We start from the raw sequence: 144,179 nt of genomic DNA, 5'->3' as shown, positions 1-144,179 counted from the left end.
GAGTATCATAACTTGATTCGTTGTCTGAGATTCCAAGTGGACAGGGTATACACCAAACTGCCAAACACTCAATCTTTCAAAAAGAAACTACTTGTGATGAGTAAAAAATGGGTTGTAAAAGCATCAAGAAAAAAAGGAGATAATGAATGCATTACATAGGTTGCTCTGAGAGAAGTAATTGATCGTCACCCTGATAAGAGAAAGAAGATTAACCTATTTTCTTTGGGTATTTATGAGCTAGTTAAATTCCCAAAGGTCTTGGGGCATGTGGACGTGTTAGTTATTGATTTGTTCAAGAGATTGGATAGGCATGTAGATCCCATTCCAGTTAATTTAGTTGAGACATTCCATTCTTTGAACTATTGCAGATGATAAGGAAAAGGTCACTTCATAGGATGTGTACTACTGTTGCTATTTTGGATCCTCAATCATTTCAAACACGTCGAGAGGGCACTTGGTCGAGTGTTCCTAGAAGGTTTTTCATCTTTAAAAGACTTCCTTTCCCAATAATGGTCTGGGGTTTCATTGAGGAAAAATGGATGGTCATCTTCAAGGTTATCAGAGATGGTGATATATTATGGTGAGCTTCATTGAATGTCTCTTCAGACATACTCTACAGGTGTGGAGAGCAAGATTGAGTACCTTTGCCAGACATATGGGGTTCCATAGGATATACACCTCTGTTAGTTTCCAGGCACTATGGGTCGAGGCAGTTTATTCCTACAACGTGGGATTTATCTGGGTCAGTATTCAAATGAAGTAGTAGAAGAGTAAAGTCAAACAGGTTGCTGATGCATGAAAGAAGACTCATCAGTAAACCTCTTCACTTTTGATCTGAAGTTTTCACAAGAATACGAGCAATGGAGAAGTAATCGAGTCAATGATAACATCCCGATGGATAATTACGCGAATATTCAGTCCATAGAAGAACATCTAAGAGTCGTGCCATCTCCGCTAGAGCTAGCCAAGTGTGATTTTGAGGCCGAATGAAAGCAATGGAGGGAAACCTTACAAAAGTTGGAGTATGAGGTATACCAAAAGAGGGTGGAAATTGACTTCCAAAAAGGTCGAGTTGATTGAATTGAAAAAGAAGAAAAGAAACTCATATTGGACTTTGATTATCTCCAATTATCATACCAATGAATGGTAAAGGCTCAGATGGCTGCTAGCTTAAGTAAATCACATACTGAGTGAAGGCAAGAAGTAGTAAGCCTGAAGAGAGAAGCTGGAGAAAGTAAAGAAGAGCTCAAGCAGAGCAGACATCAGGCGAAGATACTTTCAAAAGAAAAGAGTACATTAGAGAAACAACTGCAAGAGAGTCAAGCCCAAAACAAAAACTGGAAGGAAATATCTTGAGTTTAGAGGCAACATTATGATGATACCGAAGTCGAGAAGGTAAATCGAGTCGTGGGGAGGTCTAAAGCCTAAGGAAGCGAGTGAATGAGCTTAAGACTATGGCTCAAGATTTTTAGAGAAAGGCAAGTGAACTTCTGATAGTTCCTTATGAAGGAGTTATACAATGGCGCTATCATTGGGAGCAAGCTCAGTCGAGAGTTAAACAAAGGGATGAACTCATTGCTAGCAAGATGGAGCATGCTCAAGGAATGACTCAGTACTTGGTCGACCTAGCACATGAAGCTACTACTGTGAGTGAAGGATTGGAACTCGAGACTGAAGAAGCCGAAAGGATTTTGGATCTACTTGGACACATGCAGTAATTAGGGGATATATCTCAGATCTATCTGTGATATGTTTAAGCCTTGTAATCGAACTTCGTTTCTAATATAAAAAGTTGTTTTAAGAAATCGTTCCAGAATCAACACCTTGTATTTTGCATATATGTTTTACTTTCCGCATTGCATTTTACCTTTCGCATTACATTCTATTCATTTATAGTCATATATTTCATATTCATTAATAAATTATCAACCTTAATAAAAAAAATATTGTGTGGCATAATACTAGAAACTTCCAAGCATCTGTATAACACCAGGAAAAAGGCAATGGATGAAAAAATCACCTAGATTGAGAAAACCCAGCAAGAGATACAAGAAAACATGAGAAAGATGCAAGAAGATATGTTGAATGCCCAGAGAGAGATGTTTGATAAGTTCGCTAGTGTACTTGAAGGAAGGAATCCCGAGCATGAAAAAAGCCCTTGTGCCTAAAACTATGATTGAAGAACCACCCTACCCACCTGGGTTCTTCCTAGCTTAATCCCAAACACTCCAAGAAACGCCTATTAATACTGGGAAGATGCACATTAACCTAGTTGGTGCCTCTGTGAACTTATATCCTAGAGCTAGCTCACACCAGGAAAAACATCAGCATCACCAAGTCCCAAATTTTGATGAAGAAGCCGAGTTGGAGCAAAACAAACAACTAGAAGAGAAGTGGAAGAAGTTAGAGGAGAAAATCAAGGCTATGAAGGAAGATACTAGTGTGTATGGAATCGACGCCAAGGAGTTGAGTCTGGTTCCCGACTTGGTACTACCTCTGAAATTTAAAGTTCCTTACTTTGAGAAGTTCGATGGCACGAGGTGCCCCTCTTCCCACATCACAATGTTCTGTAGAAAAATGATCAGTTATATAGGGGATGATCAATTATTGATCCGTTTTTTCTAGGAGAGTTTGACAGGGTCAGTTATTCGATGGTACAATCAGCTAAGCATGGTTAATATCATGTCGTGAAAAGATTTGGCCAAAGCTTTTCTTGAGCAATATAAGCATGTGAAGGATGTGAGGCCTAATCAAATTATGCTGCAAAGTATGGAAAAGAGATCAAATGAGAGCTTCAAACATTATGCTTAGAGATGGAGAGACGTGGCTATACAAGTCCATCCACCACTCGAAAAAGAAGAGAAACATACTCTTTATAAACACTTTAAGAGCTCCTTTCATTAGCCACCTCATAGGAAATTCATCTAAGAGTTTTACTGACTTAGTCACACTGGGGAGATGGTAATTAAGAGTGAGAGACTTGATGGGGTTGAGTCTAGCAAGAAACCACTGGTGAAAAAAAAACTAATGAGGTCAACAACATGAGGAAATATAACTCAAATAACATCACTATGCCTCGAACTCAAGCCAAAGAGACATATACACATAATTTTACTAGGCATGGGGAAAGGGAGCCACAAAAAAAGAGAGAGAAACCTCAGTTCGATTTTATCCATATGTCCAATAACATCACTATGTCACCCTATCATGTGTCACCTCTACAACCTCCCTACCCTAAGTGGTATGATGTTAACGTCCAATATGAGTATCACGCAGGGGTTCTTGGACATTCAATTGAGAACTGTATTGCCTTTAAGAAAATTAGCCAAATGTTAAGACAAAAGAACGTCATCAATTTTGATGATAGTGAGCAGCCAAATGTAACTCAAAACCCACTACCAAACCACGCAGGTGTAGGGATCAATGTAGTAGCGGAGGAAAAAGGAAAAAAGATCATAACAAAGGCGAGTAAGGTAAAATCATCAATGTATTAGGTTGTATTAGGTTTGGGGTCAAATGATCAAGGCATGCCTATTGGTTCCTAATCTAGCCTCTGAACAAATTGAGAAGGAGGATATGTGTCATTATCAAAATTGTGAAGGACACACCATACAACATTGCCCTGATTTTTGAGCTTTAGTATAGAGAATAATGGATGATAAAGAAATGGAGTTTTATAAGGAAGCCACTGAAGAAGAAGAAGTGGAGATCTGTGCATCTGAAGGTTCGTCTAGGGGAGTTTACAATTCCAATTACCCCCTATTCATCACACCAAAAACTCGTGTAGTAGAGAAAGTAGCTCATAAGGTGGTCATTGCATCCCTTCTTCATTCCCTAAGAATGACATCAAGCAAGTTCCATAGAAATATGAGTGTAAGAGGGAAGAGGTGGAGAAAGAGAATGAATAAGTGGATGAAGTAGGCCATTTCACCAGGAGTAAGAGATGTTACTCTCCCAATCAGCCCAAAGAACCTAAGAAGAGATCTACTAATGACAAAGGAAATAATATCGACTTGCTGTTAAAAGAGGATAAGCTAAACATCAATGAACCATTAACCGATAACGAGGTCTTAATCAACGTTTGATAAAACTCAGAGAGAAGTGCTAGGGAAGATTGACATCCTTCTAACTACTAACCCAATTACTTACGAGGTCGAGTTCCTTGTTATGGACATCATGTCTACCAACAATTTCCTATTAAGAAGACATTGGATCCACCAGAAAGGGGCAATTCCATCTACGCTGCACCAAAAGCTAGAGTTTGTGATTGAGGGGAGGCTGGTATACATTAACGCTGAGGAATACATTATTGCTTCTGTTTCTACTACCGCCCCTTATGTTGAAGTAAATGAGAAAGCTATGGAGTTTTCTTTCAGATCCCTACAGTTTGTCAATGCAACATTCGTGGCTGAGGGAAGAAAGATGCCCAAGCCTAGACTGTCCAACTACATCTGAATGAAACTCAAGATGACTCTCGAAAAGGGAGCCAAGGCTAGAAAAAGGTTAGAGAGCCATTTACAGGGACCTGTTAACCCCATTTTTTCCACTACTAAAAGTGATCGCTTTGTATTGGGATATTATCCAACCTTGAGGTAAAAATTGAAGGGAATCCAAAAGAGCCAAGAGATGAGAAGAGCGAGGTTAGCTGGAGAGGACCTCAGTTGGGAGCCGATGACTTTCCTATCGTTGTATGATACTTTTGTGTCTGGAGGTCATATGTTCCAGGGCAATTAGCAAGTCAAGAAACCCATCATCGAGGATGCACTGAAAAATCTGGGCATTAATGTGATACTGGATAATGAGGCTGAGGAATGAATGGATGTAGGAATCTATCCCGCACCGCCAGGCTTTATGCTAAACAATTGGACTGTAGAGGAGTTACTTGTAGTTTACAAAACTTTTTTTAAAGTAATACACGAAAATTTCCCCTGTTGTCTAGACCCGAGGCAATAGGTGATCTTTTGTAAATGGTTAATCTATCTTTTTTTTAATTCTCAATGAAAGATGTATTTCTATTAATTCACAAAGTGACAAACATTCTCCCATACATTTCTTCACTCTTTATTATTTATATATTATTATTTCATTATATTTATCTTGATATGGGATAGATTCTCCTATGTGTGTATATGTATATATATCTTCTTGTTCATTACTTTTTAGGACCTTATATATCAATAGCATGAATGCTAATGACACTGACCCAAAGATTGATTTCGAGCTGCCCATATGTCAGGGGAAATCGAGGGTTGTGATAATGATGAGGAATGTGACTTAACTTTTGAATTACTAAAAATTGTAGAAAGGGGGGATAAACAGATTCTGCCTTATGAAGAGCCCACTGAAACTTTGTATCTGGGATCATAGGAAGATAGGAAAGAAATAAAGATTGACATCACCCTATCTGCCGAGGGACGTCAAAGTCTGATTGAACTGCTTCGAGAGTACAAAGATGTGTTTGCTTGGTCATATGAAGATATGCCGGGTTTGGATACAGAATTGGTGGTACACAAGTTGCCGATAAAGCCAGAATGTCGACATGTGTAACAAAAGTATAGAATGATGAGACCCGAGATGCTGCTAAAATCAAAGAAGAAGTGAAGAAGTAATTTGATGATGTATTCCTTAAAGTGGCCAAGTATCCTGAAAGGGTGGCAAATATTGTCCCAATACCAAATAAGGATGAGAAGGTATGCATGTGCGTTGACTACAAGATCTTAATAGGGACGGTCAGAAGGATAATTTTCATTTTCCATTCATAGACATGTTGGTGGACAATACTACAGGAAATTCCTTGTTTTCGCTCATGGATGGGTTCTCTGGCTAAAATCAAATAAAGATGCACCTTGAAGATATGGGAAAAACTACGTATGTCGCTATGTGGGGCATATTTTGCTAAAAAGTGATGTCTTTTGGGCTGAAAAATACAGGGGTAACCTACTAGAGAGCCATGGTAACGATGTTTCATGACATGATGCATAAAGAAGTAGAGGTTTATGTCGATCATATGATCGTCAAGGCCAAAATAGAGGAATAACACGTTGAAAATTTGAGGAAACTCTTCCAGAGGTTAAGGAAATGACGGCTAAAACTCAACCTAAACAAGTATACCTTTGGGGTAACATCTGGGAAGCTCTTTGGGTTTGTAGTGAGCAAAATGGAGACTGAAATAGATTTAGATAGAGTCAAATCCATTCAAAATTTTCCACCCCCACAAACACAAAAAAAAGTCTGAGGATTCCAAGGGAGGTTAAATTATATTGCTCGATTTATCTCACATCTGACTGAGAAATGTGACCCCATTTTTTGCCTTCTCCACAAAAATAAATCGGGGGTATGGGGTGATGATTGTCAAGAAGCTTTTAAAGTAATCAAATAATATTTGTCAAATACCCCATTTTTAGTTTCACCTATCTCAGGCAAACCCTTAATTCTCTATTTGTCAGTCTTTAATAAATCCATGGGGGTGTGTATTAGGGCAATATGACCATACTGAAAAGAAAGAGAGAGAAATATATTATCTCAGCAAGAAGTTCACTGATTATAAGGCGAGGTACTCACCGATCAAGAAGTTGTGTTGTGCTTTGGTTAGGGCTACTCGAAGGCTCAAGCAATATATGTTGTATCACACCATTTAAGTTGATCTTTACACTCGACCCTTTTAAATATCTTATGGGTGTACCGACTTTATCAGGAAGATTGGCTCATTGGCAGATTCTCTTGTCAGAGTTTGACATTCAATACGTAAGCCAGAAAGTAGTTAAGGGGAGTGCCATGGCAGATTTCATCGCAAGCAGGGCTTCTGAAGAATATAAGCCGTTAAGTTTTGATTTCCCAGATAAATATCTAATGACTATTTCAATAGAAGAAGCAATTGCATCTACCAATGAACATTGGAAGTTGAACTTTGATGGTGATTAAAATGCATTGAGGCATGAAATTGGGGCAGTTTTTGGTCTCACCAAATGAAGAATATCATCCTTTCACCATTCGGCTGAATTTTGATTGTACGAACAATATGGCCGAGTATGAAGCTTGTGTTCTGGGTCTGAGAGCTGCCATTTAATGTAAAGTAAAACTACTCAAAGTATATAGAGATTCAGCCCTAGTAATTTATCAACTCAGGGGAGAATGAAAAACAAAAGATCCCAAGCTGGTGGAATACCGTAAATTGGTCATGAGATTTATCGAAGAATTTGAAGAAGTAACATTTAATTATCTCCCCAAAGAAGATAATCAAATGGCAGATGCCTTGGCCACTTTGGAAACAACCTTTAAAGTATATAAGCATTCAAATATGATGCCCATTGAGATGCAAGTTTATGAATATCCAGCCCATTACTATAGCATCGAAGAGGAGGAAGATGGAAATCCTTGGTATTATGATATCGTGCAATACATCATATATCAAATTTATCCCGAGCAAGCAACCAAGAATGACAAAAGAACTATTAGGAGGATGGTTGCAGGGTATGTGCTTGATGTTGAGATCTTGTACAATAAAAAGAAAAAAAAGCTTTTCTTATATGCTTCTTTTCTTACGATGCATGTATTTTAATCTAAAAAAACGAAAATAAAGAAATAAAAAGAAAAGAGAATGAACTTGCTTACCCAATCGCGTTCGGGGTTGCTGCCTTCGATGAGGAGTTTTGGAAAGTCATTTACTCGAGTCCTAGGTCCTCGATGAGTTGGGTGGTATTAAATAGTCTCAATGACCGGTCTTGGAGTGGTTTGGTTCTCGATAGAGCGAGATAGAAGGAAAAAGGGCTAGTTGGGGTCTTGATTTCGACTGCGATTAGATTGGCTTGGTTCCTCGGTCTGTTTGGGGTAGTTAGTTAGAGCGAAAGACCATCGATATATGGTGGCCGGGACGTCGCACACCTTAGATCTTTGGAGGGTCGATCATCGCATGTATTATGGGGGGAAGAAGGGATTGAAATATTTGGTTTTAGGGATTAGTTTTCGTTGGGCAGAGGGTATATTAGATTTTAGTTTTTTTTGGGAAAAACAAGCTAAAGTCCTTAGACTTTTAGCGTGTTTTTGTATTTTAGTCACTATGTTTTGGGTTAATTAGTCACTGGTCCTAAATCTTTAGGCAATCTTTCAAGTCCTAGGTATTAAATTAGGGTTTATTTCCTTTTCAATCATCATTTCTTTTAGTGTTTTGAGTTCCAATCATCTGTTCGAAGGAAAATTACCTTAGGTTCACCATATTTAAGCGCATATTTCCATTTTGGTCACCAGATTTATGGGTTAATAACTGTATAGGTCCCCTTAACTTTGTCAATTTTTCATATTTTAGTCACCAAGTGTCTTATTGTTTTTATTTTCTCTGATTTTGGTACTCTGCTTTTGTTTTATTTTAATTTAATCACTTGTTTGCATTGTTATTTATTTGAAATATGTTACTGTTTCTTTATTTTGTTTCATTTTAGTCACTAATCAGTGTTGTCTTCTTTATTTATTCATGAATTTGGTGCTATATTTTTAATTTATGCATTTTAGTCACTCTTTATTTCTGATTTGGTATTGTTTATTTATTTATTGCATTTTTGTCCTTGCATTTTATTATAGGTGTATGTCTCATATTCTTTATGTATTTTATGTGTATGCACCATATGTATATAACTATTTTCAATATTTACTCGTATATTTTCAAGTTTCTTATTTTGAGCTTAGTATTTTATTTCTTTCGATTTTGGCCAAAATTAGTTCATTATTGTATTTGTTAATATTTATTAATCGTGCTTCAATTTTTGGTCGACTTATATTTTGGTCCTTCGTTAGTTGTTGATATTTATTTATCTTCTTAATTTGAACATGTTTTTTTATCTCCTGTCGATTTATCCCTAAGATAAATTTTTATTTGATAATTCTATTTATTTGATGTTCGATTGCGCATTTATATTTGTATTCAATCTAATCCATGTTTGACATATTTTTTCTTTTAATTTTGACTTGCAATTTTTTCATATGTTTATTTAATATATTTTTACCCTTATATATGTGCATATTTTGTCTTTTTTTAGAACTAATATTTTTGAAAAATTTACAAAATATTCATTTTATTTGCCAATATTTTCAATGTCTCTTGCTCGAATATCTTCAAGAACACTCTATCGTAGAATGGGCGTGAAAAGCACTGCTTGATCAAAGTAGTGTGATTCGATACGACATTCGAATGCAAAGTGAACTTGAAATAAGTCGAGTTTATTTTTATAAAAATGATAATTAATTTGTTTTTATTCAAATGATGCAATGCATGTTTCTTCAAATAGTAAGTTATTTTATGAAATTACCGATATTCAATTTATATTCGATTTGTACCTTTTGACAACATTGAGGAGGGAGACATTTCTCGTATACAAGATTAAGCAAATACTTGAAAATATGGTAAACCCTAAGAGGAAAGATTGGTCGTTAAAGTTGGATGAGGCACTGTGGGCTTACCACACAGCTTTTAGGATGCCACTAGGGATATCCTCATTCAATATGATTTATGGCAAGGCATGTCACTTACCCGTGGAACTAGAACACAAGGCTATTTTGCTAGTCAAGAAACTCAACATGGGTGCACAACTTGATGTAGAAAAGAGGTTGCTGGAATTAAAAGAGATTGAGGAGTTTAGAGTTCAGGCTTATAAAAATGCACATCTATACAAGGAAAAACAAAGAAGTGGCAAGACAGAAAAATTTTTCCACGACAATTTTTTCCAGGCCAACAAGTACTCCTCTACAACTCCAGGCTCAAGTTGTTTCCAGGCAAGTTGAAATCAAGATGGCCAGGGCCTTTGCTAGTGCATCAAGTGCATGGCCATGGAGCAGTAGAAATCAAGAACTTAGAATATGAGACAAATTTTAAAGTGAATGGCCAAAGGCTGAAGGCCTACAATGGAGCACCCATCGTGCGCGACAAATCGACGTTATTGCTTCATGAGGCCTGAGAATTTTCCCCTATGCCTTGAAAATTTTTGCCACGACAAATTATTTTTGCAGCCTGTGCATAAATAAATTAATTTCCTTTAATTTGCACGAGTTTTATTTGAATTTATTACCCTTATTTTATTATAAATTTTTATCTTTTAACTTTCTTTTGCACATGTGGTAGCTTAGGGTGAGTGTTCACACATTGGAGGAGGTAAAACCCTAATTTATTGGGTTTGGGCGACAAATTTGGATGGAAATCCAATTTCCCTTTTATTTTTATTTTTTAAACCATCAAATCAAATCCATTCATTTATTAACATATCTCCACTTTCTACTTTTCATTTGTTAACCCCCAAAAACCACCCCACTTACCCATATTTTTTTCTAAACCTGCCCACTTCTCTATCTTTCTTCTCATTTTCTCTATCTTTTTCTTTTACTTTTCTCTCACTCTTCTTCTCCACCCAAAAACCTCCATTGTCGTCGCCCCAATATCTAAAATTTATTGAGTTTTCATCCAAATCTTTCCATAGCAAAGCCATGGTTCGTTCAAGACCCAACCCAGACGCATCTTCATCCTTAATGGAGGCCAAATTTTTTTAACACTTTCAAAATGAAGCAACTGAGAAGAGATTCTAAGAGTTGTAACGAATACAAGTTTTCTTGGAGGATAGATTCATATTTCCAGGTGAGGATGAAGAGTCGTTTGGGCCTGAAGTGATGAACATCATCAAGAAACACAAGTGGGAAAAATTTACTTGGCACCTAAAGGGCATGTCTCCGGCGATGGTAATAGAGTTCTACGCGCACTTGGCAGACCCATGTCAATGCTCCATGTATGTAAGAGGTAAGCTCATTCGATTTACTCCCTCAACCATCAACCATTATTTCAAGCTTAAGAAGGTTGATAACCGACCCAAGAAATTCATTACCGAGGTAGAATCTAAAACATATGATGACGTGCTTGAGGATCATTGCTTCAGGTGGGCTAAATGGGAAGGAAATGCCCCCAATTGCAAGAGAATTGATCATCTTTCCCTAAAGCTGATAGCCAAGCTACAAAACCATTTCATCTAGGCTCTCTTAATGTCCATATCCCATAACTCAACCGCTTTGCTGAGGCATCTGCTCATTCTTCACTTAATCATATATGGCAGATTGAAAAATGTTGGAGAGATCATCATCGAACAAATACACGAGTGTGCCAAAAAGAAGAAAAATACTTTAATTTTTCCAAATCTAATTGCTACTTTGTACCAAAAAAAAGAAAGTTCCTGAGGAACCCCTTCAGGAATTCATTAACATCAATGAGGGAATCACAAAGAGAAAGATGTCTAAGCTTATGAGTTTTGATGAAGAAACCACAGGTGAAGTTTTGAAAAGAGGTACGAAAATTGTTTATACGGAAAGGATTACTGTTGTGGTGACTGCCACCCGTGAAACTAAAGAAAAAATTGTGCGATTGAAGGGCCATATGTAATTTTCCCCCCAATACGTCAAGGAAAGGGACGCTAAACTCAACACATTCTTTAAAGAGTTGTTGCCTGTCAACAATGAGGATTTACCCCTTTCCCTGAGAAACTTTTGCCTAAACTAAAGCCTGTTACAACATCAACTGGTGAGCAAAAATTGTTTGCCATGGAAAAAATTTTCAACCTGACTCTCCGATTGACACCTCCCCAATTCTTACATAATTCTCCCCAATTGTTGAAGAGGGATGAGTTGAGAATAATGAGCACCACAACCCAATATCTTCGGAGCACTCTCAGGTACTTGAGATAGAGTTGTTCACTGATGAGGAAGAGCTCCAACTTGAAGTTATCGCTAACTCACTTGCTGAGGACACTACCCCAAAGCCAGCTACCAAGCAAACCACTAAACCCATTGCTTAACCAGAAGTACATCGGCCCATGGAAAAGCCTGTTGAAAACCCATCACCAAGTTAGTCTTTCAAGGACCAGGTGTTGCCTAAAGCGTTCAGCTGATCATGCACATGTTGCTACCTCATCTTCGAACATGTACGAGGACACATATTTTGATAGCCCACCCCCACTCAAAAGACGTTGCACTCGTGGTTCCAGCAAAGCCAACCTACCACAGTGAGGTACCTCCATTAACTTTGCAATTGCATTGTATTTAGACTAGCTTAATTCACTTAGTTTTCATGATTTGAGGACAATGCATCCCTCAAATTTGGGGGAGGTATTGTGTTCATACTTAGTCAGTTGCATTGATAATGTTTAGTAGGAAATTTTTTTGTTATGGCATGAGTTAAGATTAGGTTAGTTGTTTGGAATATGTTGATGATGCCCGATGATGATAATTTTTTTGCCATGGCTAGAAATTATTGTACATGACTTTTAAAGAGGATATAACTAACCCTAGGACTTAATTCTTTGTGACTCTTTGAACACGATTGTATGTTTTCTATGCTTGAGGAACTTAGAAAATTTTTATGAAAGAACTTTTGCACGTCGTGGCATAAAATTTTGGTAATGAACTTAACTGATATATCAATGCATGAAAATGCTAAGTTAAACTCCTTAATATTTTGAATTGTATTGAATTACAATTAAATGACTCGATATAGCTGTAGAGGGACACTCCTCTGTGTGACAGCATTGCGTAGAAACCCCCTTGAATAATTGGCAGCCTTAGCACATCAGTGAATGAAAGTAGTCACTGGATGACTCTGCCTGACTAACTCGAGGATGGAAGGTATGCTCCTATTCATCTAGAGTGTGGGATGATAGTTGTGATAAGTTGACTCCCCTTGTGAAATGTAAAAAATTGAAAAATTTTAAAGTTTAAGTGTTGATTAAATAGGAGTAAATTTTGTGATTAATGAATAATTTGATGCCTTAGCAAAATAAAAAAACTTACTTAGGGACTTTCTAATTTTGTCAAGCATAGACTAGACACAATCACGGACACACCCTTACAAATGATCTTGGCCTAGGGATGCCATCTTAATTAGTCTAGTATGTTGAAGCCAAACTTTTTGCTGAGGGCTGAAATTTTAGACCACTTAACTGTCCTAATTTATACTTCGCCATAACATTTTATTTTTATGTTGCTCATTATCATTGCTTGAGGACAAGCAATAACTTAAGTTTGGGGGTGTGAAAAGTCCGTAAAAAGACTTTATTTTGGGTCTTTTTACTTAAGTTATTGATTGTCTAAAAATTATTGTCGTAAGCATTTTAGTTGCATTTAGTGCGTTTCATTACATGCGGTGGAAAGTTTTGCAGTGACTAGTTTTTCTTGATAAAACTGATTCTACTGATGAGAAGGGTTGTGTGTTGATTGTGATTGCGTAGGTGATGGGAAATGACCAAGGAGAGAATTATTTGCCATGAAATTTTAGAGCGAGGGCCAAATGAACTGATGATGATGATGACCGTGAGGAATTTTTTGTCGCGGTAAGTTTTTCTTACAAGTCTGGACACAGTACAAGACAAAGTAGCTAACTTTATGCATCCAGTTGTCTAATTCACCTCACGTGACCCATTGCCCCTGTTGATAATTCGAGACCACTGTAAGCTGCCATGCTATCACATTCTGGAGGGAATTTAAGGGGCACAAAACCTTAGAAATTCCCCACTATAAATAGGAAATGATGCCCACGATTCCAATGAGACTCTATCATCTACCCTAAAAGCTTTAGAAAAGCAGCTATAACACCTTCTTCTCCACCGTTCTCCTCTCTTTTTTCTTGGTGTCCTCCATAGCCGTGCTTTACCGGAGTAGCGGCTAGGCCCTCGAGAGAGTATAACATGCTAGACCAGTCATGGTGGTAGTTTGACGTCATGACAACAACTCTATTTTGGGAGTTTTCTTCTCATCGTTCTTCATTTCTTATATGTTTAAAGGGCTTGTACTTAATGAATATTTTGGGATGATTTTAGCCACACCATAAAATGTTCTAGTTGGTGTTGGATTTGTTGAGATGAAGTTTTTATTTTGTGTTTAATGGATGATTGAGTATGTTTTTGTTTTATGTTGTTTTGTTCACTGTTTTAACTTTATGTCATAGCATTGTAAGAGCTTTTGAGAGATTGCATGATGCCATGATATAAAATTCTTAGTCTTTGTAAGAGCTATTGAGAGATAGCCATTTTTTGAAGAGTATATACCTAATTTTGAAAGAGTTTGGTTAGATCTACGTGAGCAAGGGAGCTAATCCGGGATGGTGAGGTTCTAATCCGCCTTAAATATAAGGAGAGTGTTTCAAACAACTAAAAGGGATATCACTCATTCGATAGGCTAGGGTTATAGTTTACGCTGAGAGGTATTATCGTGGTAATGTTTTATAAGGTTCCTTACTAGAGATAGCCTATGAACACTTCTAGTAAATCCTATCGAGCAACATAAACATAGCGTGCTTAGATAATCTTAGACATAGAATAATTTTTGGCCGTAGTAAATCTAACTCAAGTGCTCCGTAATAAGTTTATTTGTGTTAGGTTTTCAGTCTATATTCAGAACTCATATATTTATTGCCTTAACAATTTTTATTATTATTTAGTCTTACATAAATTTTTTGCCACGACACAGAATTTATGTTCACTTCACTTCACCAAAATTTCTTACCATAGCATATTTTTCCATCTGTTCATACCATCTGCCACAACATATTTTTCCCATGTTTATATTATTAGACTTAGACACTAAGGATTAGTTAGTGACACCTTTTTCTAGTTATAACTTACTTTAAAGAATTCCCCCAATATTTTTGGAGACGATACTCACTTACTACTATATTACTTGCATCGATTGTGTGTGCTTGCACATATTTGAAAGCCATAGCACACATATTTATACGCGATCAGTGGGGGTTTCCACATTAAACCTAAAGAGTCCATTGCTACTTTGATCCCAACTCCTCGATCTGAAATGACACAAATACATTCCTTCGTGACAACATGTAACCGTAGATTTCTCATAAAGTCCAAGACTTTGTATCTTCTCCTTCAACAAGGGTAAAGAGAACAGAAAGAATGTTACGATTACCATCTTGGAATACTGCCAATAATAAAACTTGTTTGCATTTTCCATACAAGAATGTACCATCAATTTGGACTACGGGTTTGCAGTATCTCACAGTATTAATGCATTGTGGGTAAGTCTAGAAAATATAGTAGAATTGGCATCGATCTCGAAGCACTTGATCATTCTCATAGGTATGGCGAGTTTCGAACTCAACTAATGTCCCAAAATTCAGTCTTCACAGCAGGTAAGCCAGATGGGTAGTTCGTTGTAAGATGAATCCGTACTGTGTAGTTTTATAATGCATTCTGTTTTGCCTTCCATGTTTTTTGTAGGAGACGGTATACCCATATTGAGATTATATTACTGAAATCAACACTACAATAACTATGTGAGAGCTTGCTTTGACCATGGACATGATAGGTTGGCAAATCACGTTGGAGTCCAAGTTTCGATGGTCCTGGTTGATATCTAGTGCAAAATATGTATGATGATCGTTGTATTTTGTTAGTTCTCATATATCATTCTTTCTCTTCCTATTTGAAACACGAACCATCCAGTTGTAGCCGTTATCACGTTCAACACAATAACATACATACTTTTCGGTGGTAGATCAATCGACTCTGGAGTGAACTGAATTACAAATACTGTAATTCATTATTGCCATCATTACTTCGTCTTTAGATGTGAACTCCATTCCACGATATAAATCACCATCGTTAACTGGTAAATGACTTTCATAGTCTCCATGATAACTCCCTAAAAATGCTACTTTCAAGGTCTTTTTCACTTAAGTTATTGTTTATTTAAGGGCTCATTTAGGTCATTTTAGATGTATGTAGATGCATATCATTGCATTTATGGTGGTTGTGTTACTCTATGTTACTAAGGTGTTGTATGAGGAGAAAAGTGTGATTTTTAGTGTTGTGCAGGAAAACAATAAGAAAACAGGCGAGCTGGGAAGGAAAGTCGTGGCATCACATGTTGCTGACGTAGATAGAAATGCCTTGGCATTTCTGGCGCAAAAAAGGACAAAAAGATATTGTTATAAATTGACAACTGGATTGACATGTGTCTGATGGTTATAACCACTTGTTGGGGACCACTGCCTCCTGTGAGGATAAACATCACGCCTACGGAGTGACTCTAGGGGTATGATGGGTATTTTGGAGTGCTAAATCCCATGAATACCCTTAGATATTTTTATTATTTGATACACCTCACATAAGATATGAGGGGGTTACACACTCACACTCAGCATCTTGAATTTCTTCATCTTCTCCACCATTTTCTTCCCTCCATCTTCTTGGTGGCGTTTCTCCATTATTGAAGCTTAATGGAGTGGCGAGCTAAGCATCCGAGAGGAGCTAGCGAGCTAAGACAGTTTGTGGTGGCTGAGAAGAGCTTCGACAGCGCGTGTCGAATACTTCTTCCTCCTTCCCTTTTGTTGCTATTTATCATTTGATTTGGGTTGTTAGAATAAATGATTTTTATGAATTTTTCATGGATGATTCAAACCCCATTATAAACTAACCTTATTTGTTGAGTTTTATTTTATGGATGTTTGATTTTATTTTAATGGTAGATTGAAGATTATCTTTTGTATTTACTTGTTTTGCTTATTAAGGCTTCATCTTCTAAATTTATAGGAGGCATGAGAGTGTCCATTACTTAGATGAAGGCTAGGTGTTCGAGAGAAACTTAGTCATTAATGTTTGGAGTATTCGAGAGAAACATAAGTAAGATCCACATAAGCAATGGGGTGTAATAGATAGATTAAATCTCCTCTTCTATAGTGTGAGCACTTTCAGCAAACTCCATTGAGCAAGTGAAGCTTAGATAGATTAAATCTGCCAGAGAGATAAGTTTTAGCATCCTTAAATCATTCCCTATCACTCATTCCTGAAATAGTTTCCCTTGTGACGATTGTCAAGCCATTTTATTTATTTGTTGTTTTTACCATTTTGTGTTGCCTTGGCACTGTTATTATTTTTACCATATAATTTTCTTTGTTGTCACTACATTTACATCCATTTTGCCTCAACATTACCATTTGCTACCACATCATACCACCATTTCATCCCCACCAATATCTACTTCCTTGACATCCATCATTAGTGCATACCATTACTAACTACACTTAGATAGAGTCGTGTTTTGCTTTGGTTAAACTTTGTAATTTCCACCAATCCATGTGGAGACGATACTCACTCATCACTTTATTACTAGTTCCATTGTGTATACTTGCACATATTTTACGTCCATATTTAGTACTCACAAAATGTGAACACTCTAACATTAGGCATATCCAAAAATTCTGGCCTGTACATCGCGTCATAGTTAGCTTCAAACATGTATGCTCGAGGTTCGTATTGAAACATATTTATGGGAACTTCATCCACATCATCATCGGAGTCCATGTTGAATTACAGTGATTCAGGTTCAACGAATAATTCAGTCTCAACATCATCCACTCCTGCTCACGAAGAGGTTCTTTTGGTGGAGATAATGTTTCCTTTGTGATTCCGATGTTTAGGTTGAACAAGTTCATAGATGAATGCCTTAATATGGAACTTGAAGGGATGTCACCATATGGGTTATGAACTGAGTGTTGTGTAGAAGGCATCTCTATATTGATGTCGAAGAAGCTGACAAATGAATATTTTCCCCTAGAACTGGAAGACATATCTATATTGAGGCCGAAGAAGCTGATAGATGAATGTCTCCCCCTGAAACTTGTTGGAATGGTACCGGGAAGTGGATTTGCCATTAATGATGTAAAATCATTATAGATTGTTTGAGTTGGACTGTTAACTTGATGAACTAGTTGAGGCAACCCATAGTGGGAGAATAATGACATACCATGAGCTGCATGAACGTCAACAAATGTGACATATATTTCTGTAATATAGTCTGAATTTTGATTAGAAGTATCAACCATCATATCAACATCTTCATCAGTGGAGAGGTCGAATATTGTATATGTTAAAGGAATAATTCCAGTCGAAAATATGTACTGAAGTTTAGACAGTCTTATAATATTTCCAACACGAGCCTTCTTTGATATTTTTTTACCAATTCCTCAATAGTGATGTTTCTCTTGAAGGTAACGAGGATATAATGATCTGATCGGAAAACAACCCCAGATTCATTTTCTCGAATTTCTTCATCATAATAAACAACAGCTAAAATAAGAGCCATTTTGAAAATTTGAGAGTTTAAAAGTTTGAGAGTTTGATAGTTTTAGAGTTTGAGAATTTAAGAGTTTAAGAGATTGAGAGTCGGGGAATTATTTTCGTCAATTATGTTTGATGGGATGAGACACTATGACATGACAAAATCTCTTAAAAAAAAGGGAAAACACTTCCCTTTGAACGAGCCTCTTAGACAGTTATGTGAACTTAGATTTTTATATGTAGGTAGTCGAGGAACTGTTTCCATAAACGCTATATATTTGATGGGATGAGACATTATGACATGTCAAATATTCTCTGAAAAATAAGGAAAGCGCTTCCCTTGCAAAGAGTTGTTCTGATTTTTTCAATCAATTAATTGAGGTAGGGTGGCAGGGAATAGAAGTGATTGAGATGGGTGGGACACGGTGAAAAAGAAAAGCGCGCCCGAGGAGAGGGGCCTCTCATGTTAGCGCGTGAGTGGGAGAAGGCGCAAACCCGCTTTAGGGGAGGCGCAGCGCGGCGCACCCAACGTGCCTTAGGTGGGTTTTTTTGTAAATGGGTGTTAGTTCATACAAATTTGGTGATTGAGTGTTTAATCGGGAATATTTTAATATTAAGGTGTTTTTTTTTGATAAAAACACCCAAATTCTGGTTATGCTGCTTGTGGGGGAGTGATTCATGATCATGAAGGAAGATGGATTAGTGGTTTCTCAAACCTGATCGGGAATTGTTCGACTCTTGATGCAGAGTTGTGGGGGATATTTGAAGGTCTGAATATGGCTTGGAGATTGGATTTATCTACTGTCAACGTGGAATCGGATAATAAACAAGTTATTGATGCCATCAATGCGGGGACGGAGAGGAATAATACTTCTTCGAAGATTTATTATATCCGGAGCCTTCGAAGGGATTGGAACCCAACATTTAGCTATGTGCCTGGAGAGCAAAATTGAGTGACAGATTCCATGGCTCATCTTACTTGGATTGATTTGGTCGGGCATCGTATCTACACAACAACCACTTGATGCTATCGCTGCTTTGCTTCAGAAAGATATCCAAGGTCTTTTGATGCAGGGTAGGAATCTCTAAATGTTATTACTCTTTGTTTCATTCAAAATATATATATTGAAAAATATATTCTATAAATCAAATGATTGTTTTATAATTTTTTATAGTAAAAAAAAAGGTACTCGGGTGATTATTGTGGAGTTTTTTTTAAAGGTTTTCTCTTGAACTGAAATTATATAAATACCCTCCTACTCCGGGCTTGGAGGTCCATCGTCGTCTACGTTATAACAGAAATCAGTTTGCTCCACATTAAACCCTAACTCTAAAAAAAAGACCCTTTCCTTTGTAAACACAAAATCCAGCTTTGTTTTTGTTTTGATCTTCAGCTAGTTTTAGTTTTTCCATTCGTTTCTCTGAAAGAAATGGTTGGAAATTGCTTCTAGGCTGATGCCAACGTGTATGTATTTTTTCGGATAAGAGGAATCATGTCTTTTGGTGTCAGTAGGAAAGAGACCCAGCAGCAAGCGCCGCCGAGCACTGCTCACAACGGAAATTTGGTCGCGGCATTGCCAAGCATGGCGATGGCGCACCGTTTACGGCTGAACCCTAACACGGAGCATAAGCCGGAGAGCTACGAGGGTTTGCAGTTAGAGTTTAGTCCGCTTCTGTTCAGCTCACTGGAACGTTACTTGCCTCCTCCGATGCTCTCACTCCCTCGCGATTCCAAGCTCCATTACATGCGCGATATCATCCTTCGTTACTCTCCTGATGGAGAGCGTACACGAGTAAGCATTTTTGTTTATCTCCTTTTTCCCTCTTATATTGTATGTTTGGATGTCAGGGTCTATATTCTATAATTTCTTTCTTTTAGAATGTAACCTTGCACATTATGTTTTTGATAGCCGATGAGATTATAATGTATATTTTTAAGTATTTTTATGTTAGTATTCTGTTAAACTTCAGAATTTATATTCATGAAGGTGAAAATCAGTTGATTTTTTTATAATGCGATATCAGAAATATAAATTTAGCCTTTTAAAAATCATTTTTTCGCTGGAAACTGAAAATGGTTGGTGCCTTTTTGAATCCATTTTTGATTCATTGGGAAAAAAGTGGATGCATACCGGAAAATGTAGGGGGGAAAGGGATATTTTTTAATTTCTTATTTTGAATTATGAGCTGCCTAATGTTGTTTAGATCAGGAGGAATTCATATATTTATGGATCTGTAGGGGATTTTATGCATCCTATTTTCGATGATCGATATGCTTGTATACTTTTTCAGTAATTTTATGTTGGTCAAATTGTGTCATTACATGCTGTGTTCAGCCTTTAATTGAAGCTAGCTATATGGTGTGCAGGTATTAATCTCTATTCATTTTCCTTTTCCATTTATATGTACTTTTTTCACTGTTTAAAAAAAATTGTGAACAGGTTCAAAGGCATCGTGAATACAGGCAGAAGATTATATCAAACTATAAGGTGCATAGTATAATTATTGTTTGGCCATTATTAATTTATGCCTGCAAAAACTCAAAACTATACCAATTTCTGAGATAAATGATGATGGTCAAACTACATAGAATTTCCTCATAGTGTCTTATCTTCGTAAAATCTAATTCTTCTCTGCTTATTTGATCTATTCTTCTTGCAGCCTCTGCATAGGGAATTGTATACCATGCATGCCTCAAACTTCTTTGTCCCTTCATTTCTCAAAGCAATTAATGAGAATAAACAGGAAGGCTTTAGAAGTATAATGTCTGAACCTACGTCAGGGGTTTTTACTTTTGAAATGTTTCAGCCCCGTTTCTGTGAATTGTTATTATCTGAGGTATAATATCATTTCCGTCTCTCTCTCTCTCTCTCTCTCTCGATTTTACTTAACTTTCTTGTTTTTTAGTTTTTACATTTATCTTATCAGGATCTGATTGCTTAGGTAGAAAACTTTGAAAAATGGGTCCACAAGACAAAGTTCAGAATCATGAGACCAAACACGATGAACAAATTTGGTGCTGTTTTAGATGACTTTGGCCTGGAGACCATGCTTGACAAGTTGATGGAGGACTTTATCCGACCTATATCCAAAGGTATTTAGTTTTTCTTTCATAATGAGGTTCTAAATGCTTGCAAATATGTGTTTACATTTAAAGCTTAGACCATCATATTCTTTTACATATCTTGGGAAATGGTTTGCAGTATTCTATTCTGACGTGGGTGGATCTACGTTGGATTCTCATCATGGTTTTGTTGTTGAATATGGAATTGACAGGGACGTTGAGCTTGGTATGTTCCGACTTCTGTTTTCTCTTCTTAGGAATGGTTCTCTGAAGTGTTTAGAATGTCTCTAGTTTATAGTGTAAGCTGTGCCATTTATCATGCACTACCTGAGGAAGCATTAGCTATTTGTAGATGGAAACTGATGATTCTATGGAGTCTACTGTTAAAGTGTTTAGAATGTATTGCACAAAATATTTGCATCAGTCCTTTAACTTTGCTTTCTCAATTGCTTGTTACTCTTTTCCTTATCAATTGATGGCATCATCTGTTTTCTTTTATATTTCATGCTCATCATCTTCTCTGGTTCTTCCACACCCCTTGGTGATCATAATTTCACCTGTCTTGTTTATGCTTTTTCCTAATTTTTTTTTTTAATTTTGTGCACATTAAAATTTTATTTATTGAATGTTTGTTCTGCTAATCTGTTTGTTTATAACACTACCTCTATTTTGGTGTGTATATTGTTTATTCTTTTAGCTTTATATCTTCTTGTTAAACTTGTTGCTTCACAAAGTTCCGTAGTCTTATGTTTGTAGGTTTCCATGTGGATGATTCAGAAGTCACCTTAAATGTTTGCTTGGGTGAAAAATTCTCTGGTGGGGACTTGTTCTTTCGCGGTGTTAGGTGTGATAAGCATGTCAATTCAGAAACCCAGTCGAATGTATGTTAATCCTTCTAATTTGTTTTTCCTTTATTCATTCTAATTTACCGTAATGTAGCTTAATCATATGCTCTATAATTGCACTGGGACAAAGTAAGTCAGTTTGATAAAAAAGTTACATATCAAGAACCAACAATCTCTGACAAAACCCCTCCCCATTTCTTCAAATGTGAAATACTATAAGAATATTTATTCAAAAAAAAAAAGATATCATAAGAATACCAAAGAGCCTATTATGCTTCTTTTAGTCTATGGCTGTTTTCTTTTGTAAACGAGAGCATGAAATAACAAATTGATTAAAAAAATGACTTGAAGATATCTCTTCTAGTTTGTAATCTCCTTGGACAAGAGAGAGTAAGCATAGTCTTTACATAGTTTTTTTAGGTATTGATTCCTTGAATAAAAGATATATACTGGTATTTTTCTAATTTAATATGCTACTGTGACAAAAACGTGATATGTTTCTTGTGCATTATAGGAAATTTTGGATTATTCACACGTCCCAGGACGTGCAGTTCTTCATCGTGGGCACCATAGGCATGGTGCAAGAGCCACAACATCTGGTCACCGGTTCAACTTACTTCTGTGGTGTAGAAGGTATCTTTCTCTGCCCTTATTATAAATCTACCAAACATGGTCTCTCTTAAAGTTGTGATAGAAACCATGAGTTACTTCTAGAAATTGAAAGAGATTGCCTCTTGAATGAACTTATTCATTGGCCTGCACTGTCTTGGAGTTGTTTTGGTGTTGAAATGTAGTAAGGTTGCCGTGAACTGAAAATTTAATTTAGCTGGCATTTGCATTCTTTCCTAGGAGAATGGTGCTACTCGATATTCTCTTAGTTTTAATTAGTGTAAATGTTGGGCTTCATGGGCAGTGCACATTCCTTAATTTGATTTGTAAGTTTATTTTCTTCTAGTTCGGTCTTTCGTGAGCTGAGGAAATACCAGAAAGATTTCTCAAGCTGGTGTGGAGAGTGTCAACGAGAGAGAAAAGAACGACAGCGTGTCTCGATCGCTGCTACCAAACAGGTATATATAGCAAAGTGCATATCGATGGTGTGCAAAATAAAAAATATTAATGTTTGGCATCTACTTTATCAGGAACTACTGAAGAGGGGAGGGAAACCTGGGACCTGAACTTGAAGTTGTTGGTGAGATTGTAAAATAAGCTTGGGGATCATTCCTTCAAACTCATGGTAAAATTTAGTTGTCTTGTTAACTTGACAAATTAGGTTGGTAAAAGATGAAGGGTGAATGCTTCTACATCCTTGTTTTGCAAGTTACGAGTTCAATGTGTATTTACTACACATCAGAATGGCAAGCAGTACTTTCCTTTCAAATTCTCCATCTTTCACCATCATCTGATTTTCATTTTTTTTTCTTTTCAAAGTAATCCCTTGCATTATCATTTTGATTTCATTATGTCGTATTTGATATCTTAGTGACATTCCTTTTGCTAAAAGTAGATTATGTGAATCAATTATTATAAATGTAGGTCATATAATTGTGCCCTTAGTCATAAGTATTCAAAACACTTTGGGAGAGTAAACCTCCACACGTGCTAGACACTCTTGGAGGGTGAAAATAGGGGTGCAAATGAGCATAGCCTTCGGTGAATTATTCTTATAACATTCGATTATGTTCACTTGTTAAGTTAAAATAAACGAGTGTAAATAAAATTTTATGTTTATTTAATAAACGAATAAACATGAACAAAGGTGTGCTTGGTTCGAGTTTGTTTATTGACTTGTTTGTTTATGTTCATGAACAATCTTGTTTATTTTTTATATTTTAAATATTGGTAAATATAGAGACTAAATTAAACATATGGTGAAATTTGAAGTTCAAACTAGGGGTGGGCAAAACTCAACTCGAAAAATCAATTTTGAGTTATTTGAGTCAACTCGAATTACAAATTCGGTTTTCGAGTTTGAGTGGATTTGAAATTTGTGAAATTTCGAGTTGACTTGAAATTTTGGTAGTTTTATGAATTAGTTTTTGATTTCATTATTCCTTCAATTTCTTCTTCATTTTAAGTCTAATTTTTTTTATCAAGTTTGAACCACGTGTTCCTAAATCATAAAGCACATATGTACTTTCAATTACTCTTCTTGATAACAAAATTTTTATTTTTCAATTTAGTCTTTCAATTTTTCATAATTTTCTTATTTCTTTAATTTATCATTTATTTTCAATCATTTTTTTATTAAATTTGAATCACATGCTCGTATACCATAATAGAATACCTATGTGACTTCAATTCTATTTTTTTCATTAAAAATGTATTCTCTTTTAATTTAGTCTCTTAACTTTGCATTTTACTCAATTTAGTCTTTGGACTACAATTATTTGCAAATTCTTTTTTCTCATCAATTACTTGACTCCTTCACACTCTCATTAATATTTTACCCTCAAAATACTTTCTTTAAAATATAATTTTATGAATATATTTTATAATTTTAGATTATATTTAATATATTAAATAACATTATAATATGAAAAAAATATAATATATATATGGTTTAAGAAAGTTAAAAAATTGGAACATATCCCGACCATAATACTATAAATAATTATAATAAAATTAATGTAGAAACTCGAATAACTCGAAAAAATTTCAAGTTAAGTTCGAGTTGTAAAATAAGACTCACCAACTCGAATAATTATTTTTTTTACTCAAATCGACTTGATCGAATGCTCACCCCCTAGTTCAAACTATCAAGTTTTAAGTACTAGTGGTGTAATTCTAATATTTTTTTAGCTTGTAAATGAGTATGTTTGTGATCGCTAAATGAACATATTTGTAAACATATAAATAAACACTAAACGTATAAACATTTTTCATAATTAATAATTAGGAGGGATGGTTAGAGCCGATTATCGAGTTTGCCTAGTCAATTGCCGCTAGAAAGGTTCGTAGACAACTATCTATCAATCATCATCATTATTATCATCATCGAATTACCATTCTCGTCAGTCACCAATAAAACCCTAACTTGGCTAAGTTATTCCTATCATATTATTATTATTATTAATTTCCCTTATCTTTATTGTTTTAATCGTATTCTTCTTATTCAATTTCCAATAAACCCTAAAAACCTTAATTGTCATTGCCCCTCCATCTTTTTCCTCTTCATTCTTTGATCGTGTTTATATTTTTCTAGGTTTGATTCTTCAACAACGAGCAAAGTTCATAACTATGATGTCATTCTTTATCAATTGGTATCAGATTTAGGCCGATTCTTGGAAAGAATCAAGCAATCTTACTTGTTTTTGCACTCAAAATCGTCAAAGTACCCCCAACGAAGCAAGTTCGCAACAATTGATCATTTTCATGTTCTTTTTGCATTTTTTAAATTTTGTCTCAATTTCTACTTTTAGTTTGATCTTTTTATTAAAAAAATACAAAAAAATCAAAAAAAAAGTAAACGAAGGAATTTGGGGCTAATTTTTTTCAGGTACATTACTCATCCCAAGATTGGTTCTCAAAAACAAATTCAAGTCAATCGGACATCAATAGACCCCCTCAAAAGCATCGTTCAAATTTGTTTGGCAGATTTATGTTCCCTCCGTTCAAGAATTTTTACAACATACTACTGATTTTATTTTGGGCTGAAAATTTACAGGCAGATTATAAACTCAAATAACGACTTCTAATTTTTTTAGATTGTTTAGACATCATCAACCCTTTCAAAAACGTTGCTCAAGTTAATCCTGTGTTTTTCATTTTTCCGGGTTTGGTTTTTTTTCCAACTTATTTTTTTATCTTAGTACTTTAAGTTCTTTTGTTTTACCATTCTTTGTTACTCTACATTATCTAACGCATTTTATTCTTGTGTTAGTAGGATTAAAAGAGTTTGCATACTTCTTCTTCCTTGCATTCTCGTTCAATTGGAGTCTTAGCCTTCTTTGATTTCTTAGAGCTACTAAGTTGTTTTCATCTTTGTTAGAGATTGGACTTCGATACGAACATTGTGAGACTTCTTGGTAAGAGAGTTTTAAAGAGTATAAGATCGATTAACTTGTCTCTCGGTGTGTTACTTCCTTGGAGTGAATTGTAAGGTTTATTGTTTCTTTGATTATTCTTTTTTTCCCTTTTACACATTGTTCTTTTTTTAGTGTTGTGACTTTTCAGGATGGTAAAAAACGAAGAAGTTGCTGAGGCCATACAAACCCTCATGATAGTTATTCAACAATAAACGACAATGCTTACTGCTCTACAATAGCAAACAATGACAATGCAAACACAAATGGCTAATCTTACCATGGAAAGACAACAAGTAAATTTGAATGTTTATAATCCACCAAGAGAAGTTGCAGGAGTTGAACAAATACAACCTAGACGTGCACAACCTTGACTTCAAATGCCGAAACTTTTTTCTAAATCGATATTAACAATTCCTCATTTCAAAAGAACTTATGATACGGATGGTTACATTGATTGGGAAAGCAAAGTTGATCTTATGTTTTCCTACCACAATTGTCTACTGGAAGAACAAGTACACTCATCACCATGGAATTTTCAGAATATGCTCTTACATGGTGGATGCAAATAAGAAAGGCTATTCAAGAACATTGAGTGCAAGCAATTAACTCATGGAGAGCACTTCGAATAGTTATGAGAGACCACTTTCTCCCGAAACACTACATCGTGATGTTAAACGACGACTTCAAAGACTACGACAAGGTAGAAGTTATGTCGAAGACTACTACAAAGAGATGTAATCGCTAATGAATCGTGCTAACATCAATGAAGAAGATGAAGACACAATCATAAGATTCGTTGTTGGCTTGAACCCGAACATTGTCGATCTTCTTGATTTACATGGTTATGAAAGTGTTGGGATTTACAGAAGCTCGAATTGACAACTGAAAGAGTTCGCCAAGAGGGGCCGGGACGGTTCTTGTGTTTAGGGAGTAAGGAGATTGAAAGATAGGAAATTTGCACAATGATTTATAGTGGTTCGACTTCTCAACCAAGTCTACATCCAGTAGCTTAGCTCCTCACTAAGGATTTTCCAACAAATTCACTAATTTGTTCTTTCTTTTTTAAGGACAAAGAGATAACCTTTACAACTCCCTAGTTTTTCATAGTCTAAACTAGAATTGTATCATTAGCTTTTAAAGGGCTCATCTAGAACCTTTCCTTTTACAAAAAGATAAAATAAGTAAACAAAAAAACCTCTCAAAGGTAGGATGTTTAAAAATTTAAGCTCACAAGAACACAATATTTACAAGAGAATAGAAAAACAAGATTGAAAAACTCTTCTATTGTGTTTGAATGCTTGGATAGGTGTTCTCTATCTTCTTCAAGTGTCTTGAACTTGTATTTATAGCTTGAAATAAGTTTGAAGTCGTATATAGCCGTTGGTGATGTTTTGGAGCCGTTGGGGATTCATTTTCTACAAAATAAAATTGCCCAAAACATGTAGTATCGGTACCCCTTCAATAGGTATCGGTATTACCTTTGTAATATTTGAAAATTTTGACCGTTGGGCTTGATTTTACTGTAGCAGTATCGATACTACTGTAGAGGTATCAATACCCATTTTGCATTCTGGAATTTTTGAGCATCGATACTGATCATTACTGTTCACACAATATCGATACTATTCATACATTATTGATACTATTCATACATTATTGTTGCTATTCATACATTACAATACTATTCATAAAAAACTTTTTTGTGCTAAATTCCAAATTAAATAGAATTTGAATTATTTTTGTAAACTTTTAAAACTTTGAATAAATTCAATTCAAGTCTAAAAATATTTTGCCATAAATTGTTATATCAAAACATAGTTCAACAATCTCCCCTTTTTTAATATAATAAAACATTTGAAAAATTGTTTTTGGTAAAACTCCCCCCTTAATAAAATATTTAATGAAAAAAAATATCAATTGTTGGAAAATATGTGAAAATGTTCAGCTCCCATTTTTCATTAAGAAATTGAATTTTTCAAACCATACTTCTCCTATTTTTTGTTATATAAAAAATAATTCAATCTTTAAAGTTCTAAAATAACATATGGAGAGTAAGTGTTAAAATCATTTGAAAAATCAAAGCTCTCCCTCAATAAGTGTATTTCAAACAAAATTTGACTTTAAAATCTTGACACTTAAAACAAAATTGAATTTCAACAAAGAATAACAAACATATTAGAAGCATATGAAATTCAATATATCCAAGTCTAAAATACTTTATGCAATATCAATTGTTGAAATTAAGTGCATATGCATAAAGTTTTCCAAAAATGTTATCCATTTGAAAATTTTGATATCAATTGTTAGAGAGATATCATTTACATTTTAAATCATATGCATAAACATTCAAATCTAGGTCAAAAATTAAAAGTTATAAAATCAAAACATTTTAAAAAGTTGATATCAATTGTTAGAGATATATCATATGCATTGAAAATCAATTTTGACCAAAATTCATTATGATTAATGTACTTCTACTCCTTCCACTTCTTCTTCTACCCCACCTATTGTCGTGATAAAGAAAATATGAATGAAAAGCCTAGTGGCTAATAAAGACATGATCGAAAACCCTAAAAAGTCCTAAAAAAGAGATATCTTATGCCAAATGCAAAGGATATGGTCATGTCAGTCGTGATTGTCCCAGTATGAAAAATCTTGTAATTCAAGAAGATGATGATTATTCTGAATCGAATACATATTATCCTGAACCTATTAAGAAAAATGCACAAGTGGATTCAGATAGTGATGTCTTTGATGGAAATTGCTTGGTAATTAGGCAAACCCTGAGCATACAAGCAGTGTTAATGTGATAACACAAGATGTCAGATAAAAGATAAGACATACTCTTTGATCATCGATAATGGAAGTTGTGTTAATATGATAAGTAGTTTTGTGGTGGACACATTTAATTTTCCTTGTCAACAACATCTAAAGCCATATTGTTTACAATGGCTCAACGAGAATGTTGAACTAAAAGTCACTAAACAATGTCTTGTTAATTTGAAGATATGCAAGTATTGTGATGATGTGTGGTATGATGTTCTTCTGATGCAAGCATCTCACATTCTTGTGAATACCATGGCTATACGACAATGATGTTACCTACTATGGTAAGACGAACAAGTATTCTTTAAACATACATGTCAAACCTTACAGTCTTAGGCTGATGTTACCAAAAGATATACTATTGGATCAAAAGAGAATTTGTGAAAAGGTTGAGAATTTCAAAAAATAGACAAAAGTAAAAGAGGTCATAACCCATGAAAACCAAAACAAATGACCCAAGGGAGGTGAGTGAACATAGTTGTGAGAAAAAAGAGTTTTACAAAAGAATTGAGAGAAACCATTTGTCAAAACACGCCGTGTATCCTCATCCATTTCAAAGAATCATTTTTTTATTTCTAATAATCTCACAAGTTTTGCCTAGTGTATTTTCTTCACTTTTGCAGGATTTTGCTGATGGTTTGAGTGACCCTCCAAATGGTTTACCATCTACAAGAGGAATTGAACATCAAATTGACTTAATTTCGGGTTCATTGATTCCTAACCGTCTTGCTTATCATTGTAATCCCGAGGAAACAAATGAGTCGGAACGACAAGTTGAGACATTGTTACAAAAAGGCTACACCCATGAAAACCTTAGTCATTGTGCAGTTCCAGTCATCTTAGTTCCGAAGAAAGATGGCACATTCTGAATGTGTGTAGATTGTCGAGCTATCAACTGAATAACAATCAAGTATAGGCAACCTATTTTACACCTAGATGATATGTCAGATGAGCTTCATGGAGCATGTATCTTCACAAAGATAGACTTGAAAAGTGGTTACCATCAGATCCGAATGAAAGAAGGTGGTGAATAGAATACATTTTCAAGACCAAGTTTGGTTTATACTAATGGGTCGTTATGCCTTTTGGACTCATAAACGTCCCAAGCATATTCATGAGACTGATGAACCACATCTTAAAGAAGTTTATAGGCTTTATAGTAAGTGCACAAGGAATCCATATCAATGACAAAAAGGTGAAAGCAATACAAGAATGGCCCACACCATCTTTCATAACTGAGGTAAAATCATTTCATGGCTTAGTAAGCTTATATCGTTGTTTTTTTTAAGATTTTTCTACCATTGTTGCACCTTTAATGGAAATCATAAAAAATTCGGTTAAATTCAAATGAGATTCACTACAACAAGAAGCCTCTGAACTTTTAAAAGGTAAGTTATGTTATACCCCTATTCTTCGTCTTCCCGATTTTTCTAACACCTTCGAACTAGAATGTGATACTTCAGGTATAGGCATAGGCGTATTTCTCATTTAAGAAAAATAATTTATCGCTTACTTTAATGAAAAGTTAAAAGATGCACAATTGAATTACTCCACCTATGACATAATTTCTAGCATTAGTTCATGCACTCGAAGTGTGGCAATACTATCCTCTTCCTAAAGAGTTTGTCATATATACGGATCATGAATCATTGAAGTGGTTAAACGAACAAGGTAAGTTAAACAAATGACATGCTCGATAGGTTGAGTTTATTGAATATTTTCCTTACGTAATCAAATACAAACAAGGGAAAGATAATATAGTAGTCGATGCATTATCTCGAATGTACACATTAATTACTCAAATGCATGCTACTATTATGGGTTTTGAACATGTTAAAAAACTTTACTCTACCAACCCATACTTTTCTGATATTTACACCCACTGTTTAATAGGTGTTTTTAACAAGTTTTAACTTGTAGAAGGATTCTTTTTGCGACTAAACATGTTGTGTATCCTCAAGGCTCACTGAGAAAGTTATTAGTTCACGAATCGCATTCAGAAGAATTAATGGGTTACTTCGGTGTTAACAAGACACTCGACATGGTCATAAAACACTTCTTTTGGCCGCACATGAGGAAAACAGTTGAAAAAGTATGTGCTTCATTCATCACGTGCAAACAAGCCAAGTCTAAGGTAAATTCTAATAGTTTCTACACTTCTTTACCAATTTCCTCCTCGCCTCGGATTGATTTGTCGATGAATTTTATTCTTGGCTTACCTCACACCAAGAAAGGGCGAGATAGTATTTTTGTGGTTGTGGACAGGTATTAAAAAATGGCACACTTCATTCCATGTCATAAAATAGATGACGCCACACACATTGCTGATCTATTTGAGATAGTTTATGGTTTCAATCCATTAACTACTTTGGATCTCATTACTTTGCCTTTATATCACATTACAAGCATCGATAGAGAAAAGAAAGCAAAGAAGGTCAATGATATTCATGCCAAAGCTAAACAAATGATGGAAAAAAATTCGAAGTAGTTGCAAACAGAGTTAACAAAGGTCGGCGCCATGTTATCTTTGAACCAGGTGACTGGTTTGGATCCACATGAGAAAGGAAAGTTTTCCAAAGCAAAGGAAATCTAAACTTGATCTTCGTGATGATGGACAATTCCAAGTCCTTAAGCGAATCAATGACAATGCTTACCACATTGATCTTCCAGGTGAGTATGACGTAAGTGCATTCTTTAATGTTTCTGATCTATCTCACTTTGATATTTCATATTCTTGGACGAATCCTTTTAATGAGGGGGAGATCATACATGCACAACACATCACAGGAAAAAAGAAGATGGACTGATTCTTCCACTTGGTCCAATCACATGGGCCAAGTCCAAACTTCTGAAAGACAAGTTTCAAGTTGCAGTTCAGGCCTTCGTTAGCAAGGGACTTCATGCTCACATGGAGATTGAAGAATTCAATGAAGGAAATCATTACTCATTCCTAGTACATCTACTTGGATCTCAACAACTCAAGTCGAAACAACTTCAGGATCAATTAATGACACAACCATAGACAATCTTGAAAATATCTTTAAAATCTCTTAAAGGATCATTTTCTAAATATTACAAATTTTTAATATTTTATTGATTATTTGTAATATAATTTAAATGCATTATCATTTACAATTAGATTGATTATTTTATTAGGTATTAAGATCAAGTTAAAACATTATTCCTAGTTTATTATTATTTTGTTAGAAATTATGATAGACTCGAAACATTATCTTTTATTCATTAGTCATGTTACAACAAGGACTTCTCACCCTTTATAAAGGAGGTTTCTTCCACCATTGTAAACACATCTTTTCTTGAATATAATACAACGAGAGTTTGTTTTTGCAAGTGTTGATTGCATTGTGTGTTTTTACAAGCACTGATTGCATTGTGCCTCCTAAGCATTCTTTATCATTAAGTTCTTTCAAGTTCTTCGTTGGGGAGATCTTCACACTCTGGTTTGCCTTCTCATTGCAATTATTAGAGCTGGTTAGAGCCAATTATCAAGTTTGCCTAGTCAATTGTGGCTAGGAGGGTTCATATGACAACTATTTATCAATCATCATCATCATCATTATCATAATCATCGAATCACCATTCTTGACCATCACCAATAAAACCCTAACTTGGCTAAGTTAATCCTATCACATTATTATTATTATTATTATTATTATACCTTATCTTTATTTTATCTTTATTGTTTTAATATTATTCTTCTTATTCAATTTCTAGCAAACCCTAAAAACCTTAATTGACATTACCCCTCTATCTATTTCCCTTTCATTCTTTGATCGAGTCTATATCTTTCTAGGTTTGATTCTTCAACGATGAGCAATATTCATAACTCTGCTGTCATTTTTTAATTAAAAATGGGTCATGGAATTGAAGATTATGTTGTGGTAGAAAGTTGGAGAATCCATGGCCATGACATCAGTTTTTATGCCATTTTTTATGGACATTCAGGTCGTGATGTTGCCAAATATTTGCATGCTCATCTCTTTGACAAGATATTGAGCCATGTTTATCAACACTTTTTATACCTTTTCTCATTTTTTCTTCTTGTTATGATTTCTTATGCCCTTTCTTATGATCAATTAATAACCTGATTTCTGGACAAAACCATAGAGAGCAATCAAAATAGTGTGTAATGGATGATAAGATTTTGGCGGATGTTGCCTCTTTAAGAGGTGGCTCAACTACTGTCACATCTATAATGGTTGACAAAGAGAAGTTAATGGTGCCTAATGTGGGGTATTCTCGGGCCATTGTGTGCAGCGGCGACAAAGTGAACCAAGTAACGACGGATCATAAGCCGAACAAGGAGAAATAAGTAGTTGAAAGAAGGGGAGGATTTGTGTCAAAAAGGCCATGTAATGTAGTTAAGTCATAAACTATATTATACATGAATACCCTCGAGGATGTAAGTTATTTTTGTATTTTTTTGTAGACAATATGTTTTTGTCTTCTTTAACATAAAATTATACGTCCGTTCTTGATTCATCATGAATGTGAGTGATGTGAAGGGAATGTTCCTCGAGTGGATGGGCAACTGGCTATGACGAGGGCTTTTGGGGATGGAAAACTAAAGGAACATATCACCTTGGAGCTCGATGTGAGGATAGAGATGATGGATGAGGATTCTTTTGAGTTCATTATTTTGACAAGTGATGGGCTATGAAAGGTATCATATGTACATGGTATATGATATGAATGGTTTAGGGTTTAAATAGTGGTGATTTCAATGCAAGTAATGTCAAATGAAGAAGCATATGAAGAGATAAGGGAGTTATATGATGCAGAAGAAGCATCCCAACTACTTATCAAACAGGCATTGGCCAGAGTGAGTCAAGGATGATATTTCTTGCATTGTTGTTGCTTTTCATTGATGGTTTTCTTAACGCCTTGTTTATGGTGCCAAACTCTACTTCAAAGGTGTCTCAATGCTTTAAACAAAAATGTAATAATTTCTTCAACTTTTTCACTTTAGAAGTTCTTAAAAGTCACTAGATTAGTGGGATATTAGTGGGATGAGGCACTAGATTCCTTAAGCAAGGTCAGGAGCTCGAATCTTGGCGTTTGTGTATGGAGCAAATTGGGTTGGGAGGGTCGTCCCATAATAGGCCTCTGTGAAATCCGATCTGGATTAGTCGGTAAATAGATAGGATACCAATGATTAATTTAAAAAAAAATTCAATGTATATTATATTGCCATACGAATTAACATCATTTTCTTTTGATCTAAATAGTTAAATAGTTACAAAAATTGAACGTATTATAAGAATATTTTTTATATTTTATGATGTAATTAGAATTGTTTTATATTTTATGATCGTCGATACAATAAACTAGTCACCTGAAGATTGAAATCATCTAAAATTCATAAACTAGTCACTTGAAGATCAAAATCATCTAAAATTCATAAACTAGTCACTTTAAGATCGAAATCATCTGAAATTTAAAGATTGAAATCTTCAAAGATCGAAATCATCCAAAGATTATATATATAAAAAAATTATACCTTATTTAATAAATTTAAGTAAAAGACAGATATTAATAAATTTGTCTGCAAGATGAACAATAATATATGATTTACTAAATCGTTAAAGGATCACTAAATTTGTTTGCAAAATGAATTCTAATATAAGATTAAATTATTAAAAGATTGATGAATAAATCAAAATCTGAGTATTGCGAGAAAATTACTTATTGAATATCTATGTTTAATTCAAGACTTCAAAACAGAAAAGATTAATAAATTAATAGGATGATAAATACTTTTTTTGATCAGTTGACGATTTTAAATTTAATTATAAAAAATAATTAAACGATGGAAAACTTTTTATAAAGATAAAAGTAAAATTATTTGAAACAGAAGAACATAAAAAATAAAAATAAAATTATTAGAAATAAAAGAATATAGAAAAAAATAAAAACAGAGGAAGTTGAGGAAAAACGAACATTCATAATTTTATAATTTAAGGCGATTATTTTAATTTAGGGTTTAGCAAAGTTGATGTTTAACTTAATTTGGGTTCGGGTCTCCGATTTGGATAGGAAGTGAGTAAATTTTTTACGATTTTTATTTTTGATGTTTACTGAAATTCAACTATGCTAATTTTTAAAATATTCTCACTATTGAAATTGTACGGTGACTTTTCTGTTTAATGATGATAATGGGTCTGATTTTTATCCGATTCGAAAATATATATCTTTATTCAATCTAATCCAATTCAAAAATATATATTTTTCATTCGATTTTGATTCGATCCAAAATTTTAGATTATAAATTCAATTCGATTTCGTATAAAATAAGGATTTAATTAAAAAATAATAAATACTACATTATTATTCTCAGGTCAGATTGGAGTTTTTTTTTCATTCCATCTAAATTCGATTTGACTCAAATTTTAAAATTTTAAAAAAATTGACCTTATCAAGTCGACTCAGATTTAGGTTAAATTAGGTCCTAGTTCTATTTATAAAAGAATCTTGACTTTTTCACGAGTACTATTTTAGAGAAAAAAGAATTCAATGTGATACGTTAATTTTTTAATCATTAAAAATTAAAAAATTAAAAAATTAAAAATTAGATTAAAACCGAATAAAAAAATTAATATTTTACCATACGTTAAAAAGTTTAGCGATAAAAATGAAATCACCATTAATTTCGTTTACTCTAAAGAACTTTATAATTTTAAAAGAAATTAAAAATTGTTGTTTCAAAAAAAAATATTTTTATAATTTTAAAAATAATTATGATTTTTATATACTTTTTTAAAAGTTAACTTTTTAAAATTTTAAATTATTATTTAAAAATTAAAAAATATATCATAAATATAATTTTAGTTATAGACGAGAAGATAAATGAGATACTGTTTATTAATTTGATATATAATGTCCATTTTATAATTGAATTAAAAATTGAATAGTAATTTCGTAACTTTTAAAGTTAAGTGAACATAATTTAATGATTATTTGTGTTTTACCTTAAAATTTATTCAAGAAGAGTTCTAATTTTGAACAATATGGAGAAAATATGGGCAATAACTGAGCCTAAGCTTGGCCTTCATCATCATATAATTAACTAAACCATCATTCATCTCTTCAATATGCCATTTGCTATAACAAATAAAATGCCTGTGAACAACTCAAGAGAAGAAACTATCACCTAAGAGAGGCTGCTGTGTATCCGTCATGATGTGCCTTTTGCCATCTCCATGCAACCTGTAAACTCTCCTGGAGATCGGTATATCGAGCCGTCCAATTCAGCTCTCGTCTTATCTTAGTCGGATCACTAAACACTTCTGCATAGTCTCCAGGTCGGCGGGGCAGATAGTCGACTTTGATCTTCACCCCAGTGGCTTTCTTACATGCCTCCACAAACTCCTTCACAGATCTACCTCTTCCGGTGCCAACATTATAGATTCCCACTTTATGGGGCTTTGCGTTTTGAAGAGCTCTCACATGAGCATCAACCAGGTCAGTAACGTCGATATAATCGCGAATGCAAGTCCCGTCATGTGTTTTATAGTCCGTTCCCTTGACCTACATGAAAATCCCAATAACCATAACAAAAGTTCACTGAAATCATTTTGAGACCATAAAGGCAAAACTATGAACATTATAAAAGTTACAAGAATAAAACAAACATGCAAAAAGCACATACAAAGCATCCAGTTATACAAAACCGTCATCTACGGCAAACTTGATTCAAGGCACTTCAGTGGACTTCTTTGCACTTCCCATTGTTAGGAAGAGAATCATAGTGAAGGGATAGAAGGAATAACACACCTTGAGACCAGGAATAATACCACGAGCTGCATCAAAACATGCGCCTGAAATTCGTCCATGCTCACGCAACTCAGGTCTGGGAGCCTCACCTAATCTTCCTTCTGGATCTGACCCGATCACATTGAAGTATCTAAAGTTCAGAAAAAAAATATATGACTCAACCACTGCAAATTCCTTTTAATGTTCAAGTTTTTAATAATATCAATAATAAATGAACAGGAGATCATATTGTTGGACTATCAGCAATTGTGGTCCGAACTCTACACATTGAATATGATAGTAAAAGCCCTTCTTCAATCCTAAATTATTCTGAACTAAGCTACCTTTCAAGGGTTCCTTATAATCTAGAACTACAAAATACCTGTGTTAAAAACAGGGCTATGTAGACCTTCCATGTATATGTCTTGTATATGCAACAGTTGGCTGGCAGAACAATGATAACTTATCCATTAACTCCCTCCAGTGAGAAAGTATAAAGATCTAAAATATTTCGTTTTGGTTTAAGGCATGGAAGACTTCTGGGATGTTAAGTTAATAAAATTATGCATATCGAGAGAAGAAAACATGGAGTAATCTCGAAGCTTCTAAAAGTAAACTAAAATAAAACCTTAGGATCATTACTGCCATTTCTGAATTCCTAGAGAAGTCCAGGATGATATCTTCTGCCATCTTCTTAGCTTTTCCATATGGATTGATTGGAACCTGAGTTGGCTCCAAAACAAAGGTCAGTTACCTTGTAATACAACTATATTAATCCTAAAGTTGATGAAGGCTGATCCATTAATTTTTTGCCTCAAACAAAAATTTATAAAGTTGTCAAGCATGAAAACGAAAGTTTGCAACGTGCCTGTGGGGTTTCCTCGGTGATTGGCATCTTCTCAGGCTCCCCGTATGTGGCACATGTACTAGAATATATCAAAGTCCTAACACCATGGGCAGCCATTGACTCTAGGACCAGCAAGGTGTTTGAAGTAATGTTGTGATAATACCTACAAATCATGGGAATATTAGCATAAAGAACATAATTTGGAGATTAGTTTAAATCATGCAAAAACTTCTCAATCAAAGATCGAGGAGATAATCTTAAATGTTAAAAGATTAAATCATGGTAAGGGCAAGTACAAAATCTTAAATTATTAATGAAATTGAATGGACCTTTGAGAAACTATTACCCTACCAATTAATTTATAAACAAGGGTAAAAATTTTGAATAGCCACAGAGTTGCATCAGCAGCAACGATGAAGAAATACACCTCCTTATACTACTTTCAGAGTACTACAGCAACCAGTTGAGTTCTTTAACCAAATACGCACTTGTCAAAATACCGATATTTATTTAATAATAGATCATAATGAGAAATCTACCTCACAGCTCATCTGGCCTTATTAACTCTGCCAATTATAAATCATAAAGATGTTATGGAAACTTACTTGAGAGGATCAAGTGTGCTTTCCCCAACATATGCAACAGCTGCAAAGTGCATTACAGCATCAAATGAATTTTCTAAAAATATTTTGTTTACCTAAATTTAAAATCAAGGAAACAGTAACCACATTTAAATGCATTAAATTGATAATGTAATAATAATAATCATAACAAGTTTCACAAAAAGGATACTGCTTTGGCATCCCCCAGATCAGCGTAAATGAACTGAAGCTTCCCAGGCTCGGGAAACAATTCTTGTAGAACCTTGATGACACCATATTTCCACGTGAAAGATTGTCCTGCAATGGATGAAACTTCTGCCTTAAAACCAGAACTAGTGTACAAGCAGAAAAATATTAGGAATCCCAAACCATAAAACATACCACGATAGTTACACGGTATGATTCCTTCAGAAGCCGTAAAGCAGCATGAGAACCGATATAGCCAGCACCACCGGTTACGAGAACATGAGTTACACCTTCTTCATGTTGGGAGAACTGGAAAGACAAAAGTCAAGAATGGAAAGAGATTTCAGAAATTGAAACACTATATGAATACAAAAAAAAAAAGGACCGACACCAAGTGTTTATATAATGTAGCATCAATTACGATTTTACTTAAGTAAAGGGAAGATCATCAGGTGAACAGTTCGATGAAACTAAGCCAGCAACAGGAAATGACAGCAGGCAAGGATGAATGAATTCGTAAGGACAATGGCACAGGGTCCAGCTATAACAGCTGGTGGATCCGCAGAAGTATATCCGTGCATCAGAACTATCTTAACAATTGAAAGAAAATCAAATAAAAGAAAAAACCAACAAACTATTACTAGATTGTTCTTCAATTTTTAAAGTAACCAAGATATATGCATGAGAAACATGTGGCATAATCTTTTGATAGATTGAACCGGGTAGAGAGGAAAGAGAGAACCAAAGAGGAATCAACTCATCAAGTAGGTACCGGACTCGGAGTATCGAATTTTGAGGATCGCTTGAGCATTATAATGCATAAGGCTGTAAGGGTAGCAGCCATAAGGACTTTTCCTACATAATTGCTCTTCCTCTTGGGATCATGATATTCCATTCCTGCAAGCAAAACACAAACAACAAATTTAAATTTACGGAACAATTTTCATTTTCCAATTCTATATCATCATCAGCTCTTCTCTGCATTAAAATGTAAGCAAGTCATATATTATAAACAAGAATAAATTAAAAATATAGGTTGTTTTCTACAATAGCCTTAAATAATTACTACAATGTCGAAAACTAAACAGGCAATTACAGCAAAATTCTCCGCAAAAATGGTTGGTTATCGAAATTTCAGATGAATGAGTAAAATTCAAACTTCTTTAAATGAAAATGGTGAATTAAGCGCATCAAAACTATAAAAGAAAATCAAGCAGAAATGGGTTGTCAACTTAGAAAACGAACTTGAGAGAAAATGTTACCGGACATAGGCATGGATCTAGAAGACCTTGGCTGGCTTCTCCCTCTTGCCAAATTTAGCATTTGGAGAAAAAGCTTATTGTGATTATGAACTGTGTCATAGCAGTGCAACAAGAACAATTTATGTTTCAATTTCAGTGATCAATCAGAGAGCATTCCTTGAAAATGGTTTTGTGGCAAGTGTGCTGCAAAAACAAAAACAATGATTACAGCATTTCTGAAAATATGAACAAAGCATGAGAGAATCATAATATAAACAGAAAAAAAGTAAAAAAAAATATTATAAATGGATAAGCCATCGAATTCAGAAAATAGAAAGGGCAGCACGAAAGGTTGAATTCGAAAATTATTTAAAAAATTAAATAAAAAAAGGAAAAAATCAAGAATTTTTTCACATTACCAGTTCAAATTTCTATAACCACAGATAGAAGAGAACGTGAAATTCAAGATCCAATAAAAAGAACAAATAGCAAGTACATAAGAAACTACAAAAAAATATTAAAGAGATGAAATTAAAAATTAAAAAGAAAACTCCACTATAATTCTTTGTCAGAACATGTCTGCTCAAGCAGCAGAACAAAAACAAATATCAATCCAAAAACAAACATAAAACTTGACTGTCAAACATTTTATTCTATTTTGATTAATCAGAGACAAACCCAGATAAGGAAATAAAGCTAATTTCAATTTCTGAAACCACCCAAGAAAGGAAAAAAGAAAAATAATTCCTTCAAGGAAATGTGACCATATTCTCAAAGAAAAAACACAAAATGAAAAAAGCACGAATTTCATGGCACAGGCACCGAAGGAAATGAAAGAAAGAGGAATTTACCCGAAAGTAAAAACAAAAGAACATTAACGGGACTTTGAAGGAGGTCAAGAAAAAACAAAAGAAGGGAAGAACTTGGCATCGGCAAAAGGATCTAGACATCACATTTTTAATGCATGCAAATATGTAATGCAAAGAAAAGTAAATGTTTTTATTTAAAAAGATCTAAGAAAGAAAGAACTTCACCCTTGATGATTGAAAAAACGTGAGGAAGAAAGAGTAAACGTTGAAAGGCAAGGCAAGGCAGCGCAGCAGAGGAGGTCCCTCGGGTCTTAGGCGTACGTTTCAAATATAAAGACTGATGTCTTTTTCAAACACACATGGAAAGACAAACAGAACTCGTAAATTCTGTGGTAAATTGTTGCGGAATACGACTATCGGATAGAGTAAAATCGTAATTGATAATTTGAGAAAATAAAAATAAAGATAAAAAGAGACACAAAATTTACTTGAAAAACCTCTAAATAAAAAAGGATAAAAACCACAGGCAACGGTAGAAGAATTTCATTATGAGAAAATATGAATTACAACCTCTCTCGATCTACCAAGGAGAAAACAATGATAATTCTCTCTCGATAAAAAGGAGAAAACTCTCAAGAAACTCTCTAAATTCTCTCTAGTATTGGAAGAAAGCTAGAATGCTTTGGGATGATTTTGAAGCTAAATGAGCTATGATATTTATAGTTAAATTTTAAGGACTAATCTTATAAATACCCTAAAGTCTAATGACTAAAATTAATTTTTTCATTCAAAATATTCAACACCTTATTCATGCCTACCATTCCCTTTTTTAAAGTTTTAGGTGGAATTGATTTTTTTTTTTTCAATTCCAACTTTCGGTGGGAATTTATCAATTTTCAACAATCTCCCACTTGAAGATTTGATTGGAACAATCATATCTTCACACCATTCTTTCTACCTTGTACCATCATGTTGCTTACATTTCTGACAGACCACAAGAGGATCGACACCAAGTAAATTTATCAGTGTTGATCGCCTTTGTCATGAAATCTGCTATGTTGTCTTTGGTATGGATCTTCTGCATATCTATCGTCTCTTCTTCCACCTTTTCACGAATGAAATGATATTGAACTCGTATGTGCTTTGTCCTTGAATGAAATGATGGATTCCTTGCTAAATGCAAGGCGCTTTGACTGTCACAAAACAGAGAGACATATCTTGATTGTGCCCAAGCTCCTCCAATAGCATCTTCAACCAAATTGCTTCTTTACTGGCTTGTGTAGCTGCTACATATTCTGCCTCTGTTGTAGATGTAGCCACAACTGACTGCAATTTTGAAACCCAGCTTACAGCTCCACCAGCAACTTTGAACACATACCCTGTAGTAGATTTGCTTTTATCTAAATCCCCTGCATAGTCAGAATCTACATACCCATTGATTAGTAAATTTGATCCTCCATAACATAATGCAACATTTGAGGTCCCTTTGATGTATCTCAATACCCTTTTTATTGTATTCCAATGCTCTTTTCCTGGATTCGCCATGTAGCGACTAAACTCCCACTGCTTGTGCAATGTCTGGTCTTGTGCATATCATAGCGAACATCAAACTTCCCACTGTTGATGCATACGGTACTCGAGACATCTCCATCATCTCTTCTTCACTGCTAGGACTCATACTGGAGGATAATTTGAAGTTAATAGGAAGAGGGGTAGAAATTGGCTTACAATCTTGCATGCTGAACCGTAACAAGATCTTCTTCAAGTAATTCTTTTGTGAAAGCCAAATCTTCCTATTACTTCTGTCTCGGTGAATTTGCATCCCTAGAATCTTGTTTGCTGATCCCAAGTCCTTCATTTCAAATTCCCTAGCCAGTTGTGCCTTCAATTCTTCAATATGATCTTTGTTGGGTCCTGCAACCAACATGTCATACACATACAACAACAATATAACAAAATCGTTATCACCAGACCTCTTGAAATAAGCACAAGGGTCTGCATTAAGTCTGTTGTATCCAAGGCACATAATGAAGGAATCAAATCTCTTATACCAACACCTCGGCACCTGCTTTAGACCGTACAGAGATTTGTTCAACCTGCAAACCAAGTTCTTATTTTCTTCTTTTTCAAAACCTTCAGGCTGGAGCATATAAATCTCTTCTTCAAGATTTACATGAAGAAAAGTTGTTTTAACATCTAGCTGCTCTAGATGTAAGTTCAATGTAGCACACATTGCCAAAACTACTCGAACTGTTGTTAGTCGAACCACAGGAGAAAATATTTCATTGAAATCAATACCTTCTTTTTGAGCATATCCTTTGACCACCAGTCTTGCACGATACCTCTCAACTTGATCGTCACCATTTCGCTTGATTTTGAAAACTCATTTGTTACCAATTGGCTTCCTTCCTTGTGGTAGTGGCACAAGGTCACATGTATTATTTTTATGAAGGGCTTCAATTTCTTCTTGCATCGTCATCACCCACAGTGAAGCATCTGAGTTGTTTATTGCCTCCTGGTATGTTGATGGCTCACCGTCCTCTGTTAAAAGGCAGTATGCAATATTACCTTCTATAACATAATCTGAGTGCCAATTTGGACGTCTTCTTACACGATCTGATTGACGAGTTGTTGGTGCTTCAGAACTCTCTGGTTCTTGTTCATCATGTGCTGGTTCTGCTTCTGAAGAATCTCCTTGTTCAAACTCATTTTCCATATTTATCTGTGTAGTCTCTGACTTTTCAGTGCTATCATTGTCTTCTTTTCTTTGTAGTTTATCCTCTACAAAGATAACATCCCTGCTGATGATCACTTTGTGGGCAGTGGGATCCCACAAGCGATACCCCTTGACTCCATTAGCATATCCCAAGAATTTACATTTCCTGGATTTTGGATCCAGCTTTGAGATTTCTTGGGAGTTGTACATCACGTACACAATACTTCCAAATATATGGAGGTTTGAATAATCAGCTGGTTTACCAGTTCACATCTCCATTGGTGTCTTCAGCTCTATTGCAGTTGATGGAGCTCGATTCACCAAATAACAAGCGGTATTGACTGCTTCTGCCTAGAATGATTTTTCTAGGCCTGTATCACCCCCAACCCGTATCCGACCCGGATACGAGTCCGAAGTGTCACATTGACTTTTCAAACATTTATTCGTATAAAATAGTGAGTAATTCAAAAACTTGGATAACATTTAACTTATTCAAAACGTTTACAAAATATATCAGAGTTCATACAATTTATATCTTTAGACTACATGCCAACTACACTCTATATACCGTACATATATTTTCTGATCTGACAATTGGGTAAGGAGAACTGACCTGTCTTGCTCCTCTTAGCTCTTTACTCTTCTCACTTCTGTAACCTACGTGTGAAACAATCACACGCTAAGTCGTTTACTTAGTGAGGCATAAAACATATAATAAAACTCTAACTCGTAATCATGCTTGAACAATTTCTACTAACATATCACATACAAGCGTCATACCCACATATACATGTAATGATTCCTACTATGCACCTTTCATATATATATATATATATATATATATACATATCCACACATACATATAATTATCTTCTTTCCTATCATTATCATATTATCACCTTTCATATTTCTATTCTCTTGTTCATATAATCAATTAAGCTCATATCATATATCTTATAGCATATACAATAATCACTAACACACATATATCATATACAGTACATTCCATGTTATCTCTTATTAGCCCATGTGCACCTGTGAGAACTGTAGATATGTGAGTCTATTGAGGTTGTGCACCACTATGTTGTCACCACAGCTCATATAAATGTCCCGAAGGACCTATCCAGAGGTCACAAAGACCCCGGTAACTATCCAGAGGTCATAAAGATCCTCGGTAACTGTCCAGAGGTCATAAAGATCCTCGGTAACTGTCCAGAGGTCATAAAGATCCTCGGTAACTGTCCAGAGGTCATAAAGATCCTCGGTAACTGTCCAGAGGTCATAAAGATCCTCGGTAACTGTCCAGAGGTCATAAAGATCCTCGGTAACTGTCCAGAGGTCATAAAGATCCTCGGTAACTGTCCAGAGGTCATAAAGATCCTCGGTAACTGTCCAGAGGTCATAAAGATCCTCGATAACTGTCCAGAGGTCATAAAGATCCTCGGTAACTGTCCATAGGTCCCGAAGAACCTAGGTAAACTGTCCATATGTTCCTTAGAACATAGGTATACTGTCCACATGTCTCGAAAGACATAGGTAAAACTGTCCATATGTTCCGTAGAACATAGGTAAACCCTCGACTCTTGGCATGCCAACTATACCCCTAGCTCTCATGACACATAACATGGGCGTTATCATTTATTTCATTTCAAATATTCACATAAACTTGTAATTCACTTTCCCATATCACGTATCACATAACTTCTTTTCATATTATCACATAGTCACGTAGTTCACTTACACGTAGATCATTTCCATATAATTCACATGTCACGTATATCATGTTTTCATATAATTCTATCATTTCTCACCCAATCACATTTATTCATGTAAACATACTTATCATATCTTATTCACATAAGATCATATACTTCATATAATATATAGAAACACCTAGAACACTTTCACGTAGCTTATAGTCGTAGGTCTTATCTCATAACATGTACTTGTTTTCAAATATATATATATATATTTCATATCATTTCTTATACCATCACATAATTCATTTAACATACATAACATATCATGTAACATTATAATAGAAATACCTATAAGTCATATCACTTAGAGCACATATACTTATAGTCACATTGCTTATATCTTACTCTTATGCCTTCTCTTAGATATATATATATATCCTCACGATTTATCATAATATAAATCATATAGCACTCTTATAATTCGTATTCATATTCATCTATGGCAGACTTATACACACATCTCACTTCTATTACTTCTTTATATATATAATCTAATATGTTTACTTAAATCAATTTCATATAACTCCTATAATCTTCTCATATAACTTCATAACCTTTCTTATGTAATTACTTATACTTTATCATCTAACACATAAAAGAACAGATCAATCCATATAATCAAGCATACATACATGCATATTCCACTCATGCCTTTAATCATGAATTCATGTGTAACACTTTAGGAAATAGACTCATCGCAAGTCTTATTCCCATCGCACATCGTATGCTATTGAATATGCACTCACCTGGCCTCACTAGTCAATTCCAATCTCTTATATTTCCCCTTGATCGATCTTACTTGCCAAACGTTCCGGAATTGCTTTATGCGTAGAATCTACATAAATATACATTTTGAGGCAATCATTAGATACCTACACCTTTTAATTGGATACTAGCAACTTAAACGAACTTATTAAACCAATATTAACATTTTCCTTTAGGGGGGAATCGGTTCCCTCCTGTGGGGGTATCGGTTCCCCTCTGGCATTCTGGAATTCCATGTTCGTTTGAGGGGGTATCGGTTCCCCTTGAATGGGTACCGATTCCCCTTGCCCAGAAATCATATTTTAACCCGAAAATTACTTCATTTTCTCTCAAACACTTCATATATCATCCCCTTTTCATTCTTAACTCTAGTACACATACTTAAACCAATCTATATTCATTTATTTTATCTTAAACCTCAAAATCCTATCTTCCATATGAGTTTCAAGAATCATACCAAATTTTCAATGTGTTCTAATTCCAATTCTAACACTTCATACTTCTTAATTAGATTGATGACAAGTCAAATTCATTCTTAGAATTTCAAAAACCTTACCATATCAAAATTTCATCTTAAAACTCATATTGCAAATTCCTTCATAATTCCTTTATCTTATTGTTTAAATCCCATATAAGCTTTCCTTAAGCTTATTTAATACCCAAAGAATCAAAACTAAGCTTAAAACTCAAGAATTAACCAACTGAAATTAAACTTACCTTTGCCTTGCTCTCCCACGTATGAAGAAGAAGAAAGGAGAAGAGCACTCTGGATGGTTCTCACATATCCCACGTTTATATTACCCTTAAAAAGGAATATAAAAATCTTTCTGGTCAAATGACCATTTAACCCTTAATTTCCTTTAATAATTACTAATTAACCTTCATCATATATATCCAATAATCATTGAACTATTTCATTCTTATACTTTAGTCACCAAATTTTGAAACTTTACAATTTGGTCACTAACCCGGTATTGCGGATGTTACAAGGCCTGCATCCCTCAACATTGCTCTTGTTCTTTCTAACAAGGTTCTGTTCATCCGCTCTGCCACTCTATTTTGTTGAGGAGTGTTTGCCACTGTGAACTGTCTTTTGATGCCTTCTTTCCTGCAAAAGTCATCAAATTCTTCGCTTGTGTATTCTCCTTCATTATCTATTCTGAAACACTTGATCTTATTTCCAGAATCAAGTTCCACCCGCGCTTTGAAGATTTTGAAAGTTGAAAACACATCTGACTTCTTCTTAATAGGATGCACCCAACATCTCCTAGAGTAGTCATCAATAAATGAGACAAAGTATTTTGCTCCACCTAGGGATGTAACTGATGTTTGTCATACGTCAGAATGAACCAATTCTAGAACATTTTTTCCTCTAGAATTTGACGTGTTGAATTTCAACCGGTGCTGCTTACTTGTTATACAATGCTCACACAAAGGAAGTGATATCTTTGTTAAGCCGGGAAGTAACTTTTGCTCCACAAGGACTTTCATTTCTTGTTCTGACATGTGTCCAAGTTTCTGATGCCATAGCATTGCAGAATCTGAACTACATGAGGCAACAGAGGCTTCTGCTTCTAGCAAAGTCTCTCCCTTCAGCATGTACAAGTTTGATGCTATCTTTTCGCCTTTCAGCACCACAAGCGCTCCACGGAACACCTTCATGATTCAACAGAATATGTGTTTCAATCTTGCTTGCATTATTATCCAACAATATGTAGGATAATAATTTTTTCTTTAGGCCTTTCACGTGCTGCACATCTCGAACAACTTTAATTGTTCCATCATACATCTTCAATTTGATGGTTCCCACGCCAATGATCTCTAAGGTATGATCATTGCAACTATACACAGATCCTCCTGAGACAGGTTCATACTGATGGAACCATTCTCTTCTTGAGGTCATGTGATATGTTGCTCCTGAATCAATGAGCCATATATCTGTAAATATTTTTCTTCCTTCCACGGTGGTTGACGCTTCACAACATAGTGCATCTCCATCATCTGAAGTGTTTGTGGTATTGCCTTGTGGATTGGAGTTTTTATTTAGACTTTAACAATCCTTCTTCAAGTGACCCTTCTTTCCACAGTTGTAGCACTTTAAATTCTTCTTGCTCCTCCACTTTGATCTACCATGTTTGTGACTGTTGCTTTGGACACGTTCTGTTGATCTCCCTCTCGTCGTTGTCAACGCTTCTTCTTGTTACAGATTTACTTGTCTGTCTTCCTTGTTTTTGCGCTGATTTTCTTCTTGTAGAACAACAGTTGCAACGTCATCGAAGACTAGACTGGTGACATTATTGTTTGTCAAGTTGATGATGAGTTGATCATACGAATCCGGTAGACTTTGAAGTAGAAGTTCAGCACGTTCTTGTTCTACTATTTTACAGCTTAAGGATGTAAGCTGAGAAAATAAAGTGTTCAGTGTGTTTAAGTGCTCTGTCACTGAAGTAGATTCTGACATCCGAAGAGTGTACAATTTCCTCTTAAGGAAAATTTTATTGTGCAATGATATGGCCTCGTACAATTTGGTGAGATGATCCCATACCTTCTTAGCTGTCTTCTTCTCCTCGATGCTTGACAATACTTCATCTGCTAATGCTAGATGAAAGTTTGCCATAGCATTTCCGTCCATCTCGTTCCATTTGTTGTCATCTGTGAAATTCATCGGCCTTTCATTGATAGCCGCTAGACACCCGTCTTTCCTCGGGATGGCCTTCATCTTCAATTTCCACAGTGAGAAATTTCTCCCATTGAATTTTTTAATATCAAATTTTGTTGCCATAGCTTCTATTATTGATAGCTCCCACTATTTCACTATCGTGAATAGTTCTCTAGAACATCAAAGAATGGGTAATACCTTCTTATTTTCTTATGTTAGAGGATCCACCTTTTGGTGGCAACCACAAAGACAATAAGCAGATATTACACACTCAAATCTGGCTCTAATACCAATAGTTGCGGAAGACGACCATCGGATAGAGAAAAATCGCAACTGATAATTTGATAAAATAAAAATGAAGATAAAAAGAGACACAAAATTTACATGGAAAACCCCTAAATAAAATAGGATAAAAACCACGGGCAACGGTAGAAGAATTTCACTATGAGAAAATAGGAATTACAACCTCTCTCGATCTACCAATGAGAAAACAATGATAATTCTCTCTCGATAAAAAGGAGAAAACAACTCTCAAGAAACTCTTTAAATTCTCTCTAGTATTGGAAGAAAGCTAGAATGCTTTGGGATGATTTTGAAGCTAAATGAGCTAGGATATTTATAGTTAAATTTTAAGGACTAATCTTGTAAATACCCTAAAGTCTAATGACTAAAATTAATTTTTCCATTCAAAATATTCAACACCTAATTCATGCCTACCATTCCCTTTTTCAAAGTTTTAGGTGGAATTGATTTTTTTTTCAATTCCAACTTTCAGTGGGAATTTATCAATTTTCAACATAAACTACATATTTAGTATCTAAATTATTATATTTATTCCATTTTTATGCTTAAATTTTATTTTTTTTCAAAATCATATATAATGTTTAATTTAAGTTTTAATTTGGTACTCACCGTTGAGTGTGGGTCTCACTATGTAGGGAACCCTTCACTCGTAAACCCATAAACATATGGGGTTTGCTTTTCTTTTTTGTTTTGTTAAAAGGTTATGCCATGCATTTCTTGCATCTCTTTGACTTTAGTGAAAGAGCTATTTTGCTTTTTTACTTGTATGTGTGAGCTGCTATATTACACAGAAAATCATGTTTTGAAAGTGTGTGAGAGGGAAGCTCATGTTCGAGAGAAACAAAGGGGATAAAAATAATTTTTGAAGTTTTGGTGCAGCAGTGTTAAACTCTTCTGAGGTTCATTCGTGGTTCGATTGATTTATTTTTGGACAACAACTAGGCGATAAGGTGTTCTTAACTTTGTATGATCGTATTTTTCATCCGAGTCTTGTAGTGTCAGGAATCCCTATTTTACAACAGTTGCATTTTTTATGATGTTCTCCTATTTGTCTCTCTTTTGTTAAAGATTACATGTTGTTAGTCTGATTGGAGTTAAATGCTTGTTGTAGGATTAATATTGTGATCTTATAGTTGAACATTTGATGATAGTGCAACTTTTGATCGGACTTTAAACTCTCGTGATTTTTACCCTTGTAGGGGTTTTCCATGTAAAATTATCGGTGTCTAGAGAACATATTTTGTTCTATTGTTATTCCCATAATTTGTTCTATTGTTATTCCCATAATTTGTTCTATTGTGGTTACATTGGTTGATTAGTGTTTCTAGAGAACATATTTTGTTCTATTGTTATTCCCATAATTTTTTAAAAGAGTTACAGGGAGAGAAAGAACACCGATTGTGCTTCTGCTTTGTTTCGTTTATTCGATTTCTTCCCAACAAACTGGCATCAGAATTTGGTTATTGTATTAGATAATTATGGAGATTAATACGAGGAAGATGATTGTGTTGAATAAAACAAATTATCAACTTTAGCGGAATAAAATGAAAGACTTGCTATTTGTGAAGGCTTTGCATCTTCCGGTCTTTCCTACTCAAAAACTCGATTCGAAAAGTGATGAGAAATGAGAATTCGAGCATAACAAGTGTGTGGTTTTTATTCGATAATTTGTTGAAGAGAATGTTAACAATTACATTTATCAGGAGACACATGCTCGCACATTATGGAAAAAAGCTTGAAAGCTTATATGTTTCGAGGTTGGACAATAACAAGTTGTTTTTGCTGAAGAAAATGATGGCGTTGAAATATAAAGAATGAACATCTACAATTGATCATGTTAGTGAAATTCAGAGTGATGAACCAATTGCTTGGTATGACTGTCAATTTGATGATGAGATTTTAGGGCTTTGGTTGCTTGCACTCTTGAGAGACTTTTCGGGTTTCGCTTATTAATTTTGCTCCACATGGTATTGTTAACTTAGATTTGGCTAAGAATTGTGCGTTGAATGAAGAAGTTAGAAGAAGGTCTTAGGGTTCTACATCACAGTCTGAGGTTTTGGTTACTGAGAACATGACGAGAAACTAAGACAAAAAATGGAAATGGTAGAAATAAAAGTCGAAGAAAGTCAAGATCGAGATACAAGAATCTTGAGTGCCGTTATTGTGTTATGAAAGGCCATATCAAGAAATATTGCTTCAAGTGGAAGAAATAAAATAAAAGTGGTGGTGATAAACACGATCAAAAGAATAATGAAAAATTCGAGTGTGTTGCTAATATTACTCGTGAAGATTTGTTAGTTATTTGTGATGAGAATTTGGTCAACCTAGCATGCGACGAGACTAGTTGGGTGATTGATATTGGTGCTTCACTTTATGTTATGTCGAGGAGGGATTTCTTGGCATCTTTTACTCCTAGTGATTTTGGGGTATTGAAGATGGGTAATGACGGTTTGGTTCCGGTTATTGGCATGAGAGTTTTTAGCTTGATGAGTAATAATGGAACAAAGTTAACTTTCAAGGATGTCAAGCATGCACCAAATATCCGTTTGAATTTGATTACTGCAAGAAAACTTGATGATGAGAAATTTTGTAACACCACCTTTAGTGAAGGGAAATTGAAGCTGACTAAAGGCTGATTAGTTGTGGCTCAAAGAAAGAAGAGCTCAAATTTATACTTGATGCAGACTTCTAATTCTTGAGAGACTGTGAATGTGATAGTGAATGACAACTCAACTGAATTTTGGCATAAACATCTTAGTCACATGAGTGAGAAGGAACTTAACTATTTAGAAGAAAAAAAATAAACTTTCGAGATTAAAGAATGCTACACTGAAGAATTGTTCTCATTGTCTAAGAAGGAAGTAGAGAAGAGTTTCTTTTAGAATTCATTCTTCTTATAGAAGATCGGAGTTGCTAGAGTTGGTCCATTAAGATGTTTGTGGTCTGATAAAGGTAAGGTCACATGGTGGTGCACTTTATTTTGTGACTTTCATTGATGATTATTCAAGAAAGTTGTGGGTCTACACCTTGAAGTTAAAGACCAAGTTTTGAGGCGTTTAAACAGTTTCAAGCATCAATTGAAAGAGAAAAATGGAAGAAGTTGAAGTGCATTCGTACTAATAATAGTGGCGAGTACACAGGGCCATTTCATGAGTATTGTCTACAACAGGAAATCAGACATCAGAAGACATCATCGAAGACTCCACATTTGAATGGTTTAGCTGAAAGAATGAATTGGACATTGATTGAGAGGATATTTGTTGTCAGATGTAAAGTTACCGAGATCGCTTTTGGGTTGAAGCTTTGAATACAATGGCACATGTGATTAATTTGTCTCCTAGTGTTCCTTTGTGGGGTGATGTCCTAAATAGAGTTTGGTTTGGTAGAGACGTTTGATATGATCAGCTTTGTGTGTTCAGTTGTAAAACACTTTTTCATGTTCCAAATGATGAAAGATCCAAGTTGGATGTCAAGACTCGACAATGCATCTTTATCAGTTATGGTCTATATGGTGAGTTTGGTTATAGACTCTACTATGATCCAGTTCAAAAGAAGCTCGTGAGAAGTCAAGATGTTGCCTTCATTAAAGATCAGACCATTGATGACATTGATAAGACAAAGAAAGTGGATTCACAAGATAATGGTGACTTGATCGACGTGAGTCCAGTTCCCCTAGACCCTTCACCAGATCCTATTCAGGATGACGCGCATGGTGATTTCATGATGATGTACATGGTGATGTTCATGATGACCAGCAAGATATAAGTGACTTTGATGCTCCCATGGATGATGTGAATGATAAAAAATAAGCACATATAACTCCACCAATAATTACACTTGAGAGATCTTTTAGAGATCGACGATATTTTGTCAGGTATTCTTTTGATGAGTATGTTCTTTTGACTAACGGAGGAGAACCTGAATGTTATGAAGAGGCTATGGAGAGTGAATACAAAAAGTGGATTGAAATGATAAAAGATAAACTTCAATCCTTGCATATAAACCATACCTTTGAGTTGGTGAAACTGCCTAAGGGCAAGAGAGCTTTAAAGAATCGATGGGTCTACAAGTTTAAGAAAGAAGATAAATTTTGATCAACGCGAAAATCTGATGACCCTTTGCGTCAATTTCTACGATGATCAACGCGATTTCATGGTGGGCCGGGGACTAGATTTTGGTCGCAACGGCGACACGATTCTGATAGTGTTAACTGTGACAACCATTACCAACGGTAGGCTATCGTCGATGGAGGAAATAAAATTTTGGGGTTTTTTAAATTATAATATAAGGTATTTTTTAATAAAATTTTGAAATTTTATAAGAGTGACATTATCAGGTAACAATAAATTTAACAGCGATGACAGTCCAATGCACCCAAAAGTGTAATGTTAAAAATGTTAAACACCTATTTTTAACGAAAAATTCTTTATACACCAAAAGTCAATTTGATGTATACTTTAAGACTTATTTTTGTATTAAGTCTTATATAAATAATAGTTATATAACATGGCATAGAAAACTTTAAAATATGGTTATTTGCTAAAATTAACAAAAAGTTAAGAATTAACTGTATTTCGATTATTTTATTATTATTGTATGTTACAACATCTTAGAATGATGTGAGTGTGAATTTCTTAAACTTGTAATATTTTTATATTTAAGAATTTAAATTTAATTGTTTTAAATATTCCATTAAAAAAAACTATTTTAAATATTGTGTAAAAATAGATTAAATAAAATCCTGAACTAAAATAAAATATTTTATACAAAAATATAATATAAATTATCTTAAAATATTTACAAATTGTTACATGGATATAAAAATTATGAAACAAAATGATAGGGTCAAAATGAACTTGAATGAAATAAATATGTTTCTCAGTTGCCAACAAATTATTAATTTATTCAAAGTATTATTCTTTTATTAGAAAATAATTTATTAAATATTTAATTATTTTTCAAAATTTATTTAAATATCATGTTAGTGACTATAAAATTTTTATAATATATTAAAATATTGAATTGACTAATAATGTTATTAATAACTTTTCTTAGAACAGTTTAACTATAAAGTTTTTAGTAGTCGTACATAAAAATATAACAGAATAGAGATTTTTATTATAACAATATAATTATAATTAAATATTTTGATTTATTTTAATGTCACGAATCACGAGTCTAAAACTGAAGTCAGCACAAGAGAAGTGGTCTAAGATTACTTAAGTGGCTAAGGCCGCATGTTATAGCTAGAGCTGGGTATATGAGCTAAGGCTCGCGGGCTACCCGTTTAACCCGCGATCCGTGCGGGCTTTGGGTCTCAAAAATTGAAGATCGTTTAAATTGTGGGCTTTTTAGCCCGGACCGTTAAACCCGCGGGTTTAATGGGTATAACCGCGGGCTACCCGCGAAACCCGCTAAAGCCCGCTTAATTTAAAATTCATAAAATTTTAGATAAAATAAACTTAAAGAATTTTATAGAAAAAAAATAAATTACCTATAAATATAATGTTACTTATAACTATTGTAGTTCTTAAATTTATTAGGGCGTTTGTCATAATTTTACCGCTGTTTAATATTTTTTTTCATTTAAATATACATCATTATCATTTTGGTATTTAAAGATTTTTTTAATTTAATTTTGACCTTTATTTTTTTTCATGAAGTATGTTATCCATTTTGTTCTTTAATTATAAAAAGTCACATGATATTTTAATAATATATTACATGACACGTAATATTTGGATTAAAAATAAGAAAGAAAAGTAAAAGAAAAAATTGAAAACATAATTTTCAACTTTTAAAGACTTTTACAAAATAAATATATTTTAACAAATTAATGACTTATATTTTATTAATTTTAGTATAACTGTATCTTTCAAATTTACTCTTATACTGTAAGTATTTTATTTTATATTTTCATATTATGTTTTAGTCTTTCTCCAAAGTATCAATAAAATACAATTATTAGGACCACTTGACAACTTTCTTGTTAGATTTGTATAATGTTTGACTTTGTTGAATTTTTATGTTTGAATTTCTGCTTTCAGAATTCAGACACTTCTGTGTCTTCATATTATATCCTTGAATAATCGTGTTTTATAAAAGTTTAATGTGGTTATTGTTTTATTTGTTTTTCAATTTGGTGATATAAATGAATATTGTTTTTTTTAATTTGAGTTTAAGTAATTATATCATTATATATATATATTAATGATTAAAAAAATTAAAAAAATATTATTTTATAATCATTTCGGGCTATTTAAAATAAAAATTAAATATTATTTATTATTTTAACGGTGCTACCTTCATTTTCAAGTTGTTCGATCATTTTCAAAGGTGTAGTAAGTTAAAACATTATTTTTTATTGCATTTAAAGTATTTAAAATTATTTTTATTAAACGAGCCGCGGGTAAGCCTGTTTAACCCGCGGATTAAATGGACGGGTCGCGGGCCTTAAAATTCAAAACCGTTTATGAATGCGGGTTTTTTAACCCGCTCCGTTTAAGTCCGCACCGTCAAAACCCGCGGGCTAAACGGGCGGGTAGCCCGTATACCCACCTCTAGTTATAGCCCTTGAAGTTCCAAGGGCTTGACACAAACATCACATTAGTTATGAAAATTAGTATTCAATCATAAATAGGAGTAATAATATTGAATATAATATATTGACTATAGCATTGGACATGGAATACATACATCTATTGATGACCCGAATTTATTTGAATTATTGAGTGATGTCCTTTCCACGCTTTGATGCTGCATTGGGTCCAATGCATCAAATACAAACAGAGGAAGAGATGTGATAGGAGGATAGGATGCTGAGACAAATCGCTAGCAGCGGAGGCACCGCTCAATAGTAATTGGCAAGCCCAGGATGGATCATGACGGTGCAAGGGCCGGCGATAAAAAAATTCTGATGGGGGAAAAGGTTTTCATACCGGGAACGAGTGGCTGATGACCTGGTTGTACGGAGAAGTAGATCTGATCAGAAGAGATCACCATTTGTGATTCACAAAGGACCATGTTATGGCTTTAAAAGGGTAAGGTTTAAGGCGGCGCTTGTGGTTTGGGGTTGAAAAACAGTCTACGATTTGTTAGGCCGAAAAGAAATCATTAATAGTTATCGTACGGCGAACTATAACAGAATGACGGTGGTGGCTTCTAGTGATGAAAAGAAAGCTGAGTAATGAGGAGATCAGGGGCACGCAACTATGGTTTTAATAATCCTGGTCAATTCTCTCAAATATAATATATAACGAGTAAAAACGCATGAGGCCCTGTATTTAAAAAAAACTAATTTGATCATCAAATTATTTTTATCTAATGTGACCCTTCAATTTGTAAAATAAATCCAATATAGCCCTCCAGCTTATACAATAAATCTAATGTGACTCTTTGACCAATATTTTCATACGTGATAATTCAGGGTGCTAATGTGGCTAATGATGTGGCAGATGAGTTAAATTGATTTTTTATCTTGTTCGAGGGTCAAATTGGTCTTTTAAAAAGTTTATGAACTCATTTATTTTTTTTTAAAAAAATAAAATTATTTTGAATTTAAAATATAAAAATATTCAAAAATATTAAATAAAAAAATACCATAAATAAAAGTTAAATAAATAAAAGTAAATATATATATTTTTAAATGCTATTAAAAATTATAAAAAAGAGATAAATATATAGTCATGATCAGTACATAGCCAATATGAGATGGATTGCTTTGTTGGTGTTGACGGTCATTATAAATGAAAATAAGGAGGAATATGTTAGCCAAAGAAATATTTTTGCTCTTTTCGTTCCCAAAACACTAAACATGTAGAAATAATCATCACCATTTGGGGCTTATGGTATGCCCGAAACACAGTCATCCATGGTGGTACTCAAATGAGGATTGAAGATGTCATTACCATGGTGAAGGTAAATGAAAATCTGAGATGCTCATCATCGCTCATTGCCGCTCGTTGGAAACCTCCTCTTGCTCTGTTTGTCAAAGCAAATTTTGACGCTCACTGTTCCCTCGCCCAAAACAAAGCATGGTCAAGTGTGGTTATTAGAAATGAATCGGGAGATATCATGGTAGCATTTCTAACATTCCCCATCAAACTTGATTTTTAGAAAGTTGAAAAAGTAAAAAATTGCAGCTTAATAATTAAGCATTTATTTTCTTCAAGTATTTTCTTGTTTTGTCGTCATGCTAGAATTCTCCTCTTTGAACAGCTGTAATTTTTGAGGAGCTGTCCAAAGAGAAGAATTCTAGCATGACGGCAAAGCAAGAAAATACTTGAAGAAAGTAGATGTTTAATTATTAAGCTTAAGTGAGGCAGCAACAAGGTCAAAGTTGGCAGCAAATGAAATGTTTATTAATTAAGCATTTATACGTAGCAGCAACTAAGATGTGTTGGCAGTAAAATTGAAGTAACATGTTGCAACAAGAAAACTCTAGAGATTGAGAGAAGAAATGCGGCAATGAAGGACATCAAAATTATGCGGTTTATTAACTATTATAAATATATGAAATGTATGAAATGAATACAAGAAAAAAGAAAAATAAATGAGTAAAAAGCTTAGAAAAGCAAGGACCAAAAATAGCTTAGCAAAGCTATGAGAGAGAGGGTAAAGCTTAGCAAAGCTTAGAATAGTGAGGTTGTGTTTGTAAACTAGCCGCATGTAGTGTTGTAATATTGAGGTAACATCATTGTAACGTATTTTGCTTCGTATCAATAATAGTTCGAGTTATAAATTACTGAGAGCCCACCTATGCTTCCAACAAGTGACATCAGAGTTTGGTTCGAGTTTAACGTTGTGGAGAAGATGGTCAACATGATTCAACCATAAATCCCGATATTGATAAAGACGAATTATGGCACTTGAAGCATTAAAATGAAGGCATTAAAATGAAGGCGTTACTAGGCTCCCAAGATTGTTGGGATATCATCGAGGATGGTTACACCGAGCCTGAAAATGCAGCAGCAGAAGCAGTTATGACCCATGAAGAAAATAATGTATTAAAGGAATTCCAGAAAAAATAGCATTGTTCTTTATTTTTCAAGGAGTAGACGAATCCACATTTGAAAAAATTTATGATGCGAATACAGCAAAACAAGCATGGGAGATTTTGCAAAAATCTCTCTAAGGTGCTGAAAAAGCTAAGAAGGTACGTTTATAAACTCTTAGGGTTGAGTTTAAGATGTTTAAAATGAAAAATACAGAAAACATCGATGATTATATAAGCCGTGTAAAAGCGATAGTGAATGAAATGAAAAGAAATAGTGAATCACTCGATGATGTTAGAGTGATGGAAAAAATTTATGATCATTGACAAGAAAATTTGATTACGTGGTTGTGGCAATCGGAGAATCGAAAGATTTATCTCAAATATTAATCGATGAACTTGTGGGTTCACTTCTAGACCATGAGCAGAAAATGAAACAAAATGAAGATTTTGAAAATTTTGAGCAAACTCTACAAAGCAAGATGAATATCAATGAAAAAGAAGCTAGCAGCAGCTACACACGAGGTCGAAAAAATCGTGGTGGTTATTGTGGAAGATACAGAGGAGGACGAGGAACTCGTGGACGTGGTGGTCGATCATATGGCACCGATCAAATAAGTGAAAACTATCAAATATCAGGTCGTGGACGAGGATTCAAAGGCTGAGGTAGAGGTAGATGCATATATCAACAAAGAAATAAATCTCAGGAAATGAAGAATCAATTGGAGATGATAAGCGGAGATAAGCTCGGAATGGAAAATCAAGTTTGAGGGGGAGTGTTAGAAATCAAACTTAATTTCTAGAAAGTTAAAAAAATAAAAAATACAGCTGTCCAAAGAGGAGAATTCTAGCATGACGGCAAAGCAAGAAAATACTTGAAAAGTAAATGCTTAATTATTAAGATTAAGGGAGACGACAACAAGGTCAAAGTTGACAATAAATGAAATTCTTATTAATTAAACATTTATAAGTGCAACAGCTAAGATGTGTTGGTAGCAAAATTGAAGTAACATGTTGAAACAAGAAAACTCTAGAGATTGGGAGAAGAAAGACGCAATTAAGGACATCAAAAGTAGAAGGTGTATTAATTATTATAAATATATAAAATATATGAAATGAATACAAGAGAAAGAAAAATGAATGAGAAAAAAGTTTAAAAAAACAAAGACGAGAAATAAGTTAGCAAAGCTATGAGAGAGAGGATAAAACTTAACAAATCTTAGAATAATTATGTTGTGTTTGTAAACTAGCCGCAACTAACATCATTGTAATATATTTTGTTTTGTATCAATAATAATTCGAGTTATAATTTAGTGAGAGCACACTTACGCTTCCAACAAGCGTGTAGACGAGAGATATTGCATGTTACCTCTTCGTTTCAAGCTGAAGCGATGGCTGCTGTTCACGCCGTCAAGTTCGCGGTGGAACTGGGTTTTCATTCAGTCTTTATTGAAGAGGATTCGAGAGGGGTGATTGCCAAACTTCAATATTCCTCTCCCGATTTATCAGAAATTAGTGCATCAACATGGGAAGTAAAAATCATATCAAATCAGATCCATGCATGTGTGTTTCAATTTATTTCAAGAGATGAAAACAAGGTCGCTCACCTATTAGTAGCTAACTCAAACTTGGGTCCTCGAGAAGTGGAGATCCAAGTCGCAGAAAATAGTCGCCTGATTGACCCACTGTAACTGACTCATTGGTGTTTCTTCAGTTCACGTAGCTATATTTTTGCTGTTTGTTTTCCTTGTTAGGGACACTCATCGTGTTTTTTCTCTTGGTAGCAGGGATGAAAGCCAGTTCAACTTTTTTTTTTTTTGCTATTACTTTGCCTTTTGTTTTTGTTTTGTGATTTTAACTGTTTTTTCAGTTCCGCAGTGTGGAACAGCTGGACGTCTTTTATTTATTTCTTGAATTACAAATAAAGAAGTTGACTTTTAGATTAAAAAAATATATATAAAAATAAAAATGTTTTGATTTTTCAATAATTTATAATTTTATAGCTTCTAATATATATATATATATATATATATATATATAATTAATTTTATTTTTAAAATATATATTTAATTTTTTAGTTATTTAATTTTTATTTTTAGTATTTTTTATATTTCATTATTTGAATATTTTTATATTTTAAATTTACAATAATTTTTAATTTTTTAAAAAATTTAAAATCAATTTGGCCCCAACAAGACCAAAGAATCATTTAATTTATCTTTCATGTCCTGCCATATCAACATCAAGTGTGACTATTGCATTAACATTGTAAATTTTCTCGTTAATACTGTAATGATCAATGATAAAAAATGTTGGTCAAATGATCATATTGTGTGAAAAATAATTCGTATAACACAATGATTTTTTTTAAAAGTACAAGTGACTTCGTATGCCTTTTCGCCTATATAATATATATATATATGAAGGGTAAACTACTGGATTGATCACTTTTCTTTTATATTTATTCAGTTTTGCTCACTAAATTTAAAACATTTATATTTTGATCATTCATATTATTGATTTATTAAATTGCGATTACTTATGCTATCAATTATTACATTTTGGTCTCTGAGCCGTTAACCTCTGTTACTTTGATGATATAGCTCGCTAGTCAAAAAAATTAATTTTTAATTTTATCCTTAAACTTCATACATAATACTAATTTGACTCTGAATTTTAGATGAAGTATCATTTTAACCCTAAAATTTATATAAAATATATTGACCCTTAAAATTCAACCAAAGTTTCATGTACATGTCATCACTCACCACTGTTGTCGTCGAATATTATTAGTTGGCATCGGCCATTGTCATTGTCGACTATAAAACCTCAAAATTTACATTTTATTCATTTTTGACATTCTAAATACGATTATAATATATGTTTCATTGAAAATTATCTATGATTCAAAAATCTAACCTAAAACCATTCAATTTTCTTTAAAATCAACCCATAATAATAAATAAATTTATTATTAATGTTCCTAGCCATTGTTAGTGGACTTTTTTCATCCACCTTCACTTAAATTATTTCAAGTGGGAAGTTGTTTTCCTCTTTCGGTAAAGCGGATTCCAACTCCCATTTGTTTCCCCGACCCCAATTTGATTAAGTTCTCCAACATCATGCAATAAATACAAAATGATAGGGAAATCCAGGGTTTGATTGTCGATATATATAACCGTTGCAAGCTAAAACCCCCTTTAGTATTTTATTTAAGAGTTTGTTGTATCTTATGTCCCCAATTTATAACCTCATTTTAAATTGATCCTTAAACTTTAAAACGATTCAATTTTATCCCTAAACTATGACTCATATTCTAAATTAGTCCTTAAACTTGTGTACATTCTAATTCCATCCTTAAAATATGGCCTTCATTATGGATTGGTCCCCAAACTTTTAAATATTCTAATTTCATCCCCAAATTCATCCAAACATGTAATTAATTTTAAACATAGTTTAACCTAAATTGTGTTTTTTAAAAAATATAATAATATAACTTGTCCTAAAGATTTTATTAACAAGGGATGTGATTAGTATATATGTATAGTTTGGGATGAATTTGGAATGTTCAAAAATCTTGAGGCCAATTTAGAATGAATGTCATAGTTTGAGGATGGACTTAGAATATTCAAAAGTTTAACGACTAATTTAGAATTATAGTCATAGTTTAAGGATAAAATTGAAACATTTAAAAGTTTAAAGACCATTTAAAATGAGAGTCATACTTTGAGGACACATGATGTAATTAACTATTTATTTAATTGACGAAGAACACGTATTTTAAGAATTTCTAATTTGATTAGTGCCACCACATTATTAGCAGTGGAGAAACTAGACTGAAATATGTGTAAGGTTCAAGGGATTTTCGTAATATTCGATTTGGATTAGTCGATCAATTCATCATATATTAATGATTAATTTGAAAAAATAACAATTAAATCAAAATTTTATTTCTAATAATTCGTATTATCATCTTTCAGAAATTATGTTTTATAAATTTAAGATACGAATTTCAATTTTCAGGATTATGTTTTTTTCCCTACATTGAACTAGGAATTAGAAATGTGAACGAGTCGAGTTGAATTTGAATATTGATGAGTCTAATTTGACTCAAAAAATTTAAGGTTAAATTCAACTCGACTTGAAAGCTCACGAGCTTAAATTTGTCAAGCTCGACTGAAAGTCGAAATCAAAAAATTGAAGCTCGACTCGAAACTTGCAAGCTTAAATTTTTAAAGTTCGACTCGAAATCAAAATTGAAGCTTGACTCGAGCTCAAAAAAACTTTAACTCAAAACATTTTTAGACTTAGCTTGATTGACACTTAACTCGAGCTTGGTTCAAGTTCGAACTCAAATTTAAATCTGAACCTTAAGTACATGAAATCTTTATATGGTATTTTTTAAAATAATATATTAACATTAGTTTAATTTAATTTTAAAAATAAAATTTAATATATTATTTTTTTCGAATCGCGCGTGAGTTTTTTAAGTCGGATATCAAGTAATTCACTTTGGCTCTTTAAAAATTCAAGTTGAATCCATTTGATTCGAATATTAACCGAACTTTAATCAAATCGAACTCGAATAACTTGTGATATGTATCGTCTCATTTACTACCTAAACTTGAACTTGTTTTATTAAAATTGAAATTACATAAATAGTGGCACTAAGATCCAAGTACAAGAAGACGAAAGGGAAACATGCTTGGGAAATACTTAAGGTGGATTAATTACGTTATACATTTAATCAAGGAATTGGTGAACTATAAGTGTAACAAACAAGCGTTTAATTATGTATACCATACACGCTAGGTTCACTTAAGTCAGGGGCATGTTATGCTCTTTGGTGCCATCCACAACGTTCTTCTAGAGGCAGCTGTTAGAAGTTTAATTAGTCCTTAACTACATTTTTTAAAAGACTTTCAAACATAAATTATAAAATAAACTAAAGTACATATTCATTATTATTATTATTATTATTATTATTATTATTATTATTATTATTATTATTATTATTATTATTATTATTAATATTGTCAAATATAAAATATAAAATTCATTTTCATAATATTTATAAACAATAAAACATAACATGACAACATTATAAACAAAAATTTATGCATTTGGTTATGATATATATCTAGATTTTTAGTGTAATCATTTTTAAAGGAATATTAATAATTAAATTATTATTATGGTTTAAATTTAGGAAGTCGAAGGGTTTTAGGATAGATTTGTTGAGCTACAAATATTTTTTTGGTGAAACATATACTAGATTCACATTCAAAATGTTAAAGAGGATTGGACTATAAATTTTAGGGTCAAATAGTCGACGAAGCCCGGTGCCAAATGAAGGTGAATGACAACAACGATGGTGAGTGGTGGCGGCAACAAGACTTTGGTTGAATTTAGTGTTAAGTTGATGTTTTATATAAATTAATTTAGGATCAAAATTTCAGGAGTCAAATTAAAAATTAATCATTTTTCTAACATTCCATATTGTCAAACTAATCAAAGTTAATGACTTAGTGCTCAAAATATAACAATTGATACGTAAATAATTAAAATTTGATAAATCACTAACATAAGTGGTTGATATGTATTTTTTTAAACTTGAAGAACAACAATATACAAATATGAAAAGTAAGTGATCAGTCTAGTAATTTACTATTAAATTAAAGGGTAAAGTACATGTTTAATACTATGACTATCACTTTTGTTCCATTTTGATCATTCAACTATTTTTGTAAATGAGACTGTTGAAAACATTTTGATATTTCGATATAACAAATTAAGTTAAATGAATTTTAAGATTTTCCAAATGATTTTCTAAGTATATTCGATATAATTATTCGAATATCAAAACATTACTTCAAATATTTCAAAAATCATTTTTAATCCTTACTTAAGTGTAAAATTAAGTTTTAATCTTAAAACAATTTCAAAATAATCTTTCAAAGTATTTCGAACCATTTCAAAGCCAAAAATTCCAGATTGCTCAGAGGGAACCAATTCTCCCCCAAGGGGGTACTGATTCCCCCTGAATGGTTTGGCTCCGAGATTTCCAGAATGCTCGGAGGGAACCGATTCCCCCATAGGGGGTACCGATTCCCCCCTGTTCAACGGTCAAAATATTTGAATTTTACACTTAGGGAACTGATCCCCTATGAGGGGGAACCGATTCCCCCCACGCTCCAAGCATTTTTATTAAATGTTTTCACACTTAAACGGCTATATTATCTTCATTAATTATCCCCAACGTTCAGAAGTGATTCAAGGTGTATTTAAACAAGTTCTGATGCCCTTGATCAACAAGAAATTATAGAGAAACAAGAGAGAAAGCATCAAACATCAAGTTTGTGCAAATCAAGCCAATTTTCCTTTCAATATTCATTTTGCTTTCAAGAACACCATTTGTGGTCATTTGTAATTATCTTAGAGTGTTCTTTTCTTATTCTAGGATTGTGCAAACATCTTACCTTGTGAGGTTTTCCTTGTAAGTTTGCAAATTTGTAATCTTCTCTTTGGGAAAGAGTGTTCTCAAGAATTGGGGTATATTCTTGAGAGTGTTGTAAGGTTATCTCTTTGGCCTTAAAAGAAAGAACAAATTAGTGATTTTGTTGGAAAATCCTTAGTGTGGATAGCTAAGTTAGTGGACGTAGACTTTGATTGAGAAAGTCGAACCACTCTAAATCGCTGTGCAATTACTTTCAATTTTCTGCAAAAGCTTCCACCAAATTTTTAATTACCAATTCACCCCCCTCTTGGCCAAATCCGTCAATCGATTAACTCAACAATTGGCATCAGAGCCTAACTCATTTGAAGGTTTAATCGCATCTTTAGTCGATCCAGGAAGAGTTAAATCGATAAAGATGGCGTCCACTTCCGGTTCATTCTCCATGGAAGAATCCAGACCAATTGACGTACCTCCATACTTCAATGGAACAAATTATCGTCATTGGAAGAGGTGTATGATGACATTCATCAAAGCATTCGATATGGAAGCTTAGATGATAATCAAGAAAGGATATTCCTCTCCTACTAAGAAGGTAAAGAAGTGGAGTACTCAAGAACGGAAGGAAGCTCAACAAAACTCAAAGGCTATGCACATGTTGTGTTGTGCAATTGATCCTAATGTATATAAAGGAGTTTCTTCTTGTTCAAGTGCCAAGGAAATGTGGGATAAGTTTGAGGAGATCTATAGAGACAAGGAAGAAGAAGAACCAATAAAAGTGATGTCTCTATTAGCTCTCACAGAGACAAAGGTATCTTCTAACTCAAATATATCAAATTCAAAATCTTTTAATGAGTTACAAGATGCTTATGATAAATTATTTTCGGAGTTTGAGACCATGAACTCCAAATGCAATAAATTGATTTCTAAATTTATTGCTAAAAATGATCTTCTTTTGAAAGCTAAAACAGACTTGGAAAATCAAAATGAAATGTTGAGAAATGAGTTAGAGCTTTCAAAAATAAAATCTGAAAACTTTGAAAAAGAAATTTTCAAATTAAACAAACTTCTTCTAGAAATGAAAATGGATTTTGAAAATCAAAATGAAATCTTGAAGAAGTATTTAGAACTCTCAAAAATGAAATTTGAAAGTATTGAAAAAGAAAATTTCAATTTAAAAGATAAGCTTGAATGTTTAACAAAAGAAAAAGAGATCATTTTAAATAATTCATCTAGTTCAATAATGACAATATGTTCACATTGTCATTATCATGGTCATAAGGAACATACTTGTCCTTTAAAGAAAGGAAAACGATTTAAAATTAGACAAGTATGGGTTCCAAAAGGAACAAGAGGCATTGAAACTAATGTTCAAGGATCCAAAGCAATTTGGATACCAAAATCTACTTAAATGTCTCTTGTAGGTGTGTGGGAGCAATGGTGATAAAGTTGATGATATTCAAGATGCTCTAGCCACACATGAAAAAGGAATGGGTAACCTCTAAACTTATTGTTTTTTTATTTTATTTGGTTGCTAATTTATTCTATGCATGCATGAGGTTTTAAATGTTAAATAATTCTAAATGATTATGTTTTGTCTCATGTATATTGAAAAATATTGTATGATGAACATAATAATTTTTGGTAATATTTTATAAACTCTAGTTCATCATATTAATTTTTGGTCAAAATTGTTTTTAAAATGTAATTGATATCTCTTTAACAATTGATATCGATTTTTCAAGCACTTTGGTTTTGCAAAATTTTGACCTTAAATTTTTCTTAATGATTATGCATATTTTTTTTAAATATTATAAAGTTTTAATGCATAATATTTTCAAAAACTTTATGCATGTGCTCTTAATCTCGATTATCAACATTGCATAATGTTTTGTATGTGAATGGATTAAAGCATAATCTGATTAGATGAATTTGACAAAAGATACAATGTCTTATTTTTAAATTAAGTGTTTGCAAAATTGATTGACATTGCATCTACTTTGATTATGCTTGTTGGTCATAGAATAGGAAACATTTACATGGTGCATTTAGATTCTTTTGATATGACTAATTTATGCCTAGTTGCTAAAGATGAACATGATAGTTGGTTATGGCATAGGAGACTAGGACATGCTAGTATGAGTGTTTTGCAACGGCTAATTCAAGGTGATTTAGTTCGAGGGTTGCCTAAGCTTAAATTTGATAATGATAAAATATGTGATGCTTGTGCTAAAGGAAAACAAAAGCGTGTTTCTTTTAAATCCATTAATGGCGTATTAACTAGTAGAGTATTACAATTGATCCATGTAGATCTTTTTGGGCCAACTAGGACTACTAGCTTGGGTGGAAAACAATATGCATTTGTCTTGGTAGATGACTATTCTAGATATACTTGGGTTCTATTTTTAAGTACTAAAGATGAAGCATTAGAACAGTTCATCACATTTTCAAAAATAATCCAAAATGAAAAGGGTTACTCTATAACTAGTGTTAGGAGTGATCATGGCACTGAATTTAAAAATCTTGGATTTATTGAATTTTGTAATTCTAATGGTATTAGTCATAATTTTTCAGCACCTAGAACCCCCTCAACAAAATGGAGTTGTTGAGAGGAAAAATCGAACTTTAGAAGAAATGGCTAGAACCATGCTTTGTGAAAATAATTTGCCAAAATATTTTTGGGCGGAAGCCACAAATACTGCTTGTTATGTTGTTAATCGAGTAATGATTAGGCCAATTTTAAAGAAAACTCCATATGAAATTTTCAAAAATAAAAAAGCCTAACATTAGCTATTTCCATCCTTTTGGATGTAAATGTTTTGTTTTAAACAACGGTAAAGAAAACCTTGGCAAATTTGATGCTAAAAGTGATGAAGGAATTTTTCTGGGTTACTCCTTAAATTCTAAAGCTTATCGAGTATTTAATAAAAGAACTTTAGTTGTAGAAGAGTCTATACATGTTGTTTTCGATGATAATCCCCTTCCAAGGAAGGATTCTTGTGTGAATGATGATGTAGGTGTTATAAATACAAATGATGTTAGACATGAAGTTGGAGAACCATCATCAAAGGAAGAAACGAAAAATGAGGAAACTCATGATCCTCTTGAGAATCCAACAATTGAAGAAAGGGAAGTATCTTATCCAAGAGAGTATAACTATGTCAAGGATGGTGAAATTATAGGTGATCCATCAAAAGGGGTAACAACTCGATCTTCTCTTAGAAATATTTGTAATTATGTTGCATTTATCTCATGGATAGAGCCTAAGAATATTAAAGAAGCATTAAATGATGAACATTGGATTATGGCTATGCAAGAAGAGTTAAATCAATTTGAGAGAAGTAAAGTATGGACATTAGTTGAAAGGCCTAGTAATAAATCTACTGTAGGTACTAGATGGGTATTTAGGAATAAGCTTGATGAGAGTGGTAATATAGTGAGAAAGAAGGCTAGACTTATTGCTCAAGGGTATACTCAAGAATAGGGCATAGACTATGATGGAACATACGCTCCTGTAGCTAGGATGGAAGCAATTAGAATGTTATTAGCATTTGCATGTTTTCATGAATTTAAATTATATCAAATGGATGTTAAAAGTGCATTTTTAAATGGTTTTATAAAAGAAGAAGTGTATGTGGAACAACCTCCAGGTTTTGAAGATTCAAAATTTCCAGATCATGTTCTTAAATTGACAAAAGCTCTTTATGGTTTAAAACAAGCTCCTAGAGCTTGGTATGAAAGATTGTCAAATTTTTTAATTGAAAAAGGTTTTTCAAAAGGAAATGTTGACACTACATTGTTTTTAAAACATAAAGGTAAAGATTTATTAGTAGTTCAAATTTATGTTGATGATATAATTTTTGGTTCTACTAATGATGTTCTTTGCCAAGAATTTTCTAAGCTAATGCAAAGTGAGTTTGAGATGAGCATGATGGGGGAGCTCTCATTTTTCTTGGGAATCCAAATCAAGCAAAGAAAAGATGGCATCTTCATTAACCAAGCTAAGTACGTCAAAGATATGCTCAAGAAGTTTGGACTGGAAAATGGGAAACCTCATGACACTCCAATGAGCTCTTCAACAAAGCTTGACTTAGATGAATGAGGTAAATGTGTAGATGTTAAATTATATAGGTCAATGATTGGCTCTTTGCTTTATCTAACTGCAAGTAGACCGGATATTATGTTTAGTGTTTGCTTATGTGCTAGATTTCAATCATGTCCTAAGGAATCACATTTACTAGCTGTTAAGAGAATCTTTAGATACCTTATGGACACTCCTAGTTTAGGACTTTGGTATCCTAGAGACTCTAGTTTTAGCTTGCATGCCTTCTCTGATGCGGATTATGGAGGATGTAAATTAGATAGGAAAAGCATCTCCGGTACTTGTCAATTCCTTGGAAATATGCTGATTTCTTGGTTTTCAAAGAAATAAAATTGTGTTGCATTATCTACCACTGAAGCGGAATATATTTCAGCCGGTAGTTGTTGTGCACAAGTTTTATGGATGAAACAACAACTTTTTGATTATGGAATTGAAGTAGGTATTATTCCTATCAAGTGTGACAATACTAGTGCTATTTGTCTCACTAAAAATCCCATCCAACACTCTAGAACTAAACACATTGAAATTAGACATCACTTCATTAGAGACCATGTCACTAAGGAATATGTAGTTCTAGAATTTGTTGATACTTTGCATCAATTAGCGGATATTTTTACAAAACCCTTAGATAAGGAAAGGTTTTGGACACTTAGGAGAGAATTAGGTTTAACTGGCCTATCTTCACTTAGTGTTTAAAATAATTCAGCACTTTTAATAAATACTGAAAAATGCTCATAATAGTAATTTTTGATTGCATTCACTGCTATTAGTTAGGGGGAGTTTATGATTCTTGATGAAAAATTAATTTTATGTTCAAATATTGATTAAAGATTAATTTAATTGTTTGAACATAATTATTTTTCAATATATGAGTTGCCTATACCACTAGAGAAGATTAATTTAGCATTTTGTGTGCTTAAAAATCAGATTTTAGCATTTTGGTGCAGAGGGAATCGATCCCCCCAATGAGGGAACCGATTCCCCCTTTGAAGAGGAACCGATTCCCCCCACAGGGGAATCGATACCCCCCTGGGGTTCTGTTAAAATCGGGCAGAACACCCCAAAACCCTCTTATTTTTCTTCTTGCCGCTCAACTCTTTCCATATCTCCATTTTTGCCTCAAATCAACGATATTAATCGGAATTCGATTCAAATATCATCTTCTAAACCTGTTGGAATCATTAAAATCGTGCAAACAACATCAAAATCCCCTCAATCATCATCTTTCAAGGTAAATTTTTCTAAACTCTCTATTTCATTGATTTTGAACATAGGATTAGTTTTAATTAGTTCTAGGTTGAAATAGTGATCCGGCATTGATTGTTTAGTGATTAGAAACTAGATGTTACAACTAATTTCATCAAAAACACAAGAATTTTCCTAAAATTTTTAAATTTTCGAAATTAAAAAAAATTTCAAATTATTGTGTTTTGATTAAATTATGTTTTTGTTATGAAAACTATACATATATTGTTTCTCAAAACCATATTTTTCAAAAATAATTTCAAAAACTTTGCCCATTAGGATTGATTTAGAGAACCTTGAAATATTGAGGACTCAATTGAGTTTTGGGATTAATTGAATTGCATACATTTGTTTTTAAAATTGCAGGTTATCCAATCTATTCCGATTTCCTTCACCATGTCTAATCCTAAACGTGCTAGGTCTTCATCTAGTCGTTCTAGTCGTCAACCAAATCCACCTCCAAATCCTCCTCCTATTCCTTAAAATCCTATTCCAAATCTTGATCCTAACTTGACTATCCAAAATTCTTGTTTCAATCAACCGGGTCCTAAAGATTATCGTTATTGGTTTTACCAATATTTGACTCGTATAAGATTAGGGAAGAACGTATCCCATCTCTTCAAGCTATGATTGCTATTAACTTTAAATATCTCCCTATCTTGCACGAATGGAAATTTGATAAACTTTTCGAACTTGAACCTGTTGTCTATCATCAACTTGTTCGTATCTTCTATTGTAATGTCGTTTGTATCAAAAATCGTGACAAAACCAAAACCATAGGAGTACGTTCCTACCTCCTAGGTCAATATTTCCATCTTGATCCGGATTACATAGCCAATGCCTTAGGTTTGGATAATGAAGGTTTATCAAATGAAAAACAAGTTTTAGGCTCACGATATAAATGAAATGATAGTGCAAGTGTTCTAGATCTTCATGAGCGTTTTCTTCATCTCATGATCACTTGGTGGTTTCGACCATCCGGGGGTCGTTATTCTACTCTCAGAGCTTTAGATCTTTGGTGGTTGCATTATTTTGAACACAATATAAAAATAAACCTTTCTGAGATTATCTTTGCTGAGATCGTTGAAACCGTTAACCTAGTGCCAAATAAGAAACTCTGTTCTTCACTAGTTTACGGTTGTATCCTTAGTAATCTCTTTTCTAAAGCCGAGCTTCGAGTTGGTCTAGATGTCGCCTTTCCTCTTAATAAACAAATCAATCTTCTTTCTTTAACAATGGGTCAAAAATAAAGAAACCGGTGAATGGGTTCGATCTTCTGCAACTACTCCGGGAGCTAGTTCTTCACAAGCTCCACTCGAAGCTGACGAAGATCCAGAATTTGAACAATTAATGAGGGATATCGATGAAGCCGAAGATGAGCCTGAGCAACCCGAGGAGCACGCACAACAATCGACTCAAATGCCTCCATATTTTCAATCCTTTATGGAGACATTTGATTTCCGATATGCGACTATGGATTCGCGCTTTACTTCTATAGAGTCTCATTTATCCACAATGGGAGCTCAACAATTAGAGATTCTCCGAGAGATGCACACAAACAACGCTTCAATGAATGAACGTATTGATGCACTCTCACACGAGATGGCCGCTATGCGAGCTCGTTTTCCTCCTCACGATCCTCCTACGGATGATTGATTCCATATTTTGCTTTGAACTCCAAACTTATTGTTTTTAACATTTTGAATATTTTGGAATGTTTGAATTTGTGGATTGTGAATTTGTTTGGATTTATGAATGGTTAGAAATTATCTATTTGGTGTGATTTATTGCATCATTTACTTCATGATTAGATATATGACCAATTTTGCCATTTCACATTAATTATGAATATTGATTATGAAACTAATGGCTAACGTTTCTCTTGCTTGTGATCTTAGTAGCTTATGCATACATATACCTAATCAATTGGCTAAATGTTTTTCACGTTTCTTTGAATCTTTTTGATTTAACAAAAAGGGGGAGAAGTGTGTGTTTTAAGTGTGTTTTAAAATGATAAATGGGAGAAGTGTTAAAGTAAGGGGGAGTAATTTCAAAACTTGATTTCAAAATCTTAAAATTACTAAAATGTTTTGTTATATCAAAAAGGGGGAGATTGTTGAAAACATTTTGATATTTCGATATAACAAATTAAGTTAAATGAATTTTAAGATTTTCCAAATGATTTTCTAAGTATATTCGATATAATTATTCGAATATCAAAACATTACTCCAAATATTTCAAAAATCATTTTTAATCCTTACTTAAGTGTAAAATTAAGTTATAATCTTAAAACAATTTCAAAATAATCTTTCAAAGTATTTCGAACCATTTCAAAGCCAAAAATTCCAGATTGCTCAGAGGGAACCGATTACCCCCCAAGGGGGTACCGATTCCCCCTGAATGGTTTGGCTCCGAGATTTCCAGAATGCTCGGAGGGAACCGATTCCCCCATAGGGGGTACCGATTCCCCCTGTTCAACGGTCGAAATATTTGAATTTTACACTTAGGGAACCGATCCCCTATGAGGGGGAACCGATTCCCCCACGCTCCAAGCATTTTTATTAAATGTTTTCACACTTAAACGGCTATATTATCTTCATTAATTATCCCCAACGTTCAAAAGTGATTCAAGGTGTATTTAAACAAGTTCTGAAGCCCTTGATCAACAAGAAATTATAGAGAAACAAGAGAGAAAGCATCAAACATCAAGTTTGTGCAAATTAATCCAATTTTCCTTTCAATATTCATTTTGCTTTCAAGAACACCATTTGTGCTCATTTGTAATTATCTTTGAGTGTTCTTTTCTTGTTCTAGAATTGTGCAAACATCTTACCTTGTGAGGTTTTCCTTGTAAGTTTGCAAATTTGTAATATTCTCTTTGGGAAAGAGTGTTCTCAAGAATTGGGGTATATTCTTGAGAGTGTTGTAAGGTTATCTCTTTGGCCTCAAAAGAAAGAACAAATTAGTGAATTTGTTGGAAAATCCTTAGTGTGGATAGCTAAGGTAGTGGACGTAGACTTTGATTGAGAAAGTCGAACCACTCTAAATCGCTGTACAATTACTTTCAATTTTCTGCAAAAGCTTCCACCAAATTTTTAATTGCCAATTCACCCCCTCTTGGCCAAATCCGTCAATCGATTAACTCAACAGAGACCTAATTGTCATAACCATTTTTAGGTGAAACAATTATTTATTATTTTAAAAACAATTATGATTTTAATTTTGGAAAAATTGGTGATTTTGAATTAAATTGGATAGAGTCGCCATCAACCTTTGGGTTAGGTAGGTCAAATACCTAAAAACGTCTTTTAAAAACAATTTTAAGAAAAATCATTTTCTAGACAAAAGCTGGTTTGCGTTTACCAAAGATTCAATTAAAATAGGTTCGGGAGTCGGTTACGCGTGGGGAAGGATTAGCACCCCCACAGCGCCCAAAATTGGTACTGTGTCGCTTACACGTTGTCGTAAATATGGAAATCACAAATCGAATATCAAGTTAAAATATGATCCATTTATTGAATATTAATTGGCTTCAAATTAATTAATTAATTAGAGAAAATTCTTTAATTTGAAAAGAAATCTCAATATTAGTAAGAGAAAACTATTTCATATATTTATTATATGTAAAAGAATATTATCTCATCTAATTATTCGAAAATATTAAAATTGAGCAATAACTCAATATCTGAATTTTACAGGAATTATCTAGAAACTTAAATTGTCAATACTTAAATTTAAATAGAATAAAATATCATAGAATAAAATAAAAATATCACCGTCAATTAATGGAATATTCGACAAAAATCTTAGCAAATAATAATATCAAATATAAGGGTATTTAATATCTTTAATAATAATAAAACACACATGTTCCATTATATATTTAATATTTAATGTTAACAAGGACGTCAAAACTAATTAAAATCTAAAATCCACAAAATAATATATATGATACTCAAACAATGATCAAAATGAACAAAGATCAAAATAGCCATAATCTATTAAGTAATTTAACCATAAGCTTATTTATCTATGTTTATATAGTGACCAAAAATAAAGCCTGTTACAATTAAAATCTATAAATCCAATATTAATTTATTAACAAAATTTGAAAATTGACATACGCATAAGTAAAATTAAAATTCCAATTTAAGTTAAATGATTCACATTAATATTATAAAAAACATGAGTAAGGAAGAAATGTATTCACACAAAATTAATCCAATGATAATAAAACAAATTTCACCTAAAAAGTTGGACCCCATCACATATTTGGCCTTTCAAAACTACTTTCCCCCCTTGTTTTTGAAGCAAAACCGACTGTTGAAGCATCGTATAGGATAAGGCTTTTGTTTTCTTTTCATTTTTTATTATATAATGTATATATATTGTAACATGTGGGCTACTACACTGGGCCTATGTAAAAGACAATACAAATGGACTCCTTTTTTTAAAAAAATATTACAAGTTTACTAAAAATGCAATTTTCCAATCTCAAACACAAGACACGTTAAAACCCTTTTCCAAACCCTATTTGTCTTCTCTCTGCCTCCTCTCATTTTATCTCCCTATTCTCTATTTTTTAACTTTCCAAACCTTCCAAAATCCTAAAACCGACCCCTTTCCTATGAAACTCGAAACTACAATTTTAAAAACTAAAACTTTTTACCTTCGTGATGAGATTCTTCTTCTCCGACGAGAGCTTCCAAAAATAAGGTAAACTTTTTTTTTCGTTTTCCTCCTTTTCTTCTGCGGAATTCCCCCCTTCTTTATGGTTGCCATCCTCACCGAATCCCCTTGTCCCTTTCCTTTTTTTTTCTTACGTTTTGGTAAGATGTTGATGGGTTAGGTGAGATTTGTTGAATTTGCTGACTTTGGTGATGGTTTATGTAGAATGTAGTTGTGTGGGTCTATAACTTTCACTAACAATTTTTTCCTTTTTAGCCTTCCATCCTGCACATAAATCCAATTAAGGATAGTGCCCACATCCTTGAATCTTGTCACTGCTAGTATGGTGCACGTGATGCGGTCTGTTGGTGAACATGTCGTGAAACTGCTGGGGAGATGTCTCGGGTCTGTATGTGGCCTGCATCAAAATATAAATTAGTTAATTAATTAATTAATAATAATAATAATAATAAATAATAATAATAATATTTATAATATTTTTAAGCCAGGTCAAAAACAGGTGTCTACACTAATGTTATGTTTTAGTTTTATTTTGATCATCTATTGTTAAAAAATTATTCAAATTGTTGATATGGTATTTTTTTTTACTTTTCTAATGATAAATAACATTATCTTATGATGACGCATCAACATTAACGTTAATTTTTTAAAGTTAATTTAAATTTTTAATTAATTCATTTTTAAAATTTATATAATTAATTGAATAAAAATACCAATACATATTTTTAAGGGTAAACCACACGTTTAGTACTCCAACTATCAATTTTGTTCCATTTTAGTCATTTGACTATCTTTTTCAAAATCATACCTAATATTTAGTTTTGGTTTTATTTTGGTCACTTATCATTAAAAAAATTAATAGAGATGTTGATGTGTCACCATAAGGTAATACCACATATCATTGAAAAAATATAACGTCAACAATTCTGTTACTTTTTAAACAGTGATTGATAAAAATGAAATCAAAACATAATATTAAATATGATTTTTCAAAAAATAATAATTAGGTGTCACAAAAGAAACAAAAGTAATAGTGAAGGTACTAAATCCGTGAGTGCTGAAGCCTGCTTTTTTTAACTGAAAAAAAAAGGAATGGCGCGTAAATATATTAGCGGTCAGCGTCCGGCGTGGCAGTGATTTTCCCCTCTGTTTCAAACTAGATACCTAGCTGCATGCCATCTTCATTTCCTTATATTTTCAACCATATGTAATCTATATATAAATTTAGTCAACTGAAGCCTGCGACGACCGCAATCACAATAAATCCAAAATAACCGAAACTGCAACCGCGATTTAAAATCATGCATTACACAACCATTCCACCTCCTCCCCTTACCTCTTTCTTCCTTCTTTCCTTCTTTTTCAACTGGAAATCTTTATCTGAAAGCTTTGCTTTTTTATCCCTTTAGATTTTCTTACATGCAGATTACAGTTGTATACATCTCTTAGGGTGTATTTGGTTCATGGAATGTAACATTACCTCTGAGAATAATATTACCGGAATGTTATATTACCTTACACATTACTGAGAATGTTACATTATTGTGTTTGGTTTGTTTGACATGAATGTATGATTACAGTGTTTGGTTAAAGGAATAAAAGATTATTGGAATGCATATTTTACTAAATTGTCATTATGATATTTTTTAACAAGTTGAATTCCAAATATTCAAATGAAAATATTTATATAAAAATTCATAGAAAATATATTATTGTATTACTTTTAATTTATATATTTTTTTATTAAATATAAAATTTATAAAATTTTTTATAAAATTTAAAAGATAAATGTGTAGATTAAAACAGTAAATATATCATATATTCTTTTAATCTTAATTAATATTTAAAAAATTATGATAATAAATAAATAAATAAAATTCCCTGTTGTGAATATTTTTGAAATAAAGTTATGATAATAAATTTATGATAATATACTATAGCTTTTGAAATAAAAGTAAGGGTATTTTTGAAATAAATCTTTTAGGATAAGGACATTTTAGTCGTTTAAGGGAAACAAAAAATACCTAAGCCCACCATGAGAATAGGATTCCCGATAATATTTGAAAAAAAGTTATTGTTGGTAATATTTTATTACCCCTACTAGGAATATTTGTCTATCCAAACATGGAATCACAAGTAGGAAAAAAATATTCCCACCAGTAATGTTAAAATCCTCCATCCAAACGCCCCTTACTGTAACCTTGCTTCTTTCCCCCAGAGGAAAAAAGTAAGAAAAAAAAGTAGAGTTATTGGTTTTGATTCTCAGCTCACATGATGTTTGATTTATTGTTGAAGCCAAAGTTCTATTCAAAATGGTTAGACAAACAAAACCCAGAGCTTCATTTTGCATTTTTTTTTGGTTTCTGGTTGTAATTTGTATTGAATTTTGGTTATTGTGTTTGTTGATTTCATTGGACTTTCGATTTTTTGTTTGTTTAGTAAATCGGCATTGAGGATTAATAAGGTGAGGCTTGAGACTATAAAGAAGAAGAGAAATGCGGTGGAGAACTTTTTGAAGAAAGACATTGCTGATCTTCTGAAGAACGATCTTGATTACAATGCTTATGGAAGGGTAATACTAATTTGGCCTTTGTTTTCTGTTTCTTCTTCCAAAGGTAATACTAATAAATTTTTCTTTGTTTTCTTAATACCTTGCTTCCCAAGCAACTCTCTCTCTCTCTCTCTCTATATATATATAATTATTCGCATACAGCCCCTTACGTTTGCTTGCTTGTTTTGTTTGTGTTGGCATGTGGTGGAGCATATCCGTAATGATTGGTTTTTTTTAATATTTTGTGGCTTCTCTTCTCATTTGTTGTTCGTTGTAAACATCTATTTGATGGAGATTATTTGCTTCTCCAGAGATTCGTGGCATCCATCAGGGCTCATGTGCATTCACTGGAAAGACAACCGTCTTTCATTATCCGTCTCATTTATAACTATTTCGTTCTTAGTTTTTTTTTGTTGGTATATTAAAAGTTTAGGTAAGGGATGTCTCCCCAGTCCAAGGCATACCTAAGACTTAATTGGGATTTACATAAGAATTTATAGATTGTCCACCAAAAGTAACGGTGGTAGAATTCGAACTTGGCATTATAAACTCAAATTCATGAATCTTACCCACTTGTGCCAACACTCATTGGCTAATTAGATGTAGCTTTAATTACTTGGCTAATAAGTTATAGCTCCTGACTACTGTGTATGCTATTGCAGGCTGAAGGTCTCATGATTGAGCAAAACCGAACCGCCTGTTACAAATTCATAGAGCAGTTTTCTCAGTGCATCTCAAAGCACGTCTCTCTTATGCAAAAACAGAGGTATGCACGTCTCCATTGATAATTGATTATACAATTCTTGTGTTCATCTACTTCTTTTCCATTACAGTGAGTTCCCCGAGGAATGCAGAGAAGCGGTAGCATCTCTCATATATGCCGCAGCCCGATTTGCCGGAACTACGCACCCTTAGAAAGTTGTTTACTGAGAAATACGTAAATCCCTTAGAACCCTATTTAAATAGAGAGGTAATAGATACATTAGATGGCTTGAAGTTGTTTTCTTCTTTTCTTTTAAGACAATATTAAAATTCACAAGTAATGTTAGATAAAATTTCTATATTAGTTTTTATTCTTTTCTTGAAATACTTTAACCCAATATTTCATTTTGGATGGATAAAAATTGTTAATTGATTAATGATCACTTCTTGTTATTGACGTGATAAATTCTATATATTCAAATTGATGATGTGACATGTGATAAATATTATGTCATCACTTATGTACACGTAACATTAAGGATGACATACATGTACAATTTCGTAGATTTTATACTTGCTCCAATTGGGGTAGGGATGGATTTAAGTTTAGTGGGTAGTCAGCGGATGTGAATGTAAAAAGTCACACTCGCAGTGGGTAGTTGATAAGTGATGGGTTTGAGACCTTACCCGCCCCGTATCCGTCTGTCTCACATCCGCCCGCCTACTAACTACCCACTATGTAAATTTTAAACCATTATGAATTTAAGTATAATTTCAAAGATTATTATGTAAATCTTAAGATTTTATAAGACATGATTTGTAATTTAACCAAATGTTAGGGTATAAGCATTTTTAAAATTGAAGACCGTCGTTTCTCATATCTCAAGTCGGAGGGTATGAGCAGGTATAGATGTATACATGATGAGTGGTTAATATCTAGTTAGGTAGTGTGTGTGGAGATGAATTTAAGAATATACCTACGTGGGTATGTGTGGATTTGAAAATTTTATCCGTAGTTGGTGGTGGATAGGTGGTGGATATGAAAATATTAAGTGGGTATGAGAATGGGGTATCAGCACCCACCCCGGTTGTTTGCCATCCCTGCATAACATGTGTCATATAATCAGTTATCTACACGTATCACATGCTATGTTATCACTTATATACATATGATATGTGTCACGTCATCTTTTTAAATACGTGAATGTGTCGCGTCATCAATTCGTATTCATAAGACTTGTCATATCAACGAAAAATATTTAATTGTTAGTCAATTAACGATTTACATCTACTCATGAACTTTTTTATCTTACAATAAAATGGAGGGGGTTTGAGCTAAAGATATAAAAAAAAAAACTAAAATGATTATTTATTTAAACGTTAAATACATTTTTTATCATTATACCTTCGTTTAAGTAGTAACCAAATAGTTGCTTATATACAGTTTGTAGAGAAACTTCAAGGGGAGCCTCCTACAAAGGAGACGAAGCTTCAAATGATGCATGCACTCCGAGGCTTTGGACCAGACACTGTTTAAGCCACCTCCATCGGAACAAGTCTCTCCCTGTTGATTTTCTTAGCGTGATCATATTAAACGAAGTATCGGAACAACTTTGAACAGTTTTACTGTAACGATATACCACTATTGCTCAATGGAAGATGATGATTCTCCAAGGCTGGTGCTAGTTGCTGTTGTAACATGTAATTACATATTGGTTTTTCTTGCAGTACAAAGCTCTGCACAGATGAAGGCGATGACGATGGATACAAGTCGTTCAGAAGCGAGGATGATACAGTGAGGTTACACTCATTTTGGGTATCTTTCAATCCATTATCAGTGTTCCGAAGATAAATGATAATGTCTGTGATCTGAATTTTATCCGATTCAGTTTGAAAATTTTGTGGTGTGATTCGTTTGATAAAAAATAAATTAAGAGGGAAAAAAAGTGTAGGAATATGTAGAGGGTGGAAAGGATTTCTCAATACTTTCTAGGCATGGGCATGGATTGGGTTTTTGGTCCATCCGACCCGACCTGAAAACAAGAGATCCTTCACCCAAGACCGACCCAACCCGACCAAAATAAGATTTTACCCGATCGAAATCCGACCCAATATATAACTTAGAAACACGACCCGCCCCGAAATAATAATAAAAACTATTCAATAAAAACAATGACTTAATTGAAAAAAAATATATAGAGAGAGAGGTATTATTGTAATTATTCATAAATATATAAGGTAAAATTATATATTTTTTCGTTTCGGGTCAAAACCCGTCGGGTTCGGGTCTCATGCCCATCCCTAATATTTTCGAATGACAGTCTTGTGATTTGTTGTTGTTAACTTAATTAAAATAAAATATTTATTATATTATTTTTCATAATCTTTTTTAGTTAAACTATAACAGTGACTATCTAACTATTGTCCTTTTCATCTTGACCATCATTTTTGAAATTTTATCAATAAGGTCACTAAATTATTTAAATGCAGTCAATCAAGCCACTTAACGTTAACAATTAACGGAAGTGTTGACGTGATAATTAATAAAATTTATATAATTACACATTTAGTCCTTATTACTTACACAACCTATCAAATTGATCATATTTTAAAAATAATTCAATAAAAAACCTTATTTAAATATTAGTGACAATTTGTGTCTAATATAAATGGATGATGTTACCCAAAATAAAATACACAAACTACTGAGTCAACTAATGGATGCTGTTTTGTTGATTGAGAACGAGGAGGGAACTCTTTTTTATGTGTCTAATATATTGTCATTAAGTGAGTCGGGCTCATTGACTTTCCACCTTCAAGAGTTGGAATTGGACATGGAATCCCAACCAATCTTACTAGTTTGGCCTTTTTTTAAATGGATTCTAAGTGGGTCAAATTAAATTTTTTAAATTATGAGTTTTGGTCATGAAAAATATCTGACATGACTTAAAAAAATAATTTAAGTATACCTTATATATTTAGGGATAGTTATAATAATAATCATTTTTATATTTTTTCAAGTAGATACTATTTTATCAATATATATATATATATTTGTATCGGGTCGGATTGAGTGCGAATTTTATCTCAAAAGGAAGGCGGAATAGGCCCATTTATGAGATTTTAGATGCTTAGAGCAAACATAAAAATTAGAGCCCTGATAACAAATTTCTAAAAAAAATTGAATTATATATAAGAACAAACATAACTAAACAAATTTGCTTATAATTTATTTTTATTACATTTAATAAACTATCTAATTAAATAAACTATCTAATAGATACATTAAATTTTAAATAGAAAACATCAAAAAAATTATTAAACACTCAACTACCTGCACAAAACAAGTATGATCCTCTTTTAGGAGGATATATGCTAGATTTTAATTTTCTCCATCTTTTAAAAAAAATAATAAAAGAATAATTAAGTGGAAAGTGAAAAAATAGTTTAAAAATACGACATCATCATTGTCGTTAATTTTTTAACCATGAATAATAAAAATTAAAATATAACATTAATTATGATTTTAAAATAAATAGATGGTCAAAATAGAACTAAAATAGTAGGTGGACGACAATATAGATAATATATCATTTTTATTTATATGTGAACTTTTAATTTTGAGGGTTTTTTTTTTGTCCAGGCTCAAGGATGGACATGATCGAATAAAATCATCTTAAATCCGAATCAAGAGTAATGAAAATTTTCTCCCTTATAATTAAAAATAATAATAATTGGACTAGACTTTGAGTTAATATCCGACGGCACCCCCAAGCCATCTTTATTTCAAATCTTATTTATGTTCAAATATTAACATACAAACAGTCGAGCACATAAAACTCACGGATCAATCAATGGGTTCCAACCCTAAAAAATGATCCCAGTCTGGCTCTTAAAAACAACAAATGGGCTATTCCCAGAAGCATCTCAAGAGGTTGATGAGGAAACGGAACAAGTAGTTCTCAGGACACAGCAACTCACGTCGAACCAATCGTTCCAAGTTGAGGTTCCGAGGAAGAAGATGACTGTAATATAGCATGGTCGTCAACGAGGCCACTGGCCGATTCACTAGCGCTGTCACTAGCCTTGCTACTGTAATAACCATCCGACACTGGAAAAACTTATCATCATTGTACCTCTGATAATGAAAACTCAAACATTTCTATTGCAGTGACGGATCTAACAACTTAAGAATAGAGGTCCAAAATTTTAATTTTTTTATTTTTTAAATAATGGGTATGTATTTTTTTTCTTAACACATTAAGTTAAATTTAATTATTTTATCAAAATAATAGGACGTACTTGGCCCCTATACGGGTTTAGTGCATCCGCCCCTATCCTATAGGCGACATGCTCGAATTTAAAAATTTTAAGAATAACAATCGTTCTTTAACCATAGATACTTAGAACTTATAAAAATAAACAAAACACTGGGATGCATACATATATGTACCATGGTTTAGCTCTGTGACCGACAATCACTGAGGAAGGTGAGTTGATTGACGATAAACTGAGTCAACCCAGGAGACTGAGCGAGGACTGAGTCAATCTTCAGCTGATGTTCATGGCTCTCAAAACTCATTGTCCTCCTTCATGTTTATGCATATATTTTGCCTATGTATACATTAAAACAAATGTTAATAATAAATTTTATTCCACCTACCTAATACATGGTTTTCAATTGGTAGAAAATCTGGAGTTTTTCTGAGAAGATTTGCTTTTATTTCTACTCTTCAATTCTAGGATTTTTACCAACTTTATTTACCCCTAGTGAATTAATTATACTAACTTTTAAGTGGATTTTGGTTAAAAATAGTCTCAATCCAAATTAACTGTTGACATGGATGCAATAGAATTGTAATATAACCACAAAACCAGACAACTTTGTGCCAACTTACCTATACCTTTCTTTCTCTGATACGATCCCAAATCCACTTACTATATCAACCAAAGTCCAATTGACATGACCCCTGTTAAACAATCTCTCAAACCTCACCTCTAAGTTTCGATAGCTTGGTCAGAACCCAACTAAAAGTAGGCTTACAAACAACGTACCTAAAATCAGCATGCTTCATCATATATTATTTAATCCAAGCAACCCACAATGATCCTTCATCAGCCAAAATCTTCTTAACTAACATCAACAAGTCCTGCTCCAACAATGAAGGCTCCTCAATCCCATCCACCTTTAGATTTAGCAGAACAAATGGCATTCCATCTAACACGAGCCCCTCTAGCTGAATCCTCATTCCCACACCAAAAGAATCTACTACAAAGTTGCTCAATCTTTTGAATGACAACTTTAGGAAGAATTAATTGTTTGCTCCAATAATTAAAAACACTAAAGAGAATTTCTCTGATAAGCTGCAATCGTCCACCATAACTAAGCTTCTTGCTGGCTCACAAAGCGAACTTGCTTCTAACCTTTTCCACTAAAGCCAACAATCAGACTCAGTGAGTTTCCTGATCACCAAAGGAACACCCAAATACCTCACAGGGAGGCGCCCCTCCTTGAACCCCGTAGCTATTTTGATTAAGTCGAGTTGACTCCCCGCCACACCACAAGCAAACAATCCAGTCTTCTCAGCATTAAGCTTAAGACCACACAACTCATAGAAAACCTCCAAGACACAGAACTCCCACAACAGAGTCCACCGAACCCTGGGAAAAACGAGGATATCATCAGCTAAAGAAAGATGCGTGAGTCCAACCCTCCTACACTTAGGATGATACCTAACAAGACCAATCTTAACAGCATTATCCAAAAGAGCAGACAACAGATTGATTGTCAAAACAAAAAAAATAAGGCGACAGGGGGTCTCCCTGCCAAACACCTCTGCCCCCTTTAAAATAACCCAGTAAACTGCTTTAATTTATCTTTATTTTATTTCTCAATAATTCCATAATATATATAGCTTTTGTGAATAAATTATTTAGAAATCAAATATAGGACAAATTGAAAAGATTTGTAGATGTTGAGGTTAAATTTATTGAATTATTTTTAAATTAAGATCAATGAAAAGAATCTATAAGTTTTAAGAATTAAAATATTATTATATTGTGTCACATTATCATTTTTTTTAATCTTCTCACGGCAAGTGATCAAAATATAAAGCTTTAACATTAGTGATCAAATTTGCAGACAAAATAGAATTACACTCCGCCCCCCCCCCCCACTCTTTCTTAATTCAACACAGTATCGTAGGGTTCATCCCGAATCAACTCAGCTCCAATGGTAAACGACATTCTTCTTTTCCTTTTCTTCTATTTTGTCTTATTTTTCTTCTCGCGGCCTGTTTTAATATATTCGTCAATGAAACGGATATGTTAATTTGCAGGGAAAGGGAACCGGGAGTTTTGGTAAAAGAAGGAACAAGACCCACACTCTCTGCGTTAGATGTGGCCGCCGCAGCTTCCACCTCCAGAAGAGCCGTTGCTCCGCCTGTGCTTTCCCCGCCGCCCGTAAGAGGAAATGTAAGCTGCCTCTCTTTCAACTCTAAAGCTTCAATTTTTTGTTTTTATTGATTGAATCTTCTTCCCTATCTGGATTTCTTTTTGTTTAGCTGTTTGAGAATCTGGGTTTTTTGTTTTCCCTTGAATTTGTTTGTTTGGTTCTGATTGAAGTTCATTTGCCTAAAAACAATGAAGAAAGATATACTTGCAGGAATGTGAATGCATTTCTTTCTGAAATCTTGACTTGCATAATAGTACTTGTAGTTTACCTGTCATGATTTTAGTATTCTTCGGTTTAATCAAGCAATAAATGTTCTTATACTGGCAATTTTGTGAATGGAAATGGGTGTCACATTCTTGTTTGAATATGATAAGCTGGCAACTTGAACTTTTAAAATTGAAAACAGATTTTCAATAGAAATTATATTGAAAAAAATATAAAATATATAGTAATTTTAAAATTTCAGTGGGGCTACTGCCCCCATCCCGTCCATCCCTGTATGCTGGTCTGATTCTTCGCTCTTCTTGAATTGCCCTTGGACATGGCTGCGGATATATAAACTTGAGTCCAAAACAGGCTATAAATTGGATATTAGATGTTTGCGTATGCTTTGTGTTTTTGTGTTAATTGTTAAGCCCAAAGGGAAATCTTCCATGAATTTTTTGGTTCAGATTACTGGAGTGTGAAGGCAATCCGAAGAAAGACAACAGGAACCGGTAGGATGAGGTATCTATGCCACGTTCCTCGCAGGTTCAAGACCGGTTTCAGAGAAGGTAGGAAAATGCTCCTTTCCTTGAGCTCTTTGCTTTCTGATTTTAGTTTACTTGCGTATGAAGTATGAACATTTTCTCTTCCTTTCAATAAGAAATTCATTTTCATTCTCTTCATATTGTTCGTATTTTTACTCCGGAATGGATCATGATCTATATAGGTACTGAAGCAGCACCGAGGAAGAAGGTTGCCACAAATTCCGCTTAAAAGGTGATTTGTATTGGTATGGAGGTTTTGTTCCGGATGATGCCATCTTTGTGAGGGAAGAAGTTATATGGGAAACATTTAGTCTTGAGGAGTGACATTATCTTTAACATTGAATGCATTAGGTTTGTTTTCTAGTTTATATTTTGAACAATTATTGATGGATCTAATGTTTGACTTAATTTCTTATTTCTCTCATTCTCTCTTTTTTGAAGTTGATCAATGTTTCTTGTTTCGTAGTAGATGCCCTTTAGATTGATGGATCAAAATTGGGTTTTCTTATTTTTTTTAATGGGTAAAATAGTCACTCAATTACATTATTTTTTTGGGAAAAATGAGAAATTTTTAAAACTTATAATATAATCACTAAATTTAAATATTATGACGAAGTGGTGATTTCATTCATTGTTAAATGGTTAAACTACGCCAATGGTACTTAATGTTTGGGTAAGTGTTCCTTTTCACCATTAATGTTTCAAAAGTCACAAATTGATCACTAATGCTATCGTTTGTTATAAAATGATCACTCGGCGTTAACAGTCGTTAACAAACCGTTATTACGGTAACAAAATGTTGATGTGACACGATAAACCCGTTGACTCAGCACGTTAACAACATGTTTGAGAGGGAAAGACAAAGATTGATGGAAAAAGAAATTGATTGGATGTCGTAATAACGGTTTGTTAACGATTGTTAACGTCGAGTGATCATTTTATCGTGTCACATCAACATTTTGTTACAGTAATAACGGTTTGTTAACGACTGTTAACGCCGAATGGCCATTTTATAACAAACGATAGCATTAGTGAACAATTTGTGACTTTTCAAACATTAATGTTGAAAAGGAACACTTACCCAAACATTAGTTACCATCGGCATAGTTTAACCATTTAACAATGAATGAAATTGATTGGATGTCGTTAACAAACGTAATTACGGTAACAAGTAGAGAAATTTCAAGGTTCAATAAAGCTATGGGAAAATGGCTGGAATTTGAATTCAAAGAATGAATTTTTAGGGAAAAAATATTTTCCTATTGATGAAAAGTTTGATTTTAAGAGGCTATAAATATAATATTTTCTACATACTTTACTGATCCTTGGAAACCCTAATTTTCATAATCACTTTTCATTTTTCTCTCTTACTATCACCATGACAATTTAGAACCTTTTGGAAACATCACTTAAACATTGAGCAACCAACAACCGTGAGAACGGTAGTCAACGATCGATTTAGAGTCATCATTGTGATTTAGATCAAACTTGAGAAGGGAGATTTATTTTGTTAAGATGGTTTGTTTTCATTTCACGTTGAAATGTTAAACTTGGATCTTTATTTTGAATATATTTGATGAGTTTTATGTTTATTCGTTTTGCCTTGGTATCATTGATTGGTGTTGCTTGAGTTTTATTTTTGGTTGTTTGTAGAGATATAAACTACTCAGTAATGCTACAAGAGTTGGTTACATCATGAATAACATCAGCGTCTGTGAGAAAAATATCTAGCATAAAAGAAATTTTTGCTGACTGTTTTGTCGTAGCATTCTTAGTACGCTTATATAGTCCTTCTTGTAAGTTGGTGAATATTTTCGAGAGAAGAATAATATGCTAAGTTAATGCTAGACACATCAATCATGTAGTCATAGCATTGTTAATTGTATGTTGTTGTTTGACATTTCACAATTCTTTGCCTAAATTGATCATTGCTTCATTTATTTGTGATGTAATCCAATTTATTCTATTTTGTTTTCAATTACATTGCTATAAAAGTGCTCCCTACACCAATTGTACAAAATTTTACGTTTATTTAATAACAATTTTCTGAAGTAATACTATTCCCTGTGGATATGATACTTGATGCATTAGGTGTGTCCACCCTTACTACTTGATAGACGATAATGTATGCTTGCATTGATTGTTGTTACATTATTAGAAGCATAATGGATTATGATGTTTACTACAATCATTTGGAGACTCTAGATTATGCGTTATAAGAAGATATTTGTTCCGAATGAAAATATGCAGAATGATTATGGGCTTTGGCATAATATAGTTAACACCACAAAGGAGGTTCTTATGGCTAACGATAAACTAACTCAGAATTTCACCGGTAGCTTTCACGTTATATGGTCACCTCCAAGAATATGGAGCTTTAAGTTGAATACTTATGGAGTTTGGCAAGGAAACCCAAGGGTCTCGGGAGTGGGAGGCATTTTGCATAATGAAACAGGAAACTAGTTGTTGGGTTTCTCTGCTCATTTGGGTATTTGCACTAGTGCTGCTGCTGAACTTTATGCGATAAGGATTGGATTGTCTATTGAGAACATGGCTATAAGACCATTGAATGCGAAGTAGATGTCCAGGTGGTGATTCAACTTATCAAGAACGATGATACCGCCTTACATCTGTTAGGAGTTATTATAGAAGACATTTGAAGCTTTCAGTTGCTTGATTGGGATCTTACCTTCCACCATGCCTACCGCGAAGGAAACTGCTGTGCTGATGTTTTCTCCAAGATGAGTTGTTCTCCAGATGAATAACTAGTAACTTTTTAGTCTCCACCAGATGAAGTCTCACATTTCCTGGAGGCCGAGTATCCTTTCCGAGATGAAAATTAAATTTTAAAGATGTATGTTTTTAAGTAAAAATCTCTAAAATGGGTACAAAAGGGAAAAAGAAAAGTTTAAATGCTAATTGATAGAAAACTTTGTTTTCATGCATAGCAGCAAAGAATGCTTTTGCTATCATAAAGTGCAACCAATCCAAACGCAGAGGAGTTAAAGCGTGTAGAATTCGTCTACTTAACAAACAAAAAATAGAAAAAAAGACAATAATTTTTCTCATTAGTTATATAATTTATATTTCAAGGAAATATATATATATACTAATAATAGTGCTACAGTGTAGTTGTATGATATAAAGATATATAAGCAAGCATTGAAATAATAAAGATATTGATGGAAAAGATTTATTTATGGAGTTACAAATTTTGCAGAAAATATTGTCATATGAAACACACAAAGGTGAAAGTCCATGGACATCTATTCAAATAATGGAGTTTGCAAGAAGAATGGATATATTTCCTAATGTGTTGATAGCATATAAAATTTTGTTGACGGTACCGGTTACGGTTGCTTCCGCGGAAAGAAGTTTTTCAAAATTGAAGCTCTTGAAATCCTATCTTCGAAGCACGATGACTCAAGATAAATTGAACGGATTAACAATTCTAAGTATCGAAAATCAATTTTTACAAAGTCTTGATTATCGTAAAATAATAGAGGTTTTTGCTTCAAAAAATGCATAAAGGCATCATTTTAGGTGATATTTGTAGCATTGTAGTTTTTGGTTTGTATTAGTATCGATATTGTTTGACTATAATTTCTATTATATTTTTGTTTAAAAAAATTATTTATGTTTTGTCTATTATACGGTACAAGTATAGGGGCATAAAATTATTATCTCGCACATGGCATTAAAACTCATTAGACCGACCCTGCCGAGAGGGTTTACTATGAACTAGCCTTTTATGTTTTTCATTTGTAATAAAAAAGAAAGAAAAATGGGTATGCAAACTTCTTTATTTTTTTCATTCCCCTTGATAAATTAAACTAAATTTAATAAAATAATGAGTGTGCAATTGACCTATATCCACTCTTGTTTCTACGTTGATCGTGGTTCCTCTTCCTTCTGTGGGTTGGGAGTGATTTTGTTTAAAGCTGGGGTAAATAATATTAGAGTAGAGAGTGTTGAAGCAATGGTCTTTAAAGAATTGTATAGGTGACCACACAGTTGTAGGTGAGCTGGCGGGCACAAGGGAGAAGGCAGCAAGAAGCTAGCAGAAGTGTGGGCTAAAATTTTGGCAAAGATGAAATATTAGAAAAAGGGTAAACAAAAATTTTGTCCATAAACTATTTTGGATTTACAAAAAATTTATAAATAGTATTTTATTTAAAGTTGAGGTGTTCAAACAAAAATTAAATTATTCTACTAATGAGTCACATTATCAAACTAATAACAATCAACGTTTCAGTGACTAAAACTTAATAAGAAACTAACGAAGTGACCAAAAATTAATTTTTTTAAATTTAATAAAAAAATGTACAAATATTAAATGAAAGTAATCAATCATGTAGTTTACTCATATTTTAATTAAATAACTAAATTTAAAAAAACTATCCATTTCAAACTCATAATTAAATGATTCTTTTATAAATATAAATAAATATAAGATAGTGTCTGTTCAAATACTATAAATCATTTAATAATGAACACTCATACTACTGTTGTATTACATATGTAGTGTTCGAACCCGAGATATCAATGAATAATAATAAATTTTAAATCATTAAGATCACTTGATTCGTACATAATTAAATAACCTTAAATCCATTTTATCCATATCTAAAAGCCAATGCATAGTGTTGTTTAAGATTTTAGATTTATACTATCCATAGAATATTTGAAAAGAATGTAAATATTAAAGTTTGAATAGTATGTTTTAAAATAATAACCTTAACTTCTGTTTTAGGAATAATTATTCGTAATTCAGAAGGCTTGATTATGGTTGCAGGAACTTACCCAGATTCTTATGTGGCAAATCTGGAGCAAGCTGAAGCAATTGCTTGTGAGCAGGCCCTTACAAAGACTTTAAATTATTCAGTTTAGTCCATATTTAAGATTTTAGACATTACATTTGTTGATAATTAGTAAATAACATAATGGAGAAGAAAGAGAAGTCTTTTATTTTTATATGTTATGAACAGTGAAAATACATATTTCTTTTATAGGAAAAGTTAGGAGTAAGTTTCCTATTAGAAATAAACTACCTAGCAGCTATCTTTATCTATCTAAACCTACACTTCCTCTCAAGTTGGGGAGTAAATGTTGAAAAGACCCAACTTGGATATAATCTCATCAAAGGTAATTCTTGGAAGTGCTTTGGTGAGAATATCTACTAACTGATTCTTTGTTGAAACATAATTGAGCTTCACCGATCCACCATTCACCTTTTCAGAGATGAAATGTCTGTCAATCTCCACATTCTTCAATCGGTCATGATGAACTGGATTATTCGCAATACTTATTGCAGATTTACTGTCACTCTGAAGTTCAAACCATTTGTTGGCACATAACCCCAGTTCAGTTAACATTCTTTGAAGCCAAATTCCTTCGCAAATTCCAAGTGTCATTGCTCTAAATTCTGTTTTTGCACTACTTCGAGACACCACAACCTGTTTTTTACTTCTCCAAGTAACCATATTTCCCCAAACAAATGAACAATAACCAGTTGTAGATCTTCTATCCGTTAATTCACCTTCCCAGTTTGAATCCGAAAAAATTCTTACATCACTCTTTCTAAAAATTCTTACATCACTCTTTCTAAAAATTAACCTATGTCCTGGTGTCATTTTCAAGTATCTTAAAATTCTATTCACAGCCTCTAAATGTTATTCTCTTTGATCATTCATATATTGACTCACTATACTGACAGAGAACGCAATATCAGGTCTAGTAAGTGATAAATAAATTAGTTTACCTACTAGCCTTTGATACTGTTCTTTATTAACGAGACTTCCCAATTCTTCTCTCCTTAGCTTAAGATTTGCTTCCATGGGTGTTTCTGCCGGCTTATATCCCTTTATTCCAGTTTCTGATAGTAGATCAAGGATATATTTCCTTTGATTGATCACTATTCCTTCTTTTGACCTTGTAACCTCCATGCCTAAGAAATACCGTAAAGTTCCCAAGTCTTTGGTTTTGAACTCCTTCGCCAGTAGCTTTTTCAGTCTTTCTAACTCCATACAATCATCACCCGTTAGAATGAGATCATCCACATAGATAATCAAAATTGTCTTTTTGTTGTTTGAAGCTGTTTTGACAAATAAAGTGTGATCCAACTGACATTGCTTGTAACCATCCTGAATAATCACCTTTTTAAATCTGTCAAACTAGGCTTTTGGAGTTTGCTTAAGTCCATACAAGGACTTTAGTAATCTACATACTTTTCCTGTATTACTCTTCACAACCGGTGAAATTTGTATATATACTTCCTCCTCCAAGTTTTCGTTTAGAAATGCATTTTTGATGTCCAACTGATGAAACACCCAATTCTCATTGACTACTAATGACAGTAACACTCTCACAGTGTTTAGTTTTGCTACCGGAGCAAACGTTTCATAATAATCAACTCCAAAAGATTGAGTGAATCCTTTCGCTACTAATCTCGCCTTATATCTTTCAATGCTACCATCAGCTTTGTATTTTACCGTGAATACCCATTTGCAGCCGACTGGTTTTTTATCTTTCGGAAGATCAACTATAATACAAGTATTGTTGTTTTCCAGTGCTTTTAATTCATCTTCTACTGCCTTTTCCACTTGGGATCTTTCAATGTTTCTTCCACCGTATCTGGAACAATAATGCTATCTACACTTGCTGTAAAGTTCTTAAAACAAGGCGTTAGCTTTCCATATGCAACAAATCTCTCAAGTGGATAATTTTTACATTTTCTTACTCATTTACTTTGAGCAATTGGCAAGTCATTAGCATTAATTAAAGCATTTAATTCAGTGGAAGAACTCTGATTACCTTCTTCATTCTCCAAAGGATTCTCGTTCGTTTTCGGTTCATGACAGTGTCCATGTTGTGTAGGAGACTCGGGATTAGGTTCAGGGATTGATTTAGAAATTGGTTTTTGTCGTCTCTTGTAAATATGCAATTCAGATTGAGGTATTTGAGGCGAAGTGATATGTTGATCATGCCGAGGTAAATATGTTTCGGTGGGATGGTTTGGAAATGATACATTTTCTGGGTTTGGTAGTGTTGTTTGGTCTGACTGGAGCGATTTTGTAGACTTATTCAACTGGTTTAACTCGTTTGAAGGTGTTGGTTGATAAAAAAAAGTTGGCTGCAAATCAAGTGACAATTATTGTGAGTCAACAAACTGATATTCATTATATGACTCCCCCTGAATAGCAATTATAAGGAAAAAAGGAGTTTTTTAAAAGAAAGTAACGTCCATAGTAATAAAGAATTTCTTTGTACGAGGATAATAACACCGAAAGTCATTTTGAGTCGATGAATAACCCAGAAACACACTGAAATGCTCGAGGATCTAATTTAGATCTGAAAGGAACATTGTTATGAACGAACACAGTACAACCAAAAACTCTAAGGGGTAACAATGAAGTCATCGGTTTAAAATTGGGAAAAAACTGAAGAAAAACATTTCTCAGACACTTAAATTATAACAGTTTACTAGGGAGACGGTTAATCAAATAAGTAGCAGTTAAAAGGGCTTCCCCCCAAAAAATAGTTAGAAACATTTGTGAAAAGTAGTAGAGACCGAGTAACCTCAAGAAGATGTCTGTTTTTTTGCTCAGCAATCCCATTTTGTTGAGGAGAATTGGCACACGAAGTAAGATGAACAATCCCAATTTCCTAAAAGAAAAAACCCAAAACATTGGTAAAATACTCACTACCATTATCAGAATGAAACATTTGGATAGAACACTGAAATTGAGTTTCAACCATCTTATGGAACTGTTTAAATATTTCACAAGCTTCAGATTTGGTTTTCATGAGAAAGGTCCAAGTAGTACTAGTGTGATCATCAATAAATGAAATAATCCACCGAAACCCATGTAAAGATGCGACCTGAGATGGTCCCCAAATATCATTATGGATAATGGTAAATGGTTTAGACGATTTATATGGAGAATATAGATAAACACTCTTAGTTTGTTTAGCAAGTGGGCAAATATCACAAGAAAAAGATTTCAGGCTTTTATTGAAAAACAAATGTGGAAACAATTTTGCAAGATAAAAGAAATTGGGATGTCCTAAACGAAAGTGCAATAACATAACATCGGTTGCAGGTTCAAGTAAAGGAAATTATTGTATAACATTGAAGGAAGTAGGTGGGTGGGAAAATAAAGTTGTTGGAAGTAGGTAAAGACCCCCACAAAGTCTAGCACTGCTAATCACTTTTCCCCAATCTGGAATCCTGAAATTCAAAAAAATCAGAGTTAAATTTTGTGGTACAACATAAATTGGCAGACAACTTGCTAATGGAGATAAGATTGCAAGTGAGATCGGGAACATAAAGAATATGAGATAACAAAATGTCCTTATTTATTCGAATAGACCCATGACCATCAACACCAGATAGAGAACCATCAGCTGTTCGAATATGGGAGATAGACGAGTCGGCATGAAAAGTGTGAAAGAGCCGAAGATCACTTGTCATATGATCACTTGCACCAGAATCCACAATCCAAGTAGGAGTGGCAGATGTATTAGCCAAAGTAGCAGAAGGAATTCTACCTGCAGGTACGGATTGGGAATGAGTGTTTAACTGACTAAAAAACTGCTGCAACTCTTCCATTTGTTTTTTAGTAAATGAACTTCCTTGTAAATCAGTATTCAAATCAAAATTTCCTTGATTATCACGTTGTTCATACTGTTTTGAAGATTTCCCATCAGTAGGCTTGCCATGTAACTTTCAACAGAAATCCCGTAGATGGCCATCCTTCTTACAGTAGTCACACCAAGGTCTCTCTTTCTTTGACCAAGTAGTAGTTTGAGAGTGAGTGAGCAATGCAGACCCTTCAGGGGGTTGCAAATTAGGAAGCATAACGGTACATCAACTTTCTTCGCGTCGTACTGCAAAGAATACTTCCCGGATTGAAGGAAGAGTTTTGAGTCCTAATACTCGTCCTCAAACTTCATCAAGATCCCGATGCAAACCAGACAAAAACAGGAATATCCGGCGCTTTTCAACAATCTTCTTAAATAGACGATCATATTCTAAACACCTCCATCCATGGGATTTGAACAAATCAAGTTGCTGCCATAGGCGCGACATTAGAGTAAAATACTAAGTCACGATCATGTTGTCTTGTTTGAGATTGGCAAGTTAACACTCGATCCCAAATAAAACAGTAGAATTTTCCATATTCGAATACATCGCCTTTGCAGCACTCCAAATTTTAGCCGTTGTTTCATACAACAGAAAGTTTTCCCCCACAACAGGAATCATGGAATTGATGAGCCATGACATAATCATGGTATTCTCACTTAGCCAGGTTGAATATTCAGGATCCGTCACAGCAGGAACTGGTGTTGTCTCCAAAAGATATTGTTGTTTGCGCCGACAAGTTATATAAAGGCAGACATATTGGGACCAAGGGATATAATTGTCACCATTCAATCGGTGACATGTGATAGAGGCTGAAGAAACATAAAAAAGGTTCAAATTGGGCTAATTAACGAGGATTTTCGAAGTGACCTCCGATGAAGAAGAGGCGGAATTTATGATCAACGGCTAGATTTAGGGTAAAAAAAATAATCGACTAGGGTTAGGAAGAAGGATATGTCACCTAACTGATACCATGTTGATAAATAGTAAATAACATAGTGGAGAAGAAAAAGAACTCTTTTATTTTTATATGTTATGAACAGTGAAAATACATATTTCCTTTATAGGAAAAGTTAGGAGTAAGTGTCCTATTAGAAATAAACTACCTAGTAGTTATTTTTATCTATCTAACTTTTGTAAGAGTTAGTGTTATATTAAAATACTAACTAACAAGCCTTATTGCATAACCTACAACATTTAACTTTAAGCAAGAGATTTGGGTGTATTTTGATCTAATTTGTGGGTTAGGGTGTGTTCAGTGGTGGGAGATGTTGGGTTTGATGGATGGTGTTTCCGTTTGGGTAAAAAGGTGTTGATTTTGATGATAATTGGTGACAATTTTTTTGAGGTATTCACTACTTGAGACAGGGTTTCAAATAGTGGCCGAATAGCGGTATCGCGGTCGTGGTGGTGTCCGAAACTGCTATCACAAAAAATAACGGTGTGAAGCGGTATCACACCAATAGCGGCCGATCACGGTCGTAATTTAGCGGATCACGGCCAATCGCGGCAATAGCGGACCGTTATTATTCTATTATTCTGTTATTTTAATTTTTTTTAAAAAGGTTTTTTTATTAAAAAAACAGCTCATTCAAAAAAAAAATTCACGATCACGATATCCGCAATAATCGGAATAACATCCGTTATATCTAAAACCGTGATAAACGCGACGCGACCAAAAATATGACCGCGAAAACTATTTAAAACCCTAACTCGATACTCTCTCCTATGTAGGGTATAAGCTCTTTATTGATGTTTGTTGTCTAACTTGTAAACTTTGATTTTATTTAATTAAATAAGAGTTGGGAGAGTGATATTATGCTGTGAAGGTTATGAAGTTAGTGGATACTGGATAGGACGAGGGAGATGAGGGCAGGACGAGGGAGAGAGAACGTAGGTTTGGCTTTGATAAACTGAGTGGGTCATTCGTGTACAAGTCTGGTATGTTAGTTTTGGGCTTGCTCATACGTTTAAAGGCTTATTGGGCCTGATTTTATCGTCAAGTGACCCAAATATTAAACGAGAATATTATTCTTACTATAGGTCTTGGGTTCAAGCAATTGTGTTTACAAGGTGTGTGTGCGTTTTCAATTAGTTAAGAAAATTCTGAACAAATACTATCTTATAATTATCATATACTAATAAAAAATATAGTTCAAGTTTGCTAATCGAATTTTTATTTATTTTTAATATATTTATATATATAATCATGAAAATAAAAAAAATAATTTAATTTTTAAATATAAAAATCTTAAGCTAATTTTTTATTTTAATATTGTACTAACTAAAGTTTAATATATATATATATATATATATATATATATATATATATATATATATATATATATATATATATTCGATCCGATTATTAATCAAGTATTAGATTTGTTTTAGAGGTTTATATGCTCAAAAGTTCTCTATTCGACATTGGTTCGAATCTCAACTGCCATCCATCATCTGATCAGAGAAAATATATTCATTGAATTAAAATTAAATTAATAAAATATATAATTAATAAAAATTAATTATATAATTATGTCAATTTTATTAACTATTAAATTAGAATCTTCTCATAATTAAATAATAATTTATCCATTTTATTACTCAAATAAAATAAATAAAAAAGAAAAAGAAAAGCGGTGGGCTTGACTGGGTTGACCGAGTCCTCCACATGTTCCTTCCCATGTCAAAGCCAGGCTGCAAAAGAAAGAGTATATATTTATTATTATTAATAATAAATATAAATAAAATCCATACGAACTGAAATCAAGAGGTTTGCGCTTTTCCGGTTTCCGCATTAGTTTCGCTCTCGCTTCTCCCTTTTCCTAGAATTCGCCTTTTATTTTTACATATTTTATTTTTGCGACGTTGATTTTGATTCTCCCATTAAAATTGCATACAATTATTTGGAGATCGTTATATATATATATATATATATATGTATATCCAATCAAATCTGGTTGATCTCCTTAGCTTCTTCTTCTTCTGGCTAAACAAATATTACTTTTTCTTCTGTAATCAGCATTTAAAGATATAGAACTTTGTATTCATCGTTTAGTATTCCTTCTATATTTGCTTCAGTTGTCTTCTTGTAGTGGTGTTATTTTTTGTTAAAATTGTATTCTACTTTTGGATAATTTTCATTAGCGTTGGTACTTTTTGGTTTATTTGTTTCTTTTACTAAGTATATTTTTAGTGAAAAAGTGTATTTGCTTATCGAAGTTGATGGTATTTTTGAAGAATTCAACGTTCAAAGTGTTTTCTTTTGTTTTTGGATTTTAATTTTTATGTAAAGTTATTACCTTGGATTTAGCTTTGATTTGTAGGCATTTATTATAAATTAAATTATGATTTTACTTTCTATGATTTGCCTTTTTCTTGGGCGGGGGATAAGTATAAAATAATTCAAGGCTAAGTTGTTAACTAATGGCTGCAAAACTGAGGTGAGTGGGCTAAATTACTAGCTGCTTTAGCAAAAATTAAATTCTTCATCAGATCCTATTATTTGTGTAGTGGCCTTACAAGTTGCAATGGAATCAGCTGCTTTAAACTTCGTTAATGCTACTTTAGATTGGGTCACTTTGGCTTTGGATGCCCCCTCTGCACGAGCTGTAGTGTTTGGAGTCCATACAGGCGGTACCCTCTCGAAATCCTATTTATATGATGCTATCTTTTCTCCACTTTGTGCTTTACATGTTTATTAACTTCAAAGTTTTTAAGCTTTGATTGTAGGGCATTTATTTGTTGAGGTTCTTCTTTTGGTGGTCATTCTTTTTCTGCTTTCGCAAAAATGTTACAAGCCTCCTAAGCGGCCTTTAACTAAGAAGGTTTGTGCTGAAATTCAACTTTCATTTAATGTTGTTCACCCTGGACTAATACTGTCTCATGTTTATTGGGTGTTGATGTTATAATTCTGAGAATTCATTAACATGTTATGTTTCTATTCAATAGTTCATATCCAGGATTTGACTCTTCTTGTATTTGGATTAGAATATTTAGGCTCTGCATGTTTGGTGCTTTTGCCTTTTGCTTTTACCAATAGCATGCGAAAATTAAAAAAAGATTAAAAAAAACTAGCAATAAGGGAAAAATAGTACAATGCCAAAGCATCAAGAAAACATACCTTAATGATTCAAAAATTTTCTTTATAGCTGTAGTCTTGTTTTTGCTGCCTTCTGCAAAACCTTGCTACTATGGAAATTTATTTGATAGCTTTCCAACACACCCTTTTTTAATCCCATTTGATTAAGGACTATATTTAAAGGTCTAACAGGGGCAAGCCATTATTTACTCCTTAAACATGTGTAATCTGCAGTTCAGTTTCATTGCTTTTGTTCTTCTTTCTTGAATAAAATTGTTCTTACGTTCTTCCATAGAATGTATCCCATCAAATAACAAGTTCTAAGTTTGCATGTTTCAATCATCACACTATTATTATTTATCACAAGGCTAGCCATATATACTCTTCTAATTTTATGTTTGGGCTAAAATTTTCTACTGATATGTTTGATAAGGTGTTGGACCAAGTGCACTGCTGTTGTACCTATTGATGTATTTTACATCTATAATAGCAAAATTAAATTATGCATTTGTGTCATATTTTACCCTTGTATTATACTATGATTGATATACTTTCTGCATTCTTCTATTGAGTCAATTTACAATATCATTTATTTTCATGATGATGATATTGTGTCAACCTAACAATCTGAGAATCCTCTGGAATGTCTGTAGGAAATAGATGAGCTCTGTGATGAATGGGTCCCAGAATCTCTCATTCCTCCTATTACAGAAGAGATGCAGAGTGAACCCCCGGTTCTGGAAAGGTGAATATGATTTTCGTTTTTGCATAAAATGAATTGCATTCAACTCTTCAAAAATTATGATTCCTCTTACATGTATTCCTTTCATCCTCAATTTTGAAGATCTGGGAGAGTATTAACTTCAGTGAAATATATTATGGTTTTCATTTTTTGGTTCTCTCCCAATCTGAACGGCCTTATCTCCAATGTGGCTTTTACCATTTCTATCCTTGGCAGAGTTGGCAAGGTTGAGACCCTGGGATTCATGAGGTCTCAGGTTTGAGACTCCACCGTGTAAACCATGTGTGGGTTCTTTAGAGTTTGATTTAGTTAGAGTTGCCTTAGTTGTATTCAGTTCAGTACTTGTAATAATTGATTCTGATATATAACTGTTGATATTGTAGAAAGTTGTAATTTCAAGGAAAAAAGGCTTTTCATAGGTAAACTAGCTTATGAGTTCACCTTTATACAGTGCTGCAGGGACCCGTGCTATAGTCAACGGAAAAGAAGTTGTGAACTTTGCTTCTGCAAATTATCTTGGATTTGTAGGGCATGAAAAGCTGCTTGTGAGTAATCTGTTGTTGTTATTTACGTCTATTTTCTTAGAAGATTATGGAACAGATAACAAACCGGAAAAAAATTCCTATAGCTAGATGGCAGAATGAAATCCTTTCCAGTTTTTCCTCAAAACATATACATCCCCTCTTGATATTTCCTCAGAATTTACCTAAACCAAATTCTGTTTATGAAGAGTTTTAGGTATTATTTTAAAAACGGCTTATTTTCTAGAAAAGGCTTTGGGGTTAAGTAGACAATGCTTTTGAGGGTTCTTTTTTTAAAAAAAAAAAAAACTAAGCTATGAAGTAAATCTGTTATTTCAGGATTCTTGTACCTTTGCACTGGAGAAATATGGTGTCGGTTCTTGTGGTCCTCGTGGATTCTATGGAACAATTGGTAAGCATCAATTCTGGAGCTATCTAACTGGCATACTTTCAGAGGTTTCTTTCTGAATCTTCTATAGGAACAACATTCAGACTGACAACTTTACATTGTTCAGATGTCCACCTTGATTCTGAGACCAGAATAGCAAACTTTTTGGGAACGACTGATTCCATTCTCTATTCTTATGGGCTTTCCACCATGTTCAGTGCAATCCCATGTTTTGTAAAAAAGGCGACATAGTTGTTGTGTAAGTACAAGACTTTTCATTGCTTTAAATGGTTTCATATGGCTACTGGCCAGAGCTTGACGTGGCAAGTTATAGTATGGGCAGAATCTTTCTCCTTATTTTTTACGGTTCCACACTGTCAATCTTTACATTATAAGTTAAAATTGATTTATTAACAAACTTGGAATTTCAAAGCAAGGAAAATAGACATCTTTTCTTGTTTCCTACTCGGGCTTCTTTTATGAATAGCAACTTTTTGTCATATTAATAGATGGTTTTCACAAACTGAATTAGAATTTGTTTTGCAGTGTGCCTGCTGCTGTTTTCGATGTTTTAAAACTAAACTAATTTATTTAAATTTAGATTTTATAAATATTTTAAAATTATTACTAGTGCAAACTTTGTGAATTTTAATCTCATCTTTAAATGCATCCTGTTAGAGATTAGTTTCCTTAATTGAAGGACTTGTAAATATTTTATTTGATTAGGATCCCTTACTCTAAGGGTTTGTATTCTATTACTAGAAGTAGTTTATTACATAGTTTAGAAGTTACCTAAGATAGGAAGTAGTTTATTACTTAGTTTAGAAGTTACCTAAGATAGGCCCTAAGTTGCTGTATTTATTTGTAAGTTTTTTCACTGTTGAAATATATAAGAAAAACGTCTTTTTGACATGGTATCAAAGCCTCTCGTTTCTTAGGCCTTACTGTTCTTGTTGGACATTATTTTTTGATCTTTTTTTCCTCTTGAGAGAGTACGGTCGATACGACTGATTCAAGCATTACTGAAACTGCTTAAGGAGACACCCTGAATGAAAGAAGTCACTCCAATTCAACGAGTGACTTACAAAACATACAAGCCTCCTATAGGTTGAATGGTAAAAATTACCTTAAGTGGTCTCAATTGGTTCGAACTTTCCTCAAAGAAAGGGGTAAACTCAGTCATCTTCTTGGAACTGGTCTTAAGGAAGGAGATCCCAAATTTGAAGCTTGGAATGAACAAGATTCGTTAGTCATGACTTGGTTGTGAAATTCAAGGGTGCCCGAAATCAGTGACCCTTGCATGTTCCTTAGTACAACCAAGGAGATATGGGAGGCTGCAAAATAAACCTATTTAAAAGTTAGAGATGTTGTCCAGATTTATGAAATCAAGAGTAAGATTTCGACCACCAAACAAGGAAGCAAATCCATTACAAAATATTCTAACCTAACGCAGAATCTCTGGCAGGAAATGGATCACTACCAATACATTCAGATGAAATGCAGTGAGGATGCAACAACTCTAAAGAGGTTTGTTGAAAAAGATAGAATTTATAATTTTCTTGCTGTACTGAATATATAATTTGATGCATTGAGAGTCCAGATTTTGGGGAAAGAAGATATGCCCTCATTAAATGAGGCTATTACTACCATTCGTGCTGAAGAAGGAAGAAGAGTGATGGTGGTCGAAAATAGCCAAGTTGAGAGCTCAACATTGGTTACCAGAACTGTCTCTGAGAGGTAAACACGTCTGGAAAATATTGAAGACAGACCAAAAATAACAAGGACATTAAACAAGGACTCCTTATGGTGTACTTAATGCAAAAAGTCTCGTCACACCAAAGAGAAATGCTAGAGGCTATATGGGAAGCCTCCTTCAACAAATAGAAATTTCACGGAAAAAGGAGGCTTAGCAAGGGGACAGAACATAGCTTTTGCAACCAGACAAGTGGCTAAAGAGTCAAATGAACAATCTGTTGAGTTCAACCGAGAGTAAGTAGAAAAGTTGAAAAATCTTCTGGAATCTTTAGAGAAACCATCCTCTACAGGTACATTCAATCTGGTCTTCTCATGTATATCCTCTTCCTCTTCTCAGAATTCTGATGCCTCCACTCGCATATCTACCCTAAACTCCTGGGTAATAGACTCAGGAGCCACTTATCATATGACCAATTCTTCTCTAAATTTCATCACCTAACTCTTCTACTTAAAGATACTAATTGTTAACTAGCCTTGTCTCTATACCAAAACTTGTTAAAGATACTAATTGCAGTGTTTTGTTTTATCCAACACAATGTACTTTTCAGGAGCAAGAAAAGAAGAGGATGATTGAGCGTTCTAGGGAAATAAAAGGCCTATACTACCTCGAGGTCCTTGGTGGACCAACTAGTGTTTTGAATACCCAACCTTTGTCTTTTTTATCTAATTCTACAGCCAATAAAGACCATATATGGCTACATCATTTTCTTCTTTGGTCATCCACCTTTTAGACTTTTAAAAACTATGTTTCCTTCTTTATGTAAAACCGTAAATATTGATGAATTTTATTGTGAAGTTTGTGAACTTGCAAAACATAAACTTTCCTCTTTTCCAGCAAGTAATAAAAGAACCAGTCATTCGTTCATTCTTATTCATAGTGATGTTTGGGGGGCCTCTACCATTCCTAACATAATTGGGGTTAGGTGGTTTGTATCTTTTATAGATGATTACAGCAGAGTTAATTGTATTTATCTTCTGAAAAAAAAGTCAAATGTTACCTCTACCTTTAAAATTTTTTACACCATGATTAAGACTCAGTTTGAGGCTAAAATTAAGAAAGTCAGATCTGACAATGCCAGAGATTACTTTAATCAATTCCTATCTCATTATTTCTTAGAAAAAGATATTATACATGAGTATTTAGGTGTTGCTTTTGTTCACATCCACTCTCAAAACCGAGGTAAACTTGACCCAAGGGCTTTGAAATGCATATTCATTGGTTATTCCTCCTCTCAAAAAGGCTACAAGTGTTATCACCCACCTACCAGAAAATTCTATACTTCTGCTGATGTTACTTTTGTTGAAAAGGAAAGTTATTTTACTGTTCCTTAACTTCTCGGGGAGATATCTTTTAGGGAAGATAAGGAAGCAGAAGCATACCTTTTTTTACAACCCCTTCTTGATCAGCCTCCTATTACTCTTCCTTCTGCAGAAATAAATTCTAGTCAGCCATCTTCTCCTATTCCTACTCCATCTTCTTCTCAAACTCCTCAAGCAGTCATTAACATATCACAACCCGATATTCAAAATACTACTTGCCCCCTAAGGACCTATTCGAGGAGTAAGGCACTTATGCAGATTCAATCATTCCCTTCTCCTGCTCCTGCTCCTGCTCCTACTCCTCCTACACTTATTCCTATACAGCTTGAGGTACATCCTGAAACTTCTTCTGAACATAATGATAATGCAATGTTATATCTGCTTCTGAACATAATGACACTGCTTCTGGTTTTGAATATCCCATTGCCATTAGAAAAGGAAAAAGAACCTGCACCACTAAACTTCCCTCCTATGTGTTTATAACCTACAAAAACCTTTCACCCAACCATAGAGCATTCCTTACTAGCCTGAATGACATCACTATTCCTAAAACAACATTAGAGGCGGTAGAAAATGAGAACTGAAAAAAGGCTATGAAAGAAGAAATGGAGGCACTAGAAAAAAAAAGACTTGGGACTTAGTAAAGCTGTCAGAAGGAAAGAAAACAGTGGGATGCAGGTGGATCTTTACTGTAAAATACAAGTCAGATGACTCTTTGGAAAGGTACAAAGCAAGATTGGTGGCAAAGGGGTACTCTCAAACCTATGGGATTGACTATCTTGAAACATTTGCACTTGTTGCAAAGATGAACACAATGAGGGTACTACTTTCTTTATTAGCTATCCAGGGATGGAATCTGTAGCAGTTTGACATCAAAAATGTCTTTTTACACGGAGACCTTGAGGAAGAAGTGTACATGGATATTCCACCTAGATTTGTTTCGACTACTGGAAAAAGTGTTTGCAGATTAAGGAAAGCTCTATATGGACTAAAACAGTCCCCAAGAGCTTGGTTTGGGAGATTTACCAAAGTAATGCTGGGACAAGGCTTCAAACAAAGCTAAGGTGATCATATTATGTTTGTGAAACACTCTTCTTCAGGGAGAGTAACTATATTGTTGGTGTATGTAGATGATATTATTGTTACAGGTAATGATTCAGAAGGAATTGATAACTTAAAGAAGTGCCTTGTAAAAGAGTTTGAAGTGAAATAACTTGGAAGATTAAAGTACTTTCTTGGTATTGAGGTGGCACACTCACATCAAGAGATTTTTATATCTCAACAAAAGTATATTTCGGATTTGTTGAAGAAAATTGGAAAAATGGGATGTAAACCAGCAGCAACACCCATAGAAATCAATCATAAGCTTGGAGACTCAAAGGAGGGTGATATGGTCGTTGATAGAAATTCATTTTAGAGATTGGTGGGAAGACTCGTCTATTTGTCACACACCAGACCATGTATAGCATATACTGTTGGGGTTGTGAGTCAATTCATGCACAACCCTAAAGAATCACACCTAAGGGCTGTAGTTCAAATCTTACAGTACTTGAAGGGTACACCAAGCAGAGGAATTATGTTTAAAAGAGAGGAGAAATTGACTCTGGAAGCATACACAGACGCAGACAATGCAGGATCAATAGCTGATAGAAGATCAACCTCAGGCTACTGCACCTTTCTTAGAGGAAACTTAGTTACTTGGAGAAGTAAAAAACATAATGTGGTGGCTAGATCCAGTGCAGAAGCTGAGTTTCGAGCCATGGCATTGGGAATTTGTGAGTTATTATGGATGAAAATTATTTTAGAAGACTTAAAAGTGAAATGAGATCGACCAATGAAGCTATACTGTGATAACAAGTCTGCAATCAACATAGCTCATAATCCAGTTCAACATGACAGAACAAAACATATTGAAGTGGATAGACATTTCATAAAAGAGAAACTTGACAATGGTTTAATCTGTACTCCCTATGTAACCATTGGAAATCAAGTTGCAGACATACTTACGAAGGGATTACCTGGTAAAGACTATCAAAAGTTAACAGACAAGCTGAGGATGGAAGACATCCATGCCCTAGCTTGAGGGGGAGTGTCAGAGATTAGTTTCCTTAATTGAAGGATTTGTAAATATTTTATTTGATTAGGATCCCTTACTCTAAGGGTTGTATTCTATTACTAGAAGTAGTTTATTATCTAGTTTAGAAGTTACCTAAGATAGGCCCTAGGTGTATTTATTTGTAAGTTTTTTCACTGTTGAAATATATAAGAAAAACAGTCTTTTCGACACATCCCATGTAGTTCTTTATGTTATCTTCTGTTTAAAGCTTTGATTGGCATAACTTTGAGTTATCATGCTCAATATAACTATTTAAGGGTGAAGTTCCAAATTTACCTCATTTCCTAACCTGTGCAATTTACAGCTATACCTTCTAATTGGGTTACAGAATGGACAGAAGTTAGAATATTCTGTGAAATGTTCTTTTGTTTATACTGTTGGGCCTTCTAATTTGATTAAAAATGTTAAAAAGTATAGACTATCATGTCAATTTTTCTTTCAAGTTCTCACTAAATATTCTTCAACTGTTAACTTTGATAATTTTTTATCTTTAAAGGGAGAAGGTCCATATTTATCTCGTCTCCTAACATATGCACTTTACCACTATAATTTGGTTAAAAAGTGGACAAAAGTTAAAATATTCTATGATATGTTCCTTTGTTTATACTATTGATCATTCTAATTTGGTTACTGATGTTAAAAGCTTAGAATATTGTGTGGGTTATTCTTTAAATTTCTCACTAAATATTCTTCAACTGTTAACGATTCACCATCTTTGAACCAAATTAAAAACAACTCCTAAATTTAACCTATCACCCTAACTAGAAGGGTAAACTTGGACCTTGTCCCTTATATTAATTAGTTTCCTTCCATTCTAAAGTTGTGGTTTTTTATTTCCTTTGAAAACCAACTAGAAGAGGGAGTGTTTTTTGGAATGTTGATAACTTTTCCAAGAATCCCTTATGGGTGTTTTTCTTTTCCCATTTTTTGGGCAAATTCTTTTAAATGTTTATACATCAGTTTTGTGTGAAAGTTCATGAATGGATAGCCTCATTAAGAGAGAGCTTGGTACTAGGGGTGTAAACGAGCCGAGTCGAGCTCGACTCAAATTCGAAAAGGCTCGAACTCAAAAAAAATTCAAGAACTCGATTGAAGCTCGAGACTCGAGCTCGATTGAAGCTCGATTTTGAGCTTGATTCAAGCTCGAACTCAAGCTCGAATTTGAGCTCGATTCAAGCTCAAACTCAAACTCGAATTTGAACCTACAAAAATCTTATATTACATTTAAAATATATAAATAATTTTCCCTTTAATCAACCATCACCAATACATTATAATATGAATGTATGAACTATAAAAAATCTAAAAAATAAAAATATAATTACAAGAAATTTAGGATAATTTTTTTTTGAAATTCAATCCAAAATCCAAATTAAATGTCTGGAGTCCCTTTACATCAAACCCAAATTAAATTAAAACACTAGTCCCCACGTGAAGCACGACAACCAAGCAGTAACTCCCATACCCTGCTGCCCAAGCACCACCCATGAGCACACAAAGGCTCGGCTCCCCATCCAGTCACCTATGCTCCCACCTGAAGAACAACAACAACTAATTAATTGAGCTGCATTGGTCTTACCAATTCCAGCACCCCAAGCAAGACCCACACCGTGCCCATATCTGCCATGCCTTGCTCTACAAGACCCCATGCCATATTGTCGGCCACGAAGAGGAGACCGATGCATTGTTCGTACCCTCCATGCTCAGGGGGACGGAAACCAGAATAAACAACAGAAAAAAATCAACAGCAAATAGGGGCATCAACGATTAGCAAGAAAACACTTGCTCGATTCTTTTTCCTAATCTCCAGTTACCCATTCAAGTTCCATTTCAGTAAGCTTCAAATAACTAATATAATGTCAAGGCAATTTCTCACAGAAGAAACAGCCGTGTGAGATCAAAACCAAGTGATAATAAGCATACCCAATATAATATTTAAACCTTTATCATTTCCAATCTTGTGAAGCAAAATGTCAAAATTACTTTGAGAAATGTGGATATCTAACCATGTCTGAAATAGAAATGTGGTGGAGACAGCAGGAGGATGCCGACACCGCCACGAACGCACAACGCATCAATATCAAATAAAAAGAGAACATATAGAAGAACAATCATACAAAGAACTAAATCACAGTGAAAATTGCGTGGTCAAAGAAAATTTGCAGACATATCCGACGGGGCGAAAAATAAACAAATCAAAGATTACCGTCGAAAAATTCAAATCCCCAAAGGAAACTGTCAAAATCATACCTCTGCAAAGAGAAGAAGATTTGATGAATCGATCTTTTCCCGAGTTACAGGCTTCCTGTTTAACTCAGAATCCGCCCTTTAGACTTAACTAGTTAGTTCTTCTTTGGGTCCAAAGCCAACCACAACTTGTTTGTAGAGGCTTCCTGTTCGAGCCTCACTGTCAAAAATAAGGGGTTTTATAATAGTCGAACTCATCGACCTTAGAAGTTGGGGGTCGCTGCATGTAGTCTTAGTGTTTGGGGGTTTTATAATAGTGAAGATAGGAGAGTTTAGGGTCGGGTAAGGCTTGTGTTTGGGTTAACCAACCGTTGCTAATGGCGTGACTGCGTGAGAATGAGAGGGGGGGAAGGTGAGGACGTGAGGCTTGATTTCTTGAGCGGCTGAAATGAATATTTAGTTTAGGTTTGTTTTAATTTAGGTTCTAAACCCTAATTAATTTTGGGGTTAATTATCGTTTAGCCACCGTAACCTTAGGGGTAAATTAGCTTTAGGCTCTCTAGATTTATGCGTTTTGTACAAAACAATCCCTCAATTGTTTAAATTTTAGCTTTAATTAGTCCTTACATTTAGGTTTTTCTTAATTTAGCCCCTGTTTAGGATTGTTTTCTTTAATTAGTTGTGTATATTTATTTTGCATGTTGATATGTTTATGTATAAGTATGCGAATGATTTATTTAGGAGTCACATAACATCATTTTGCATAATTTGTATGTTAGCTTCATGTGCATAATTTAAACCCTAAACCCTAAACCCTAAAACCATATCACATAATTAGAAGGAATGAGATGGCTTAGTGAAAGGAGAGAGAGTAGACTTGTTTTTTTTTTCTTAATTAAATCGGTTACACTCTATTTTGATATATGTTTTTAAATTATTAATATTTAAATTGAGTCATATTTTTTATTATATTATATTTATTGTCAAATAAAAAATTAGTTATGAGGTAAGTATAATATAGTATCTTGATATTATATGCTCAAACCCTTGATATTTATGATATTTGAACCCGAAACCTCAAAATATAACAACAATTTTAAACATTAGTTATTACAAATATTATCATTAGAAATATATTAAATATTTGTCATTAGAAATATAATTTTTATTAATTTAAAATAAATATAAGAATATTTATTCAAAAATAATTTTTAACCATTTTCAATTCAAGAATATTTATTCATCAATAATGTATTTTTAATATATTTTTAATAATGTAATTTTAAAAAATCTAAAATTATAATATAACATTTTTTTGAGCTGCTCACGAGCTTTTCGAGCCGAAACGAAGTCGAGTCCATTCGATCCGAGTATTTATCGAGCCAAGATCGAGTCGATCTCTAGTAGCTCGCGATCTGTCTCGTCTCATTTACAACCCTACTTGGTACCATATATGCATGAATAATGCTTAGACAGGGGATCATTTTTTGCTTTATTATTTGGTTCCCAGGAAGTTGTGGTATTAATATCATCTATTTTTGGTGTGTTGTATGTTGATTTCTGGTTGTTGTTTGCTTGAAAAGGAGTTTTGGAGGAAACCACATGAAGACTGAAGTTTAGTTCCTTTTTGTTTTATTTTTATATTTAGTAAAAATGGAACAGATGGAAATTTTAAGTGATGGAGATTGTATTCAGAGGTCTAAATTGTTTTTTTGAGTTGTTCCATCCTTAAAATGTTTTGTTTTTTTCTTTCTTTGAGGGACTGCATATGATGTTTGTAACCTTTCTAGGCCTTGGATATTCTATTGTCATGGTTTCCTAGCATTAGCATAATTTTATATTTTCTTTTGATAATTTTATTTAGAAATGTTCTGGTGTGGGGTTCTATCTCATTATTGTGTATTATATTTGTGTGTGGTTATCTAGGGATGAGGGAGTCCATTGGGGAATACAAAATGGTCTGTACCTTTCTAGAAGCACCATTGTATATTTTAAGCACAATGATATGGAATCTCTAGAAAAGACTCTAGAGAAAATTACTGCTAAGAATCAGCGAGCTAAGAAATTGAGGCGCTACATTGTGGTTGAAGCTGTGTATCAGGTATGTTATGTGGGATGTATGTATAAGCTTTAATGATTTGGTTTTCTGGTCAGTCCTCAGTATCAAATAGCAGTCTGTAAGTTTGACACATACAGTGTCAAATTTATAGCAGTCTGTCTCAAATTACTTCCCAGGCCATGAGTTATTGGTATAAAAAATAAGTCTAGTGGTATTTTGAAGAGCATTCACTCATGTTCGTCTTCAATAAACAACAATGATACACTTTACCTTCTGAAATGGCCAAATTTTATATGGTGGCAGTATTAGAGTAGTTTGGACTATTTCTAAAATGTTTCTGACAATAAACATGTGTAGTGCTAGTCTGCATTGTTGATTTTCATGTCATTGTGGTGTACTTTAAACATTCATTTCCCACATAGTCTTCCTTACATAATTACGAATCCTTGACAAAATTCTCATTTGAACCATTTCATCTTTTTGTTGTGGTATACCAAATTCTGAACAAAATAGGATAAGTGCTCGAGAGTGCTTCCATAAATGACTACTGATGTGAAGAATTTGCTTAACAATATTTCTTAGGCTTACATCCTTGCAAAAAGATAATATTGTCCTTGATCCTCTTATGGAGTCATTTGCGCGTAGTCATCTTTATTATGAAGTTTCCTTTCCTGTTAAGGATTACTCTAGCTGTCAACGTTTTAAGCTATTGAATTAATGGAAATTGGCACTGTGTGAAAGATGCTTCAATTAAAGGGAATGTTTTAGTTTCATAGTCATAAACCATTTTCTCACTAGATGTTCATTATTTTTCTAAACAGTCAATAGCAATAACCTGTTTTGCTGTGGCAATGGTTTACTTTTATGTGTTGGGTTGATTATTTTCCTTTAATAAAATTGCTGGGAAGCCATAATCTTTAATTATGGAAGTTTGAGTGTTTGCTTTCTTATTCTCCACTTATCCTTTAGTTTCTTTTTTCTTCATGACTTCATGTCACATGTACATACATTTATCATAAAATTATTAACTCCCAAGGAAGTTTCTTTTCCCTTGATTGGGAGCTGCTCTTTAGCTGCCAAATTTTGCAACTGTTGATGTATTTGAAATTGTGGTTCTATGAAATTAAGAAAGATTTGAAGGTTTGGATAAAAGAAAGGAGAAAAGAAAGGAAAAAAAAGGAAAAGAGAGATTTGTTTATGAATAATAGGAGTGAGCAAAATTCGACTCGAAAAATCAATTTTTTTTTTCAATTTCGAGTTATTTGAGTCAACTCGAATTATCAATTCGGTTTTCGAGTACGAGTCGAGTTGAAATTTTGAAATTTTGAAATTTCGAGTTACTCGAAAAACCGAAAATTTGACCAAGTATTTTGACAGTTTTACAATTTAGTCCATGATTTCATTATTCTTTCAATTCCTCCATTTTAAGTCTATTTTTACCAAATTTGAACCACATGCTCCTAAGCCATCGTAGAATACATATATACTTTCAATTCCACTTTTGATAACAAAATTTCTATTTTTCAATTTAGTCCCTCAATTTTTCATAATTTCCTTATTTCTTCAATTCATCCTTTATTTTAAATATGTTTTTAACAAATTTGAACCACATGCTCATATACCACAATAGAATACATATCTAACTTCAATTCTTACTTTTTTTTTACTAAAAATGTACTTTTTTATTTAGTCCCTTAACTTTGAATTTTACTCAATTTGATATTTTGACTACAATTGTTTGCAAATTTTTCCTATCAATTCTTTGACTCTTTTTATTTTTATAAGAGTACGAGGTCTCATTAAAAAACTTTCATACTTATCGGCTAACCAAAAGGTCGCCACTAAGTAGCGGAAAAGGAAAAGAGTACCTCAATTTTATTCAAAAATCCAAAACGTTCATACAAAGTTTATCCAAAAACACTAATAAGGTACAGACCAGAAATAGCCTTAACCTAACACAAGACACCCACAACCTTCCCTACGCACAAATCCAAAGCCACCCCAATAACACCCCTACTCCTTGACTCCTTTATATTCTCATCAATATTTTACCCTCAAAATAGTTTCTTTAAAATATAAAACTATGAATATATTTTATAATTTTAGATTGTATTTGATATATTAAATAACATTATAATGTGAAATATGTATATATGGTTAGAGAAAGAAAAACATTGGAACAAATTCGTGCCATAATACTATAAATAATTATAATAAAATTAATATAGATACTCGAATAACTCGAATTGAATTTTTTAGCTTGACTCGACTCGAAAAAATTTCAAGTTAACTTCGAGTTGTAAAATATGACACGTCAACTCGAATAACTCAAAATTTGTTGACTCGACTCGATCGAATGTTCACCCCTAATGAATAATTCAGATTGTCTGACTCAAAAGCTAAAGTTTGATTTATACTATTAATTGTGTATCCAAATATGGAAAGATGAATATTACAGTGAATATATACAATTAAGTGAATCCTTAATATTTTGCTAAATTAATTCCTAATATTTTGTATATCACAACACATGAGAACACCTCATCACGTCTCACTTTTGTAGTAATAAAACGATTTTCTCACACGATTAGTAATTGCATAACTTCGTTAAGTCATGGCCATTGTTTCTGTTGCAATGACTTGTTTGTTTTCAGTTGGCTATTTCCCTTAATAGAATTGCTGAAAAGCTGCAATCTTCAATCTATAGAAAAGTTACTTAACACGTTCAAGGTATAAGAACAGTTATAGATTTTGTTAATTGTTATCTTGACAAGCATCTACTTTGTCACACCTGTCTTAAGGAAATTTTGTAAAAAGACTTTAGTTTATATGAAGACACTTGAAACCAACCTTGTGAGGCTTCTTTTGAGGGAAACCTATAAGAGCCAATGTGCTAAGGAATCATTGGGCCATTTCTGTTAGCATCTTAGTAGATGCACTTGCATCAAAATGGGTCTAAGTTTGTGGTACCTTCTAATGGTTGGTTCATGTCTTTAGAATTCTTTCTTTCATAAATTTAATATTTCACTTGCTGTGTAGCTAAGAGTTATGGTTAAATGCGCAGAATTCTGGTCAAATAGTTCTTTTGGACAAGATCATCAAACTGAGAGAGAAGTACCACTTCCGTGTTTTATTGGATGAGAGTAACTCAATTGGTGTACTTGGCCATTCAGGAAGGGGACTCACTGAATACTGCAGGGTTCCGGTCTGTTCATAACTTTTCTAGTTACATTTATACTTTTGCTTTCACTCGGTGATTAATAGTTACATGTAATCTCAGATAGAGAAGATAGACATTGTTACTGCTTCTATGGGGCATGCATTGGCTACCGAAGGAGGATTTCGCACCGGAATTGCTAGTCATTGATCATCAAGTATGTATATTTTACACTATGACCTAGTATCATTGAACGTGGAAGTATGGCCCAGTCGTACTCTTAACCATTATTTGAGCAGACATCCTCCTTATTCTCTTTTAGAAGGCTAATTTTAGTTATCTTTGTCAGCGTTTGAGCAGTTCTGGATATGTCTTTTCTGCATCCTTGCCCCCATATTTAGCTAGTGCTGCAATTACTGCTATTGACGTCCTAGAGCAAAATCCTGACTTGACATCAAAGCTGAAGGAAAACATTGCAATTATATGGAAAGGTTAGTTTTGAACAAATTTTTATACGGTTTTGAGAGTTTCATTTGTTTCTCTGACGATGTGTTGTCTCATCCGATCAATGCTATATGGCCAATCTCTGTCTGCTAAAAGCTAATTTAAAAACAAAATCTGACATGAAAACGTACTAATTTTCACCTAAAGCTATACGGAGGCAGTGATGGACCAAGGGGAGGGGCGGCTGGGGCAATCGCCTCCGGTCCCCCTGAAAATTTTAAATTATCATATATTTTAGATTTTTTCTTTGTATTTTCTATTGATAAATGATAATCTGTTTTCGTCCTCCTAGAATTTTATAAATTTGTTCCTTCCTAAAATTTTAGAAGCTCGTTCCCTAACCTAAAATCATGCGCTCGTTCCTGTGTAGCAGAGGTCTTAGCGCCTAGAGTGCTTCTGGCGCCTTGAGCTTAATACAAACGCCAAAAGTATCAAGCAAATGGGCTTTTAGTATCTTCGTACTTAATCACGTAACTCAACAAAATCAGATTGGAAAATACTTTGGTCATTATCTTTTTGGGGTATCAGATAAAAAAATGTAAATTTTTCCCTATAAAAAAAAATAAACATTTTCTGTACTTGAAAATTCCTGATATTTTCTCATCAACTTATAACATCAGAAGCACCTCTGTAATTTACTTGAAGGAATACTCGTTTAAAATGTTCTAAATTTTGTGAGAATCAAACATTTTTAAGTAGAAGTCTTCCTTTGGCGGTAGATGATAGCCAGATGGTGCCTAGAACTTAGAGCACAAACATGATTTTTGTGCAACTGATCACACCATTTCTGGTTCTGAACTAATTGCAATTACAGGACTCTCTAATGTACAAGGGCTGTCACTCGCAAGCCATCCAGAATCACCCATTGTTTTCCTTAGACTCGAAAAGTCAACGGGTTCTCCTAGAAGACCTTGCTAATCATGTAAGTGAACCCACCGTTTGCTTCATCTTTATGTTTGATGCCTGTATTTGAGTTCCATCACCCAAGTGTCTAATTCGAATAACTTACGAATTACAGGCCTTGAAAGAAGAGTCCGTATTTGTAGTGGTTTCAAAAAGATCAACTCAGGATAAATGCCCACTGCCTGTGGGAATTAGGATGTTTGTTTCAGCTGCCCACTCAGAACCTGACCTGCTCAAGGCATGCTCTTCGTTGAAGAAAGTTGCATCTGTGGTGCTCAAGGATCATATTCGCCCATGATTACTGCCTGGGTATGCCTAATCATTCTTGGAAGGTCTTCTCATGGAATCCTTTTCTTTCCTTTAAAACTTTCAGTTTATAAGAATATATATCTTCTTAATGGAATATATATATTAGTCACTCTTATTAATGGTATATATATATATATATATATATATATATATATATATTCATTCTTTTGTGTAACTATAATTTAATTAGAGATAGAGCTTAGTTTGATATTTTTCCAAGCTGTTTTAATTGTGCTTTAGTTTAATGATAAAATTATTTTGGATAAATTATACCATTAGTCATCAAACTATTATTTTTTTACTTTATTTATCAATCTATTTTTTTTAAATGAATGAATTAATGACACTGTTGACATATTTTTATCTTTTTGTATTCTTTTTTTTTATTTTCGATATTTTTAGTCACTATCTTATTAACGGAATTATTATTGTTGCATTGAGTGGAATTGTACACAGGATCCTTTACATTTAGCCATTAAGTTGGATAAAATTTATCAAAATTTATATTTAAGTTAAATTGTATCATGTACGAACTAAGTATTCTTTGTAGTAAAGAAATTGTTATTATTCTTTAAGGAATCGAGTTCCATAGTTGTAAAAAGCGCACCTGAGGCGCAAAAGCGCAGAGGCTCACTGAACGGGACTTTTTCAACACTGAAGCGAGGCACGTAGCTTAGGCGCACCTACGCGTAGCGAGGCGCAACGAGGCACTGAGACACGAGGCTCAGTCGAGGCACAATTGAGGCTCGATGAGCTGAAAACCTTGTAATTATTATTGCAGGGCTTCTCACCTATGGGTTGACCTCCTAAAACCCTCAATCGACTGAAGATGATGAAATGGCAGCATTGTATTGCCTTTTTTGAAAGGGATCAGGAGATCGGAACTCGAGAAAGGATCAGTCAAAACGACACCGTTTTTCGGGTCTCCAGTTGCACTGAGCATGAAATTCAGTGGGAAAGTGAGAAACATAAGAGCGAAAGCTTACCTTGTTTAACGAAAGAATCTCCGGTCAGAGACTAAGAGAAAGAGAGAGAATGTTGCGATCGGATTTTGGTGGTCGAAGAGATGGAAACAGAGAGACAAAGAAAAAGGCTGAAGAAGCGAAGTGAAAGTGAAAGTGAAAGAAGACAATCATATTAATAATGATATTTATAAACACGTGTGTATTTATCAACAATTTACACAAAGTTTGAGAAAAGATAAAATCCATAACTATTATTTTACTCAGCATAATTTGTTTTATTGTGATTTCTTAATTTTTCACGTTACCAAAATATTATTAACATGTAAATACAATCTTTTTGTTTTATTAATAAATTAATAATATGATAATTTTTTATTAATTTAAAATTTTTAACTTATAATTATTTAACATATTGATCGTGAATTAATATGTAAATTGAAATAATTTCAAACAAACCTTGGAAAGGCTGATACAATATAATATGATATTTTATTGAGGCAATACAATGTTGTCATCATCTTGAGTTGAAGCTCCAAAGGAAAAGAAAAAGCTATACTACACCTTGTAGATGAAGATGATGAAGTTGTTATGCTAGAGGAGAGTGACACTGAAGAAGAAGAAGACATTGGGGATTGTGAGACGGATGAGGAGGAAGATGATGACATACCACTTGATGAGGATGAGTTTGATATTTGATGATGATTATCAATGACTTTATTTGATGTTTTGTTTATGCATGTTTAATATTTTTGTTAAACTTAGTACTTGATTATGCTTGTTGATAGCTTTTATGACGTTGGGTTGGTATTTTGAGTTTGAGAATGAACTCTATTGAAGTTTAATATTGGGTATCTATGATATTTGAGTTTGATTGCATTAATATATACATATATTACAATTTTTTGGATATCATGCGCCTCGCCTTCGTGAATCCTGCTCCTTTCATGCGCCTCAAAGCTCAGGACACTTTGCGCCTCGATGCGCCTTGAGCCTTTGATAACTTTGTCGAGTTCGACCACCATAGATGTTAGGAGTCTGAGCAATCAATTTCGAAAGGTTGAAAGTTATCTTTAAATAGATAATGTCTTGTATTTATCCCAGATTAATCAAAATAAAATAAAGTTAAACTATATCATTAATTTAAAATTATATTAAAATTATATTAAAATGATACTAGAGTGGATCGAACATGGGAACAACGGGAAAGTAATCCAATTAGAAATTATATGTATTTAATTACGTATCCAAATATAAACACACATACGAAAGAAAAAATGCATTGCCAACGAAGAACAACAAATAAACATATTTTTTAAAGAAAAAAAAACTATACCTTTGTTGTTTATCATTGTAATGATTGTCCCTTTTTCCCATATGTATGGGGTAAGGGGGAGGTAAGATAGTAGGCTACCCCCAACACTAAGTTGAGAGCAACTTCCGTAAGAGACCTTCGAATTATGAAATGCCCTCCGTGGGACTCGATCCCACGACCTCAAGATTAAGAACCTTGTGCTCTACCAACTGAGCTGGATGATCATTTCTACAATTAATCAATTATATATATTTAGAGTGATTATAATTTTATCTCTATATTATTCCTATTAAAGGGATAGTCCATTTTCATTATTCATTTGTACACATAATTTGATAGTTTCTTTCTTTCTCGGAAAAAAATTCGTTGAAGAGAGTAACACAAACAAGTTTTGTTTTACTTTGGGTACGTAAAGTTTGAAAGGTTATGTTAATCTTAGGGACACATCTATTATAATCATTATATCAATTCCGACCAAAAAACAATGATTTTATCATGACATAATAAATTATTTTATTTTATTAATCAATACTAACAATATTATTTTCTTACAATCACGGTTTATATCACCAAGAAAATTCAACAGGAGCTGAAGTTTTAGTGTAAGGTAAATCTCCAGCATATCATGTCAACAAAATTCATTATTAGAAAGAAATAGAGGCAATCATTGACTAAGCGTTAAGCCATATAACTATAAAATATCATAAAAATAAAGTTTATGCTAATGAGAATCTGACCTGGATGCCTACAACTACTGGTCCGACAATTCTTTGTTCATCACTGCTGTTGTTTCTTCCTTTTCTGCTAAGAATTTCTAGAAGATTGTTTACCAAATAAGATGGTAAATTTTCGTTCCCTAAGTCGATAGAGTTTAGAATGGAAATATAAGAGTTGATGTGGAAGAAAGAGCTTTTACTGTATTTAAGCTTCGTCCATGGCAAAAAAAAAGTAAGCTACAACGATGGTACGATGGGTGGATGAACATTGCATGAGCTTTTATTACTAAGTTGATAAAATTATTAGAATATATAAACTAAATATATGTGATAAAAAAATAATTAATTTTGTTGTGATTGAATAAAAAAAATACTAATTGTCTGCACGTAGAAAGAATTATGTTCTCATTTGAACCAAGAGATTAAGAAATTCGAAGAGGTCTCTGGTGAACAATACTAATTGTGTGCACTGAGGAACAATATTAGCCCTAATAATGGGTGATTGATACGCGAAGAGGAGGAGAAAAGCACACAAGCATCATCGACTAGCCACTTTTGTTTGAATTACATAATCTTAAAGGGAAAAAAATGAACTTTTCTTTTTATTAGAAAAGAACAAAAGAAGAGAAATCTATGTTTTCCTTTGTCACTGCAACAATTAGTAGGATCACCCATGTCCTTATTGGAGTCTTCCACAATGCTTTCGGTATGTGATTTTTTTTTAGTTTTCATCATATAGACAACCATTTCAACTGCATTCGATGCTTCGGAGAGGGAATAAGTTGCTTCATCTACCAATGCATTAATCATACCTACTTGTTGCAGTCCATTTTTTATTTTAAATTTAACAGGCTACAGCAAATTCTATTTAGAGATATAATTGGTGCATTGGTAGGTGAAGTGATTGCTTCCCTCTCTGAAGCATTGGATGCGATTGAAATGGTTGTCTCTGGCACGAAAACTAAAAAATCACATGCCGAAAGCATTGTGGAAGATTGGTGATCTTACTAATTGTTGCATTAACAAGGAGAATGTAGATGTCTCTTCTCCTTTTGTTCTTCTCTAATAAAAGAGTTCATTTTTACACATGATAATAGTGTGATTCAGGTAGAAGTGAAGTTGTAATTTCTTTACACGTGATACTGCTGATACAGCTCACATTTCACCTTGCACTTGCACTTGCCGCAGCAGCATGTTCAGCAATCCGATCATTTAGCATCATCATCGTCTAACCAAGTATCTTCACTTCCTCTTCTACCCCACAATCCTCTATTTCTAAGACTTTATGCCCTGGAACAACAGCAACAAACCATGCTGCTGCTTTGCCATAAGCATTGAAAATCAAAACACTTTTTCCCCACACTTCTAATAATATATAAGAAGGTGACCAAACCACACAACTCTCTGCCCCCAAACACACAAGGGAAATAAAACAAAAAACCTCCCTTGCCCTTTACTACTACTTCTTGTTAAGGAGGTTGGCAAGGTTCCGGAGTTCCTCAAACGCATGCATCGTTTCGGAGTCGAATCCTCCTGCAAACTGCACCCATACAACCACCACAAGGGTCACTCTAGGCCTTTTAAACCCATTCCATTCAAATACCTACCCTAAAACATTATCTACTAATCGTACAACGATAACGAACCTGGTGTATTCTGAAAGCAAATCTAACTCCTTGGAGGAGCATATAGTCCATCGACGGATCCTTTTCCAGCGTTGCCTTGGACTGCAGTTCCATGGCTACCCTTTTCATGTACCTCTTCGCCAGTTTCACCGATCCAAGCTTAATCTGCAGTGAACACTCATTAAGCCTTCTATCCTATCCTATTGAGATGATGCTTATACATAGAAGCATATAAAAGGTGTATGAACGCATGTCCAGTTTGGTTATTTTTCGATTAATAAAGTAAAACTCGAAGTACCTTGCTTATAATCCCATTGTCAAGCATCCAGTCTGTGGGAATTTGGAATTCCCTGCAGTTGCGCATCAATGACTCTCTTGTACGTAGGAGGTTATAAACTGTACGTTCCATCCTGGGAATTTAGTTCAGAAGAATTTTTCAGAGGTTTTCAGCTTGAATGATATGGAGAAATGGACAAAATGTTCAGCATTCTTACTTCTCAGACAAGGCAACCATTTTCTTTAAGGCAATATCACAAGGCACTCTGGAATCATCCTTGTAGTATAATACCTCAGACTCCAATTTCTTGAGATCTCGGTATCCGAATGCCGCTTCGCGTAATGTGTCGGCTTTTTTCTCAGGCCAAGCGAAGTGCTTCAAAACTGCCCTTTCATCAACCTTCAAAAGTTTTTTAGATTTTTCGAAAACCATAGTAGAGTCAGAACACTGCATGAATTCCAGTTAATTGTAATACATAAAGGTATCTTTCCATCAGTTCAATGATGGGCGTGCAATATATCATTTTAAGCATACTATATAGAATTATTACTATAGAAAAATTATATATGTTGCTTAGACTCGAGTGTAAGTGCCGTCGTGTATGTATCCCGGTATGATGATTTTCGTTTTTCATTTATGTATCGAAAATGATTAATAAGAGCAACATAGTTGTGCATAGTTCACATGTACCATACGAAATAGACAGTCACTAAAACTTTAATAATTAGCAACTTACTAGATAGCAAAGCTCATCATCAAGCCATTTCACAAATGCTACAACATCTTCGATGTTCCGATAAACCGCATTATTTACTTCTCTTATCAACGAATTCACGAATTCTCCTTGAGTTTCAACATCCGCCTTTATCTGCATAAACAATGAACCAACAATGGGTAGAACCAAGTTTGATATTTTATAATAAGATGTTCATACAAATGTTGAGTTTCAGTGAACTAGACATGCACTTACAGCCAGCAAATGTGATGATCTATTCTCGATTTCACCGATCATGCTGCTACGAACGTTAGCAACATCAGGCACATCACAGATTCCTCCATTTGTGGAATCTTTCCTAGAACCCCTTTTCATGAGTGAATGATAAAACTCGACTACTTGCGGAGCACGTTTCACGACACCGGCACTACTTCTCACTGAAAACTTCGGAGGGGGCGGTGGGGGCGGTGGTGGAATTTGTGTACAACTTTCATCTTTAGGTCCAAATGGAATAGAACAGGAAGGTCTGGGAGGAGGATTAGGAATCCTCAAAGCCCTTTTCTCAAAATCTAAAGAAGCTGAAGAAGCAGCAGCTGTAGACTTTTGAGAACTTAACGGCTCAGCCTCCTTATCTATTTCTTTGGTACACATAAAACCATCAGATTGCCTTCTCTTATTTGGTATTAACTCTTGTATGTAACATTTTGATCCACTTATAGAATGTCTTCTTCCAGGGCTTCTCAGCTCCTCTATATGCACCCATTCCTTGTCCCCTATATTATCTGCATACTCTGAACTTGAAAATTGTTGGCTAGTAATAGACCATTTCTTCATCTTTTTCATAAAATTCAATCTCTTAACACTTGCGCTACTTTGTTCTGAGCTCTTACTGCTTGCTGAATTAGGTGAGCTCACATACTCAACCTTGCATTGAACTGGACTTAATGGCTTATCAAAATTCGTAGTCGAACACGAATTCCGTAGTTCATCTCGTAAACATGAATTAACCCACCTCAAGTATGCAAGCTCCTCGACTTCATTCAATCGGCTCATTTGCAGACCTTCCACTTGTTTGCTCAGGTTTTCATTTGTATGTCTTAACATTGATGCCTCGGCTTTAGCTTTCGCAACAACATCACTCTGATAAAACCAAGATACGAACAGCAATAAAATAGAGAGAGAGAAAAAAACAGATAGTTAATGCAAAAATAAGTCGATCGTCTTCTTGATTCATCAACCAAAAAAAGGGGAAAAAAGTGTCTTGCATCATATGTCTCCAAGCTATAATTCTAATTTTAAATTAGTACTTCAACTTTTGAATATTCCAATTTCATCCTTAAATTATGACTCTCATTCTAAATTAATCCTTATACTTTTGAACATTCTAAATTTATCCCTAAATTATGACATCCTTTCTAAACTAATCCCCAAACTTTTGAATATTCTAATTTCATCCCCAAATATAAAGTTAGAGGACGAATTTAGAATGAAGGTCATAATTTGGAGATGAAACTGAAATGTTCAAAAGTTTGAGGATTAATTTAGAATGATAGTCATAGTTTAGGGATAAAATTAAAATATTTAAAAGTTTAATGACCAATTTAAGTCAAAAAAATAAATAAGGGTTAATGAAACTACCTCATTAGATTTGGCAAGAGAAGCTAACTGGGATTCCAAAGAAGAAAGCTTGCAAGCAATATTCCTCTTTTGCATCTGCAACTCCTTGTTCAACCTCCTCAACTCCACCACTTCCATTTCAAGATCCCTATTCGATTGGGGTTTCTTCGAAATCTCCAAATTTTCTTCATTCCTCTCCAAAATGGAAGTCAAAGTTGCCAGTTGATCACATAAGCTGCTCCTCTCAGACTCCAACAACCCAACTCGGGTTGAAAGATTATCTACTTCAGTGTTCCTTGTTTCAAGCTGCTTTTCGAGGTCCAAAACCATAGCATTTGTCTTCCACTCGGTAAGCTCAGCTTGCAGCTTAAACTCCCTCTCTTTGGACTCCTGAAGAAGGGTCCTAACGTGGTCTAATTCGATGAACAAATCGCGAGAACCGGAGGACTGTCTCCGGTGCGTTTGGTAGAGCTGAGGGTGAACTTGGGTTGCATTAACTGAGCAAGATAAATCAGTGATGAGAGACCTTTTAACTCTAGAATGGGAATGCAGAACTGGGTTGTTTTGGTTGGTGTTTGGGAGGTCGGAATTTGAAAGAGGAGGCTTCTTGGTTTGGACAGTGATGGTTTGAACCTTGGTTTTCTTGTCGGCTGTGCCTGTGAAGCCCTTCACAATGTGTGAACCCCATGAAGACTTGGGCTTGGATTGATTGGCAATGGTCTTTGTGTGCAGAGATTTTGGTGCTTGGTTTTGATCACCGAATTTTGATGATGCTTTGGCTCTGTTCTCTAATGAGTTATTGTCTCTCATTGTAAAGGCTTCAGAATGAGAAAAAATAAGAAGATTTTTCAAGACAATTGAAGGAAGAAGTAAAACGACAGGAACACTACATTCTCAGAGAAAAACTGAGATTTAATTATAACTTTGGAAAATGCTAAACATAAGTTGATATGAAGGGAAGAGTAAAAACAAATGAAAGTTGGAAGATTTGAAATTTGAAGTTTATTTGTAGGAGCAGAGAGAGAGAGAGAGAGAGGAGGAGGAGCTAATGGCAGCAGCTTTCTTTTGTTTATTTATCGTGTTTTGTTCCCCTTCATTTTTAAACTTTTGAATTTTGAATTTTTTTATTATATTATTTTTTTAAGACTGCAATTGCAACGGTCCTTTTTTGGGTAGTCGAGGCCCACATTCGACCCCCGTTACAAGCACCGAAAGATGGTGTACGTGCTCAGCAAAACTAGACTTGACAATTGACATTGCTATTAAAAGTGGATTTCAATCTCCCAAACACGTCTCGAAAGAAAAAAAAAAAGCATAAAATATAGGATGGTCACTGATTTTTTGAAGATATATATTTTTTGGATTTAATCGGATTAATCAAAAAAATTGACCTAATTTGAGCAATTATCATCTTAAATTAAGGATGCGTTTGGTTGGGGGAATGTGAGATTCTCATGGAAATGGAATTCACATTCTCCCGTTTGGTTGGCCGGGAATGTCATTCTCGACAATCTTACATTATCAATAGTGGATTTTTTGGGGTATATTATCGGGAATGTCATTACATCTCTTTCCTTAGGTATTGTTGGATTACCGACGTTTTGGACTAAAATGCCCTTAATTTTTTTTCTCAAAAATATCCTTATTCTGTCATTGAATAATAAAAATTCTACGAAGGTTAAATTACAAATTTATCCTTAAACTATTTTAGATTTATAAAAAAAAAAGTTTATAATTAAAATTTTATATGAAGTTCAGTGGTTAAAATAAAATTTTACACTTTCATTAAACCTTTTTATATTTTTAATTTTATAAAAAAATTATATAAATTTTATGAATTTAAATTTTTTAAAGAAAATATATAAATATTTTCAACTTGTTAAAAAAAACAAATATACAATAAGGACAATTTGATTAAATATACATTCTAATAATTTTTTATTCCTTTAACTAAACACGGTAATCTTACATTTATGCTAAACCAACCAAACACAAAATACAACATTCCAGTAATCCTATTCCCTGGTAATCTTTTATTCCCACTGGTAATCTTACATTCCGTGAACCAAACGCACCCTAAAAGAATGATTGTTATTCTTCTAGATCTCAAGTTTGAGTACTAAAAATTACATGACATTTGAACGTTCATTATCAAATGGTTGAGAGTGTTTAAAACAGATATTACTGCTTATAAGCATCGTAGATGAATTAAAAAAAATCATTGATCCAGTCAATAATCTTTAGAGTAAATGATTAAAAAATATCAGTTAAAATATTCCATCCAAGAAAGAAAGAAAAGAAAAATGAGAATTTTACTTGAAATGGGTATTTGACTTATAATTTAAGGGAGATGGGATATGTTAATTACATAATTAGTTATTATTCATGAAGTTATATTTATATAAATTAGTTAAATTTATTTTTATTAGTTTAGTTTAATTTGAATAATTCATTGTATAAAATAATGCAATTTAAAATTTGATGACTTATAAAATAAGTCATTAAGATGCTTAGATTGATTTTCCAATAAAATATGTTATAAGAAAGTTTGAACGTTAATAATATTTTCATAAAATTATAGTCAATAAATACATAATATAATAACTAAGTGTTAAAAAATAATTTTGCAAGTAATATTGAAAAGATATCTAAAGATAATAATTATCATTTAACTGCTGAGATAGTTTAGTTTGTATTTGTTATTTAATTTATAAATTTACTTAAAATGATATCCACATAACCTAAACATTATTTATAAATGGGTAAATTACATAGATCGTCACTAAATTTTCTTATCTCTTATTTTGATCATTTTAATTTTTTTTACTTTAATAACTAAATTTTATATATTGAATTTATTTAGTCACTCTTCTATTAATTTATTAAAATAGTGATGGTGTGACATTTTAACTCTAACTTTTCCTTTTACTTGACTTTTCAACTTTCTAATTTTTCTTCTTTTTACACTCATCCACGTCAACCATTTCATCTCATTACTGACCACTACTTCAAGTGAAGATTGCCTCGTATATTGTTGGAGTACATGAAGGCTCCGAGCCTCCGACTCTATCTTCTTGCAAAGGAACCAAAATTTACATGTAAAATCAATAACAAAAATGTCAAAAACTTGTTAAATAACAACTATATTGAACGTGTGCCATAGATTTGAAGGGAATGTTAAATTAACTTGAAATCGAGGGTCCAGTGTTTTGGTTTAGAGGATTAATCCTTTAAGAAAAAGTATAGGTCTCTTTGATCAAATGATCGACCCCTTTAAATAAGGATCAATCTTATGGATTTCAATATCATTAGATCGATCACTTCACCAAATGATTGATTCCCCAATGAAAAGGATCAATCCACGATGAAAAGGATCGATCCTTTTACCAGAAAGATCAAATCGATGAAGGGATCTATCCTTTTTCGACAATTGTCGAATTATTTAGAAAAAGATCTATTCCTTTTATCAATAGATTGATATCTTATGTATTAAATATTATATTTTGTTGTAGGTAACAACTATAATGATCCCCAATGACTTCAAACAACTAGGATAGAGAAGGTATAAAATCAAAGATAAAGCATTTGAACATCAAGAATCATATTGCATCAATCTACCAACAACAAAGTGCTCTAGTGTGCTTAATTTGTCACATGTTTTCATTGTAACACATATGTGAGCTACATTGTTAATTTTGTTTGAGTGTGATTTGGGTGAATGCTTAAATTGTGTAAAAGTAGAATCAAGAATAAGCAAACAATAAGCATCATGATACTTTAAAAAAAAATCATATAAAATCAAGTACCAATAAAAATGTTTAAGCAATAAAGTATCAATTTCTAAATAAAAAATAAATAAATGTAGCAATGTCAAATAATATGAAAATATGCCTTGGATGAATTAGGATGGTGAAAGAGGGAAAGGGAATCTATTGAGCTGTCGTTGAATCACTCGAAATTCCTCAATCATGCGAGCCTTTAAGTCATCCTGGCGATATTCAACCCATCAATACAAGAATTGACATGCCCAACAGTTTCCATCATGAAATTATGAAGCTCTCAAGTAGACATAGTCGGAGGTGCCATGCCTGCATGCTCATCTCTATGGTGCTCTCCATGAGCATCATCTATGGGATCGTAGATGTATCTGATCTTTGCCATAGTAGCACGACTGATAGTCTTGTCAACGGGAGCCAACATTTCAAGCTCATAAGAAGTATTGATATCCAGTACCTCAAATATGTGACCAAGGTAAATGCCATATACCAAAATCTGACAAGACTTCGTTTTGATTACACTCACTATATCCACCAATAGTCACTCTTTCCAAGAGTTGAGAACTCTGAGCTGCGAGCTTGGAGGACATAAGTAATGATGAGATGAATTAGTCAATCATATAGGGATAAAATGATGATGTTGGGAAATAAACCGAGTACGAATAATTTTTCTATAACTAAATTAGTGAGAAAGCAAAATAAAAACGGAAAAATAATACTCGAAATTGATAACGGAGTTCAACCAATTTTGTCTACGTCTCTGGACTGCTGCAAATATTTTACTAAGAGATCAAATTTACAGGTGTTTACAAAACACCCACTATTCACAAGAAAACTCTATAGTATTGGGAGAAAGAAATGATTTGAGATTTTGGGATGATTTTAAAGCTAAATGAACTAGGGTATTTATAGTTGAAACTTAGGGACTAATCTTTGAAAATACTTTAAAGTGCAATGACTAAAGTGTGATTAACCCATTTTAAAAATCAACAAAATTTATTGTACCTTGACTTCTTGCACATTCAGTGCCTACCTTCTGAAATCTTTCACTTTCCACTTTCGGTGGAAATCAATTTCCAACATGTGATTCTATTGTTTGTAAGGTGCATATCAATAGAAAATATCTTTTTTCATAATTATCATCGGTAAGAGAGGTTAAAAGTTTGAGCGATAAAATCGATAGTGATAGATTAACCCATAAGGTAAGAGATAATGATTCGATGATTTGTCACATCCAAAGATTAAGTGGAAGACATAGTAAAAAGCTCGAATCAAGGTAGAATAACTAGGGTCATAAAAGTTAAAAAAAATTATATAAGGTTTCATGCTTTCAATTTTTGGATGCAAGGAAAACACAAGTTCTAAAAATTTAAAATATTTTTTTTGGATTTCTTTAGCAGGTCAAGAGGAAAAAAATAAATCACATCTTTCACGAGTTTTTGAATTTTTTAAAACACAAGTCAAGGGATGAAGCAACGTGAAGTTGAGGTGGTTAGAGAGCCCATATTATTTGCAAAATTTATTATTTTATTGCAGAAAATAGTACCCATAACCTATTTCATCCAAATTCTAAAGTTTTTATCATACTCTCATAAGGCGTTTTATAAAATACCCTTACTAGAAACATCGATCGAACTCATTCATCCATAATACATTTTTTAGCCCAAAATATCCAATAAATTCTTCATAAAATCTTTTTGGCAACTTCCAAACATCCCTTTTTGACCTAAAATCATATTTTCAAAAATTCTTTCAAAATGTCAAAGAGAACATTCATGACTTCTAATGGAAAAGTTACCTCAAGCAACCTTCAAGCTGCTTAACTTGTGTTTTAAAAATTCATACGCCTGTGAAAGATATGGTTCATTTTTCTTCTCTCAGCCCGTTAACGAAAGTTGGAAAATTGATTTTTGATTTTAAATTTTTTTGGGATTTCCTTACATCCAAAACCTGAAAGACATGAAATTGTATGATTTTCTAAACTTTCATGGCGCTACTTATCCTGCCTTGTTTCGAGCTTTTTACTCAAATGCTCGAGTCTTTCTCTTAATCTTAGGATGTCACAAATCATCGAACCATTGCCTCTTACCTTATGGATTGAATCCATCAACATCGATTTTATCGCTCAAACTTTTAACCTTCCTCTTAACGTAGACGTGTCGTAACCGTCGTTCGGTTGGGCCCCGGAATTGGGCTTCGACTTAGGAAAATGTGGATTGGAGTCGCCACCGACCACTTTAAAACGAATTTAGGTGGGTCGGACACCATTTTACCTGATCTGCGTTGTACCAGAGATATGTCGGATTCGGGAGTCGGTTACAGTCAAGGAAGGGTTAGCACCCTTGAACTGCCCTTTTGGTACTACGTAATTTCCAGTTGTCATTAAGTAAGAAAATTGAAAGTTTAATTCAAAATGTAAAATTACGATCCAAAATTACTTACCCTAATTCGATTTGAAAATATCTCTTTTAAAAAAGGTGAGAAACACGTTAGAGGAAAAAGACAATGAAAGTAAATAAATAAAACAAAGAAAACACATAAATAACACGAATAAACAAAATGAGATAAAAAAATAAGAAAAAAAAAGTAAAAATAAATGAGAAAAAAATGACGTAACGAATCTAATAATAAAAAACAACAATAAAAATAATGAGGAAAAATACAAAGAAAATAGAAAATAAATGAAAAGAAAAAGCAATCACATAAAATAAATAAATAAAAATGTAAGTTAAAAGTAAAATAGTAATATCAATTATAATGATAATTATAAAAAATATAAATATATACGTTAATAGCAAAAATAAATAGTAATAATACTAGTTATATGAATATATATATATAACAACTTATAAACAAGGTATAAAAAATAATAGTAATAATAAGTATTAAAATAAAAAAATAGTAATAAATAAAAAAAGAAATAAAAGAAATTATAAAGAATATGAAAATCAAAGTATATATATATATATATATATATATATATATATAAATAAAAAAGTATAAATGAAATAAAAAATAATAATAATGGAAATATAAGTAAACATATATGATATTAGTAGGGGATTAAATTGAAATAAAAGTTAAATCAGTGGGAAAATGTCAAAGAACATTGAAGAATAAAACCGACAAAAATAAAAAAGTTTTCATTTTTAATAGATTTTCACACCCTCATTCTAAAAATGTAATTTGTTTTCTGCGAAATAGCCTCTAGGGAACGTAGATCTGAAATCAAAGTTTCGAAAAACTCCCTCCGGGTCATCGGCTAAAACATTTGTCTTTGGGGTTCTCAAGCAAAGAAAACGCGATTAACAACGTATGCAAGTGAAGAGCAAAGAGAAACAAACGAAAGGTAAAAAAAGCTTTCACCTTTATTACTTCGAATCGTTTACAATAGCCTCGAAATCACTTTTTCTTTTCTCGTATTTTTCTGGCATTCCTTTTGTGTAACTCGTGTGTGTTCTGGTGTGGTAATTACAAGGCTTATTTATAGTACTAAAAAACCCTATTTTAGACTAGTATTTGAGTCCTAATCCAACTCTATTCTAGACTAGTATTTGAGTCCTAATTCAACTCTTCTTTGTTGGTTACATGAAGACTCCTCGGTTGGTAGGACAAAATCTGGTGTCTTCAGCTGCCCCTCTTTGCTCATTATCGTGTAACAAAAATGGAGCAAAGATTACAAGACACAAATTTTGTCCATATCGAATATCCTCTGTCGTAGAGTTGAAATCATTGTGAGGTTGAGTCAAACTTGGAAAATTCTGAGCAAGAAATCCTTCGTCGTGAATTTGAAAACGAGCTCAAAGCTTTTGACAAGTGGCCTCTGAATCGTCTTCTGGCTCAAGATACTTCGTCGTGAAGGTGGAACTTGACCTGAAGACTTTGGTGTTGTGATGTTACAGATGACCTCTTCGTCGTGAAGTTGGGTCAATCTGTTTGTGAAGTTGGAATTGTATATGGCTCCTTCATCGTGAAGTTGAGCCTGAGAATCGAATATCCTTCGTTGTGAAGTTGAAATCCAATACAAGTTGAAATCGACTCTGAAATTGGGAAGTTGTTTGTTGACAACCAACCGTCCCTTCGTTGTGAAGTTGAACTTGTGTTATCTCGGGTAGCACGATATCCTCCGTCGTGGAGTTGAAATCGGCTCTGAAATTGGGAAGTTGTTTGTTGACAACCAGCCGACCCTTCGTTGTGAAGTTGAACTTGTGTTGTCTTGGGTAGCACGATATCCTCCGTCGTGGAGTTGAAATCAGCTCTGAAATTGGGAAGTTGTTTGTTGACAACCATCCATCCCTTCGTTGTGAAGTTGAACTTGTGTTGTCTCGGGTAGCACGATATCCTCCGTCGTGGAGTTAAAATCGGCTCTGAAATTGGGAAGTTGTTTGTCGACAACCAGCCGTCCCTTCATTGTGAAGTTGAACTTGTGTTATCTCGGGTAGCACGATATCCTCCGTCGTGAGGTTGAAATCGCGTATGGCCCCTTCGTCGTGAAGTTGAGCCTTAACTTGAATATCCTTTGTTGCGAAGTTGAGATCCAAGTATTGTATGTTGCGGGTGGACACGATTCCCTTCGCCGTGAAGTTGAAACCGTGGATGACCCCTTTATTGTGAAGTTTGTCTTCGAGCTAGATATCATTCGTTACGAAGTTGAAATCTACTCTTGATCAAATTGTGTCACTTCGAGTTCAATATCCTTCGCTGCGAAGTTGATATTGACCCTAGCCTTGGTCTGTCTGGAAATCTTGATTGTGGAATCGTGAAGTTTCGATCCCTAATCTTGAATTCTTCAAATGTTCCAATCTGATGTTCATTTTTTATCCTTGATCTGGGAAATGCTTCTCGACCATCTCAATTATATGCATGAGCCTTGATCAGCTTCCGAGTACCTGTACTTTTCAATGAACCTTTGTACAATAATATGCGAATATCTTTTGCATAAGTAAATAAATCATTAAATTTAAGCTCAATTCAGGATGCTCAAAAGGAATTGGTGTAGAGAAAAATATTGTCTTTTATTCATGAGGGAAAAAGAACAAATAATACATGACAAACATTCTGGAAGATGGAGACATGATGAGGTGTAAATGAATGTCTTAGATTTCAATAATGTGGGCACTTCTGAGCTGAAAAGCCGTTAGGTGACCTTGAATACAACCTTTGCCAAAGGATCTTTGAGAATGCGACAACATTTAGGAGAATGCAACCTTTCTCCGACTTGTTGAGTCTGTGGAAAATTCAGATGCCGGGGAGTTTCAACTGTCTGGATTTCTTGAATTATCCAAATTGCCCTTTTGGGTTTTCAACTTGGACCCATCCTTGGTTGCAAGACGCCCTTTGCGGGTTTGCATCTTGAATCCACCTTATTTTTTGTTCTTTCTCTTTTTCTTTTGTTCTTTTTTCTCTTTTTCAATTTTTTTAATTTAGGGCGCCCTTTCGGGTTTTCACCCTAAACGTTTTTCACTTTTTGTTCCTTTTTTCTTTTTTCTGACTTAGGACGCCTTTTCGGGTTTTCATCCTAAGCGAAGTATTTCTTGACTCCATCCGAATTGATGGGATGTGACAGGTCAGGTCCGTCCATTTCGGCCAGGATAAGGGCCCCTTCGGAAAAGGCCTTTTTCACGACATAGGGTCCTTCCCAATTTGGCGTCCATTTTCCTCGGAAATCTTTCTGAACTGCCAGAATTCTCTTTAGCACCAGATCTCCTTCACGGAATATTCTCGGGCGTACCTTCTTGTCATGTGCTCGAATCATTCGTTTCTGATAGATTTGACCATGGTGAATAGCTTTCAGTCTCTTTTCATCTATCATATTAAACTGATCGTTTCTGGATTGGGCACATTCTGCATCATCCAGTTTGACTTCTGTCAGGACCCGTAGTGACGGAATTTCTACTTCAATGAGCAGAACTGCTTCTATTCCATAAGCTAGTGAAAATGGAGTTGCCCCAGTCGAAGTTCGTACCGAGGTTCGGTAAGTGAACAAGGCAAAGGGCAACTTCTCATGCCAGTCTTTGTAGGTCTCGGTTGTCTTCTCCACTATCTTTTTAATGTTTTTGTTTGCTGCTTCTACTGCACCATTCATCTTTGGTCTGTAGGTAGTAGAATTGTGATGCTTTATATTGAATTGCTCACAAGCAGCTTTCATCATTTTATTGTTCAAGTTTGTAGCATTATCGGTAATGATCCTTTCAGGTAAACCATACTGACATATGATCTCTTTCTTCAAAAACTTACAGATAATAGATTGAGTGACATTGGCATAGGAAGAAACCTCTACCCACTTAGTGAAATAATCGATTGCTACAAGAATGAAGCGATGACCATTCGAAGCCTTCAGATGGATTTGCCCAATAACATCCATGCCCCACATGGAGAAAGGCCATGGTGATGTCATGACATGAAGCGGATGAGGTGGAACATTTATTTTATCTTCGTAAATCTGACATTTATGACATTTTCTGGCATAGTTAATGCAATCACTTTCCAGTGTGGACCAGAAATATCCGCATCTCATTATCTGTCTCGACATCATATGTCCATTTGTATGTGCTCCACAAACTCCATCATGTACTTCTTCCATTATCATTTTTGCCTCTTCAGCATCGACGCACCTTAAGAGAACTTGATTATGGCTTTTCTTGTATAAGACCTCCCCGTTAAGGACGTATCCAGTTATCATCCTTCTAATAGTTCTTTTATCGGTTTCAGTGGCTTCCTCTGGATAACTCTGATGCTTGATATACTGCAAAACATCGTAGTACCAAGGCTTAGCGTCTTTTACTTCTTCAATTTGGTAGCAATGAGCCGGGTACTCATACGACTGCATGTCAATTGACATCATTTCAGATTCCCCGTCAAGTTTGAATGCGGCTGCCAATGTAGCTTAAGCATCAACCATTTGATTTTCTTCTCTTGGCACATAGTGGAAGGTGACTTCATCAAATTCTTCGAGCAGGTCCAGTATTAGCTTATGGTATTCCATCAGTTTTGTATCTTTGGTTTCCCATTCTCCATGGAGCTGATAGATTACTAATACTGAATCCCCGTATATACATAAGGTCTTTATATTTTGCCCCAGTGCAGTTCGAATTCCCAAGACACAGGCTTCATACTCTGCCATGTTATTGGTACAATCGAAGTTCAGTCTGCTGGTAAATAGGTTGTGACTCCCTTCTGGAGAGATCAATATTGCCCCGACACCATGTCCTAATGCATTGGATGCCCCATCGAAGTACATTCTCCAGGAACTATCTGTTGAAGTACCTGTTTCTTCTAAAGATAAAGCCATCAAGTCCTCATCTGGGAAATCAAAGTCTAGTGGCTCATAATTCTCGTCAGTTCTGCTTGCTAAGAAATCTGATATGACACTTCCTTTTATGGCTTTCTGGCTCACGTACTCAATGTCGAATTCAGACAATAACATCTGCCATCGGGCTAACCTTCCATATAGAGCAGGTACACCCATCATGTATTTTAGTGGATCTAGCTTGGAAATCAACCAAGTGGTGTGATACAACATGTATTGTCGGAGTCTTTTTGCGGCCCAAACTAAAGCACAGCAAACCTTCTCGATAAGAGGATATTTGACCTCGCAATCGGTGAACTTCTTGCTTAGATAGTAGATGGCTCTTTCCTTTCTTCCAGATTCGTCATGTTGACCCCAGACACACCCCATTGAGCTCTCGAATATGGATAGATACAAGAACATATATTTTCCTGGGATGGGGGACATTAAGATTGGAGAATTAGACAGGTACTCCTTCACCTTGACAATTTTCATCCCATACTCCAGGGTTGTTCTTTCAGAGAAGGCGAAAGATTGGATCACATTTATCTGTTAACTGAGATATGAACCGAGCTATGTAATTCAATCTGCCCAGAAAACCTCAGACCTCTTTTTGTGTTCGAGGTGGTGGTAGATTCTGTATAGCCTTAACTTTGTTAGGATCAACCTCAATGCCTCTTATACTGACCACGAAGCCTAACAGTTTTCCGGATGTTACCCCGAAGGTACACTTGCTAGGGTTTAGTCGTAACTGAAACTTCCTCATTCTCTAGAATAGCTTTCTCAAATGCTCGATACGTTCATTCTCGGTCTGTGCCTTGATAATCATGTCGTCGACATAAACCTCGATTTCTTTATGCATCATGTCATGGAACAAGATCACCATAGCTCTCTCATATGTTGCCCCAGCATTCTTTAATCCGAAAGGCATCACTTTGTAACATAAAGTTCCCCACATTATGAAAAAAATGGTCTTCTCCATGTCCTCAGGGTGCATATTGATCTGATTGTACCCCGAAAATCCATCCATAAACGAGAAGTAGTTGTTCCCGGCTGTATTGTCCACCAGAGTGTCTATGTGTGGTAGAGGAAAGTTGTCTTTGGGACTTGCCTTATTAAGGTCTCGGTAATCGACACACATACATACTTTCCCGTCATTTTTCGGCACAGGCACTATGTTGGCCACCCACTCCGGATATTTGGCCACTTGAAGAAAACCGACATCAAATTGCTTCTTGACTTCTTCCTTGATCTTAAAGAGCATTTTTGGTCGCATCCTTCTCAGTCTCTGCTGTACTGGTTTGCATTCTGGTTTAATTGGAAGTTTGTGGACTACAATATATGTGTCTAACCCAGGTATGTCTTGATACGATAAGGCGAACACCTCTCTGTACTCCAGAAGTAAAACTATCAGGTTGTGTCTTGCTTCTGTCGAAAGAGTTGAGCTGATTTTAACTTTCTTTCAATCTTCCTCAGTGCCCAAATTCAAGATTTCGATTGTCTCTTTATGAGGCAATATTTGTTTATCTTCTCTTTCTACTATTCTCAACAATTCGGTAGGCAAGTTGCACTCCTATTCAGTGTCGCACTCATCAAATTCCCCGAGGCAAATGGCCGATTCAAAATCCGCCTCTAGATCAGGATCATTAGTGCCTACATTATTGTTGTCTGGGGATCTGAAAGAAGGGAAAATGTGGATGTGTGAGAGGAAAATATCCCACACGAAATAGTCAAGAATTAAATTCTAGAGAAAGTGGAAATGAAGTATCGGAATAAAGAAGATATATAATGAATTCAAAAGGAAATAAAGAAAATAAAGGAAAATTTGTTTGCCATGAGAAAAGAAAAATGCATCTTTTATTGAACTTAAACCAAATATTTATTCACCCTTACAAAAGATCACCTATTGCCCCGGGTATAGGCAAATAGGGATAGTTCGAATATTACTCTAAAAGACTCTTATAAACCACATGTAGTTCTTCAACCGACCAACATCTAGGCACGAACCCAGGCGGCAGAGGGCATATCCCAGATCTATCTTCGTTGTCATCATTTCCAGTGCTTACGACATTGATGCTCAAATCTTCCAAAGCCGCTTCTAAATCTGACAAGGTGGTCTCAAATACGTAACCACCTGACTTGAATGTGTGGCAAAGAGGCGGGAATATCATGGGCTCCCCTTGAAGTTCACTTCCAATCAACCTGGCTAGTCTTCTCTCTCGGTTCTTCTGAACTTCTTTTCTCTTCTGATGGTAACTGGGCTGAAAAACGAGCCCAAACTGATCTAGCTTTGAAATAGGAAGGACTGTATTAATCCTTCCTTGCAGAGACTTCCCAAACCCTCTTTCAGTCCTAGCACCTTTTCCCAAAGTCTGCATGATCTCCATTCTAGTATACTTGGTAAGTCGAGGTTTAGGAATCCTTCTTCCTTCTGCCAAAAAGGTGGCATTTACAAATTCCAAGGAGCGCAATGAACACTCCACCGCTTCCTCGTCTACTTCGATGTATGGGGCCTTCGTGGTCACACTTGCCACAATATCTTCCTCAACATTGATAATTACTAAGGCTCTATTCGTTAATGGCACCTCAATTTGCACCTAAATAGCAAATGATGCTTTTCCTTTGACAACAGAAGAATTTTCTTGTGGTTTGGGTAGAATTTCGGGTGAAATAACCACCTGTGGGGTTGGTGATGTGGTTTCCCCCTCGGAGGGTCTTCCCCCTACTGCACTAGCTTGCTGCAAACCCGATAACTTGGCTACGATTTGGTCGACCAAGGACTCATGGTTTTTCTTAATGGACTCCAGGGTGCTCTGACTGTTTTGAGCCATCTTATCTTCTAGTTTTTTTGCAGTCTTGTCATGTTCTTCTCGAGTTTTTTCATTATGGCCTCCATTTGTCTCTTCTTTACTCGAGTATTGTGTGGGTGATGCGTATTTAATGCTTGCGGTGGTAAACTTGGTGTTTGCTCTTTCTCTTGTAAAAACATGGAAAATATGAAAATAAAAATGTAAAGTATGTAATGCGTAATGTATGTAATTTATAGGCATTGATCCAGAAAAGTGTCCATTATTATAAATAATCCTTATTCAGACAAAAATATTTTATCTTGTAAGAGACAAAAACAATCAAAGGTATGTTCGGACTAAATCTTCTAGACATCCATCCGAGATACTTTCTTCCATGACTCGGCTGCTTCTTTGATCATCTTCTCATAACTGTCACCATGATACATAAACTCTGATGTAGATAATCAATATGTTGCTGGGACAAACTGACGTGCCCCATACTGTCTAAGTGCCAACAACGGAGCATACCCAACTGCACCCCAAAGTCCAAATAGGGTCATAGTGTCAGAATTCCCACACTTGAAAAGAACATCACTGAGGAACAACCAAGGGGCTCTCCAGGTAATATCCCGGTCCTGAAGATGCGTGAATACTTTCATCCACTTCTCTTTTGAAGCGTCTTCATGCCATTTCATGATGATGAACTCTCCCAAGGGTGAATAGGTAGTACTAAATCGGCGGTAGGCAACCCCATTGGTCTTCCAGAAATGGCTGTTAATCCATACTTGAAGGAGCTGAACATACCCAATGAATCTTCCTCCACCAGTTCTTCTACAATGATTAAGAGAACGAAAGGTTTCGGCTAAGATGGCTGGTACTGGGTTGACTTGTCTCGGAAGTTGTTCAAATAGTTCCACTAAGGCTGCGTCAATGCACCCCAAAGCCTTCGGAAAAATAATCAAACCGTACAGAACCAGTGCAAAAAGGTATATAGTCTTCCACTCATCAGGGTGGCTCTCCATTAGTTGTTTTATATAGATCCAATCAATTCCTTCCCCGCTGCCTCTGTGCTGAGTCCGATCAATTACCCATTTCTCGTCCACTCCTGCAACTCTGGCCAGTGTATTCTTGAAAGGCTGACTTTTGATGTATTTAACGTAGACCCTCTCTAGTTTGATGTTTTCACAGTGCAGCAGGGTAGTGTATTCTTTGATGGTGGACACCATGTCCTCCCGGTTAAAAGTGAAGCAACTGTATCCCGGGTTCCAGAATTGAACCATGGCTCTGATCAAGGGCTCATCAGTCTTAACATGAAGCAAAAGTGCAATGTCACCGTACTGTTGGCTGAACTTTTGTTTCCGATCATCCTTCCAGCTGTCCCAGATGTCTCGAAGCTCCTACACATTGTTCTGTTTTAGGCTGATAGATACGTAGCTAACCAGCTCTGACACATAGCTTCCTTGAAGACTGTCTCCCTCTTCCTTATGAGTCTTCTCGGACCATAGTCGTACCTCGGGGTTTTTAATCTCTTGTATTACAACACCTTTGTCCAGGGATTAAGATTATTTGAGTTCTAATAAACATGTTTTTAGGGATCAATGACCTCTTGTTATGATGCAAAGGCTAAAAAACAAACACAAAGGCAAAAAAAAGTTAGTAAGATAGAAATAAATAAAAATAAATAAATAAATGGTAAAGGATAAAACATATGGACAAAAACAACATGGTTAGATGAAAAATGTCATAGGTTTTTGTTGAGTTAATCGATTGACGAAATTGGCCAAGAGGGGGGTGAATTGGCAATTAAAAATTTGGTGGAAGCTTTTGCAGAAAATTGAAAGTAATTGCACAGCGATTTAGAGTGGTTCAACTTTCTCAATCAAAGTCTACGTCCACTACCTTAGCTATCCACACTAAGGATTTTCCAACAAATTCACTAATTTGTTCTTTCTTTTGAGGCCAAAGAGATAACCTTACAACACCCTCAAGAATATACCCCAATTCTTGAGAACACTCTTTCCCAAAGAGAAGATTACAAATTTACAAACTTACAAGGAAAACCTCACAAGGTAAGATGTTTGCACAATTCTAGAACAAGAAAAGAACACTCACAAATAATTACAAATGAGCACAAATGGTGTTCTTTGAAAGCAAAATGAATATTGAAAGGAAAATTGGCTTGATTTGCACAAACTTTGTGTTTGATGCTTTCACTCTTGTTCCTCTATAATTTCTTATTGATCAAGGGCTTCAGAACTTGTTTAAATACACCTTGAATCACTTCTGAATGTTGGGGATGATTAGTGAAGATCATATAGTCGTTTTAGTGTGAAAATAATTAATAAAACAGCTTGGAGTGTGGGGGGAATCGGTACCCCCTATGGGGAATCGTTTCCCTAAGTGTAAAATTCAAATATTTCGACCGTTATACAAGGGGGAATCGGTACCCCCTGGGGGGAAATCGGTTCCCTCCGAGCATACTTGAATTCTCGGAGCCAAACCATTCAGGGGGAATCGGTACCCTCTTAGGGGGGAATCGGTTCCTTCTGAGCAATCTGGAATTTTTGGCTTTGAAATGGTTCGAAATACTTTGTAAAATTATTTTGAAATTGTTTTAAGATTAAAACTTTATTTTACACTTTGAGTAAGGATTAAAAATGATCTTTGAAAGATTTGGAGTAATGTTTTGATATTCGAATAATTTTATCGAATATAATTAGAAAATCATTTGGAAAATCTTAAAATTCATTTAACTTAATTTGTTTTATCGAAATATCAAAATATTTTCAACAATCTCCCCCTTTTTGATATAACAAAACATTTTAGTAATTTTAAGATTTTGAAATCAAGTTTTGAAATTACTCCCCCTTACTTTAACACTTCTCCCATTTAGCATTTAGAAAACGCATTTAATACCATTTAACACTTGTCCCCCTTTTTGTTAAATCAAAAAGACATTTTAAAGAATTTAAACAAGTTTTTGAAGTCATTTAGCCAATTGATTATATATAACATAAGCTGCTAAGATCACAAGCAAGAGAAACGTTAGCCATTAGTTTCATAATCAATATTCATAATTAATGTGAAATGGCAAAATTGGTCATATATCTAATCATGAAGTAAATGATGCAATAATGAATAAATTTAATCACACCAAATAGATAATTTCTAACCATTCATAAATCCAAACAAATTCAAAGTCAATCAATCCACAAATTCAAACATTCCAAAATATTCAAAATATTAAAACAATAAGTTTGGAGTTCAAAGCAAAACATAGATCACATATCCGGATCAGGAGGAGGAAAACGAGCTCGTATAGCGGCCATTTCGTTAGTGAGGTCATTAATACGTGCGTTGGTTGCTTCATTATTTGCACGTATTTCCCAAAGAATTTCTAATTGTTGAGCTCCCATTGTGGATAAATGGGACTCTATAGAAGTAAAGCGCGAATCCATAGTAGCGTATCGAAAATCGAATGTCTCCATAAAGGATTGGAAATATGGAGGCATTGGATACGTTTGTTGTGCTTGCTCTTCGGGCTGCTCAGGCTCATCTTCGGCTTCATCGATCTCTCGCATTAATTGCTCAAGCTCGAGATCTTCGTCAGCTTCGGGTGGAGCTTGTGAAGAACTAGCTCCTGGAGTATTTGTAGAAGATCGAACCCATTCACCGGTTTCCTTATCCTTAATCCATCCCGCTCTCGTTAAGGAAAGAAGGTTAATTTGTTTCTTAAGGGAAAAAATGGCATCTAGACCGACTCTAAGCCCAGCTTTGGAAAACAGATTACTCAAGATGCAACCATAAACAAGAGATGAACAAAGTTTTTGTTAGGAACAAGATTTACGGTTTCAACAATTTCAGCAAAAATAATCTGAGGAAGGTTGATTTTAATATTGTTTTCGAAACAATGTAACCACCAAAGATCTAAGGTTCTAAGATTAGAATAACGACCTCCGGATGGTCGAAACCACCAAGAAATCATTAGATGAAGAAAATGTTCATGAAGGTCTAGGACACTTGCACTATCCCTTCTTTTATAACGAGATCCTAAAACCTATTTTTCATTTGAAATACCATCATTATCTAATCCGAATGTATTGGCTATGTAAGCCGAGTCAATATATAAGAATTGTCCTAGAAGGTAGGAACAAATTCCTATGGTTTCAGTTTCAGTTTGGTTTTTAACACAAACGACATTAGAATAGAAAATACGAACAAGTTGATGGTAAACGATGGGTTCAAGGTCAAAGAGTTTATCAAATTTCCACTCTTGTAAAAGAGGAAGATATTTAAAATTGATAGCTAACATAGCTTGACGAGAAGGAATACGTTCTTCTCGGATTTTGTAAGAGTCAAAATATTGATAATACAAAAAACGATGATTTCTAGGACCAGGATGATTGAAACACGAATTTTGGATGGTCAAGTTAGGATCAATGGGATTAGGATTAGAAATTGGAATAGGAGGAGGATTTGGAGGTGGATTTGGTTGACGGTGTGAACGACTAGATGATGACCTAGCACGTTTAGGATTGGACATGGTTTAGGGAATCGAAATAGTATGGATAACCTGTAATTTAGAAAACACATGTATGCAATTCAATCAATCCCAAAACTCAATTGAGTCCTCAATATTTCAAGGTTCTCTAAATCAATCTTAATGGGAAAAGTTTTTGAAAACCTTTGAAAAATATGGTTTTGAGAAATAATATATACATAGTTTTCATAACAACAACATAATTCAATCAAAACACAATAATTTGAAAATCAACATTTTTTTATTTCGAAATTTTAGAAAATTTTGGAAAATTCTTGTGTTTTTGATGAAATTAGTTGTGTTATCTAGTTTCTAATCACTAAATAATCATTGCCCGATCTAAAGTTCAACCTAGAACTAATTAAAACTAGTTCTATGATCATAAATTGATGAAATATAAGTTTTGGAAAAATACCTTGAAGGATTTCGGATTTGAGTGAGATTAGATGAAGTTTGCACGTTTTTGATGATTCCAACAGGTTTAGAGGATGATATTTGAAGTGAATTCCGATTAAAAATGTTGATTTGAGGCAAGAATAGAGATTTGAGAGAGTATAGGGAAGAAACGACGTGAAGGAATAAGAGAGGGTTTGAGCAAATATTGGGTTCTGCCCGTGTTAAAACCAGAACCCTAGGGGGGTATCGATTCCCCTGTGGGGGGAATCGGTTCCCCTTCAATGGGGGAATCGGTTCCCTCAAGGGGGGATCGATTCCCTATGCACCAAAATGCTAAAATCCGATTTTAAACATCCAAAATGCTAAATTAATTTCCTCTAGTGGTATTGGCAACTCATATATTGAAAATTAATCATGTTCAAACAATTCAATTAATCTTTAAACGATATTTGAACATAAAATTAAATTTTCATCAAGAATCATAAACTCCCCCTAACTAATAGCAATGAATGCAATCAAAAATTATTATAAGCATTTTTCATTTATTATTAAAAGTGCTAAAATTATTTTAAACACTCAGTGAAGATAGATTGGTCAAACCTAATTCTCTCATAAGTGTCCAAAATTGTTCCTTGTCTAAAGGTTTTATAAAGATATCCGCTAATTGGTGCAAAGTATCAACAAATTCTAGAACTACATCTTCCTTAGTGACATGGTCTCTAATGAAGTGATGTCTTATTTCAATGTGCTTAGTTCTAGAGTGTTGGATGGGATTTTTAGTGAGACAAATAGCACTAGTATTGTCACACTTGATAGGAATGGTACCTACTTCAATTCCTTAATAAAAAAGTTGTTGTTTCATCCATAAAACTTGTGCACAGCAACTACCAGCTGAAATGTATTCGGCTTTAGTGGTAGATAATGAAACACAATTTTGTTTCTTTGAAAACCAAGAAATTAGCATATTTCCAAGGAATTGGCAAGTACCTGAGGTGCTTTTCCTATCTAATTTGCATCCTCCATAATCCGCATCAGAAAAAGCATGCAAGCTAAAGCTAGAGTCTCTAGGATACCAAAGTCCTAAACTAGGAGTGTCTTTAAGGTATCTAAAGATTCTCTTAACAACTAGTAAATGTGATTCCTTAGGACATGATTGAAATCTAGCACATAAGCAAACACTAAACATAATATCCGGTCTACTTGCAGTTAGATAAAGTAGAGATCCAATCATTGACCTATATAATTTAACATCTACACATTTACCTCCTTCATCTAAGTCAAGCTTTGTTGAAGAGCTCATTGGAGTGTCATGAGGTTTCCCATTTTCCAGTCCAAACTTCTTGAGCATATCTTTGACGTACTTAGCTTGATTGATGAAGATGCCATCTTTTCTTTGCTTGATTTGGAGTCCCAAGAAAAATGAGAGCTCCCCCATCATGCTCATCTCAAACTCACTTTGCATTAGCTTAGAAAATTCTTGGCAAAGAACATCATTAGTAGAACCAAATATTATATCATCAACATAAATTTGAACTACTAATAAATCTTTACCTTTATGCTTCAAAAACAATGTAGTGTCAACCTTCCCTTTTGAAAAACCTTTTTCAATTAAAAAATTTGACAATCTTTCATACCAAGCTCTAGGAGCTTGCTTTAAACCATAAAGAGCTTTTGTCAATTTTAAAACATGATCCGGAAAATTTGAATCTTCAAAACCTGGAGGTTGTTCCACATACACTTCTTCTTTTATAAAACCATTTAAAAATGCACTTTAACATCCATTTGATATAATTTAAATTCATTGAAACATGCAAATGCTAATAACATTCTAATTGCTTCCATCCTAGCTACGGGAGCGTATGTTTCATCATAGTCTATGCCCTCTTCTTGAGTATACCCTTGAGCAACAAGTCTAGCCTTGTTTCTCACTATATTACTACTCCCATCAAGCTTATTCCTAAATACCCATCTAGTACCTACAGTAGATTTATTACTAGGCCTTTCAACTAATGTCCATACTTTACTTCTCTCAAATTGATTTAACTCTTCTTGCATAGCCATAATCCAATGTTCATCATTTAATGCTTCTTTAATATTCTTAGGCTCTATGCATGAGATAAATGCAACATAATTACAAATATTTCTAAGAGAAGATCGAGTTGTTAGCCCTTTTGATGGATCACCTATAATTTCACCATCCTTGACATAGTTGTACTCTCTTGGATAAGATACTTCCCTTTCTTCAATGGTTGGATTCTCAAGAGGATCATGAGTTTCCTCATTTTTCGTTTCTTCCTTTGATGATGGTTCTCCAACGTCATGTCCAACGTCATTTGTATTTATAACACCTACATCATCATTCACACAAGAATCCTTCCTCGGAAGGGGATTATCATCGAAAACAGCATGTATAGACTCTTCTACAACTAAAGTTCTTTTATTAAATACACGATAGGCTTTAGAATTTAAGGAATAACCCAGAAAAATTCCTTCATCACTTTTAACATCAAATTTGCCAAGGTTTTCTTTACCGTTGTTTAAAACAAAACATTTACATCCAAAAGGATGAAAATAACTAATGTTAGGCTTTTTATTTTTGAAAATTTCATATGGAGTTTTCTTTAAAATTGGCCTAATCATTACTCGATTTACAACATAACAAGCGGTATTTGTGGCTTCCGCCCAAAAATATTTTTGCAAATTATTTTCACAAAGCATGGTTCTAGCCATTTCTTCTAAAGTTCGATTTTTCCTCTCAACAACTCTATTTTGTTGAGGGGTTCTAGGTGCTGAAAAATTATGGCTAATACCGTTAGAGTTACAAAATTCAGTAAATCCAAGATTTTCAAATTCAGTTCCATGATCACTCCTAACACTAGTTATAGAGTAACCTTTTTTATTTTGGATTACTTTTGAAAACATGATGAATTGTTCTAATGCTTCATCTTTAGTATTTAAAAATAGAACCCAAGTATATCTAGAATAGTCATCTACCAAGACAAATGCATATTGTTTTCCACCCAAGCTAGTAGTTCTAGTTGGCCCAAAAAGATCTAAATGGATCAATTGTAAAACTCTACTAGTTGATACATCATTAATGGATTTAAAAGAAACTCGCTTTTGTTTTCCTTTAGCACAAGCATCACAGATTTTATCATTATCAAATTTAAGCATAGGCAACCCTCTTACTAGGTCTCCTTGAATTAAGCGTTGCAAAACACTCATACTAGCATGCCCTAGTCTCCTATGCCATAACCAACTATCATGTTCATCCTTAGCAACTAGGCATAAATTAGTCATATCAAAAGAATCTAAATGCACCATGTATATGTTTCCTATTCTATGACCAACAAGCATAATCCGATTAGATGCAATGTCAATGACTTTACAACCATTAATTTCAAATAAGACATTGAATCCTTTATCGCATAATTGACTAATACTCAATAGATTATGCTTTAATCCATTCACATATAAAACATTTTTAATTTGTATGGAAGAGGTATTACCTATTGTACCAATACCTTCAATGTGACCTTTTGAATTGTCTCCAAAAGTCACTTCTCCTCCATTTTTGGCGTTAAGCTCAATGAACCGGCTTTTGTCTCCGGTCATGTGTCTTGAGCATCCACTATCAAGGTACCATGAATTTGAATTTGTTTCCCGTGCCTTGTAGCAATGTTCCTTTCCCTACAAACATAGATTAATTTTTGATTTTTGGTACCCAAATTCTTTTGGGTCCATATTCATTAGTTTCCAAAATCCTAGTCCCCTTAGGTATCCATTTGTGTAGGATATTTTTATCTTTAGTAGTAATAAGTTCTTTAGGAACCCACATACTTCTAACGATTTTTCCATTAGAGGTTCTTTGGGGACCTCTATGATTGTAGTTTCTAAAACTTTTTCTAATAAAGTTGGATTTTGAATTTCCACCTTTTTCAAAATGTTTTGTTTCAAATTTATCAAAAGAAGTTTTAAGATCATCAATTTTCTTTTGATGATCATCATTGATCTTTGAAAGTAAATTTTACAAATCTAAATTTTACTTTTCAAACTATTCTAGTTTGATTTGCAAATCTTTGATTTTACTTTCAAGATTGTTGTTGGTTTTGGATATGAGTTTGTTTTCATTTTTCAATTTTGAAACATCATTTTTATATTTTAAAAATAATTTCTCATAATCCGAAGCCAACCCATTATATTCCTCTAATAAGTCATCATAGGATAAATCATCAAAATCGGATGAGTTAGAGGTTACCTTAGAATCTTCCCCAAATGCCATCAAGCACAAGTTAGGTACTTCTTGCTCCTCTTCATCGGAACTTTCTTCATCGCTCCATGTAGCCACATGAGCCTTGTGCTTATTCTTTGCCCTTTTTCTTCAATTGTGGGCAATCATATTTGACATGCCTTGGCTTTTTGCATTCGTAGCAAATGATTGGGTCCTTCTCTTTTGGTTCAATTTTGAGGCATTCATTTCGTTTGAATTTTCTTCCTCGATAAGGTCTCATCATTTTTCTGAACCGTTTGGCAAACAGTGTCATTTCCTCGTCATCGTCATCGTTATTCGAATCACTCTCATCTTTTGTAGATTTGAGAGCAACTCCAATATTTTTCTTCTTCTCCTTCTCCTTTGGTGTCTCGTCAATCTTGTCAAGGTCCACCTCATCTTCGAGCATCATTTCATGAGTGAGGAGTGACCCAATTAGCTCTTCAAGAGTTAAGGACGTTAAGTCCTTAGACTCGATGATTGCCGTCTTCTTTGATTGCCACGATTTTGGGAGGGATTAGACTAACTTCCTCACAAGCTTTTCATTTGAAATGATCTCTCCATATGATTTGAGACCATTGACAATCGTTGAAAATCTATCCGTCATAGCTTTGATATCTTCATTTGGTTTCATCCTGAAATTTTCATAGCTATGCGTTAGAATACTAATTTTAGATTTCTTTACCTCATCGGTACCTTCATGAGTGACTTGAAGTTTGTCCCATATTTCTTTGGCGGTTGTACACGATGAAACT

At 34.0% G+C, this 144,179-nt stretch overlaps 4 protein-coding genes and 2 pseudogenes across 6 annotated transcripts; 4 read left to right on the top strand and 2 right to left on the bottom strand.

The window, feature by feature from the left end:
* Nucleotides 1-19,410: 19,410 nt before the first annotated feature.
* LOC120175770 (2-oxoglutarate and iron-dependent oxygenase domain-containing protein CP2-like) lies at nt 19,411-23,396 on the top strand. The gene is made up of 9 exons (XM_039182334.1): nt 19,411-19,885; nt 20,534-20,581; nt 20,754-20,930; nt 21,036-21,186; nt 21,296-21,382; nt 21,913-22,037; nt 22,516-22,634; nt 22,957-23,068; nt 23,141-23,396. The coding sequence occupies exons 1-9, from the start codon at nt 19,586-19,588 to the stop codon at nt 23,174-23,176; spliced, it is 1,155 nt and encodes a 384-aa protein (XP_039038265.1). The 5' UTR covers nt 19,411-19,585; the 3' UTR covers nt 23,177-23,396.
* A 12,601-nt stretch (nt 23,397-35,997) lies between these two features.
* On the bottom strand, nt 35,998-39,703 carry LOC120175791 (annotated as a pseudogene).
* A 36,564-nt stretch (nt 39,704-76,267) lies between these two features.
* LOC120175729 lies at nt 76,268-77,462 on the top strand. Its single transcript, XM_039182291.1, has 4 exons — nt 76,268-76,311; nt 76,436-76,568; nt 77,210-77,313; nt 77,381-77,462. Exons 1-4 carry the CDS (start codon nt 76,268-76,270, stop codon nt 77,460-77,462), a joined length of 363 nt encoding a protein of 120 aa, XP_039038222.1.
* A 5,932-nt stretch (nt 77,463-83,394) lies between these two features.
* LOC120175817 (60S ribosomal protein L37-3-like) lies at nt 83,395-95,820 on the top strand. 3 transcript variants are annotated; one of them, XM_039182374.1, is made up of 5 exons: nt 83,395-83,484; nt 83,588-83,723; nt 84,375-84,476; nt 84,635-84,691; nt 95,809-95,820. In XM_039182374.1, the coding sequence occupies exons 1-4, from the start codon at nt 83,482-83,484 to the stop codon at nt 84,679-84,681; spliced, it is 288 nt and encodes a 95-aa protein (XP_039038305.1). In that variant the 5' UTR covers nt 83,395-83,481; the 3' UTR covers nt 84,682-84,691; nt 95,809-95,820. The 3 variants fall into 3 exon arrangements, with proteins under 3 accessions (XP_039038305.1, XP_039038304.1, XP_039038303.1); XM_039182373.1 differs by lacking the exon at nt 95,809-95,820 and adding an exon at nt 91,407-91,417 and having other exon boundaries at nt 84,635-84,697; XM_039182372.1 differs by lacking the exon at nt 95,809-95,820 and having other exon boundaries at nt 84,635-84,892.
* Nucleotides 95,803-113,222, top strand: LOC120175816 (annotated as a pseudogene).
* A 3,924-nt stretch (nt 113,223-117,146) lies between these two features.
* On the bottom strand, nt 117,147-121,233 carry LOC120175815 (protein CHUP1, chloroplastic-like). Its single transcript, XM_039182371.1, has 7 exons — nt 120,387-121,233; nt 119,004-119,888; nt 118,770-118,901; nt 118,251-118,432; nt 118,055-118,166; nt 117,778-117,921; nt 117,147-117,671 (listed from the first exon to the last, which is right to left on the bottom strand). The coding sequence occupies exons 1-7, from the start codon at nt 121,173-121,175 to the stop codon at nt 117,591-117,593; spliced, it is 2,325 nt and encodes a 774-aa protein (XP_039038302.1). The 5' UTR covers nt 121,176-121,233; the 3' UTR covers nt 117,147-117,590.
* Between the last annotated feature and the right edge of the window lie 22,946 nt (nt 121,234-144,179).

Source organism: Hibiscus syriacus, unplaced genomic scaffold (genome assembly GCF_006381635.1).
Source record: "Hibiscus syriacus cultivar Baekdansim isolate YM2019G1 unplaced genomic scaffold, ASM638163v2 tig00112215_pilon, whole genome shotgun sequence".
NCBI lineage: Eukaryota > Viridiplantae > Streptophyta > Magnoliopsida > Malvales > Malvaceae > Hibiscus > Hibiscus syriacus.
Note: the sequence above shows the minus strand (reverse complement) of the source record. Positions and strands in the feature narration are given on the sequence as shown.

Coding starts and splice junctions, on each gene's coding strand:
- LOC120175770 (XM_039182334.1), top strand. CDS start 19,586: ATGTCTTTTGGTGTCAGTAGGAAAGAGACCCAGCAGCAAGCGCCGCCG. Junction 20,582..20,753: donor AGATTATATCAAACTATAAG/GTGCATAGTATA, acceptor TTCTTCTTGCAG/CCTCTGCATAGGGAATTGTA. Junction 22,038..22,515: donor ATTCAGAAACCCAGTCGAAT/GTATGTTAATCC, acceptor TGTGCATTATAG/GAAATTTTGGATTATTCACA.
- LOC120175729 (XM_039182291.1), top strand. CDS start 76,268: ATGATGTTTGATTTATTGTTGAAGCCAAAGTTCTATTCAAAATG. Junction 76,312..76,435: donor CCAAAGTTCTATTCAAAATG/GTTAGACAAACA, acceptor TTGTTTGTTTAG/TAAATCGGCATTGAGGATTA. Junction 76,569..77,209: donor ATTACAATGCTTATGGAAGG/GTAATACTAATT, acceptor ATGCTATTGCAG/GCTGAAGGTCTCATGATTGA.
- LOC120175817 (XM_039182374.1), top strand. Junction 83,724..84,374: donor CGCCGCCCGTAAGAGGAAAT/GTAAGCTGCCTC, acceptor TTTTTGGTTCAG/ATTACTGGAGTGTGAAGGCA. Junction 84,477..84,634: donor CAAGACCGGTTTCAGAGAAG/GTAGGAAAATGC, acceptor TGATCTATATAG/GTACTGAAGCAGCACCGAGG.
- LOC120175815 (XM_039182371.1), bottom strand. CDS start 121,175: ATGAGAGACAATAACTCATTAGAGAACAGAGCCAAAGCATCATCAAAA. Junction 118,433..118,769: donor ATGATGAGCTTTGCTATCTA/GTAAGTTGCTAA, acceptor AAACTTTTGAAG/GTTGATGAAAGGGCAGTTTT. Junction 117,922..118,054: donor ACAATGGGATTATAAGCAAG/GTACTTCGAGTT, acceptor TGTTCACTGCAG/ATTAAGCTTGGATCGGTGAA.